General features: G+C 45.6%; 5 protein-coding genes across 6 annotated transcripts; 1 reads left to right on the forward strand and 4 right to left on the reverse strand.

Moving 5' to 3' along the window:
- Positions 1–4,713: 4,713 nt before the first annotated feature.
- usp38 (ubiquitin specific peptidase 38) lies at positions 4,714–12,535 on the reverse strand. Its single transcript, XM_013140642.4, has 11 exons — positions 12,163–12,535; positions 10,833–11,568; positions 10,072–10,207; positions 9,801–9,930; positions 9,506–9,607; positions 8,926–9,084; positions 8,391–8,584; positions 8,113–8,212; positions 7,881–7,987; positions 6,320–7,685; positions 4,714–4,890 (listed from the first exon to the last, which is right to left on the reverse strand). Exons 2-11 carry the CDS (start codon positions 11,512–11,514, stop codon positions 4,714–4,716), a joined length of 3,153 nt encoding a protein of 1,050 aa, XP_012996096.3. The 5' UTR covers positions 11,515–11,568; positions 12,163–12,535.
- Positions 12,536–12,674: 139 nt separating this feature from the next.
- Positions 12,675–21,079, forward strand: smarca5 (SWI/SNF related, matrix associated, actin dependent regulator of chromatin, subfamily a, member 5). The gene is made up of 23 exons (XM_029118271.2): positions 12,675–12,919; positions 13,468–13,554; positions 13,673–13,839; positions 13,975–14,075; positions 14,181–14,281; positions 14,449–14,628; positions 15,003–15,158; positions 15,321–15,452; positions 15,829–15,897; positions 15,979–16,088; positions 16,196–16,422; positions 16,800–16,921; positions 17,147–17,299; positions 17,586–17,718; positions 17,832–17,980; positions 18,107–18,334; positions 18,446–18,559; positions 18,714–18,836; positions 19,320–19,452; positions 19,742–19,860; positions 19,955–20,167; positions 20,326–20,439; positions 20,550–21,079. The coding sequence occupies exons 1-23, from the start codon at positions 12,845–12,847 to the stop codon at positions 20,616–20,618; spliced, it is 3,075 nt and encodes a 1,024-aa protein (XP_028974104.1). The 5' UTR covers positions 12,675–12,844; the 3' UTR covers positions 20,619–21,079.
- Positions 21,080–21,170: 91 nt separating this feature from the next.
- On the reverse strand, positions 21,171–55,650 carry frem3 (Fras1 related extracellular matrix 3). The gene is made up of 24 exons (XM_029118269.2): positions 50,328–55,650; positions 49,729–49,818; positions 36,721–36,867; positions 35,304–35,534; positions 34,682–34,807; positions 34,325–34,576; positions 30,238–30,387; positions 29,700–29,909; positions 29,289–29,486; positions 29,010–29,174; positions 28,727–28,909; positions 28,461–28,591; positions 27,810–27,968; positions 27,105–27,408; positions 26,804–26,935; positions 26,205–26,536; positions 25,762–25,954; positions 25,524–25,628; positions 25,304–25,431; positions 24,990–25,124; positions 24,625–24,751; positions 24,082–24,269; positions 23,464–23,610; positions 21,171–23,183 (listed from the first exon to the last, which is right to left on the reverse strand). The coding sequence occupies exons 1-24, from the start codon at positions 55,363–55,365 to the stop codon at positions 22,587–22,589; spliced, it is 9,468 nt and encodes a 3,155-aa protein (XP_028974102.2). The 5' UTR covers positions 55,366–55,650; the 3' UTR covers positions 21,171–22,586.
- Positions 55,651–63,259: 7,609 nt separating this feature from the next.
- LOC105020944 lies at positions 63,260–89,289 on the reverse strand. 2 transcript variants are annotated; one of them, XM_020043951.3, is made up of 10 exons: positions 89,143–89,289; positions 86,980–87,291; positions 86,851–86,898; positions 86,662–86,703; positions 86,420–86,496; positions 83,396–83,489; positions 83,105–83,176; positions 79,003–79,230; positions 78,243–78,329; positions 63,260–64,133 (listed from the first exon to the last, which is right to left on the reverse strand). In XM_020043951.3, the coding sequence occupies exons 1-9, from the start codon at positions 89,198–89,200 to the stop codon at positions 78,277–78,279; spliced, it is 984 nt and encodes a 327-aa protein (XP_019899510.2). In that variant the 5' UTR covers positions 89,201–89,289; the 3' UTR covers positions 63,260–64,133; positions 78,243–78,276. The 2 variants fall into 2 exon arrangements, with proteins under 2 accessions (XP_019899510.2, XP_010886614.2); XM_010888312.5 differs by lacking the exon at positions 78,243–78,329.
- An 8,342-nt stretch (positions 89,290–97,631) lies between these two features.
- LOC105021016 (nephronectin) lies at positions 97,632–104,206 on the reverse strand. The gene is made up of 7 exons (XM_013140639.4): positions 103,954–104,206; positions 103,235–103,353; positions 103,033–103,125; positions 102,540–102,662; positions 101,782–101,901; positions 99,895–100,029; positions 97,632–98,829 (listed from the first exon to the last, which is right to left on the reverse strand). Exons 1-7 carry the CDS (start codon positions 104,061–104,063, stop codon positions 98,582–98,584), a joined length of 948 nt encoding a protein of 315 aa, XP_012996093.3. The 5' UTR covers positions 104,064–104,206; the 3' UTR covers positions 97,632–98,581.
- Between the last annotated feature and the right edge of the window lie 8,283 nt (positions 104,207–112,489).

Consider the following 112,489-nt stretch of genomic DNA (forward strand, 5'->3'; position numbering starts at 1 on the left):
AAAGACTTGATAAACAGTGTAAAAATTATAAGCATCGATGAAAGAAACAAGAACAGTCATGTTGTAATTTCAAAATTATCCGCTCTCATTGCCACATGTTAGTCAACATCAATATTCTGCCTATACACTGGCCTAAGTGTAAATAGTTTCCAGGAAATCATCCACATTAAACATTGGATTTTTTTAACTGTTGATTTAACAGCTGACATCTCTGGTGGTTAATTGCAGGAGAACATTTACCTTTAACACGTGGGTTATTCTGGCATGCGTTGGCAGTTTGGTTGTAGTTCCCAGGAGGCTACGGTGCTTTATCTGTGGAATATTATTTTAATCTTAAAGAAATGTCTATATACTAATACTGGGTCTCAGTTTGTATTTCTAACACAATGCATATTGTCTGAATAGTAATTCGATAATATAATATATAATTCAGTTATATAGAAGAAGTTTAAGATAAACTGATTCATTTTCCTATTAACAACGTACATATTCCTAACTTTTAGAGTCAAATTACTTACACATTTCTGATTAACTATTATGGTACACAACATTTCTCACATTTCAACATAGACCTGAAATTACCTTGTGGCATTATAAACAACACAATAACGGTACCCTATGAAGTTTAACATCTTCAGATGTATTTTTCATTTGTGTTTAGTATTATTAAGACACTGATTGCAGCTCAACACCATAGCAGGCCCGACCCATGAACCTATTTGTCAAGGGATTCTGAAATAGTATTTACTAGATTGTATTGCATGCGCCTGTCGATGGTGAGACTATGTGTGTTGAGAAAACCTGAATTGGAAAGAAAGATATTGCCGTGGTAACAGTTGGTGTAACTGTGGCATTTTGCAGAACCACGCTAACTAAACCGGGGCGTAAATCACAACTTCATGGTCCGCAGTAGACTCAAATGAAGAAAGAAAGAGAGTGGTGAGAGAGGGGGAGGGTGCGACAGAAAGAGAAGGCACTTTGTTTATTAAATAGAATTCAAAATGAGTGGTTTAAGAGTTCATGCTTTTTCAAGGGACATTTACGAGAAAGGCTTTAAAACCAATTTTACAGGCCCATGTGGGGAAAGACCAACCACGGAAAAATAAAAACAATCAAATCAGGGACCCAACAATATTCATTGGGGATATATTCAGTTTATGTGAGGAAGTTTACTGTTGTTTATGTCATTCCATATGTACTTTTGACTTGATTATTTTTGCCATAATTCTCATGTCGTTTGAAACTTGAACATTAATTGGGTTAGAGAAACCGATTTGCGGTTTTCTGCATAATAATATCCATTTCTTTTGTAATTCATTAAGGCTCAGTACTGTTTTTATGCTCAGTCCACTATTCTTGGTTTTATTTATTTCATACAGAATTGCTCCTCCAACGGCCAGAACAAATTCCTAGTTTGTTGTGAAACTTCGCAATAAAAGTATTTCTGATTCTGATCTCCTAACATCAATTGAAATGAATTGTCTTGTACTCACTAAAGTGAAATGCCTTTGCTAACTGTAGATGTGTCCTTATAAAACTGAAGTGCAAATGGATCAGTCGATTAATAATTGAGTGAAATTGATTGGACCAAATGCTCTGTGAGGCAACTATAATCCTACAGCACTACTGCTGAAGTGTGTTGTAGACCTAATGGCAGGCATAACGAATACATTAACATTTTGGTCGTTTAGCAGGGAGCCTTTACCAGAGCAAGCGCATACATTTCTTCTAGCACAGAAACGCCCCCATTTTCAAACCACAATCTTGAAAAGCTACATTACACTTACTGCCTATGCAGCTGTCAACAGCAAGTGTGTGTCAGTGATCCCCCTGTATATTCAGCTCCTCTTCTCCATCCACTTAAAGCCCCCGAGTGTCATAATACTGTATTTGGAGCAGTTATTACCTACCAAGGAAGGATGTTTGATCTCTTGTCGGACAGCGCGTGGGTCATTTAAGCTTGAATTATAACAAAAGCCATTGTGCCACAAAACCAGTTCCACTCCATTTCTCCATTGCAGCCCACTGATTAGGGACGGGTTTGCACCTGGCACAACAGGTGGGTGCACAAAAAGTGATAAGGGTAGAACAGAAAACCAGCAGTTTCCGGAACTGGTAGGGTCAGAGTTCAATACCCCCGATCCAAAACATGCTGTCCCAGGCGGGTAACTTTAATGATACACATGCTTCCTAGTGGTCTGTCTGTCTGAGAAGGACATTACAATGAGGATTGAAGGAATGGTCCGGTCCAGTCCAAAGTCCGGTCCAAAGTCTTAATTTTTCCCTATGTTATTCAAACATGAATATTTGGGCATAGTAATAGTAGATTAGCAGGGCCAGCTCTAGCCTTTTGGGGGCCCTAAGCAACATTTTATTTAGGCACACGCGCTTATGCCACTTATGCCGGCTCTGTTATCGAAGGTAAGGATTGGGCAAGAAAAACGGTGAAACCCAAACACACCACACCTGAAGAATTTCAAAACCTCTTTGTTTGGCGTCTGATTTCAATCCACTAGCAGTAGAAATGTTACCATCGCAGTAACCATGCGTTGTCTTTACCTGTCAGTGCAATACATTTAATTAACAGGAGAACAGCGCTGAAAGATGTTCACACAAGGATCAGGTGAATCCTAGGAACGATAGCCAGTAAAGATGAGGATGACATCAGTTCAGAATTAATGAACAACAGCCAGTAAATGTAAGCAGTATGATTATTAAGGATGTTAAGGATTAACAGTTAAGGATGAATGAAAGAATTCAGCAGAACAGAATTATCTTGTTTTTTTACTACAGATTTTTTACTATCTAAATATGATCAGGTCCAAAAGCAATAATATTTAAGTGAATGTGTAACTTTCATGATTTCTGTTTTGAAACCCATCTGTATGTACTGACCTCTGTGTTTAACATGTACTGTATTTGTGCATGTATGTATGTATATATGTATAGTACCTTGTCCGGTCACCGGACCCCCCGTCTCAGTTCCAAGGTGTTACGCTGCTATATTATTGTGCTGGGGGACATCAGGAATGCACTACTAACTTTTCTCAGTCTCCTCCAGTTTTAAATTTTAGGAGGAGATGAGGTCCTGGTCCACACCTGCGGATTACCTGGTTTGGGGGGCCCGTTGCTGTCCCTGTACTTGTCTACCTGGTCATATTTCTGACCTAGTCTGAGCCTGGGTCCTCTCTAGGTTTCTTCCTAAAATTCGACCTTAGGGATTTTTTCCTAGCCACTGAAATTCAACACTATTGTTGTTTGCTCCTTGGGGTTTAGGGCCAGGTGTCTCTGTAAGACACTTTGTGACAACTGCTGTTGTAAAAAGGGCTTTATAAATAAATTTGATTGATTGATTGGTTGACCTTGCAAAATAATTCAACCCTGAGCAATTCTCTCGCATTACTAATTAACAAATAGTAGTTAGAAATGTTGCTGGTTGATATTCTAAAACACTGAAACTTTTAAATTATTTTGGTGTCTTTACTTTGGACTGTTACTGTAGCCTTCAGCCAAATCTGATGGAACGCATCATTTGTCATTCTTAAATGTTGTTTTTTTTGTTTCTGTTGGACGCTGGCAAAATACATTTATCGAATACAGATAACGGCATGAGGAACTGACAGACAGCCATGACAATGAGACAGATAGCTAGCATAGTGTATTATGGGACGTAGCACAAAGAGAGAAGCCAGGAACAAACAGTATTCAAATGATAAATAATTATAAGGGGGTCAGAGTGAGTTCAACGGAGTATGTGGCTAGAAAAGACACAAACAACACCTTTTCAGCAATGAAACTTTACTCTTAGGAAAAGGTAACCATCATGTAAATTACATATTAACACTGTACAGCAAGGCTGCGGTTTGCGTCTATCTAGTCAAATTCTGCTTCTGAAATCTGAATAATTAATATGTATCAAAAGGCACATAAAATATGCGCAAATGAAAATAGCTCCCTGAATGAATAACTAAATAGAAATTAGCATTAGGATCAATGTAGTTACTGTTATCAACAATAACTCCAAACTTGTGAGAAGGTTATGTCAAACATTCAAGATGCATGTCACCCCCCCCCCCCCCCCGCAAATAAAACCAACAAAATACAAAAATATTGTATTAAAAGCTGACATGCACTCCTGTTTGTTTCATACAGTGTTCAAGGAACTGGTTAATTCTATTCCATGATTACTGTATTGATTACACACCCATATCTGCACATTTTATTGCATCCGTAAATGTCTAAAAATAACCAAAACATACAGATAAAACATTACAGCAAATATCCAAATGAATCTCCTCCTCAAAAGAACTCAGCCTACTATGTGGAGGGGAAGAAAAAAACCCAAACAGAAACACACACGGCGATAAATGCATGCGAACCATAAGAGGAGACGAGGTCTAGTGTGTCCCGAGGCAGGAGGTTATGATAATGGTACAATGACAGAGCCAGAGGGGAGACAACGGACCCCCACTGTCACAAGTCCAGAGTCTAAATTCGGCCCGCGCTTCCCAAGACCTTCAGTGCTCTCATTCATGTTCGTGGCTGTGGTCAGCCTGCATGTCACCTCTCCAGCCTGCATGTCACCTCTCCAGCCTGCATGTCACCTCTCCAGCCTGCATGTCACCTCTCCAGTACTACAGTGCTTTCTTCAAGGCGGTTATTTACTTGCGTCTCGCTCTCTCCACCCCCCCCCCCCCCCCAGTCTCTCCTCACTCAGAACACCAGTCGGCTGACGGTGTTGAACCCGCCCCCCCCTCCTCCTCCGCCGCCCCCCCCGCCGGAGGGGCCGCAGCTACCCGGGGGGTCGTTGTCGTCCGATCCGTTGGGCTTGAAGGAGCAGTTGGCCGAGGCGGCCTGTAGAGCCTGGGTCCGCGCGTTCAGCTCCTGTTCCTGTGGGACGGAGAGAGTACAGCGTTTCGGACCGTTAACACACTGTTCACAGGGAATAAAAGTCATGCAGAAAAACTATGGAAATACGCACAGAAAGTGCGTGGCCACTTGAATGAGGGGAAAAAAAGCTAGCCGGACAAGTAATGAGAAAAGCTTATTTTGGAATTTCCGTTGGGAGAATTTTTAAGAAACACAGCATTCCCTAATGAGGATGACCCAGGAGATTGGCAAGAACACACTGTTTCGCTGCCTTCTAGTGGTTACATCTTGGTACTGCAACTGTGTTGTGTCATTCTCTTAAGAGCTCACAGAGCTCATGGAATTTGATGGGAAAGCACAAGGGAAATGTGTGCGGAAATGTTTTCCTGAACACTTGTAACGTTTCATCAAAGCCTTTTCAGAACAACCTGAATCCTGTTCAGAGCAACCTTAAACTTGCTCAGAACAACCTGAATCCTGTCACAGATACATGGGAAATCCTAAGTTAAACTAAATTGGACATTGACAAAAGTTGAAAAGATACCAATTCCAGGAGCCGGTCTAAATTAGTAACAACACTGATTTTCATCCCACATCTCTCAGTTTCAGTTCCAAGGTGTTACGCTGCTATATTATTGTGCTGGGGGATATTACTTTTTTTCAGTCTCCTCCAGTTTTAAATTTTAGGAGGAGATGAGGTCCTGGTCCACACCTGCGGATTACCTGGTTTGGGGAGCCTGTTGCTGTCCCTGTCCTTGTCCACCTGGTCATACTTCTGACCTAGTCTAAAATCAAATAGACTCTGGATTTAGCCCAGATAAATGTATTTATTATTCCAATTGGACTCTTAATATCTCACCCAGCACAGCCAGAAGAGGACTGGTCACCCCTCTGAGCCTGGGTCCTCTCTAGGTTTCTTCCTAAAATTCGACCTTCTTAGGGAGTTTTTCCTAGCCACTAAAATTCAACACTACTGTTGTTTGCTCCTTGGGGTTTAAGGCCGGGTGTATCTGTAAAGCACTTTGTGACAACTGCTGTTGTAAAAAGGGCTTTATAAATAAATTGGATTGATTGAGTGATCCAGCCATCAGGTTACTGACGACGCCGTGGGCATAACACTTCCCCCATCCCTGGGCTAATGCATAAGCATTGCAATTTAGCATCCATGTCTGATGCTTCATTCGGTCAGAGTGGACCAGTGGACTTAAGAGAGTTGAAAGCAGCATTTTCATGGGCAGTTGTGCTTTTCGGTGAATTGTGTGGGGCATGGTCTACATGGGGGAAGTGGTACCAATTTGAAATTGACTTCGTTAGAAAAAGGATTCTTCCATTTCAAACCCTAAATGTCCACAGTGGACAGGGAGTGGAGCACCTGATTGGCCGATAGCATACAGGAAACATCTCCCCTCTGCCACAATGTAGGCCCTACTACTCCCACCCCCTTGATCACCTGTAAGAAGAGCTTGTTGTCTTTGGTGATGGCGTCCATCAGTTCTTTCTGCAGCGGAGGGTCACAGCCCGGTCTCATGCCGTTGGCCGTCAATCCCCCCGTGCCGCCCTGTCCCCCGGTAAAGTCCTGTTTCCGGTAGATCAGCACGTAGGCCGTGTCCTTGGGGAAGCGACTGGAGACGTTCTGAACCGACCCAAACGACGTAAACGTCACCCTGCTGTCGTTGAACAGCAGCCAATCCCTTCCGCACGCCTCATCCACTTCCTGTTGTTTGGAGGGAGCCACCCCTCGAGGGGAGGAGCAACCGACTGCGATAGGGTTGGTCTCGCTGCTCCCAGGCTCCTCCCCCAGGGTGAGGCGATTGGCTAGGTGGTGCTGGGCACCGTCGGCGCCGTTGAGGTTCCGCCCGTAGGAGTAGTAGTGACCGCTCTCCGACGACATCCCAGAATGCATTACTACGGAGCTGAGGACGTAGGGAACAAACCGGACCACAGGACACACCCGGACCTCACTTTCCTCGCCGTCGCCCTCAATCCTCTCCTCTGCATCGTCTTCCTCCTCCCTCCTCGACGGCTTCAACTTCTTGGCGAGGTTCTCGTTGTTCTCCGTCGAGTCCAGCCGGAGCGGAGAAGACGGGGACGAGGGGGGGGGTGTAGAGTGCTCGGGCGCCGGAGGGTCGTGCACGGGCAACTCCATGAGCGCCGGTATGGTGACGTTGTCGAGGATTTTGCGGCGTACGTGGCACTTGGCGTCGTAGGAGAAGCGCAGCAGCGTCAGGATGAGGTACTCGGGCGCCGCCACCACCCGCATCCCCCGCTCCGCCCGCTGGAGCGAGCCGCACCCCTCGCAGAAGTAGGCGTTTTCCTCATCCAGGATCTCCGGAGCCAGGAAGTAGTTGACCAGGTCGGGCACGGACAGGGGCGGCTTGTCGGACGCCAGGCCGGCGTGGGTGCTGGCGGCGGGGGCCGCGGCGGGTCTGAGAGAGGGCCCGATTTCCAGAGCCTCGCTCCCCCCGTTGACAGAGCCCTGGCAGGGGCCTCGGGGTTCCTCCGACGACGCCTGGTTCTGCGGAGGGCTGGAGGAGGCGGCGGCGGAGGGACAGAAGGCCAGAGAGAGGTCGGTGAAGGGCTCCTCCTTCTCCGAGACGGCGCCACACGTCATGCATCGAATCCTGGTACTCAGCTTGCCTCCGAACATCCTCTCGATCAGCGTCTGGTCGCCGCCCTCTGACCCCGCTGCCCCGGGACTCACGGGCGACCCCGCGGAGGTGTGAGCCACGCTGTCGCACCCCGGTCCGTTGCCAAGGGAGACCACCTTCGGCTTGGCCAGCCTGAGGGCCTGGATAGTTTTCTCCTCCTCGTGTAGCCTTGGCAACAGAGTGCGAGGAGAGGAGATCAACAAACAATACGCAAATAAATGGAAAATGAATAAAGAAATTGAGAACGTTTAATGGAGAATCTCATTTCTCAAAACACACACTCCGACACGCCTCATCTGTCCATTCATTTTCCCTCTCTCTCCGATGCTGTACCAGTTTTAGAAGTTTGGGGGGGGTACGTACCTGTCCAAGAGGAATCGGAGGTACTCGGAGCAGTCCTGCTGTGAACCGGCGTTGAACCAGGGAGGCCGAGATGCCTCAAAGAAGAGCCGGGGTGCATACGCCGCCCTCTGGAGGAGACACACAGTAAGACGCCCTGAACGACCACTCAGCAGGAATGTCAGTGATCCGTCAAGAGCAGTTTAGATCAGAACGTCTGGGACGAATGGGCCACCGACGGCCAAGTGAGCCTGACCTGGGTGTGTGCCAGGAAGGCAAAGAGGAGCTGCAGTTTCTTCATCAGCGTGTTGGCACAGGAGTCATTCAGGCGTAACGACAGGACGTGTCTCCTGAAACTGGTGGTGGTGGTGGGGGGGGGGGGGGGTCATAGAACGGCATTTCAGCGTGAGATAATTATACTTTGGGGCGTTTACGTGAAAACGCGAGGCCTGAGTTGGGCGTGTGATCAATTTATTATGCGTGCAACTGGGTGTGTGATATTGCCCGTCTCTGCCTGTGTGTGTGTGGACTCACTCAGTAGCTGAGAACAGTGTCTGTATGATGCTGTTCATATAGCAGGTGTTTCCTAGGTTGACAAGGCCCGTCTTGCCGGTCTCAGACTTGCCCGCGAGCCTCAGCAGACCTGAAGCAAATGAGTTGGACTGGGACGTCCAGGCACTTTGGTTCAGCACCAGCTTGATCTTCTCCTCCCCGGGGTTAGGAAGATCCTTGGCAAAGAAACGGCAAGACAAGGCAGAGCATTCAAATCCACCGTCATCTCACCAGTGACGCGACCCGACGGCAGCGTGCGCGGAACCCCCGGGCGTTCGTTCCGGACGCGACACTTCAGAATTACCACGCCGCACAAACCGGCACGGACGATCGAACGCCGTGTTCATGAGTGACTGACACGTCATTACATGACTTACGTTTTCAGACCGCTGACAGTAGGCAAGCGGGTATCGCAAAGTCGTGCCATTAAAGCGAGACTCTCCCAAGTCGGAAAACCTGTCGCCGAGTGAGTGCTCAAGCAGAGACACAACTGGTCCCCCCGGTCAGTGTTTCTTACTTTGACTGCTTCCAGGATGCTGTCATAGAGGTCCGGGAAACCAGAGTATTGGTACATCATACAGTGGATGAGCTCAGTGAAGTGCATCAGGAAGCCCTTGCTGGTGGGCAGGCCATCGCTCTTCAGGCCCCGGACTAGTGGCACCACCTGGGGAACCACCTGGGGAAAGACACGATGGCCGGGGTTAGGACGAGGCTAATGTCATGTCACGTCTGAATCTGCAGCGACGTTGACCGTTATAGTGGAAGAAAACCGGAAAAGTGGCCCGCTAAAGTGGCTGCTGTTACATGATGCGTCAAACTTTCCTTTATTTCATGGGGGGGGGGGTCAAGTGTACTTAAATGAAAAAACCTTTTAAAATTAATCACAGCAGATAACAACATCACCCGCCACCTAAAAGACCATCAGGGTGCTTTTACAACTCGTTTGTAGAGTAACCCCGCTGGGCTGAAAAGTGGTCCTGGGAAATTGAGTTTAATGGAGCCTGAAGGTATTTGAGCTAAATAGCAGGAATGATGCGGGGGGGAAGGGGGGGCAATGCACGGCAGGAGAGACACAGTGTTTTGGGTGAGTGTCTCACCAAGTGGAAGGCTTCTGGAGAGTGCTGAAAGCTCAGCAGCATGTGAGAGAGGACCGCCAGGGCCCCCTGCCGTACGATGGGGTACCACAGACGATTGAACACCTACACACACACACACACACACCAAAAAGTAAAACAGAGCATTAGGCCGATTTCTTCCTGGATCGAAAAGACACACAGCTGGTGGTTGGTGTGGCAGTTGTCGTGAATACTGTTGCCATGGGTTCCACCAGCTGAGGTCATCGGCACATCGACAGGCCCCCGCTAAGGTCACCGCGAGCAACACACTACCCACCAGTTCAATCTTCAGCAAGGTGACGTCTATGAGGATGGTGAACTTCTGCACCGCAGCCAAGCCCTTCAGCAGGGCAATGACCCACGTGTCAACATGGTGGGCCAGTGGCCAGGACAGCCAGTCAATCATCCTGGGGTGGGTGACAGGTGGGCAAAGGAGGGAGGGAGGGAGAGGGAAAAAGGCTGAATTAGGTCACTGAGTTGCAAAAACAAATGTCTAAAAATCAGTTGAACAACGGTAAATGCCCGAAGTGGTGGTAGCAGGAGCTGACCTGCAGAGAGCCTGAGTCATGTTGGAGTCTTTGACGTTCTGGTCCGTGGTCAGGCTCTTGATGAGAATGGTAATCATTTGGAGAGGTATGTGCTGGACCAGACTGGCTAGGGCAATGGAGGGTTCGAAGGCGGGGTCTGCGACCAACACAAACAACAGTACTTTAGTACAGTAATAAAAATGTAATCCTCAGGGGGTACAGGGAAATAGCTTTTCTGGCTATGACACTGCATTCCAAGGCATTTGAATGACAGCAAGGGGTATAAAGTCCAATATTGAACCCTGCATGAACTCTGCACAAACCCGGATCATTAAGATGACAGAGAGGTCACTGCTCAAAGTCTCTCAATCACGTGCTAACTAGCCTGACATTCTTAGTTTCTCATGGGGGTTAGTCAAATTTAGCAGTATAAGCAGAACTATTATATCACGGTGCTTACAGCTAAAACAAGTATTCGATTATTCTCTCAAGGGAACAGTGAATGGACAGCTACCTGCGTCTGCATCAACATCAGTGACTGTGTGTTCAAGTGTGGAGCTCCCTCCGCCCCTTCTGGCCCAAACCCAAATTGACCCCTAAACCCTACACACGTTGGGAGATCTGAGAATATTTGATAGGCATAAGCTACATGGTGGATGCTACACCTAGCCTATCCAAGAGCAAGGTGGAGCTGTGATCGCCTACTACCAGACTGCCTACACCTCGGGAATGCTTCTCACGTAGGGCTTAGGTGTCACTTTGGGGTTGGGCCGTTGTCTCACCGGTGGAGGAAATGATAGCGAACACCTCCTGCAGTGACGGTAGCAGTGTGACTGGCTCAGCCTTCCAGATGTTCTGCAGCAGTGTGCTGACCTTGGTCACCTGGCCCACATACTCTCTCAGCTCCCTCTCCTGGCTGGCAGGGCAGTTGAAATAACCGATGGTCCTCACCAGCTGCTGGCAGAACAAAACGGCGGCCTTCTCCCTGGGGATGCACTGCACAAAGTCCGACAGCATGGTGGCTAGCCGGGCACAAAGGGCTGGCTCAGGCCTCTCACACACCATCCTTAGGACTTCCGTCTGGATGACGGTGAAGATCTCCAGCACAGACGGGCAACTGATGAGCAGCCGCAGGCAGCTGTGGATGTAGTCCACCACGGCTGGATCCTTGCGGTCCAGGGGGCCATAGCCCTGCTGCAGCAGTCCCAGGACAAGGTCTTTGCAGAAGAACCGCTCAAACTCAACACGGTGGTAGCGGGCATAGGCCTCCAGCACCTGGAAGCCCACTTGTTTCTGGAAGGCGTCTTCACCCAGTAGTATGAGGCGAGTGGTCAGGGAGAACAGGGCCTGGCATTGCGCCTCGGTGACCTCCTTCTCAGCGGCTTCAACTACTTTCTTTACGATGGCCTTCTTCACCGGGACGGAGTGAGAGGAGCTGACTAGTGCCTCCAAAATCTTATCCATTCTGGTGTCCTATCTATATAGCACGGGGGGCGGAGACTGGGCAGCCGTCAATACCTAAAAGAGGAGGAAGACTAGGTCATCATCTACCATTTAGAGATCAGAAAATTATTCCAAACCAACTTTTCAATCCATGACCACTTGTTAACGTTACACCGTATCAGTCGATAAATTCAGAACCATACTGTTTACCCTTGCTGACTATTGTTGAAGGTGTACTGTATCAGCAAAGCAATATGATAAAGCTAATCAGTCACCTACATTACAGATAAAACAATGTTTTCTTTGGTTTTTGATCACAACGCTAGTTTATAACGCCCGTGAAAGCTAATACTGTATGTAATCATGCTAGCTAGCCTAGTACAACATGATTGGGATCTTGTTGTAAATGACCTAAATTAACAGAAAGTGTCATGTTATTGAAATGTCTAATAAAGGCATTGATGTTAAATAAAACACATGTGGATGACAAATAAGCGCTTGCAATCTACCTAACGTTAACGTTGGCTAGCTTACTATGCTAACTAGCGTTAGCTACGCTAGCATGACGTTCCCTCTGGAATTAAAACAAAGCAGGCCAGAGATGTCACTGACTTAGCAGAAATTTATATTTTAAAGCAAGGTCTGTAAGCCTTCCCAAACAACACTTACCCAATATAATTCATGACAAGCGCATCCAGTGTATGAACCATAAACTGCCAATTGACTTTAGTCGCCGGTTGACACCTCATTCATCTGTTATTTTGATGTTATTTGGTAAAATCAGCTGCGGAAACGTCATTCCGATGGACAACGAATTTTGATAGGACCCTATTGTTTTTGACCGTCTCTATGCCTGTTAACAAAGAACGAAATAAATAATAATAATGTCCTTCTTTAATAACAGTTGTATTTAAATGGAAATGCGAACACTGTCAATTGTGTTTGATAATAATTAAAACGAAATTGCAAAATAAACTGAGTTTGTTTTCAAACAAAAACGGATCTTATAACCACCGCATAGGCCTAACACGCATTAGTAGATCTGCTTGATATAGATGTGTAAATCAGTCAGCTTTTGCACGTTGTTGGAAAAACACGAACACGTTATAATGTCTCGCGAGACAATGCAGACCCGGCTACCTTTGTGAACGCGGGTAGCGAAGACTGGTGAAAGGAAGCTGCTGTAGCTAGCGAATGAATTGCTTTAGTAGCTAGCCAGTCTCTTTCATAATAAACAATAGAACTACACTAGCGTAATTTCTGTAAAACGTTTTTGAAAAGCGCATCTGCCATTAATCGGCGGTGAAGAACCAGAAGGCCGATTTAAATTAAAAAAAGAAATTTGGTAACAATGTCTGAGACTGAAAACGGCGTGGAGCCGCGGGAAGAGCAAGCCGCTGAACTTGAAGAAACTGGAGGGGTGGAGGTGAGACGGACTAAAACCATAATTCTACTAATTGTACACATATTACACGAATAAATGCTTTAAACAGTTTTAGGTTATGCTAAAATACAGCCATTAACGCCTGTGTTTCCCAAATCAAGTAATCTCAAACTTTGATAGATTGAGTTGTTGTTAGCTACCTAGCATTAGCGTCCTTACAAGCTAATCTGCTCAGTTCCTACTAGTAGTACCCATCTTCCCGTTAGTGATTGTCACTCAGGGCACACCAGTAGGACACTAGTAGCTGCTAGCGAGCTAAATCTGACTGTCTTATGTATCTATCTAGTTCAGTCAATGGACGGGCTGTGCGGTTACACGGGAAGTTAAAACAATGTGAGCAGTTGAATAGCTACTGCTTGGCTAAATAAATGTGTTTCTGACTCTGTTGTTAACCCACCTCCCTCTGGTGCCCCGCGAGCTGTCGCCATTGTTTTTAGATGGCAGTGTGTTGATGCTACATTTTCATTCTCGGTCTGTGTTATACTGCGCATGTGCTTCTTGAACTCACACCTCTAATTCCTTGTTTCCAGGAGAAGGATGATGCCTCAGAGGCCAGTAAGGAAGAGTCTTCCGAAGACCCCTCTTCATCCATTGCGCCTGCCTACGAAGAGAAAGTGGTAATGGCACACTGTTACCATATTACTCGTTCAGTAAATATGTAAATTTACAATTTCAACATTGCGTCCTCTGCCTCCCTGTGTTGCTCAGAAAGTTTCATTAGCTTTCTTTGTGTAGGCATCAGACCGGACCAACCGATTTGAGTACCTACTTAAGCAGACAGAGGTGTTTGCCCATTTCATCCAACCGGCGGCCCAGAAAACCCCAACCTCCCCGCTCAAGATGAAGCCTGGACGCCCACGTGTCAAGAAGGATGAGAAACAGAACTTGCTCTCGGCGGGAGAGTGAGTATACAATATTAATATTAGACCAGAGGAATCACCGGTATCCTGTGATTGTTCATTGGGCGTTTGTGTGCGGTGTGTTTTTATAGGGTGTTACTAATTAATTGTGCCCCCCCCCCCGCGCTCGTTTTACAGTAACCGTCATCGTCGCACAGAGCAGGAAGAAGATGAAGAGCTGCTCAGCGAGAGCAGCAAGACCACCGCTGTCTGCACACGCTTCGACGAATCCCCCTCCTGTAAGCTGTCGCGGTGGTTTCATACGTGAATGCTGTATAGTCCATAATCTGTTGGGAACCTGTGACCAACCAGTGCTCTGTGCTTTGTGCTTTTTCACCTGACAGATGTCAAGGGGGGTACGATGAGAGACTACCAGATCCGCGGTCTTAACTGGCTTATATCGCTCTATGAGAATGGAATCAACGGAATCCTCGCTGATGAAATGGTACAGTTTCTTTTTAAAAGAAAGTTTAAAAAAAAAACATTACGACAACAAATGTCTTTATGTTGTCTATATTGATGTTTTTGATGATTCTTGATATTCTGATAATTCCCGGTGCCTCTTGATCCCTAGCTGTCTTGATCATCATGCCCTCCTTCCTTGTCCTTCAGGGTTTGGGTAAGACCCTGCAGACCATCTCTCTGCTGGGGTACATGAAGCACTACCGGAGCATCCCCGGGCCCCACATGGTGCTGGTGCCCAAGTCCACCCTGTACAACTGGATGAACGAGTTCAAGCGCTGGGTGCCCTCCCTCCGAGCGGTGTGCCTCATCGGAGACCGGGAGCAGAGGGTGTGTATTGGGAGGCGGGTGTTCAGAGGAAAATGCAGGCGACCCCTAGGTCAGACAAATGCAGACGACCCCTAGGTCAGACAGAGAGCCTGTGACAGGGACTTGGGCACTGTCAGTCATTGGCTCCATCTGTAATATAAACCGTCAGCCATGTTAATGTAGATTTCCTACACCAGTGGTTCTCAAGCTATGGTACAAGTATGCGGCGCTCCTGGCTTTAGTGGATATATATTCAGTTAAGTATTAGGTGATACGCGGTGTACAAAGTTTGAGAACCACTTGTCATACGCCGTAATGCAAAGTTTCAGTTTGATTTTTAATGTTGCCATTCTCTGTCCTGTGCCCCCCCCCCTCCTCCCCCCCCCTCCCCCCAGAATGCCATGATCAGAGATGTTATGTTGCCCGGGGAGTGGGATGTGTGCGTCACCTCCTACGAGATGCTCATCATCGAGAAGGCAGTGTTCAAGAAGTTCAACTGGAGATATCTGGTCATTGACGAGGCCCACAGGATCAAGAACGAGAAGTCAAAGGTTGTGAGACGAACACATGCGGTGTACCCACGCTTGGTCCAATTAACCGCTACTGCGTTTGAACAAATGGCTTTATATATGTGTGATTTATAACTTGAGCGTGTTTACCGACGCTCCTAATTAATTTCCTCACCGAATACTCTGGGTCTGTTTGCAACGTAGCTGTCTGAGATAGTGCGCGAGTTCAAGACCACCAACCGTCTGCTGCTGACTGGAACGCCTCTGCAGAACAACCTCCACGAGCTCTGGGCCCTGCTCAACTTCCTGTTGCCAGACGTCTTCAACTCCTCAGAGGTAACAGAGATGCACATTAGGTGTGGTTGGTGTCCGGGTTTATGTTGTCATCCTGTCCTTCCATCGCGGGGGGGGGGGGGGGGGGGGCATTGTGCATCCATAACCAGAACGCCAGCGACCATCCTATGGCTGTTTCAGAATATTCTCGGGTTGTGTGTCGGGTAACTGCCAAGTCTGTTGTGGGATAGAATTTGCTTACATTTCTCAGAGAGGAAGGCATTCATAGACATGAGAAAAGTTTACCATTCATATGGCACCCTCACACATTTACCGCTGCAGTTTAGAAATGACACCAAACAAGCCACACAATGAAAATGACCATTTTATTTCTTTCTCATAATTAACGGGCGATTTCAACTTTTTCTCTCTCTCAAAGGACTTTGACTCTTGGTTTGACACAAACAACTGCCTGGGCGATCAGAAGTTGGTGGAGCGTCTTCACACTGTAAGGCATATCCCGGACGGGCATCAGTGTGGGCTTTTACCGCGTGCCGTGGGCCTGACCTTGACGTGTCTGTCTGTGTAGGTACTGCGTCCTTTCCTGCTGCGTCGTATCAAAAACGAAGTGGAGAAGTCCCTGCTGCCTAAGAAAGAGATCAAGATGTACGTGGGCCTGAGCAAGATGCAGCGAGAATGGTACGTAGCATCTGTAAATATGAGTATTAGTCATTTCCGCCTCTGTACCAGCCAAGCTCAGCGGACACGCTCAACTGTAATGCAACCAACCCCCCCCTTCTCCTCAGGTACACGAAGATCCTGATGAAGGACATAGACATCCTGAACTCTGCGGGGAAGATGGACAAGATGAGGCTGCTCAACGTTCTGATGCAGCTGAGGAAGTGCTGCAACCACCCGTACCTCTTCGACGGGGCCGAGCCCGGCCCGCCCTACACCACCGACCTGCACCTGGCGGTCAACAGCGGCAAGATGGCCGTGCTCGACAAGCTGCTGCCCAAGATGAAGGCCCAGGGTGGGTGGACGGGCGGGCGTCCTCTATGGCCTTGTTTGGCCTTGTGTATGCGTGTCCTGGTCTGGTTAGGCTCGTGTACAGTGGGATCCGAGCCTGAATCAATGCCTGTTAGGGCAGTAGGGGATCTAACATTGATTCGGGCTCTGATCTGAATGTACTAGCCTGTTCCCTCTCAGTAGCCTCAGAGGAGAGAATGGAGACATCAGGACTCTCTGGATCTTTAGATCCAAATGGAATTGAGACTTTATAATTACACCCCAAGATGTTCGTTCTCCCACCACAGGGTGATCTGGATCAGTGTGTTGTGTAAGCTCCAGAAGTGTTCTAGGCAGGTTGCATGACTGACAGGTGTTTAAACTCCACCCCCCCCAACCCAGGCTCCCGGGTGTTGATCTTCAGCCAGATGACCAGGATGCTGGACATCTTGGAGGACTACTGCATGTGGCGTAACTATGGCTACTGTCGCCTGGACGGACAGACGCCCCACGAAGAGAGACAGGTAGGACTCTGACCCCAGGATCTCATCAGCCCGGCTGGTGACTGACCCGTTTGCGCTGCCTTCTCTTTTCGTCAGGGGCCCTGAAGGCGTACCCCACTCTCAGACATTTTGTCATTGTTCTCGCTTCCAAATCATGTTGTAGCTTTCAAATGGACTCAACATTTTTCACTCACTAAAAATGGTACCGCACTGTGTGTCTCTACACTTCCCATCTTGCTCCTGCAGATCTCCATCAACGCGTACAACGAGGAGAACAGTACGAAGTTCATCTTCATGCTGAGCACCAGGGCCGGAGGTCTGGGCATTAACCTGGCCACAGCCGACGTGGTTATCCTCTACGACTCTGACTGGAACCCTCAGGTTGACCTGCAGGCCATGGTCAGTACGTCTCCGCTGCCAGGAGCCTAACCCATCTGTCTTTGAGTGACATTTAACTGGAATTTGCCCCTACGGACTTGACTTCAGTAGTCAATTTCAACTAGTCTAAATCAAACAGTAGATTTTTACATCCAACCGATCCAGTCTGTACTCAAGGGGTAGGGAAGAGATAATGTTGTAATCTGCATCTTGTTAGTCCCCCACCTTTAAACCGTTCATTACAGATCTGGGAGGATTCAAATGTCTGACACTTTAACCTGATTGGTTTCTTTGACCTTCTGTTCAGGACCGAGCTCACAGGATTGGTCAAAAGAAGCAGGTGCGTGTGTTCCGATTCATCACGGAGAACACGGTGGAGGAGAGGATCGTGGAGCGGGCAGAGATGAAGCTACAACTGGACTCAATCGTCATCCAGCAAGGTACACTGTCGGCCATTTTGGATCTCCTCTTCCCAATTTCAAACCAACCCGGCTGAAATGTTGCTCAGTAGTGCAACCGGCTGACCTGTCTGATTCTTTTGTCTGTTCTGCAGGAAGGCTAGTGGATCCCAATGCCAACAAACTGGGTAAGGACGAGATGTTGTCCATCATCCGGCACGGCGCCACGCACGTCTTCGCCTCCAAGGAGAGTGAAATCACGGATGACGACATTGACGAGATTCTGGAGCGCGGCGAGAAAAAGGTCCGAACACAACACACAGGCCTAGGGTTTCACCGTGCTCAGATCGTTTTTATAATACGAGATAGCATCTGCATTGTGGCGAGTAGCTAACAGCCCCCCCCCCCCACACGCGTTTGTCTCCGACAGACCATGGAGATGAAGGAGAAGATGAACACCATGGGCGAGAGCTCCCTGAGGAACTTCACCATGGAGTCGGAGGGCAGCGTGTACACCTTCGAAGGGGAGGACTACCGGGAGAAGAAGAAGGTGATCACCAACTGGATCGAGCCCCCCAAGAGGGAGAGGAAGGCCAACTACGCCGTGGACGCCTACTTCAGAGAGGCCCTGCGCGTCAGCGAGCCCAAAGCACCCAAGGTAGGGCTCCCCGCAGCCACCCTCTGGCCACGTGGGCGCTGCCCGGATCGGCCGCGTCAAACCGGATCATCTTCTCCGATGACTTGAAGTGCTGTTTTTTTCCCTCTCCAGGCTCCTCGTCCTCCTAAGCAGCCCAATGTACAGGACTTCCAGTTCTTCCCCCCAAGGCTGTTTGAACTTTTGGAGAAAGAGATCCTGTTCTACAGGAAGACCATCGGCTACAAGGTATTAGACTGGCGTAACTGGAGGAAGGTTGTGATGCTGTTGGTATGATGATGCACATCCCACAGTGGCCATTTTGGGTCTCGTCTGTGCGGTTTCATGCTAGCAGTTGGTTTAGTCAGGTGTTTTATAGTGTGTGTTTTCTTTCTCTCTCCAGGTCCCTCGTAATCCCGAGCTGCCCAACTCGGCCCAGCACCAGAAGGAAGAGCAGGCCAAGATCGACGAGGCTGAGGCCCTCACAGAGGAGGAGCTGGAGGAGAAGGAGAACCTCCTTTCCCAGGTAATTGGCTGAAACACCGGAGGACACTGTCGTGTTTGGATAGTGCTCTCCAGAATTATTGGCACCCTGTGGGAGAAAAACAACGATGTGTATTTTATCAGCTTGATCTTTTAAAACCAAGTCAAACAGGATGTCAAAAGACCATTTAAGATTCCTCAGAAGTTAGAAAAATCTTATATATTTGTCAGATTTAGGTCATAAGACTTTCGAGAAAGTCTAGGGGTACTCTATGTTGAACATTTTTTTTTAAACTTTTTTTCTCTCTCTAAATTACAGATTAGATTCCTATTATTTATTTCAGTGTAAGATCAAGCTGATAAACATTTTATCACAGTGTTTTTTATTTATCTTGGGTGCCAATAATTCTGGAGGGCATGGTACATAAATCAGTTAAGATACTAATGGATGGTTTCAAAGTAAAGACAAATGATAGCATTTCAGGCTGAAGTTGTTACAGAGGTCTTAAAGCTGTCCTCTCCATAGGGCTTCACCATTTGGAACAAGCGTGACTTTAACCAGTTCATCAAAGCAAACGAGAAGTGGGGCAGAGATGACATTGAGAACATCGCCAGGGAGGTGGAGGGGAAAACCCCAGAGGAGGTCATGGAGTATTCAGGTTGGTGGAATGCTGTGCGTTTTCTGTACTTTTCCTGACATTGTCTAAACCAGGGGGAGGAGCTAGATCCCATCACAGGACGGTTTCTGTCTCAGGCTGGAAAGTAATTATTAATTATTGACTAAGCCCTAACAAACACCCATGGATTACATTGACAACATGGCATTCTTATTCAATTTATGGGAGTACATGAACAGTGGTGAAATGCCAATTTTTGTTCTTATTTTCAAAAAAAAACAAAAACATCTGATCTAATTGTGTGTGTTTGCGTGTGTTCGCTCGCACGCAGCTGTGTTCTGGGAGCGCTGCAATGAACTGCAGGACATCGAGAAGATCATGGCTCAAATCGAGAGAGGAGAGGCCCGCATCCAGAGAAGAATCAGCATCAAGAAGGCCCTGGACTCAAAGGTAGGCCGGTTCCGGCGATCAGTCCTCAGCATGGAGAATGTTCCACGTTTATCTTCAGGAAATGTCCAATGACACGTTCCCCCTCCCGCCGTAGATTGGTCGCTACAAGGCCCCGTTCCACCAGTTGCGGATCTCCTACGGCACCAACAAGGGGAAGAACTACACCGAGGAGGAGGACCGCTTCCTCATCTGCATGCTCCACAAGCTGGGCTTCGAGAAGGAGTCCGTCTACGACGAGCTGCGTCAGTGCATCCGCAACTCGCCGCAGTTCCGCTTCGACTGGTTCCTCAAGTCCCGGACAGCCATGGTGAGCAGGGCGGGGGTGGGTCCAACCTGTTACTGGGTCAAATTTAACCCTTGGGTGGAAGTTCTGTTTTGCTTCTGATCATCTAATCTATAATGTGTTTGATACATGTATTGTAGCAGGTACATAGTCATTATTATTATAATTTTTTTTGTTTGTAGGAGCTACAGAGGAGGTGCAACACCTTAATCACGCTAATCGAGCGAGAAAACATGGAGCTGGAGGAACGAGAGAAGGCAGAGAAGAAGAAAAAAGGGCCACGGAGTCAGTCTTCGGTAAGAACATGGCCTCACTTTCCCATCAGACTCATAGGATGAATCTCTGGAGTAACAAACAGACACGCAAGCAACCGGTTATATTGCTTCCCTTCATCCCTCTTTCTCAGGCTCAAAAACGCAAGAGTGACGGGACACCGGACCAGCGAGGAGGACGGAGGAAAAAACTAAAGCTGTGAGGAGGAAGATGATGAGGAAGAGGGCAGCGACAGTGTAGTAGTCGTAGTGTCTGTGATACATGATAATGATGTACTGTACAAAACCCAAAGGACTGAGCTTTCCTTCACTATAGCATGTCTTTTCGATCTAGAAAGTTCCAGGGGGGAACGTACGGTCTAGGTTCGTAGTACTTGTATTCGCGGGCCTGGGTTGTAGTGTCGTACTCATACACTGCAGATGTGCTGGTTATGATTTGTTTTCTACCTTATTCTTTTATTTTTATTTTTTACTAGTACTTCAGGTGATGTGAGAATTGTATTTATGTCTGTCGGTTGTCGTACGACATTCCATTGCTTTTGACAATACCTGTATGATCCAAACTGAACCCCTTTTATTTGAAAGCACCTCTGTTGTTACTTTACCGATCTGCATTGTAGAAAATGTCTTTTAAACAGGTCACTAATAAATAACCCTTTTTTTTAAATGTATTTTTATTTATTTTTGTGTAAGAAATAATAGCAGAAGTTGCACTAAGCTTCTTTGATCCATCAGCACACAGCCTCACAGGCACCAAGGGAAAACTAGAAACAGAATAATTCCGAAAAGTACATTTGTATTTGGCAACGTTGGAGTACATTAAATGATTCACTGAAATTACAAAGTTGAAAAGTCACCAATTTGTTCTAAATTGGTCAAACAAATGTATATTACTAACTCTGACACATACATAGAGAAATATATACTGTCATTTGCATATATAAAAGAACCAAGGCCCAGATCAATTTCTCTATTTTGCTTTTCAGATAGGATTCAATGGACGAAAAGATAATGGGACTCCCTGTTCCATGTTGATTTCATCTGCATCTAATCCTATCCTGACAAGCATAATCCTGACATTTTGAAAAACGGTGCCCTGTTGATAATTGTGTAACAGGAGGTGTTTACATTTTGTTCAAGTTTCTCCAGGGTGTTAATACCTTTTTTGTTTTTGTGTTTTGCATTATTCTGTGATGACTTGAAACGTCTGACACAGGCAGGTATCTACACAGAGGATGGGAGTTATAATTATGCTCTCGCGTGGTGGGACTTTAATCCGCACCTGCAACAGAATTTTATAAAAACATTCTGAATTGTTTTCTGCAATCGAATTGGTAAACCGGACCGCAACGCAATCCCTTTGAGTAGCACCTTATCTATGTCCTGTGGTGGGAACATGAGTCTACAGAGAGCCTTCTAAAGCACAGTGCATCCATTAATATCACAAAAATACACAAATTCATCACGTCCTCATTCGATACAGCCAGCAACTGCTGGCTCTCAGTCGTGAACAAAAATAATATTACCAGTTTACACAGATTGAAGGACCAAAAAAGAAAAACCGGACAGGACAGAGTACAGAGTAGTCTCCACAAACCTGCTTCTCAGGAAATTTTGGGTGGCTTTTGCTGTCACACCGAAATCACTATTTCAGGAGGATTTAACTGGGGTTTTCAGCTACTGTAGTCGTTAGTTGGAGGGATGTTCTCCACAAGACGGTGCTCTGAACAGTGGATCGTGCATTAGCACCTAGGGACTCCATGTACACGTTATTGAGATCTGTCAGGAAGTAGCCCAACTAAAGCGCAGCTCAATAGAGCAGGCGGTTGTATGTGTTTAAGGAAAATTAAAGTGAAGGGGAAAATACACTTCATTTAGGGAGTACAGTGAGCGTCGCGTGACTACCTCCAAGCGTGGCCAGCCATGCACACATTCATGCTCTGGTTACAGGCCTACAAAACGCATCGACATCGACTGTCCCGTGTTCACTGTGCGCTCTTCAGTGCTAGGAGAAGGCCGGGGTTGGATTAGTCTTGTTGGAAGGCACTGCGGTGGTGGAGGTGGGAACCGTTGACAACTGTCAATGTCTTATCAAAAGGACACAGGCATGGGGGGGGGTGAGGGCCCAGGGTGGTGTCAGGGATGATGGGGGGGCGGTCTGGATCTGGAGCCTAGACCTCGGAGCTGTCCGAGCTGTTATACCCGCGACCCATCATGCCCTCCCTGCTGTTGCCACTTCCACCGCTGTAGGCCGAGCACGACGAGGTGGAGTAGGGAGGGAACTGGCTCTTCTCCTGGTTCCTCCTCTTGCGCCGTGCCAGCAGGACGACCGCGACGGCCACCAGGCACACGAGAAGTATCAGCCCGGCCAGGCCTACCAACACGGGCAGAGTGGAAGAGTCCACCGGCTCCCTACCGGAGCTCCCCAGCAGAGGGCGCTCCAGTGAATCGCGATCTGACCCAGTGCGGTCGTGCCCCGCCCACGGCTGGCGCTGGCTCACCACCAGGCGGTCGGAGCGGTCCAGGGCGATGTGCTGGATGTTGGTGCCCCGGTTGTTGTCGGCGCCGATGTCCTGGGCCGGGTCATGGGCCGGGGCGGCGCGGCGGTGGCGAACCAGGGAGGAGGAGTGGTGCTCGGGTTGAGGGTTGGCGACAGAGGACAGGCTGTGGTGGTACTCCAGGCTGCGCTTGCCGATGCCGCGGTGGGCGTTGTCTCGGGAACGGACGGTGTAAATGGTGTGGATGAACCACTCCCGTCCAGCAGCCACCTGGGACACACAAACACACAGTTGACTTACAGTAGACTTGCACAGTTGAGGTGAACACAGTTGACTTGAGATTTCTAATGAATAATGGTAAGATCCTTTTTTTCAGGGCAAATTTTCCACATATGTAGCTTATACAGTTTACAGACCATATGAAGTTCTCATTCTTTCAAACAGAGTGTATCAATTATCACGATATCAGTGTGACTCAAATTCAAATGATACGGTACTGACACTAGGTGTCCAGCAGAGGGCAGTGTGACTAGTGTTTGCACCAGATGACCTGGAATAGTGGTGACGAGGACAGGGTGAATCCGTCTGAACCCGGCTGTCTGATCAGAGCCATGGCTCCAGGAGTGTCTAGGGCCAGAGTGGCCTCAAACAACACATCGCCAAATGCTGTTGCCTGGGTCTCTGGCTGGGCCTTGTCCTGGAAGAGGTACAACAACATAAGGCAGAGTTAGACCATTCAAATAATTATAGATAGCTCCCAACATAGAAAAACACTGCATTGGATAACTGTGGAGTGCTGATACTTCAACAGACTGAGGAGATACAGTATCTCACAAAAGTGAGTACACCCCTCACATATTTTATCTTTTCATGTGACAGCACTGAGGAAATCAAACTTTGCTACAATGTGAAGTAGTGAGTGTACAGCTTGTATAACAGTGTAAATTTGCTGTCCCCTCAAAATAACTCAACACACAGCCATTAATATCTAAACCGCTGGCAACAAAAGAGAGTACACCCCTAAGTGAAAATGTCCAAATTGGGCCCAATTACCCATTTTCCCACCCCGGTGTCATGTGACTCGTTAGTGTTACACGTACAAATGGAACATAAAGACCAGCGGCGAGAACTCAGCAAATGCAAATGGATAAGTGGTTCTGAAACGCACCAGGATCTTGAACCTGTAGAGTAGCGAGGGGGCGTCTGCCAGGCAGCCATACTCCTTGTTGGTGGGGTTGTATTTGGGGACATAGCCGTCCGCGCCGGTACACAGGAACACCTTCTCTATGCTGCAGGAGAACGAGTCCCCGAGGTTCTGCACCGGATCCACCATCACGCGGCCATAGATGGAGGAGCCTGGGTGGAGGAGTATGGGGGAGGAGAGAGAGAGGAGGATGGCGGGAGGAAAAGAGAGGGGGTGTGAGAGAAGAATGAGACGGGGAGAGAGAGAAGAAATACATTTAGATGGTTGGTATCCACTGCTCTGTGACAGTCTGAAAATAAAGCTTAGTTAAATCTTAAGCACACTGTTAAACACAATCTTAAAAATCAACCCTAGAAGGCAGTTAAAAATAAATAGTTATATTAGAGATACTGCACTGAAACAGCAGCTAAAATACTTGATTATGTGCAGTGTTTTGAACAATGGTGGATCTTAATGTGCAATTGCAGTTCCTAGGGTGTCCACATGGGGTCAGTAGTGACCCAGTACCTTCAGAGAAGGCAGTGTCGGTGTTCTCTCCGAAGCCCATGGATCCGTCCGACAGCCAGAGCTCCCTCTTCGACAGCAAGAACATCTGGGTGTTTAAACTGAACTCAGCTGCCACCGGGTCACTCACCTGGACTCGAAGAGGGCAAAGGTTCAAAGGTCAGACAGAGCCCACAAGAGTTTGTCTTAGATTTTGGTTTAAGGCATCTAATTAATGAGTACCAACTACATTTTACTTGGCTTCCATTTCTAGCATCACACAACACTAACACAGAACCACATTGGTAAAGGAAAACGTTTCATCTTGGTTTTCTGGTCTCCTGCGGCCAGACGTCACCTTCCTACGGTTAAGTGGTGGTGGGTCTAACCTGTTGGAAGCGGATGTCCATGTCAAAGGTCAGGGGTTCTCGTGGGTGGCACACAGGGGGAATGCTGAACTCCCCGTTAGGCGAAGCACTGCACGGGATCATCTTGACCGTGTATGTACCGGAGTAGTCCCGCACCTACAGACCACAGCGTTACCACAACGTTGCCACAACGTTACCACCACGTCCAAATAACGCTGAGCATTCAATTTAAGTAGCCCCTCCAAGTTTAGAAAACCCGGGCGTATCGTCACGGGCCCAGCTCGGCACACAGACGGTGAACGCGAACGGACAACGGCCCGCGAGGGTCGACTTACTGCGAAGTCGGAGACGAAACTCCACTGCTGCATGGGCTGGTTGTAGGTGGGCTCCGTCCGGACCAGGGACAGGGTGAACGTCAGGCCCGGGTGGTCGGCACACATCACCATGGAAGACAGGGTGCTCCCTGGAAGAACACATCGGTTTTGGTGTTTGGCAAAGGGGGAAGGTCACGTTGACATGTGTTTGTGTGTGTGTGTGTGTGTGTGTGGGTCATACCAGGGTGGCTCATGACAAACTGTCCCCTGAAACGGGCCTCTGTCTTAAAGTTGACCACCAGACGTCCCTCTTCATTGATCCGCATGCTGGTCGGGTACATGGCTCCTGTAGGGAAACAGTTACACCTCAGTCAGTGTTGGACTCCATTACCCACCGGGCAACCGTGTAAAATCCAACTACACCGTCTGTCTCTGTGCAGCGCTCCAGGTCAGCCAGCAGAGGGCAGCATTGACCGTACCTTGCAGCTCAGCCTCCGGCGGGCTTCCGATTCCGTCCTGCCACAAGATGGCGGTGTCGTAGACGAAGGTGAGCTTGAGCTCCGACTGCAGGTCGAAGTGCTGCCAGCCGCCCACGGCCACCGGGGAGTGGAACACGTAGGACACATACAGGGGGACCCGCAGGGTCACGTAGGACTGGACCAGGTTCAGCACCTGCAGATGGACACAGACCGAGAGACTTAGTCAGGCTCACCCGAAACTGTTCCTGGATCAGGCCTTGTTGCAGCCACCACCATTCTGTACAATAAGGAGTGCCTCAGTGATATATTTAACACAAGGCTTTGCATTTAGGCAAAAACATTTGCCATGTTTTCGCATTATTACTTTTGTGTCTGGATGCATGTATTGGAAGTATGTATTGGGTGCGTGCGTGCGCGTGTGCGCGTCTCTGCCTCTGAAGCACCTGTCCATCTGTTCCAACAGACCCTCCACAGGTGGCCAGAAGCTCTGACATGTCGTAGTAGCTGTTGAACTCCCAGAGACAGGCCTCCAGATTGAGGTTCCTGTAGAACCTCAGGCTGTTGGCGGACCTCATGGCCGCGCTGTACTGGTAGGGCGACGTCTCGCCGATGATCTCTGGGTTCTTGGTGGCGTCCGTGATGAAGCCGTGGCCCGTCTGGATCTCGTTGAAATCCAGAAGGTTGGAACAGCGGTGGTTGCCCACACGCGTGCCGTCCGGGGACAGGGTCAGCTCGAAATTGGACAAGGGGCGAGTCGAGATGACGGGTAACATGCCTGAGGTGGGAAGAAGACAATGGGTTCCCATTACAATTATTTTGAACAATCTTGACTCGCTGAGCTTGAATCTTCAGGTGACACATTTTTAATCAGCTCTTTCTAACCTAGCGCTGGTTTCATCCATTTTGAAAGACCCGGCTGCACGACGGTAAGCAAAACAAATGTACGAAGACGCACGACCCAACTGGTGTCAGCGGACTGGGATAAGAGCGTCTTCTTCGTGACTTAAATGTTAGCGTCGCCTCAGGACAGGACGTTACTCACCGTCCATGTGTGGCATGTTGACCGTGAGCTTGATGAGATTGGGGAAGTCCGGGTCGTCGGGGCCCGTGTAGCGGATCTTGGCCGAGAAGGGCTCCGCTCCCACCGTGCCAGGGATCCGAGGCTGACACAGACCTGCACGGACAGACATGCCGTCACTCACTGGAGAATTCCTCATCGGCTCAATGTCACACAAGAAGAGCCTCGTTTCCCCCGCGGACAACCCGTTTGAGGTTCTCCCTATGGAATGACCCCGACCCCCCCCCCCCCCCCCCCCCCACGTGCCGCGCCCTCCCTCACTCACCCTCATCCTTGCTGACCACCACGATGGGGCTGGACAGCTCCAGACCGGCGTCCCCGTTGGCGTTGAACGCCCGGGCGGCACACTGCACTCTGGACCCAGCCTGGAAGTAGATGGAGTCCAGGGAGATGGACTTGGTGTTGGTGAAGAAGGTGTTGGTGTCCACCTCCCTCATGGGCGAGGTGACCCCATCCGGCCCACTGGGGGCGCTCACCAGCCAGCGGTACTGGGTCAGGGTGTCGTTGATGTGCTCCGCCGTGCAGATGGAGCCCGTCTTGTCAAAGTCGTGGTACTTGGGGTTGCAGGCCTGCGGATCAGGGAAGTCGGGGTTACTATGACGTTCAGGCCGGCCAATCAGGTGGCCACTAACACACGGCGTATCTGTAATAGACAGCGTAGACGACGTCCGACGTCCAGTAACGCCAGGGTTAGGATGGAGGTTGAAGGCGCAGACAGAATACATCTAACGGGAGCGGCAATGCAAACTATGGGACCTGCCCCCCCGCGACATTCACCGCGTATATCCTGAGGAACACCACTCCCAGAAGCGCAGCGGTTTAACGCGCCTTCCCCCACCGGCGCCCGACAGCAGCTGGCCTCACGGCGGGGACTTCTGTGAGAGAAGCGACGGCGAACCGACGCTGCCCGCCTGACAAGGGGGTGTGTTTTTTGACGTGGTATTTTCCGCCCCTGGCTCCGCCCACCTACCGTCACGCAGACGAGCGGGTAACCGTTGGACGGGTGCGGGTGGTCCTTGGCGCGGGCCGTGTCGTCGTACATCAGCAGCGACGCCACCGTGGGCACTGCAGGGAAGGTGACGTCTGCCACGCTGTTGATCTCCTCGATGTACACTATGGCCTTGTTCATCTGGTTCACGGAGATGGCGGCGGGGGAGGGGGGGGGGAGATGGAGGGAGGGAGGGGGAGAGAGAGAGCGATGTGGAATTCAGTGATTGAACACAGAAAACAATGCCATCAATACGTTCGACGCCAGTTCTCACGATGGCGCCTGAAAAGCCGTATCAGTGGAGGGGAAGTTAAAGCGGAAGCGTGCGTATATTTCTGGCGGTTATTGCGTCAGGTTAGCGGTTGCCCTGCAGTACAGCACAGAGTGAGAATGCCGCCCCAACTCTGTTCTCAGGTCAGTCTGACTCTCTGCTGTGTGCTTGGGGACATTCCCATACCACACGCTCACTAGGAAAAGTCGTTTTATCAGAGCCACTGGTTCTGGTCTGTTGACAGGGGCAGCTGTTGCACGGCTATTTAAACACGGATGGAACGTGTGTGTTCACGTGTGTCCTCAGATCTTTAGGTTGTGTGTGAGCATGTGGGTTTGTGTGTGTGTGTGTGTGTGTCTGACCTGTATCTCAGCGACCATGTACTCGTCAGGCTTCATGTGGACTGTGAAGGCCTCTCTCATCTCTCTGTGGCCATCGTACAGAATCACCACTTCCACAAAATGCTCCGTCTCCCCCTCTTTGAACTCCACATCTACGACACACACACACACACACACACACACACACATGATTCAACAAGTTTCCTATTAAAACCACAGACTGTCCAGCCTCTGTCTGATATCACCGCGACACGACCGACGCCCGGTCCTGGCCGGCCCAGACTCACCCTCCGACAGGGGGTTGTAGTCCTCCCCGGAGGTGGCCGACCCATCCTTGGTGTGGACCCGGACCAGAGAGACCTTGGAGGTGTCCCCCGCTCTCAGGACGGGGATCTTCAGCACCACCGTCTCCGCCGGCACCTGGGGCTCCCGGACGCTGTACTTGATCTCGCTGAAGCGGATGATGGGCTCTGAGGAGGAGACACGCGGGTTAGTCCCCAGGGGACTACATATGTAGGTCCGTTAGACCGAGTTGGGAAAGGCCACGTGTGGAATCCTGATGTTCCTTACTGTCTTTTTCATCGGTTATGGTGACCACCGCCTCCTTCTGCTCCCCGACGGAGGCACCAAAGGGCGACTTGCTCCTGGGGTTCCCCAGCACCAGGCGGAACTCCTCCTCCTCCTCGTACTGGTTGTCGTCCACCAGGTTCACCACACACTCCTTCTCACTCTCCCCTAGGGGGGGGGACAGAACAGCACGGGGAGGGGAGGCAGAGTTAACATATGGATTCGGTTTGGGGGGGGGGGGTGAAAAGAGAGGAACCGTGAAGACAGACGGAAGGAGGTCACCTGGTAGGAAGGTGATGAGTGACCCGTCCGTGTTGGGCCTCTCGTCGTAGTCCATCATGACCTGGGCGGAGCCCTGGCGGGTGTAGCAGCGCACCGTAGACCGGTGACGGATGTCCCCGCTGCGGTACACCACGGCCTTCACCTCCCCCTCGGCCTCGTCCACCTTGTAGGCGGCGTCCTTGAACTGCACCTTGGGTACTGGAACGGAGTGGGTTAGGAGTCGGTCTCTGAAGAGAACTGAATACTAACCAGTGCAGTGGCTTTCCGTAGCTTGGAGAGAACGTTTGCGGCGTCCACATCATCCTGCCTTTTGCGTTAACTACTTTTTAGCTACATTTACACAGTCAACCAAACACAAAGGTTTTGAGACAAAACAGCTAACACAGCGCGCGTCGTTGACTTCCAACCTACAGTCAGTGACGGTGTCGTTGATAGTGATGGTGGTCTTGCTGGGCTCTCCCAACACGGCGTTCATGGGCATTCTCAACACCAGGTCAAAGGTCTCCAGCCCCTCCAGCTCTGGCTGGCCCAGGTCGTCTAGGACGGTCACCCTGAACGTCTGCATGGTCACCCCAGGGGCAAAGTCCAGGTTACGGCTGATTCCCACGTAGTCCAGTCCGGCTGAGGAGGAAAGTCCGTGTGGGACGTTGGAATTTTTAAAAAAAACGTTTTAAACTAAAGCAGAAAACGGTTAAATATCAAGTCATTTGGTGAGCTCTCGTCGTAACTTTGCTGCATTAGTCCTTCAACCGTGGTTGTATTTTTATATGGTAATCACACTTTCTATTCATTCTAAATGTTGTATCGTGATTTTGCGTTTACACTGAAACCTTTTCTTACAATCCCGTAAAAAGCACTTCCAGCACTGCAGAAAGAGACGACCGGCTCAGACCGAATGACAAGACCGCCGCGTCACAGGGAAACGGGCGCAGGGGTCGGCCTTCCTTACCTTCGGCGGACGCGGGGTCACTCTTCCGGGAGCGGACGGTCACGGTGGCGGTCTTGGAGAGGTCAGTGCCTGTCCTCCAAACCCTCACCTCTACGTAGCCCGAGCTCTCGTCCACCACGTACCCCAGCTCCCCGAAGTACAGAGAGGGCTCTTTGGGAGAGAGAGAGAGACCAAGACAACTGGCTGAGAAGGACATCTCAGTAATCTCGTTGGTGAGTGACATTAATGAGAGTAGGAGACAAAATGGATGTCAGTTGTGAAGACCCTGAGGGGAAAATGCACGTTCCTGGTATTTTGCACGTCAGACACAGTTCATAAGGCCCTCTCTGTCTCTGTATTCCCTCATCCCCGCGTCATCCCTCATCCCCGTGTCATCCCTCATCCCCGGCCAGACAGTCTCGTCTGAAGTCAGTGCCCGAGGTCTACAAAACACGCCTGAGCAGCCAGGTAAAAAAAAAACAAAAAAAACAAGAGGGGGGGGGGGGGGGTGTGCGGTCTCCCTTTGGTGATGACAGCAGCCCTGATAAGAGGGATGAGACGGGGGGGAAGTACAGAGGCCGGATGTCTTCCCTCTGGGAGCTGGGTGGACCGGACCGGAGGGGAAGAATGTACATGTGCCCATTTCAACATACACCTGATCGTTATTGTCTAAACTGGTTCACTGGTCAAATAGCAGCTCAGGCAATTTGTTTTTGAAAGAGTGAGGAAAGGGTAAAAGTCTGTCGTCATATTTGTTGGGTTATATGAGACGGATATGACACATGCTTATTTAATCTATAACCGGATAAAACTAGGACGTACGAGGTACGTCCCCTCAGGAGAGCTGAAGTTTGAGAGCCGCATCTTCCACAGTGCTCTTCCAACCAGAAGGCCACGTGGATCGAAGAGCGTGAGGGGACATGACCCCCGACCCGACCGCCTCAGTTAAGCGCCCCGGGGCGAACCGGAGGGAGTCGTCAGTGGGATATGAGACGGGGAAATCAATGTTCACGATGAGGCGCCCGTGGATCCTCTTAGCCACAGTCACGGCTCAGACACATTTCTTAGCTCGCCGTCACCTGGGAGACTCTACGGGGGGGGGGGGGGTGGGTAGGATCTGAAGAGGTGGCCTAGAGGTCATTCCAGACCAGAGCTCAACTCCAGCCGCAGAGACCCTCTAAGCCACGGACATTCGGCTTATGCTGGAAGGCCTTTAATCTCAGACATACTGTCCACTAGCTGGGTTAGCTGCTCTGCTGTTGGGAGGGAGGGCGGCACAGCAAACCCTAAAAGGTTACTCCCAGGACGAAGAGACGGATAAATAACAATGGGGTCAAAGCCTGGCTGGGGTCCAAACCACAGGTTTGATCAGCCAGAAAGAGGGGTTCACACACACACACACACACACACAGATGGAGCCCGGGCTTTATGGAAGCAGCGGTGTCACTAGATTTCAGGACCCACCAAGACGTTTTTGCCACAATGGAGGAGGGAATCTGTACATTGAGGCATCTTCCGTTGTCTCAGCAGATGTCGCCCGGAGTCGTGTCTGGGAATGTACATAGATTACTAAATGAAGTGTTGATTGTACCCCAATTCACGAAGGGGGTGTGTAGACCTGACCTTGAGTGTCAGAAGAACAAGCTGGACAAGCATTCTGAACAGAGAGGGAAAGGAAAGTCTGGGAGAGAAGGAGAATAGAAGCATCTCTGAGAGAAAACAAGAGATAGATTACTTATTCAGTTTCACTTGAACACTAAAGGCCAATTTCCCAGACACACACAGTTCTAGATTAGCATTAATTATCATTCAACATGTTTCTTGTGTAATCAGTGGCCACCTTTTTCACTTTTTTCCTAAATCCAGTTGGGATATATAAATATCACTTTATTTAGCAAAAGGAAAATAGGCATCATTAAGTCAATCTAATGTCTTAATAACTCACACAAGAGCATATGTCTCTAGAACATTCTTCAAGTTGTAAACAAAAAAAAAAACCCAACTGGAGCCGGAGACAAAACATGTCTGTCATTGAACATTCCTGTCACACAAGTCCCAAGTTCCTCTCTGCTTCTCCTGCCTTTTGGCGCCCGGAACACAAAGGGATTCCCTCTGTTTTCTCTCAGCTTCACTGCAGACAGGAGTTGGGGGAGTGACTCGGAACATAACAGGTTTCAGAGAGCTATTCGCTGCGGTCCCGTGGACTTCGTACTGCAGTTGATCGGTTCTATTTTCTCCTCTTCTGGCAGGCTAATTTACGGTTAACGTGTTGCTCCATAGCAGTAAACTGGATAGAGGAAACTGGAAGAGTGTGTGTGTGTGTGTGTGTGTGTGAAGGGACTCACAGTTTTTAAAAACCAGGCATATAGAAAGAGAATGTTCAGTGAGAGGTTGAGACAGAGGAGGGCAATGACAGGGAGGGCAGTCAAGACAAACATATTAGGAGAGATGCCTTTGCCACCGTGTGTGTGTTGTGTGCATGCCACCGACTGCTTCTGTGTGTGTGTGTGTGTGTGTGTGTGTGTGAGCGTCTGTCTTTGGGAATTGGCTGGCTCGATGCGTGGATAAATACCCGCGTATTTCGATGCGTCTGGGGGGGGAATAGCTGACATGCTGACAATAAAGCGGCCACACTAAAGCTGGTCATCAAAGGGTCAGCGTCGGGGCCAGGAAGATGCTTGGCACCAGGGACTGTGTGTTATGGTATGACGGCACCAGCCCAGGCTGGGTACAGGCGCCCAGGGCCCTCTCCTACACCGGTGTAGCTCGCACGCGCCTCGGTGGTAACGAGCCTGGCTCTAAATATAACAGTGTTGCTGTGGCAGAGAGTTTTGCTGATGTTTTCATCTGACCGTCAAAGGTCTTTTTAGAAGACGAAGCAACGCCTAACCTCGTGCGTCCTGCCTCTTGCCTTCCTCTTTGATCAACTGTTTGGCGCCATCTCTCACTGTGTTTGCGTTTGATTGTTTGTGTGTGTGTGTGTGTGTGTGTGTGTGAGTGAGTGGCAGGTGCTGTTTAACTCTGCAAGGCTCCTTTATCAAGGAAAGGCTGAGCTAAGAACAAACAAAAAAGAACAATTAATTTTTTTTTTTCTTGCCACATCTTTCAGTTTTTTTCTCTCTCCCTTTCTCTCTGTCTGTCTTTCCTCTTTATGCTTTCTGTGTGGCAGCACTAGCTCAGATACATTTTAGCTTTATTCTGACAATTTAACGTGAGAGAGCAAAATAATTCTATTGATAAGTACATGCTAGTATTATCCAAATGTACTTGCTCTGGGATCTGCTGAACAGTTCTTAGTTTAGAACGTGTTTCTGTCATTGATATTAATTGATTGCCGGGAGATCAAATGATAATAAATCCACCAGGATGAAAGGGTTTAAGTTGCTATAGCAACGCAACTGTATACTGACATGAAACACAGTCAGACACCGTGTGACAGACACAAACACAAAGACACACACAGACACACACACACACACGCACAGACACACACAGTCACACACAAATACACACAGACACACGCCTCCCCCCGTAGCTGGCAACCAGGCTCATCAAAGTGTCTGAGGTGCCAGCTAAGCCCTCATAACAAACAGAGAGGGAGTTGTATGGCAAGGAGTGGCCCGTAGCGAGCCCTGGGAAGCCTCAGAGAAAAGCTCAAAAGAACTGCTTTGAAACACTTTAATGAGTGTATCTTATGTCTATAGTCATTGTCCGTACTCTACCCGAAACTCACTGAGCACCAGAGACTCTCGGAGATAGGAAGTAAATATGTTACTGGTGGTCTTTCCTATTTAGTAAATAAAGCAAATGATAAGGATGCATTGGGATTCACGGGAAGGATTCAAGCCGCTTTGAACTACTGGGTTGAACCAGGTAACCGAGGCCTTGGGTTCTACCTTTTAACCAGAGTTTCCTTGACAACGGAGAGACCCTTTATTGAACAACTGACTGCAACAGCATAGGTTTGTAGTGTTTATTAGTGGGGGGGGGGTCACACTGACCTGTCTGTAATATTTGGGGTTTATGACCCCCCCGTCCCCTCATAATGCTGCACCCCTGACTGACCATATCGGACGGCCACCGAACCGAAAACAACCGCCCCGCTTACCGTCGTCGCTGTCGGCCAGGATGGTGACCTTGGCGCTGGGGAAGGCAGCCCCCACCTGGCCCCCCATGGGCATGCTGAGGGTCACGTTGAAAGCCTCTTCGCCCTCGTACAGCGAGTCGTCGATGATGATGATGCGACAGGGCTTCTCGCGCTCGTCCTTGTCGAAGCGCAGCACGCTGGTGTGGTCTTCGGGGCGCGTGATGTAGTCGCTGTAGGAGAGGACAGTGCTGGGGATGGTGCCTGTTGCAGTGGCTGATGGGAGGGGAAATTAAACCAGTGGTTGATGCTCACGGGTCAAGAGTTTAGTAACAGATTTAACCTTTGTGAATGAATACACGCGTATTTCACCGGGCTCACCTTGCTGGGTGTAGCAGATGACCATGAGTTCTTGGCTTAGGTCTCCAGAGCGACGAACAGGCACCAGCAGCTCTCCAATGTCTTCCTCTATCTTATACTCGGCCTGGGGTATGAACACCGTTGACTCTGGAGTGGATAGAGGGGACCACATGAGAGGATTGGCCACAGTGTTTGTGTCGCCCTAGTCTCGCGAGGCCACACCTCCAATCTGGTCGGGCCTCCTTGCAGGGACATTCTAGGCCTGGTTTAAGAGGCTAGTGTCACACTGACGGAGAAGAGTAGTGTCTTTTAATAGGCTGATCTTTACCGTGGCGGCTGCTAGCATAGGGGTTTAGAGAGTAAGACCAGTAACTGAAAGGCTGATAGATCGAATCCTTGAGTCGGCACGTGAATAATTGTTCTGTCGTTCTATCCCTTTCAGTACACTGGTCGTATGCTCTTGGATTAACTACGAGCGTTAAGCGCTCCTGGGATTTTACAGTAAAATAGAATATGCCAACTTACCTGGTGAAATGGGTGAAAAAGATTCATTTTATTTGTATTTTTCTGGAATAAATTCTGTATGACTTTATAGATTGCTTTTGTTGCTTTTTGAAATTCACCACAGAAAATATACTCTTACCATCACCGGGGTCCACAATCTCCACGGTAGCTATATCCGGGAACTCTAGGACAGCCATGACGGGCTCCGACAGCTGGATCTGAAAGGTCTCGCTGGACTCAAATTCCTGGTCCGTTAAGATCTTCACCCTCCAGGTGGCCACAGTCTGGCCCGGGTTGAACTGGACCTGCTTCTGGGCCTTGCCTCTGAAGTCCTTATCCTTCTCTGCAGTCCCATCCTTGGTGGCGATGCCTGTTAGGAGAAGCCACGAGTTACCCAGTCGCTGTATTGAACAGTCTAAAGAAGCTCTGTTGTTAGTGTGTGGCTCTTGCAATGCCAGGGTTGTAGGTTCGATTCCCATAAGGGTCCAGTATGTGAACAAAATGCATGCATCTGCTCTTTGACCAAAATGTGAATGTAAAGTAAGCTGAACTGAGGTACGGTATATTTAACTGAACAGAACAGAGAGTTTCACTGTATAGCTTTATACGGTAGCAACTGTACTCTACAGTAACATCTGTACAAGAAGCTTGACCGTATCCTATGCGTCAGACACCCCCAATAGCCTGGTTAGAGCTCAATGTCAAGTCAATGACAGGATTGTCATTGTTCCCATTGGACTCAGCTGTGTGGTCAAAGACAACTAAGGCAGTTACCCAATAAAAGCCTATGTGTTTGGACGCAGCCAATCGAACAGGCACGTTGACAATACCTCGTGACCTCTACGAGGAAGGGGCCACCTACGCTCCCAGTCAAACACGGTCTGACGCCAGCGAGACAGGACATGGCTCCTCAGTCAAAGTGAAGTGCGGAGCGGCTGGATTCGACTCGTTTTGGTGCGTGAATGTTTGGACGTTGAGATAGAGAGCTGACACACACCCGGGGCAGACTGATAACAAGGGGGCTGTCTGAGCTTTTTTTATCGCTAAGTCGAACTTTTCTCAAACAGCAAGGCAATAACAGATAAACACAATCCACAAAAAGGCAATTTAAGAGCCAGTCAGTCATTTACACCGCGACAATTTAATAGGCAACGCTCCGGCGTCTCGTCTCCCTGCTGACTTGTTTTGTTTCCCGAAGAGCCCTATAGTTTCAGGTTGACGATTGGTGATCAGGGATGGAAAAGCGATATGGAAAAATGTACAGCCCTTATAGGGACGATATTACCTTTCAGATAAATACCCTGGTGAAAAAGAATGAGAAAAAGTTACTAGCTTGGAACAAGAAGCAATGAAGTCCAGCCGGAAGGTCAATGGTACACTGTGGTAAATAGTGTTCAAGAGTTCCAGGACCACAGACATACGAACCGTTTGAACTCTCTCTGTACTGGCCGTGTTCCTACATGTACCTACATGTGTGAAATACATGCACAACACATTCTAGCGATTGCATGTGTCTGTTTAAAATCAGGCTGCGGTAGATTTGTGTGGATACTTACTGACGAACGATGTCTCTCCCAGGTATCCCCTCCGTCTGAGCGTCACCTCCAGGAACTTGGCGTCCTCGTCCACCTGATAGTGCTCCTTCTCCAGGGAGATCCACGACCAGTTGAGACGGAATGGCTGCGGCTTCAGCTTGTTTCCGCCTGCAGACGAAAAACAATGGCATTTTCAATCCACGTGAAATCCAAATTGGAAACTGGTGACTTGACAATGGGGGGCAAACTCCAGGGAATCCATCCATTGTGCGAAATTGTGAGGGCCCAATTGGGTGGCTCTGCTGACATCCGTTTTCGTTAAAACTCGCTGAGCCTTATGACAAAAGACACGGTCATTTCAAATCAGGACGAGTAACCTGATAACTTAATGCCATGGCTTCCCTCCAAACCTCCCATCAAGAGACCCTTGAGCGAGGACTTGTGTCTCGTTTCCTCTCTGTCCCGTGCCCCCACCCCTCCCTCTCAGTCAGTAGAGGCTCTCGCCTCACCCAGATACTTGTGTCATGCCTCCGGCTCCCTGGGCACGTTTGATTGCCACTGGCCAGACTCCCCCCCTCCTTACCAGGGCTCCGTGGGCCAAACACAGGGAGTTGGCCAGACAGGACACGGAGAGCTGTTGTGAATGGGTCAAACGCTTACAGTGGCTCAGACAGTTAAGTGGCGTGCTGCTTAGGGAAATCCCTGAAGCACTGACTGGCTGTGATGCTTTTGTGTCAATTTTTGTGGCAATGGGAAAATGTTTACGTTACCAAAGCAAGACAAAAAGAAAAGAAAAACCGTAATGGACAAGTGAATTTTAACCGATACTGAACGATAAATGAACATTGCAAACAAAAACGCTTCAAATGATCGAGAACGTCGACATTGACCATAATGGAAAAGGGTTGACAGTATTAGCAATGGGGATGAAAGTGAAGTGCAGAGAGTAGCCCCGGAGACTCACCGACATAGCCACACCATGCCGTTTACCCATAATGCACCAGCAGCCTCTCTGAGGGACTTCACATCTACAGGCTTAAAATAACCTCTCCTTCTACTCAAGGCAGCCAACACATTTTTGGCGGGAAAAAGATATCCTAATTTCTTCAGACAATGCTGTGTGTCTGCGACTGAAGCAGACGGAAACCGCCCACTTGATATCAGAGCTTTGCACCTGGACGGGAGCCGGTAGAAACGGAGACTAAAGCGATTAACACTTCATTTTCTAGGTCATTTCCCCTGCTTGAATTGTATCTCCCTTATTAGGCCCTACAAGGAGAACAGGGGCAGTGAAACACACACAAACAGGGCACTCAACCACAGCCGGGCTCAAACGCCATTAGACATCACGTCAAACAGGTTGTCTGCGCTTCATTAACCTTCCCTGATGCAATGGCACCAATGGAAAAGCCCTTAGTTGACAATCTGAAAAGTCAAATTGCTAAAAGTATTACAATTTAATAGTATTTTAACTTAAGTCTGAAGCTTGTGGTAACCAGCCACTGACCACAGTAGGGTACACATGACCTCCTTTACCCCTGATATATATATATATATACAGCTCTGGAAATAAATCAGAGACCACGGCTCCTTTTCAACTTTTTTGGAAGGGAAAGAAAAAGGTGCAGCGGTCTCTTGAATTTTTTCTGGCGCTGTAAGTCACTGTCATGACTTCCCCTATCCTAAAAAGGACCGCCAACCCGTCGCTTGGTGCTGACCCTTGACTTTGGGCTTGTCTGGACAGACTTTCTCACTAAACTTACAACATTGCTAATGTTAAATCCTAATCCTGCGTTTTTTTAAAATTATATAACTTTAGCCAAACATGCAAAACTCTTTGGATTATCCTTCCTCTGACAGACCCAGGGATGAGCCGTAACCTTGTGTGTTATTTGCCAGAACTCAGTGAGTTAGAAATGTGGTGCTGGTAGGTTTTGCACCACTGGTTATAGTGACAGAAAGGCCTTGTTAACCTGTTGTTGACCTGACCGCTGAGTCTAAAGCAGCCATGGAAGCACCAGGTTAATGTAATAAAAAGGCCCTTTGATATAAACCCTGTTATTCCTGTAGTGTAGCATATTGGTGTTTGTGGGTGCGTTCATTGAGGTTGTGGTGTCGTGTTGATGGTGTTTGTGTTCATGGTGGTTGTGGTTTTGTTCATGGTGTTTGTGGTTGTGTTGATGGTGTTTGTGATTGTGTTCATGGAGGTTGTGGTTTTGTTGATGGTGGTTGTGGATTTGTTGATGGTGGTTGTGGTTGTGTTCATGGTGGTTGTGGTTTTGTTGATGGTGGTTGTGGTTTTGTTCATGATGGTTGTGGTTGTATTCATGGTGGTTGTGTTCATGTTGGTTGTGGAGTGTGTTCATGGTGTTTGTGGGTGTGTTCATTGCGGTTGTGGGCGTGTTCATGGTGTTTATGGGCGTGTTCATTGTGGTTGTGGGCGTTTTCATGGTGTTTATGGGTGTGTTCATGGTGGTTGTGGGCGTGTGCATGGTGGTTGTGGGCGTGTGCATGGTGGTTGTGGGCGTGTGCATGGTGGTTGTGGGCGTGTTCATTGTGTTTGTGGGCATATTCATGGCCTAAACACAGAGCTCCTTTACATTGGTACATATTATTTTGAAGAAATAATTATTTTTATATGTGCTGTATTTTATACATACTGTATATGGTGTGTTTTTTGCCAGAGATTTTCAGATTGACTGACAGGTTAACTCGGTTTTCTGGCCTTTTTATAGCTAGCTTGCTAAGGTTCTTTGTTAGGAAGAAACTACATCTAAAAAACACTACCAGCTTTTTGTTTCACTTGGCTGACATCTTTGGAGAACACTCACTTGACTAGGGTGATTAACTTGTAATGATATATTGCTTGTTAGTTCTTTTGCTGTGGAAACACATTTAAATTATATGGGACGTACTACAGTTGAATAGAAGTTGAATATCTGATGATTGTTATTATAATATCCTTCTATTTCAATGGCTGTATGCATCAGAGTTAAGTATTAGATAGGTAGGCTGAGAAAAGAGTGCGAAATTAACCCTTCATCTCCAGCTAACAGAGGAGAGCTAGTGCTAGCCCTAGAATGCATTGTGGCTTGCAGCAGAAGTTTTTTCACGTAAAGAAATATGATATTCACACTTGATATTTCCCTGGCAACGTTCCACTTCAGTTCCTTGGTTGTGGAGTGGATCAGGTCAAGAAGAAAATAAATGCTATTAAACCAATAATTAAAAAAAAATGTGACTGAGAGAAAAGGCTAAGATAACAAACACACTTTCCAATGAAGGACCAGCGTGGAGCATCTGCTTGCTCTTACAATGAACCAGCATCAGGGTGGTTTTACCTGGCGGATGGAGAAAGGCGCTGGGGGCTTTCTGCTATGTGACTGGAGAATGAAAATACGGAGATGTGAAAAGGGGCCACTTCCTGAAACCCCCATGTGAACAAGGCGGGCCGGGCCAGCACCGAGACACAACAGGGCCGTGTACCACAGACGTCTGTCAAGCCTGGTTGGTTGTGATGGTAGACTGAACTGACACAAACACGTGGATTGTCCAGAACATTCGTTAAATTAAATCCTTTTCAATTACCTTCAGCAATCAGGATGTATTCCACAGTCTCTGTTAATCTCACACACACACGCGCGCACACACACAAAGTCCCAGTTTGTCACAGGAACCCCTAGCATCCATCAGCGGCTGACCTTGACCATGCTCATATTTCTGACAGCTACAGCTAAAAATACAGGAAGCATTCATCATGTTTGTCACTGGCTGTCCACCATGCTTGAGAAGCTTGCATAGCCAACAGCAAGTGACCAATTGATATACAATATGAGCAAACTAATGTCAAAACAGCATTTGCCCATTTTATGAAGTGTGTATTAATTTAGTGAGGGCCGAAATATCAAAGCCCTCTTGAGCATCTTTAAAATGTCAAACAGAATTGCAGTGACTTTTCATTTTTGTTCAACGCTGTATTTACAAGGTACAGTGCGCACCTGTCAGAAAGGCTACAATACACGTTACAGTCACACTACAGCATATTAAATTAAGATTATTTATCCCCTACCCAGGAAGATGTCTTGGCTGTCCCTAGCATATTCCGGATTCAGCTCTGACACGCTCACCCTCACGGAATGATGGATTTCGTTTTAGGGGGGGTTACATTCCTTGAATAGTCTGTTCATTGGAATTCATGACTACCCTATTTGAATGAAAGGCTATGGAAATTGTCATTAAAACAAGCAATAAGGACAATATTTTTCAGCTTCTGGTGTTTCTTACTCATGGGGAAATACAGTATCGAAGGACATTTGAGTTACATCCTCAGAAAATGCTAAATCAGAGGATAATAAAATACGCCAGTGACATTTAAGGGCTGCTATCTGTAGAGTATAATTACAACACCACCTGGCCCATGACATGTTAAAAAAACAGAACGTGTTAAAATTAGAGCCAATCGGAAAAGAGCGGAAGAAAACTCTTCCCTATACATTTCCTTGACCTGCTACTGATACAGCCCGGTCATGTGATACCAAAAAACACTTCCTATGCGATATCTGGGCCTTCGAAAACTTGCTGACAGCTTTGACAAAGGCAATGTCGTCATTCGTGTGGTTTGGAGCGTGATGTTCTAATTTTTGTGCGTTGCGAGAGTTTGCTGGAAGTTGGTACTCGGAAACAATCAGTGCTTGTACATAATGGCTATTAAGCCAACTATCACCAAAATCCCTCACAAATCCCACGCTGATATCCTGACAAGACGTGCGTTCTGTTGGTAAGGAATAACACCAATGTCCAATGTTCCATCAGCTATGTTTTTCAGAGGCCATTGACTTAACACTCGAGCTGGCAATCATCACGAAGATGAACCTGCCAACTACCGTACAGTTCTGAGACCAGTGACATTTTCAGTGGGCTAATTATTAACCACCATGCGTGGGTTTGTGTGAAGATGTGTGGGCGGCAGGTGCTGGGGCTCTATGGCCCCTCTACCAATGATAAACTATGCTACAATTAGAAAACGCCCCTCTCTCACTTATTGCCTTTATCTCACCGCCTTTCTTTGTCTCTCTCGTCACCCACCGCCTCACTTTACTCCGTCTCTCGCTCTTCCCTGAGAATACACGCCAGAACTCCAGATTGCCGGAAGGAGCTGAGAGTGACAGCTGTGGCCTCCCGCCACGTGGTCCCTCCCCATGTCGGCTTTGTTCCACCGAGGATGAACAACGGCATGGGACAGCAGGCACAGTCTGGGTGGGCTACTGACTGACCCACTGTCCCGGCAGCCCCCCTGCCTGCCATTTACAAATGCAGAGAGGACCATCTTTTGGCTCCTATTGTAAATCCTGTCAGATACTGTGTCCGGACCTGGCGAAGAACCCAACTGGCCCTTGTACCAGACAGCAATCTAATGGCGTGTTATCTTTTCCGTTGAGCCCAAACAAATTCATAGGTTACAGTTGTTCGTTGTTAGGCACACAATACACTTACTGCTCTCCATTAGAGAGGAAGGGGCTGATTCTAAGAAAACACAATTCCAACCGAGCGATAGCTTCTCTGTGTCTATATAACGAATGATAAGTAGCCTGATCAGTGCTCCGATTTGCTTACTATTTCATTGGTATTTATGAGCGCAATTACATAGACCGAGTACAGAAGGTTAGGTTATTGCCACATTCCTACTGATCCCGACCTCTGGCCTTCACCGAGTTACAGGAATAGATCAAAATGGACGATTCTGACATCTAACTGATTTACAGACTCATTTACTAGAATCTTTACAACTAACATTAAGACTGGATATCAACCATGCTACTTTACGTCAAGCTCAGATTTCCTTCGCACTTCAGACTGACAGTAATAATAATTCTCCTTTCTGCAAGCTCAAATGTTTTATAGGAACATTTTGGAACGCCCCTGTTTTCAGGCCCTTAATAAATTATCCCATTGCTTGATTTATTCATTCTCTTTTGTAACGTTTAGATACGGCAGTAAACTTGGGCAGTACAGTCGCTGCTAAGTGGTCCTTGCGCATTTTTCCTGTTTTCAAACCTGAGCGAGGATGATGTTTCCAGGTATGGGTCTCCTCGAGGTGCACACCAGATGTCCTTAGATATCTCATGATTAGCTGGCATGCTACTGACCAGGCTTCAACAACATGTAACTTTAGCGGCTAACAGACCGAGTTCATCCTCTACTGTCATTTTAATGACCCGTCAAGGGATTTGCCAAGATTCTTAAGATGGTCTCCTGTGAGAACCGACGACTGAGGATATAATGAAGACGTCAGTCGGGTTCTTCCAAACATGTCTGCTTGTAATGGACCTCGCGACTGAACATGTTCACAGGTCCTCACCATAAGCTCTCGTACACCTGTAGATAAACATCTGACGCTGCCGATAAAAAAACCCAGATTGATTCAACTCTTTCCAACGCAAGGAGTTTAAGTACTGGCAAACCAGCCACGGTAGATTTATAGCGACGGCAGTGATGGATTGATGTCTAAGGTTGAAGGCTATGCTATCATGATCAACCCTGAATTGCGCTACTAAACTATGTTCCCACATCTTTCGGGACACTATGCATACTTTTGGTCTCGTGAGAGGATTGCAGTCAAATGGGCAGCGCAAGACACGTTGTGGGCTGAGGAAAACCATTTTTCCATGTTGGACGTAGCTACACCACAAATGGCGGCAACCCAGCCAAGGGGCGCCCTCAAATAGCGTGGAAGTGGCCGCGTTCAGGGTTCAGGCACTATTAACCTTGTCTCAACTACGTGGGGCTCGGGCACAGGTGAAACCGGCGTTCGGAAACGTTGGCGTTCATCCTTAAAACGCATTAAACTGCACACAGAGCCAAGGCAGTCGGCAACACATCCGCAAAGTAACCAGAAGACCCAGAGAAAACACCCCGAGTGTCCTTTCATCACACATTCTCCATCCGGTCAACTGGTCCTATTTACACTGCTACCGTACCCAGCCATACATAGATGCACTTTGGCTCTCGGAGGGGGGGGGGTGTATATCATCAGGAGGTCAGGAAGAGGTCCTGACAGCCAAGAACATGACGCAAGGTAGAGGCAACAGGCAGCGACGCACGTCTAAGTATAAACCCGCTGAGTGACAAGAATGCGCACTGCGATTATTACATTTCCTCATTAATCTTTTTTTTTTTTTTTTTTTTTTTTAAAGAGAGCCGCTCAGAAAGAGAATAGAGAAGCACGTGTTCCATGAATTGAGGAAGGTGTACGATCATTTCTATACAATCTGTTGTCCTTTTGACAGACAGGCTACAGTACAGCAAGTCAAATGGCGATATTCTGGAATGTATTCTGGTATGGAGGCGCCAGGCATAACCAGTAGATCCTATTAGCCACCGCTGTATATGGTAAAATGAGTTGTGCACCACTGACTCCATTTACCTGGTCTGGGGTCAGAAAGGCAGCATGCCTCACTTCACAAGGTAGACTGGGTGTCTGGTGTCTCGGAGACAGCGACGCTACATGTCCGTGGCAACTGGCCAAGAGGAGAATTAAGAACACAGACTGAGAGCACAGGAAAGAGAGGATCAATATGAGACAGAATCAAACGAGAGGGCGAGCGAGAGAGAGAGAGAGAGAGAGAGAGATGGAGGGAGGGAATCGAGAGAAAGGAAGAAGGCGTGGGGCATTCACTGGCACCAGGAGACGGTAAATCGTTGGCCGGCTGTCGACGTGGGTGACAGGTCAGAGCTGAAAACACACTTGGGAAAAATCGCTGCGCCTGCTCACTCCGTCTCGATCACGCTCTAAAACAAACTTTGCTCCTCAGAGAACCTTGGAAGCCTGGAGGGTTATGGGTACTGTCTGAGCGTTTGGCTGTATTTCTGGGGTAGGGAGTGGGGTTTGTGGGAGAGTGTTGAAAGAGGATACTGCCTGTCCTGGAGTTTTTCGTCTCACACACCTGTCTACTAGGGTTTCCAGTTCAATTCCAGGTCTGTGTGTGTGTGTGTGTGTGTGTGGCAGGAGATGGGAGTCTCGCAAGCAGGAAGCACATTCCTTGTTCACAGGAATGATCACATTGCACAGTGACCTCTGTCATTGGCCAACTGTCGCCCCCCCGTGCAGTGAAAGCCGGGAGTGAAAGATGACGCCACCGATAACAAAAACCCAGGATGATTCCACCCCATTCAACTCAAGGAGACTAGTTTGTGAATACAATCCGCTAGCATTACTATAGGATTTAATTAACCGGTACTGTTGCTATGACAACTAATACGGAACGACCCTGTATAAGGTATTAACTTAGACAAAAAGAAGCTGAGCTTGCCTGACAGCTAAGAGTCACTACCTACTCCCTAGCCTATACTTTTCTTAAAAGATACTGCTCTAGACTCCCCGTATCAGTTTCCCCCCACAATCCATCTACCCCGAAGCCATGAAGAAAAAGCTTTAAGAAGTCTGGACGAGTCTATCAGTGATCTGTTATAGGGTTTCCTCCAGGCCTCAGGCAGGGTGGGCAAGTGCCTTAAGGACAACAGTACGTTTGAGCCACACACGTGTGACAAAACAACAACAACGAAAACATGTCCACACACGCACACAGCACACAAACACAGGTGTGGCCACACACACACACTTATAAAAACAAGCATTTACTGGCTTAGGCTACTTGGGCAGGGCAGTTCAGGCCATGGGACTTCTGCTATCCCTGGCCATCACTCATCTGAAGACATTCTGCCTGACAGACAGAAGGGGAGTAATCCCAAGTGACCCACTGAACTTCATTTTGGGATGGAGTTCAGTGGCTAATTATAGTCAGGGTTGTGTCATTAGACTCGTTTATTTTCAAAACAATATGGATATTGGAAAATACATCTTGTGTTTTATGACAGAATGGCACTTCCTGTCATAAATCCATTATAACAAAGGGATAGCCCAAAGAAAGCCAACCAAGTGCGGAAAGGCTGAGCTATGCGGTGTCCTTCCGGACAGTCAGGTGACGGAGCAGAAAGCTGCCTCTAAAAGAGCGAACTGTCGAAGGATTGGAACGACACCTGGTCCTCCTGAACTTCCCCAGTTCTGACACACATTATGGTTGACTCCACCTTGAGTTTTTCACACTACAGGCCTGGGGAGGAGTAGGCAATACCTCCGCTCTCCACCTCCACCAGGAGCCCTCACATCTCCCCACAGAACAAAACCAGTTGGCTGGTTGGGCCCCCCGGCCTCATGGGGGTACGGCTCCTCCTCAAATCATAAGATAAGGCTTGAATGTTAATTATGACCAAGTCAGTCATCTTCTTATTGCATGACGTCGGTCTATGTATAGAGTCTGCAACAGTTCTGTTCCCCTTTCCAATATGCATTTGTATTTTTACTATTGGGACTCCTAAGGGCAAACTGAGGATTTCGACCTGAGACATTCTTCCGGTCATGGGATCTCCTTGAGAGGGTGAAAAGTTAAACAGGCCCTCCTCAGAACCTCCCTCTGTAGTCCTGACTGAAAGAAAGAGCCTGTACTGAATACTGTGTACTGTATATGGCCGTACAGGACCGGGAAAGAGGACAGGACAGGCCCGGCCCAAAACACAGGACTTCCTGCAGCCACCATTGAATGCAGAGAGACACTGGGAAGTCGCTATCTAAACACACCACCCTCCACTGCCCCACACCACCCCTAACAGTGCCTGATAGACCTCACACGCACACACACACACACACAGCCGTGTGGCTAGAGGAGCTGGCGCCGCCCATCCATCTCTCGACCCGACACCTGCTGGGAGTGGGGGATGCTTCCTCCCCCGTCCTCACCCCACCACCAGCAGGGAGAGAGTCTAAAACGGTTAGGGTTACAGTGAAGACTGTTGCGTGCGTGTCTTCACTTCGCACACTTTTGAACGCTTGCGCGTGTTCGTACCGGTACTGAACCGGAGTAGCCGTTCGTTTGTTAGCCTGACTCTACATCCTCTCCTCCAGCTCCGTAGTAGCTCGTCATAGCCCAAAGAACAGATGGGGACCCCTGGCCCCTAGAACGCTTTTCTCGGCCAGCTGAAATGTAGCCAGGGTAGCACGGAGCCAGCAATTCTACACCACCTCCACGTAGACTCACTACATTCACCTAAAGCAGTGTTTCTCAACCCTGCTCCTGGACGCCCCCCTGCCCTGCGCGTTTTAGATCCCCCCCCTGCCCTGCACGCTTTGATCCCCCACTTCCCCAACATACCTGATGTAGCTCATGAGGGACTTGATAATGAGCTGGTCATTTGAATCAGGTGTTACAGGGCAGAGAGAGACCTAAAGCATGCAGGAGCATGGTTGAGAAACACTGATAAAGGTTACACTAATGCTACGCTATGCTATTCCCACATGACTGCATTCCCTGAAGCTAAGGGAAGAGCACGAAGTCGCGTGAAAGAAAAATGCTTGCTAACCATTTGACTACCGACCCCCTGGGGAAACATCCTTTCTGTCTCTTTCCCTTTTACCAACATAAAGCTATTTATGACACGTTGTTTCAACATGGCAATAAAACTCTAAAAGAGACAACAGACCCATTTTAACAATTCTCTAGATGAATTACACACAATTGTAAAATCTATTTAGCGGGCTTAGGGCATAAATAGTCCTTGTTCTTTGCTTTTTTTTCCACGGTCTCCTCTGTGGAAAACATTTGAGCTATAGAATCTAGAACATCTAACAGTGTTTTGTGAGATGAATACAAAAACCAAACATCTTTTATGTGCAGATTCACTAACAACAGAATGCTGTGACGACGTGTTCCTACATGCCAGTAAAACACTTGTGGGCCACTCTACCTTTATTTGATCTCCTTCTGTGTGTGTGTGTGTGTGTGTGTGTGTGTGTGTGTGTGTGTGTGTGCGTGCGCGCACGCGTGTGTGTGTGTGTGTGTGTGTGTGCGTGTGCGTGCGCGCACGCGTGTGTGTGTGTGTGCTGTCAGGGTCATTTCCTACCAGGCCTGACCGCCCGGCACATGAGAACCGTACTCAGACAGAAACAAAGACACGTCAGCCAGATGGTGGAGAGCCAGACGCGCACCTGGTTCAGATGCTGCCTGGAATCCTCGACAGAGCAGGGGGGATGCGAGACACTACAAACAGTCCACCGATGGGCTAATTGAAGCCCTTGTGTCCCCTTCCTGTTGTAGCCTCAATTACAGACAGACCCACTCAACAGCCCTGAGAAACAAACCACTAATACCCATTAAGGGCATTCTGTCTGAGAGAGCGACAGCTATTTATGGCTGTCTAGAATTCAGTTTTTTTCCTTTGCTGGGTCAGATCTAGTGTCCTCCACCAAAACATGTGGACACTTATAGCAAATAATGTTTTATACTTGCATTGAAAAACACAAACGATTAGGGAAACATGTCTCGTTATTTACCCAAACGCTGTGTGTTTCAACTGCGATCGCACAACAGAAGAATACCTGGTAGCTCAATACCTTCAATTACATGCCAACATCCTTTCTCCTGTCCATTCTCGGTCCCAACGAGAGAGCTAATTACAGGGAGTGAGGGTTAACGCGAAGAGGAGATAACTTTGGTGAAAACCACCAGGAGGAATTTATAAAAAAGTCTGTGAGGGCATGACACCAAAAACCATCCCCAGCCAATGATCCAGATGATGATGATGATGATATCGCGCTAGCTGGTACCTCAAACCAGCATAATTATAGCCCAAACTTTCCTTACAGTGTATCATGATGGATTGCATTTCAAAACCTCAGAATGTGTTAAGCATTTACAGCTGATTTTAAAATAGCAAAGCATTCCCCCCACCCCCAAATGTTATATTTAGTTGCTTTGCATTCACTTCGCATTTGCTATATATGTATGTTTATATAATTATCTGTGATGCAGTTTAATTATGTCCTTCGCGGGACGTTACAAGAGAACCACACTGAAATGACAACTAAAATAAAAATATATCAGTTAAAAAACTACGGCCTGTGATGCCCACGTGTTTAGAAATACTGAATTATAACTCGAAAGCATATTTTACGCTGTACGAGCAAAATAAACAGAATCTACAGGATTATCACTGTAGAAAGGCAAATTGTGTGGATTGTTACGCAATCCAGGTATGGGACGGGTTCATATGACATCAGACCAAATGTGAATTTTTTAAGAGAATATAAATACACACAGCTACTGAAATCTAAAGCGTCCCAAGCAAAGGATCCCTAGAGAAGGGAGGAAATGGATCTGGCTGCAACATGCAGAAGACCTTATTGGATGGTGATGACGCGTCAAACAGAAAATAGATGCACAAAAATAAACAGAAGCACTTATTTTTCTCACTTTTTCCTAATTATTATTATAAAAATGTTCAGCATGAAACTTTGTCAAGCGTTTCTGTTCCACCAACCTAAAAACGCGCAAATCATGTCAAAAGCTTGAGGCTTACAAAAAAACTGCTGTTCAAAATCAGTAGCTTCCTCTCCACGCACATATGTTAACACTGTTCTCAATAATCCAGTATTGATTTACATAACAACAGACGTATGGTATGATGAATACTCGGAATGTCTTAGAGCCATTGAAGATGGCGAACTCGGTTTCATGGTGTCACTTCAAACACTGAATGAAACAGGACAAAAACAACAAGGGGGGGGGGGGCATTGTTCATGACACAATAAAGGTCAGAGCTTTTTTGATGCTGGGCATTCCACCACTTTTGCCCCCTCACACACCCACAGACACTGTTTGGACTTTGTCCCCACCTGACCCCTTCCGCCTCTTTTTTAACCCTCCTTCAAACCTGCCACCCTCAGTAGGGGCGAGGAGAGGCGAGGGGCGTGGAGCTGTCAGTTAGCACCAACTACCTCCAAGCCTTTGTGATGCAAACACTCAGGAGATTGGCAGAGAGGGAAAAAAAAAAATGCTTCAATCTCAGAGAACCCCTAAATCTTGAAAACAGTCTATATAGCCTAGAGGAATGGCTACCAGCCACATGAGATTAGTCTGCAGTAATCATCACTACAGTGTGAGTAGGTTTGATGTTCAGAGATTATAAAGAGGGTCTCACCGTTATCTTCGATGGTGAAGTAGAAGATGTCACTTGTAGCATTACTCCCATCAAGCAGGACATAGCAGATCTTCATTTCGTCTATATCGGCTGACCACATCAAAGGGTTGAGAGGCAATATCAGTAAGACAATCTCTACATTCTTTACAACAACTGTGAGGATTACTCCACTTTTACCTGAGTGTCAGTTACGGCCCACAGGCGTCACTTTGGATCATGTCAAAAAAGGCATTTTAATGCTAATTGTCACAAGAGTGTGAATGCTGATGTTATTGAAAGTATATAACTTCAGTAAGAGCATGGAACTGATTTGATCGGTTGTTTCCTACATATATACACACACACACATACACACAGCTCTGGAAAAAATTAAGAGACCACAGCACCTTTTTCTTACCTTTCCAAAAATGTTGAAAAGGAAGGTTTTGAGTGAAGAACAGAAGGGTTAAAATAAAGGGACCCCTGCAAATTGAACGCTTCTGTTCCTCAATCAAAACCTTTCAACATTTTGGGGAAAGAAAGAAAAAGGTGCCCTAGCCTCTTAATTTTTTCTGGAGCTGTGTATATATTATATATTTAACAGTAAGTTGTAGAATTACCTTGAGTGAATGCCTTGATGCTATCATTGCCCAACTCAATGTTCATGATGAAGCCGTGCAGCGGGGCCTCGACCACAGAGTACTTGAGAACTTTGTGAGGGCTGTCTCTGTCCTCCGACTTCAACACCTTGCTGGTGATCAGAAAGCCCAGGTGGCCGGCGTGCAGAACCCTCAGGGAGGGAGCGGCCTTGTTGACGACGATCTGAGGGACGCCGTTGTCAATGGTGCTGATGTGAATGGTCATCATCTGAGGCTTACGCGTCTCATACACGGTGTCGGGGAAGACGTAGAAGTCGCTGTGCGTGCCGTCGGTGACCGTAAACGAGAAACTGTCCTCGTTGGTCTCGGTACCATCGTGCTTGTAGGTGATGAGGTTCTCGTTCAGGTCCTGCTTGGTGAAGGTATTTATCGGCTGGGTGCCGTTGAACAGCAGCTGGCCGTGAACGGGTACCTGCGTGACCACAAAGCGCAGTAGGTTGTCTGGCGTGTCACGGTCCTCCGCGGTTAACTCAAACGGGGTGATCAGCTTGTTCTCGCCTTCCCCCAAGAGCAACTTGTGGACGGTCAGGACAGGTTTCTTGTTGTCCACATCCGTGATGGACACCCTGAAGGTGCGGAAGACCGGGTTGTAGCCATCAGTCACCTCAAACTCAAAGCTGTCCATCTTCATCTCATCGTCAGAGGTGTGGATGTAGTAGATCTTGTTGCCGGCCAGCTGGAGCTGGGTGAAGGTAGAGATAGGTACACCGGGGAGGTCAGTGCATTCGAGGTGACCTCTGCTAGGGGCACGTGTGATGCTAAAGCTGAGGAACTCATCCGGGCTGTTGATGTCGGTGGTGCTCAGCAGGTCAGTGGTGAGGGTCACTTTGCCACCCTCTCTTAGGGTCACGCCTTTATTGATGACATCAGGGAACACCATATCGATGCTTCCAATGTTAATGTAAAAGTACCGGTCGATTAGGGGATTGATGCCATCAGTAACGTCAAACTTTAACAGGTCGCGAACGCCCTCCTGGCCCGTGTGCACATACTGAATCAGGTTTTTGTCAACTTCGTCTTGGGTGAAGTTCATGTTCAGGGTAATGTTGCCCACAACGTCTCCAAACTTAGTGATTCGTTGAAGATAGCCTTGGGTTGGACCATAGCGTATAATGTAGACTAGCTCTTTGTCTTCTGAATCCAGATCCGTAGCCTTCAGAACCCTGTTATTAATTATTTTGGTTTCTCCAATCTCAACCTCTAGCCCATCATTGATGGCCATCCTTGGTGTCTCATCATCGACAGGAATCACCATAATCAGAATTTCCTTCTCAACTGTGTATTTCCCGTCGGTGAGCCTGACTTTAAAGCTATCCTCTTTTGTCTCAGAATCGTCATGTTCGTAAACAATATTGGAGGCCTCCTTGATCTGTTCCAAGGTAAACTTGACAACAGGGACTGTGCCTGTCGTAAGCTGCTGCACTATTTTGCCATGCTTGGGGTTCTTTATGATCTCAAACTTCAAATCGTCTCCTGGAATGTCCGCATCTGCTGCATTCAGAATAGGTGTGTCGATGACTAGACTCATGCCTTCCATCACAACAAACTCACGGATGAAGATCTCTGGTTTTTCATCGTTGGCGGGGATGATGACAATGGGAAAGAAGTGGCGCTCAGAAAAATTAACGCCATCGGAGCAACGGAAAGTGAACCTGTCCTCCACAGGCTCCACCCCTTTGTGGATGCTCTGAACATAGTAGATATGGCCAAGGAATACATCTTTGAAGCTAAACGCGGTGATGGCGGTGCCTGCTCTGGATTTCTCAGAACCTGGCGCTGGTGAGATATTCTCCACATAACCAGATGTTGGTTGGACAATGATAGTGCATAGGATGTCATCGCTGTCTGTGTCCAAGTCCTCAGCCTGAATGTGATCCAGGGTGATGACATTTTTTTCCCCTTCAATCACGACAAACTGCTCACCGACATTGACAATGGGTGGGATGCTGTCGACGGGCAGGATGGTCACCAGCACCCGGACTCCCTGGACCTTGTTGCCCCCAACCACCCATTCATCTGACATGTCAGAGATGGTGAGGTTGAAGGAGTCATGCTCTTTGAAGGATCCGATCTCACCACTGGTATGTGCATATACCACAAGGCCGTTAATGATGTCCTGTTGGGTGAACCTCTCCGAACGGGCGCCATTCACCAGGATCTCACCAAGCCTGGGGGGCTCCTCAACGATGAAGGTCAGCATCAGGTCGTCAGTGTCTTCGTCGCGGCCCTGGATGACGTTGCTGGTAATTTCCGTCGCTCCATTTTCCAGGACGTCAATGGAGGCTCCGAGGAGACCGGCAGGGAGCATTATAGTGGGGGTCTCATCATCAACCGGGTTAATGGTGATCTTGATGATGATCGGTACGTCGTGGAAGCCGTCGCTGACGTCTAACTTTATGACGTCACTGAGGGATTCTTCCCCGCTATGAATATAGGCCAGACGGCTATTTTCTATGTCCTCAAGGATGAATGTCTCACTGTTTGACATGTCGATTCCTAAATACTGCAACTGCCCATAGCGGGGAACCTGGATCACAGTGAATATAATATTTTCATCTTCTGTGTCCTGGTCGGTGGCATCGAGCTCTTTCTTAGTTATGATGTATGCATTTCTTTCCTGACAAGTGAAACCAGTGTTGGTGATGAAGGGGGGCTTGTTGTCAACGGGCTGTAGGAAAATAGTGAATAATCCATCAGCTGAATTTCCAGCAGTGTCCTCCACTGTGAATGCGAACTGAAGGACTTTTGGAGTGATGCCCAGTTCCAGGTCCGGGGGTCTATAGGCAACTTTGTGGTGGTTGACCTGGGCCTGTGTGAACTCAATGATCATTTTGTCAGGGCTGTCGGTTAAAGCAATATAACCTAGGACAATGGGGTTGTTCTCATCTGTGTCAGTGGGGGGCTTGGTGATGGTGTATTTCAGATCTCTGTCATCAGAGTCCAGATCGGTGTAACGCAAAAACAGCTTCTTGAAATGGGTCAGCTCGTACTCTTGCACTGTTATGTGAAGCGTGGTCCCTGGGTATAGCTCTGGAGGAAGGTCATCCACCGGGTGGATTTTAATGGTGAACGTATGCTCACCTGACTGGTTGGGTGGGTCATTGTCATCTCGGACGCGGAACGCAAAATGATCAATCACGGTGGTAGTACTGTGAGGCCCGGTGTGGCGATAGAAGAGCTTCCCGTCCAGAATATCCTGCTGGAACCACTCAGTCACAACCCGTTCAAACATCTCATCTGTCTCACTAAACTTCCAGAGGGAAGGGTCAGTGGGAGGCTCAGCTTGTCTGAGGAGAAGCTCCCCCACAGTGGAGTGAGGGGCCTCGAGGAGGAATTTAATAGTAGAGTCCTCTGAGTCTATATCTGTGGCACTCAGAATAAAGGGGGAAATCTGCATGATTTCATTCTTGAAAAGCACCAGGCCAGTGTTTGCATTGATAATAGGGGGTTCATCATCAGTGGGAGCTATGGTGATAGGGAACAAAAACTCAACCTCATTGCTGCCATCGGTCATTCTGAAAATGATGTTGTCGCTGTAGGTGTCGCTGCCATCATGTTGGTACACCACAATACCACTATCTAAATCAGCAGGTGTGAAGAATTTCCTCCGTGAGCCGAGCACCGTCAGCTCCCCGTGCTTCAAGCCGTCCACCACTGTGATTTTCACATCATCAAGGTTATCTTCATCACTGATCTCTAAGTTCTGAGAGCTGGAGAGAGATCTAGACTGGCCCTCAAACAAAAGCTGCCCTGTGTTCTTAGTTGCTACAGGAGCCAAGGTATTCATAGGTTTCACCACAATCATGAAGGCAAAGGTATCAGAGACGGCGCCCTCGGTATCTATGATTTCAAACTCGAGTTGGAAAATCCGTTCTACTTCTGAATCTTCCGATGGAGGCTTATAGGCTATCTTCAAATCTTTTATGTCTCTCTGATAGAATGAGGTTATGGGCAGATTCTGATCATCAGTACTGATTATGTAACCTTGCTGATGGCCAAGCGGGGAGGTGATGTTAAAGATTAAATCATCTGGATCTGATTCGACGTCCTCTGCAGCCAACATGTCACTTGTGACAGCTGTCATCACAAACTGATCAATCTCCATCATCATCATAGCAACAAAACTAGGCTTCGGAGGTGTGTTTTCTGTGCCCTCTTTGATTCTAACCATAATCTGGAAATGCTCCTGCATGATGACGTTTCCCTCATTATCCTGCATCTCCACCAACATGGGGATATAGTCTCTGTTTGGGGAGTTGGTGGTGGATGTGTGCTTGTAGCGAATGCCTTGCTTAAGAAACTCATCACAGTCCATCATCTGGCCATTGGTGTAATTGTTCAAAAGGGTGCCATACCTGGGGAGACCGCCGGCGCCGACCAGTGTCGCGACCTTGCACTGAGTGACGCCGTCTTCAAAGGAAAATTCCAGGCCCTTTTTGTCGATGGGGTTGCTGTTGCCATTGAGCTTGTCCACAGCCAGCGGCATGTTCCTGGTGAGTATCTCCAGCTGCTGGAAGACCACCTCCACCTCCAACATGAAGGGGATGACCACAGTGTGGGTCTGGGAGTCGTAGCGCAGCTGTAACTTCACCCTGTCCTTACTGGGGCTACGGGAACCAAAATGAGTATATTTCACCTCCTCGCTGCCAAATGAACAGGAGAACTTCTTAGGGCTGAGCATTCCAGGCTTCTGGGCCAGTGGGTCATTCTCCAGGACTGTGACGGAGCAGCGGTCCCCAGGCTGCACTTCTGTAACCAGGTCATTGACAGGGTCCAGGTAAACTGACCTTCCAAAGGGAACACGGAGGCCATTGTTGGCCACAATGATGCTGTCAGCGTTAGGTCCTTGTTGTTGACGATAGAGGAAAGCCGGGTCAAGTTGATGTGGCTCTGCGTCCACGGAGAAAAAGCAAAAGTCCAAAGTGAAAAACAGAAAGAGGCATTTTAACAAATGTGCATGCCCTTTACAAAGTCCAGTCCTTTGCAGACAACCAGCCATATCTGCTGCCAGTTGCCCAGCAACTTTTTTCCTATAACTCAGCAGAAATAAATGTCCTTAAAATTAAATCTCTCCAGGAAAAAAAAGAATGAGGAAAAGTAAACCCCACTGTTGTGGTTAAAAAAAGGTAGATCTTTGGAGTCTTGCTTTCTCTCTCTGCTCAGCGCTCTCTCACACTCTCTGTCCACACACACACACACACACAGGACAAGTGTAGCTGATCCTTTGGGGCTCTGCAGGTAATACTGAGGCAGCAAACGGTGACAGCCCCCCTTCATCCAGACTCCTCCCATTGACAGCTCAGAAGAAAATGCCTCCTGCCCCCAAAAGCTAATTTAAGAAAGCACATTGGACAGGCCCTCTAGTACCCCTGCCTATCCTCCCTGAACTCCACCTCCTTCTCCACACCGCAGCCCCCCCCCCCCTTAGCTCAGCCTACGCTGTCTCACCCTTCTTCTTTTATCCCCCAACAAACAAACTAACACCCATACCCCCTTTTCAAAACATACTTAAATCATAATTTAAAGAACTCCAAATATGTTGTGTACTTTTTCTGATAGAACTGGTTTTAACGTGCCTTTTTTCGAAAAGCCTGAAACATAATACAGACAACATGGCATAGTTCTTTACCCTTAAGCGTGTTTTACAATAACAAACTGTTTGTTTCTCTTCATTAGTTCTTAGCCTATACATATTGATGTTGGACCTCATTACAGGTTTTCAATTAGTATTAGATTAAGGAAAATCTGATTTTGATGATTACTGTAAACCCTATTTTCGATTAAAAAACTAATGCTGATGAAGAGGTTCAAGGACAGTTACAAGTACAGCATCTTCTTATCACATACGTTTTCCTCCAGCAATAACTCCAAAGCGAAAACAATATGCATTTACCCAATTGGTCAAATAGTGTGTGCTTTAGGTGGCACAGTAACGCAACCCATTCATTTTAGTTCCACTTTGAAGTTTGTGCTGTGCTTCGATATATCATCAGCGACCATCATTGTAATTTCACAGAGTGCTTCATGTGAATAATGGGCTCATTCAGAAGCGCAGGGTCCAATGCTAATGAACCACAGCCTGACAGACAGGCTACCAGAGAATACCCAAAGCCAAAGTCAGTGACTTATCTCCTATTCCTCACCTCAATTCTATTCCTGTTTCGAGGGGGTCTAGTGATCCCCACACCAAAACCCCTCCCATCATTGGGGTGAGCAAGTTTCTATTCTATTTTTCGGTGCTGAGAGGATATGCTGCACAATTACGTTTGTAACAGGGGTTCTCAACACACAGCCTGGGGACCCTGCTGGTTTTCCATTGCCCCGAGACTCGGAGTTGATGACCACTATGTAAACAGTAAAACAGTTTGTCATCTAACGCAGCAAAAGATAGAAAAGAAACTGGTTAACATCTTAAATTGATTAGAATATTGTCATACAAAGCATTCACGTGTAAAACAGAACAGAACACAACCCGAGGCAGATAGTAAGTACAGTATAGCCTTCTACAGACTCTTTTAGCATAATTAAATACAAGAGGTTTTCTTTGATAAGATGAGCCACTGTTGAACTATAATCTTGATCACTGGGACATAGAAATTCATATTAGTATTGGAGGATTGCTTGCTACTATTTGCGAAATGCATGATTAGCCTGGTCTTTCCACTTCAACTGTACATACTGGCAACAACTTACATGAGCGACACAAAATGGCAGCAGACATTCGGAGCAACAGAACCAAATACTCAATGAGGTCAATGTAACTTGTGTGTTCTGCTCACGAGGAGGTTTATGATCCGTTCTCGGGGTCTGTGCCCTTTGGGGTCAAGTCTTTGGGACAACCTGGCACCAAAGTCTCCTTGTTCACACACTGGGAACCACCCAGCTGGCCCCATAGGACAGGTGGGGTGACATTTACCCCATAACACTGACCTCACACCCTAACAACCCCACCCCCCATTCTACACCCCCGAATAGGCCTATATTAATTCACGTATATTAATCAGGCCTGGATCCCAAAGACCAACAGTCTAGTAGGCTACACAGCTTAATAAGATTACGTGAATTTAACAGGCAGCTAAGTGGCAGCTGACACTGTATTTCACGTTACAGTAGGGATGTACTCGAGGATAAAAGCACGTCAACTCCGCTTACACAGCTTTATATTTGTGAAAGAGCGTTTACTCACCTTTATTTAATTACCGTTGACCCACTTTTTGTTCCGTTCCCAGCGCAGCTAAAACCTACGATGGCCAACGTTGTTGACCTAAATTCTAGTCGTGCCAACCTCTAGGCGAACGTTTCGAATCATGGGTCAGGTGTGGTCGTGGTCGCCTACGCACGCGTTGCTGCGTGCACTACCCAAACTGATTTTTATCAAATGACCTCAGTCAGGACAGTTAATAAAAACCTCTGGCTCAGAAAAGCCCTGGCAATTAACTAAATCAACGCTGCAGAGATGCGAGACATAAGGAACTTTATTAAACGTCAAGCAACTCCTGCGTCTGTTTTGGAAAAAGAAAGGTGGTCAAATTGTATGTAAAATAGTGGTTGACATTTCAGTCAACGTTAGTTGCAATAGCTACCCAGACAACGCTTTAGTTCAATGAATTAGCTGTGGTAACGTTGCTAGATAGCTATAGTGTTAGCCGCTGGCAACATAAATAGGCAGTCGCCGTGTTAAGTCCCACAACGGGCAGGTGAGACTGAATGCCCCGTTAACTGGTAAACTGGCTAGCTATATAATCCTACAAATATAATGCCAGGCCACTATAAATTCTCCCTACTGTAGCCCAGATTGCTGAAGTACTGTCTGTAGATGGGCTGAGCTGTTCTGGTAAAACCTCACTAGGGCCTATACGTAATATATTTTATCTATTTAATAAGTCATTTAATTCACTGCAGTGAATTACAAAACAATTATAATTCTCACAAATAAAAACATGATTTCAAACTTTGCTTTACAGAGAGTAGTGAGACAGACTGGACAAGGAACAGTGCTGATGAAGATTGCAATGCAGGAAGAGGAGAGAGGTTTGTGCTTTGTTAGTGGAATTAATAGATTATTCTGACAAAAAAAGGCCTACCTATGTTTGCCTTATCCATTGAAGTTGGTAAAGGAAGTGTAGTCAAATGCTTACATTTTCAAACTTTGCTTCACAGAGAGTAGCTGCGTATAGATTGAATATTGGTTGTTTCTGATTTTATGTGACAGTTGTATACATTTATCAATTGTTTATTATCACGTACTTTATAATCTTCACATACCATATTTGCCGTGCAGCCCATATGAGATAATAAACATTTAAAAAGATAACACCTTTCAAATTGGACATTGTAAAATTGGTGTCTGGTCCAAATGAACTACTTTGGGAAGGAAGGCCTGATGTGGATTTTGTGTAATTTATAGAAAATTACTCTACGACTTCCCTGTTAATAGACTTGCATGACAAGCAATTCAATTATACAATTTAGAAAAGTTTTGGTTTGTATCAATGATTGTTCATCTTTCACACGGAGGAATTAATAGTTTACCCACATTTGCCTCACCACTAAATAACTGATTAGGGTTTCAAGTACTGTGCCAGGACAAATAGGAAGGAAGGGTTTGTATTCTACAATATTTTACTGTATTTATATGGGATTCATGGAAGCAGGTTGTCCATGTTACAACATATTAATTTAAATATACTTTGTGTTTTCTATCACTTGAACAGAAGCAAAAACACACAGTGTTTAGTAAATTTCTGATATGTTGTAGTTGTATGGCAACTCAAACTCTTTGACCTCCAGCAAATGGCACGCCATACCTGTAGAGTACATTTCTGTAATGAAAAAATTTACAATATAATCCGATTGGTTCCAGAAACCGATCAGAAAGCAAATGGGTAAGCAAATTGGACATTGGCTTTGATTCTCTGATTGCTTTGAGACAAATTGGTGACTACTAATTTTGGTACAACACCCCTCGTTTCAAATTCAGCACAAACTACTTCAGTTGAAGTAGTCCCCAACTCAATGATGTAGCAATGATAACCTGTGGAGAATATCAGTTTCACTCAAATATTACTTGACTTCAGTATTGTAGAGGAGGTTTTGAATCCACCTATTGAACTCAGTAGATGATGGACCATGGTCCTGCTATATTTATAAAAGCACTGGATGACCTTTCCTACAAATGATTCCTATAAAGTCCAAATATATCCTTTGCGGTGGGCTGTCACCGGCATCAGATTTAAACCCCTGCCATGATGGAAACCCCCTTGAGGACCTCTCCCCTCATCCTGTGATGCGATACACGATCTTGGTATCTAAGGAAGCAGCAAGGCCTTCCGCATTCTCTCATCCCATGCTACTGTTCGAGATTTCTGTCATGTCTATCATATCTTCCCATCTAAACTAAGATTGGATGACAGCGAGGATGAAGGATCGCTGGGTTATCTAGGCGCGTCATGATGAAACATCATGGCCCAGAGAGAAATTGAGCGGTCAGATCGGGGAGAGGGAGAGGTAATGTCTGAATTTGCCCTCAATATGGTGTGGAGCAAGATCATATTAAATGTTTGAAACGTACTGACTGGTGATTAAATAACGTGCATGATTAAGCTATTACAATGGGGCCTTGGGTCAAAAGGTAGCAAAAATGCAAGTCATTTATCATGATAAGTAGTGTGTATTCAAAAAGTGCAAGTACCACAACTGGTGAATATGAAATTGGCCTACCATATATTTTGGCCATTTCGACAGCTAAATATATCTGTTCTGTCACTGAATTGAAATGGAATTTTACTAACTCAAACATGTGTTGGGGACAGATCTCCCCACGAAGACAGAAATCAGTACAATAGGTTGTTTCAATGGTGGAAGTGGGGCTTGCATTTGAAACAGGCTGAATGCTCTAAGTTGACATTTGGCCAAGGTTTGTGCTGACCCCTACCCTAAACATCAACCGTAACCCTTAATCTAACCCTCACCTTAACCCATACTTAAACCTTTTCTAATTAATTGATTGAGGCTTTTGGCCTCTCAATAGTCGGCCAAAAGCATCAATTTCCGCCTTCAGGGCAGATCTCCATCCCAACTCCCATTGAATCCCTTTCTGACAAAATGTGTTGAGCATATTTAAAAGTATTTTATCTAGATAGTCAGCCCTGGACATTCATTGTTTTTTATATCAGAGTGGAGGACACAGTATATTTATAAAGGGGCCTATTGGACAATGCATGGATAAGTTATAGGTGGGCAGCTGAACTTCATACCTTCAGTCACGACTACATAAATAAATGCCCGTAGGCTACTGTTTATTGGGAGATGCGTTTTGGACAACACTGCCTGGCACTTAGCAACCCCCTCCACATGCCAAACGTCCCTTAACGTGTGCAGAATACCCAGCATGCCGCTCATTCTGAATCTTGGGCCTTTTATTACATCCCTCAAATAAGACCAACGGTAGTAGGTCTAGTTATTTTTTTCCGATGGTTTAAATAGCGATTTGGGTTTTGCTCCAAGCTGGATAGAATTTCCTGTGGCTTAAGCCGCCATCTCATATTTAATATCGGACCATAACATTGTTCCCTTGGTTGATTGTTACGTAGAAAGTGCTTGCATTAGCTGCCTAATGAGTGGCTTTGCTAATACAGTAAAAGTTGTTAGCCTAGCATTAGCCTTTGAGTCACAGTATGGTAACAGTCTTTGAGTTGTCAGGGTTTGACTCATTAGCTTGGATGTACTGGGCTTGTTGTTTTAGGTTCCTGTTCCCTTAAGGCCATGCTGTTGGTCTTGGGTAAACAGAGAGAGGATGGGCCGAAGCCAGGTCATTTAGTCTCACCTGCCTGTTCTGGGACTTAACACGGTGACAGCCCATTTATGACCCATGATGGATGGAGAACAAAGCCGAAGAATATCCTCAAATCCCCCTCTTTCCTGCTGAGAACTGATCTGGAATTCCTGCTGTCTGGAATGGGTTTGACTTTGCACTCAGTTGTTCTTTTCACCAAGGTGAAGTTTCATAAGATACCTGGGTGAGTCTTATATGAGTCCTGCTTTCTGGTAAAACAACCCATTTTCCTTGTATCTTGCACATTTTCCCATCCAATTTTCTCATTACCCTCAGTGGATTTTATCCCTCAAAAAGTAGAATCGTCTTCGTCCATGTGCTGAAACGCCACATCATCTTCAAGGCAATTTGGTCGTATCTGTTCACACCTTGTTTTCGGGCATTCTCAGTATATCTCCCTTGAACATCTCATAACTTCTACATCCTACACATTTTGGTGTTGATGAACGGCTAGGTCCAGCTGCGCACACAGCCATTATGGACATATGTCACTGCCGATGTGTCTGCCTGCCTGTCTGTCAGTACTGAAGAACAGTGAAAAGGGGGAGTAATGTTACTGTTGGAAGACATGCCATTCTTTTAATAGGGCACCCAGTGCTCACCAAGCCATGCTCCTTCAAAGAAACTGTGCTAACAGGCTACAGTTTGTTGTGTCAATACACTAGTAACTTGTTGTGACAGAATTAGCTACGGTTCTGCGCCCAAGTGAGCAAGCCTGTCCAAAGTGACGAAAACCTAATTGCAAATTTTCAGCACCTGCCTATAAATTCAGTTGCTTTATACTAGGCTCTTGGTCATAGAATATCCTTCTTTAGCGGGCTCTGGGGCTTTCAAATGGAAAAGCTGGAGATGTAGTCCACATGACAGTCATGTCCTGTGATGTTAACGTGGTCCAGGGGTGAACAAACCCTTCTGAACTGATGCCTGAGGCATCCAGAAGGGAAGAGTCAATAGAGAACGGGAGAGTACAGTTGCTGTAGAGAGAAATGTTTTCTTAGTTGCGGATGGCGTGTCCCTGAACACGACAGAGATACACACTCTTGACCTGACAAAACCGTCACCGCCGCGACTTTCTCCTTTTGCTTTCACACCGTGAAGCTAGCATCTGAGTCGTCCGGCTCGTCTGTAAATATGTACAGCTTAAAAATAGGAGATACTAAGAAGCCCCTTTAATACATTTGGATGCGGTTCAGTTCAGGGAGGGGCTGGGCTGGGAGGAGAAGGGTAGTATTGTATTCTGCCTCACTTGGCACGTTGGCTCTAGGCCCCCATTACTGTGGTCGGGTTTGAAAGATTTAAGCCAGGATTCCAGTGCCTCTCCTGCCGTCACTGCCTTGCCACAAGGCCCGACGCAGCATTTATGTTTAACGGTGGATTAAGAAAACACACATCCAGTTCACTGGCATGTGGCGCTGGTGTGCCGGTGTCACCGTGCAGAACAGAACTGAAGCCCTGGAGACAAGCTTCATATAGAACCTGGGAAAGGCCCTGGCCTACCATAGTCATTTATGGACATGAATCGCATACGACCGACTGCACACTGTCTGGGATTAAAAGCTCACCTCAAAATGTTTGAGGAGTCACACAAGGCCGAAGGAGTTCACACTGAAGGAGTCCAGATGCAGTGCTGGATGGTCTTCATCATCGGCCCGTCGTCATTTCAGTTAGCAGCGATAATTAGGTAGCTACTGAACGACAGCCTGGCCAACAGAGCCCTGCTAAAGACTCGAGACGGGAGTGCTGCTCTGCTCTGTCCAAGGAATGTCTGTGGCACGGTGTCAGTGAATTCCTGTATTTTAACACTGTCACTTTGAAGCAAATTGGTTTGCACCTGTAGCCTGTTCCACTTACCATAACACGACTGGCTGGACCAGAGACAGTATGCTGGACAGTTGGCCTGTCAGCAGGAAGGAATTACATTTTTGCGACTAGGTCAACTTGTTACTGTGATGGCTATTTGAAAAGGTTTGCTGAAATGTTTTTTTTTTTCTTTTACAATCTGTTAGGAAATGTCTCCACAGTAGGAGAGAGAAAAAAAACCACAGCTCTGTATCGCACATGTTTTTAACAGATTTATTTGACAATGTTTTCAACAACACAAGATATTGTTGTTCTAGAAATAGCATTTAGTTTACACAATGAGTGGAGCCGGGCTGAGCATAGGACTAGAGAAATATTCAGTATATTATGTAGAATCAGGATCCCCTTAGGCTACTGCATATTAACTTCTATCCATAGGGTCAATTTACCTACACAACGAAGATCACAAAAGGGGAAGTTTTAAAATATTGACATAATGTTCACAAACAAAAGGATGTACATTACCTAATATCACACATCTTGTGACACATTTACTACATTTGCAACTCCTCTGGAGACTTTACTGTTAGACAGTAAAAAAATATGCATTTATTTTTTATTTTTTACAAAACATCACCTTTTCTAATTACCTTGAGGGCAAATGGAAAAAATCCTCATAAAGCTTTAAAAATTGTTTTTAAATTGATTTTGGAATTGATCCTGCTCACACAAACACATCTTAACCAGCATATACCCTTAGAATAACAACATAAACCCATCCTGACAAAGCCACTCTTCAACCAATACACTATACATACATCTAGCTATACACAAAATACTCTTATACCTGATGACTGAGGTATATGCAATGACTTTTTTAAATTATTCAATATAAATAAAGTCCATCCTGTAGGTTTATTGGGGGGAAAAATACAGTATTGAAAAAGTACCAGAAAATAAACAGCATTTTTGCAAGTTAACATATTGAAAGGTTTATCCTGAAATGTGAAAATGTTATAATATAATAATAATAAATTGATTATTTCCATAAGCAAACATGAATTTAATCAGCTAGCTAGTTTTTCCATTTATTTCCGATGTATTGACCTTTGACTTCATGTTTTTTCTTCAATCTGAAAAACACAAACACAGAAGTCACTTAAACACTTGGGATGAAAATGTTTCATTTTCTTGTGCAGAAGAAATTATAAAAACTTGAAATACACATAACCACAAAATACCCATTGCTAATAATTTCTTTTTTTATAAATTTTTCTCTCAATCGCTGGGCTACTTTTCTCTAAACTCATACAACTTCCTCCTGTTTTCTTCATCTACATCCAATCATGGCTGGTTCCCTAGGAAGTTATTTTCTCATCTGAGATGCGTTCTGGTGGCCCACCACACCTGTAGCCCTCTGCTGTGACTTCTGCTTTGGGTGTGTGTGTGTGGCCCCTGACATGACCTTTCACACCTAGGCTTAAACATCTGTTTAAGGGAAATACAACTTTGAAATCTCCACTGAAGGGATTTATGACAACCCTTTTAGTTACTTTTCAGTTGGCAACGTGCCCCCTAGGTTTGACTGACCGTGGAACTAAGAAAGGTTCCTCATTGACAACAGGGCCTAGATTACATTTTAGAACTACAAAAAGATGTATATGGATCTTGAAATCAAGGTTTAACAGAACTCTTCAAGGATCTAGTTCTTACATGGTGCTGAATCGGATCATGACACCCACACATAATCAATTCCACTTAGTTACTAACACTTCAGCTAATCATTGTGATATATAAATGTCAGTTATTCTGTAGCTCTGTGATGCATCTTTTACTGAATCTCTACCAAAATCAGGCCCGTGCTGTACGTGACTAACCTACTAACTAATGTTTCAAACGAAAGTTTGAAGGCTGATCCTTACTATCCCTCTCTATGTCATTGTGGGAAACAAGAATTGAATGCAGCTAAAGGGTGTTTGCCGGTATTGATGCCCTATGGAGTATGCTATTTTCTTCGATTGCACCCCCTTCACTCAGTTGTGTTGTCGCCATGGTCACTCGAATTCTATAGACAGCAGCCATATGTACTCTGACAGGCAATGTTGTTGTTAGCTAACAAAGTCAGTCAGGAGTAGCTAGCCGTGCTATTGTTGGATAGCTTCAGTTCAGTGGACTTCCCTGAATATTACGTAGCCTAAACTAGTGTTAGTTAACGTTAATCTGTGACATCAAAATGATTAAAAGTTTTAGCTGCTAATTATTTGCCTTTAGAGATGGTATCATGTTTTTGATCCTGTCATGTTTTCAAGCATAATGCAATCTTTATCATCTCAAATTGAGGAAGCATTGAGTAGAACACAAATTTTTACATCAGCCCCAAAATGAACCTTTGAAACCGTGTTTTAATTACATTTGCTATCCATGAATATTAGCATTTCGCTATGAAAGATCTCATTGATCTCACACAGAATGTTTTACACTGTTCTTAAATCTGGTTTAAAGCAAAGGTATTTTTATAAGCTTGAAACAAAGACACCTGTACCATATCAGATAGAAAACTGACGGATATCACATTTCAAGGTTGAATCCCAATATTACACTTTACATGCATCACATCAAACTGAAACACAACAGATGCTAAGTTCATTAAGCTGTTCTGTGAGGTGACTGCCCACAGATGCACTATAGATTCCACGGCATCTAGTGAAAATGTTGCCAAAAATGGAGCAGATATCTTATACCAATTGGTGTTTTTTACGTTTATCCATAACAAGGCCTGACCCCCCGCCCCGCCAGGTGTTGTTCTATGGCCATGTTGACAGCTGGTGATTTATTGTCTTGTGTCACAGCGGTTTGAGGCTGACAGAGATCTCCACCGCTGATTTGGCTGGCAGAGATCTCCACTGCTGATTTGGCTGGCAGAGTATGTGCTGCAAACATTAAAACATTATTATACAAATTGTTTTTTTGTTGAAATTATTAAACTGTTCAAAACATCATTACGGTTCTGCCCTTGGGGCCACAAGGGGGCAGTGCTATTCCTCCTGCTGAAGTTTATGGGTCTTTTGCTTGTTAAAGTGTACTCGCTACATGTTTTTGGCACATTTTGACTAGATACTGGGGAATTACTAGAGAGGAATACTATTCATGTCTGAATAGCCGCGTGGATGTACAGCTCAATGAATTTAATTGAAAATAACTAACGGTAACTTTAAATAACTGACACAGGAACTTTTCTTATTCTTAGCCTTCTGTATATAAATGTTGGCCGGATATATACTATTCTTTTCAACTTAATTTCTTTGTGACTCGGATTCAGCCCACTGTAGGCACAGGTAAACATCAGACGAACCTGAGGAAGCCTTCTGTAAAAAGTTTTTTTGATCTGAAAGGGCAATGGGAGAAGCATGTACCGTTGTCCTGGGTGTTCATTTATCTAACCTCAAATTAATTCAATAAAAAAAGATACCAGGGTGCAGGCACCAGCTTATGTGATTACTGTGGGTCTGAGCTTGTATTGCAGTACAGCTGAGCCTTCATACATCTCTGCAGCGGGGCTGAGATAAGATGAGCTAAAGTTGAGCCATATGGGAACAGATACGCATCTGTGTGGACTGGGGAGCGGACCCCAGTTAGGAAGGTACTGTAGTGAATGAAAAGCTGTTTCAGAAAGACCAGACATTCCACTAAGGATTTAGTGACTCCTGGGAATATGCAACTACAGCTTACCTGTGACCACCTTCAAAAGGAGGTCTCCTAACAGAGCTAAATGCTGGACCAAAAGAAGTTGGGATTTTAATTTGGGCTTTTACAACACGCAGTAAAGCTGATCAGGCTTATTCATCAACAACAGTCTCTTCTGAACTTTAAAATCAGAAATTTCATCCAGCAGTTTCATGCAGTCATTAGGCCTACACTGCATGGTAGAATAGAATCAAATAGTTAAAATTTTTTTACCACAACAATGTTTCTGGAAACACTTTATAAATAACTATGCATGACTGTAGGCCAATAACCTACCCTGAAGTGAAAATAACTAGAGCTGCAAAAACCTCTTAAATCTAACAGTTTTACAACTGAAAAGTTAAGTGTAGAAATGGCGTAATAGCTATACTGACAATTATCTCAAAGCGTTGGAGCGATTTACAATGTATTTACTACATGGTAAAAACAGCCAAACTGGCCTCCCAGGAAGCATGATGAACCTGCAGCGCTCTAGGATCTTGGATGCCTATTTATATATAGTACATATTTGCAAAGAAAAATCCTCATTGACCACAATCAACATGCAATGCCTCAATGATTTGCTGACTATACCAAGCTACTTATAAAGTATCAAGGTGCATCAACGTTAGCCAGCCTGTCACGTACAGTAACTAAAGCGGCTCCTACACCTGGGGAGTGGGAGAAAGGTTCCCTAGCCTCGATGACTAGCACACTGAAAGACATGGGCGTATTAAGCCGTGGTGGGACTCGTCAGAGGTGGGGGCCAGGAATGTTGGGGGTTGGAGCGGATGCCTGGGGCGATGCCAGCAGGTGAATGTCCGTCTCTCACCATGTCTCTGATCTCAGGGGCCCCTTGGGGCCCCTTGGGAAGTGCACCCATAAGGAACGGACAGGAATGCTAAAACAATCGCGTTAGCGCGGGGGGACACTCTGAGAAAAAAGTCCACCGTGTCATTGCTCGCATGGGGACTGAATAGTGAGAATACTGTAACACAAAGACGTCCGCGGCGCCAAGGCATCCAAAGATGGTGAGAATGAGAATTCCGCAGTCCTCAATTCAATGCCGAAATAGACTGGCAAAGCCATTCCGATGCAACCACGTCGTCAGGCCGTTGTATTTATTGTCAAAAGAGTGATGTTCACTAGAAACCGTTTCGGAAATCCCTTCGTACGCATCACCTGTTGCTGTAGCAACAGAGCTGAAATTACTAGTAAATGGGTGCCGTTTCCCTGTGCGGAAATCACATCTCTAGGGGATCTATATAAGCGGAGAGGTTCGGCCTCTTTCCTAATCCAAGCGTTTTGGCGGGCAGACTTCGTTCCACTGAGTTCATCTGGATAATCCTACCCCAGTGGGGCAACTGTTCCGTAAACAAAGCCTGACATTTGTTACGGTGACCACTAAAGAAGGTGACTGGTTTCACCCACCCGACAAATGACTTTCTGAGCTTCTGACTGGGTGACACTCGAGCCGCTGGCGTTTGGGTGAAGGACCGTACGAACTTTCTACGCTCACCGTCCTTTATTGTCTTAAGTCTACCTGACATGTCTTCTTAGCAAGCAGCTCAATGGACCATACGGATGCAGCAGCAGAATTTGAGGAGACTTTGACGGGTGCTACCCTGACAGCCCTACAAAGCTCCTATTTAGAGATTTATGGCACCTGGCTGACCGTTGACAAGATAGGCTACTTAGGTGTACAAACCATTTCCATGCACAGTAGCATATGAAACGTATAGCTTTTTAATGCAACACTCTGCTTTCCTTTGGAGCCAAGGTTTCATTGCTAGAATGCAGCGATAGGAGACAAAGCAGGCCTGACCACGTTACAGTCTGCGCCTGTTGCAGAACTTGGCAAGCAGCTGTCTGGCGGAAGGGAACATGTGACAGCTTTGGTGGGACTCCTTTGTCAAGGGTCTCAAGCATAAACACTCAAAAGGCCAATATGTGTGCGTGTGTGTTTGTGTTTCAAGAATGTGCCCAAACTATGGTTAAATCAGAATAATTAAAACGTTTATGACTCCTTTTCCTGTCCCCATTTTTGGTTTAAGGGTAAAGGTTACAAATGGGGGTCAGGTGGGAATTAGGGTTAGGGTACAAGTTAAGTTTAGGGTTACGGTCAGGCATTAGGACTAGGTTAAGTTCAGGCATAAACGTTAGGTTATTGAGAGTAAGGTGAGGTTGAGTATAAGGTTTGGTTTAGAGACTTTGGTTGAAATGGTTTGACATTTACGTGGAGACATGGTTTAGGTGAAAAGTTAAAATTTGGATGTTTCAAGTCACATTGCTCTTCCATTTTTATTTTAGTTGTCCGTCCACTACCACTAAAACACGTATGCAACAATGAATATGGCACATTTCAATATTGTGAATTCAATGTGATTTCAATAAATTGTGTACCTCAATATGGTAGCGTCAGTGTTTTTTAGTAAGAGTGTAGGGGTCGCTTTAAGATAACTCTACCTTAACCTCTGCATGGACTTGTCTCTGTGACAGGCTAAAGAATGTGAGGCTTCTCCTCTGAGAAAGGGAACACATCACTCTGTCTTTGCGGTCAATGTGTACCCTATAATTAGGATCCACTGACCTCTGCCCTTTTCACTTAGCTCACACCGTGACGGGTCACAGAAGGTCAAGAAACTCAAGCAGGAAGTTAGGCCAACCCCACCCTGTGGTTTTGTGATACAGACAAGTTCAGGGAAGTGAACACTTGATGTGTGTGTGGTGATACAAACTGAGAGCTCTGATCTCACCGGGAGATAGCTATCGTAAAAGCATTTTCCATACAACAAATACGTTGTGGCAGGCTCACATGAAAGAATGATGAAACGTGAAAATGGAGGCACATTAGTTTTGGAGACCGAATAGCCGCAAGCGAAGGTGAGCGATAAAATAACAACAGAAGAACCGGAAACTGGAGCTTCTTATTGGTTATAAATGACTCTCCTGCTGTGCTGTTTGGGTTGACCCCATTTGTCAAGGTTTTGCTTCACCTACAAAGGCAGGCCATGACAGCATAATGAGGGCTGTGTTTCAAAATAACCTGCTGATAAATTATTGGGAAACCAATCATGGTGTCACCTCACCCATTTCTCTAGCATGGGCTGCAAATAAACACTAAAATTGCGTCAGCAACGATGATAATCCAGAATAGTCATTGAGTCAAACTTAATCTAAAAAAACTGAAGTATCATGTCAATTTCAACAGATAATGACCTTTATTTAAGGATTGTTATTTTAGTCATCAATTGCACATGAGGGCCAACTGAGGACAAACATGGTTCTCAAATACATTTTTCTACGCTAGTAAATGTCCTGTTAACTCAGTTAATGGACTATTCTTAAGTTGAATTTGACACCCTGGTTGCTTTGACCTCGGCCACAGGAAGTTATAAGTTGTTTTCACAGTGAGCACCTAGCTTAGCTATGTTAGCTACATTCCACCGACGTTTACAGCTGTCTTCTATAATGGTTTGTAGTGCCGCAGCTACAGTAGGTTTAAATACGCTAATGGCTAATTGCTAATATTTTAACTGAGCTGTTGTGGGACAAAGATAAAGATCAAGCAAAGGGCAAAAGGCTACAAACAAGTCATGCCTAGATTTAAACTTACACGAAGGTCAACCTCTAGTATATATTTATATCAGATGAATTAACAACTGTAAGTGACAAACTTGTAAATTCAACCTCTTGCATTCAAAACGCTTTTAGGCTGTCAGAAATACACCTGACCGTTAGGGTCGACTGGGTCACTTTATAAAAAGCAAATCTAAAAGACAGCTGCGTGGTGGTTATAAGAGGAGATAAGAAAAAAATTATTTCTGTTTCTGCCTACCAACCACAAGTGAATGAACTCCCATGTGGAAGATGTATGTCAACATCTCTACTATCGTGTTATGGACAGGATTCAGATAGCAATAAATATAGACGAAAACAAAGAAGGTGTGAGGATTTACTGGGTAAATCAATAGTCTGTGATTGAACACAGTAACTTAAATGTAGGAGGGGACCCAATCCAGTGTGTGTGGGTATGCTTGCATGTGGAGACCATCTAACTGTTTGTTTAGCATTATAAGGAGACCTCGACACAGTGTCTGTCAACACCCAGGCAGACTAGAAACAGGTAGAGTTTATGTGGGGCCGGGTTAATAACTTGTGCATGAGAGATTAAAAAGTGTGTTAAACATTTTGGGTAATATGATTGAAAATGTATTCAGTGCGGCTTTGTTTGACAATGTTGTAGGTAAAAAAAATCAAGAGGATGTGGTTGTTCTGTCAGAATGGATTAAAGATAGACACTGGGTCAAGACTGACGGCCAAGCCACAAGATGGACACCACAACTATAAGTCTTAGAAACAAAATTTGACCGAACAGTGGCTTTGAGTATCAAAACACTGGCTTACAGTAACAAAACAACACTTGCTTAGAGTAACAAAACAACACTGGCTTACAGTAACAAAACAACACTGGCTTACAGGATCAAAACAACACTGGGTTATAGTAACAAAACAACACTGGCTTACAGTAACAAAACAACAATTGTTTACAGTAACATCACAACAACCGTAGCTTAACATCCAGAGACAATATATTGCAGTATCCCATTAAAAAGCTTGACGTCAGAGATGACATTTTGTCAATGCGTATTGAGAGTGGACAGTTAAGAAATAACACTGAAACCTGACTCAGTTAACACCTTCCAAATTGAGATACAAATTGACGGCCAGCCAGCAACAGAGAAATAGATTTTAATCTAATGAAAACAAGTGTTTAATCTCATATAATATTTCTGGTGTCAGGGCAGAGTACCAAACATGCAGATAGACATGCAATAATCCTTTTGTGAGTGCTAATGCGACCTAATACTGACCTAATTAATGTATAACTATATAAACATCAGCCTGTAGTCATTTTTACATTAGCTATGCTAAAAATACAGTGCCCTCTATAAGTACTGAGACAGTCAAATCAAACCATCATGATTTGGCTATGCCCAACTTTTGTGCTTTGGTTCTAATTCAGTTAATCTTTTCTTTTAGCATCCAAATTGCTTGCTTTTCCTTCATTGACACCTCCCTGGTCTCCATGTTGGATTATGAAAAGCAAAAGATACAACGGAGACAGCCTGTACAGAGATTACACATTCACAGCTCCTTTATGTGTTAACAACCAATGCAACAGGATACACCTGGGTGCCAAATGTCCAAATACGTATCCTCAAATAAAATGAGGGGATGTAACTTTGACACTGCCGTTATTCTTGTTTGGTGTTGGTCTTCCTATTCTTGTTGAAACGTACAGGAATAAAAGGTGACAGTCCGTGCTTTTACCTCATATTTATCTTTCAATTGTGTTTTCATAGTGCTCAACAAAAATGGCAATTTAGACTTTTTTTTAATTTTTTCATTGCATTCCCCTAATCAGGGACTTATTTAGAACTGGGAAACCAGGTGGGTGTACTTAATGAGGTATAACAGAAGGATAAGGCCCTGATTAGGGGGGTGCAATGGAAAAATGGAGTGGAACTGGCTTTAAGGGGCAGGCAGATTTGAATACCATCGCTGTACGTAGATGGGGTATTGTTTGCTTGACTTCTGTCTGGAGCCATCTGCATAGTTGTAAAATTATTGGTGAGTTAGTGCAAAGGTAACCTTGGAGCACCCAGAGCTAAAGTACAATAAAAAAACAGGGAATCCCTGTAGACAGTGTCTTCAGTTGGCTGGGCATTTAGCCACGCGCCACCCGATGACACAATTAAGACTCGAACTAAGACTGTGGTGGTCAGCTCGTCGCAGCAAAGATGCCCGATTCGATATGCCACCTGGGAGGCCCTTTCGCATTGCATTGCACAGGACAAAAGAGAGACGTTGGATCAGCTGACACCAGCTGTTTCCTTTGTGGGTATATGAGCGTAAAGGGCTTTTCCGGCCTTCACTTCCATCAGTCTCTCCTTGTGATAAACCATAAAGCCAGACAGGTGAAATGACGGAGCCCTATCATCTCCTCAACCACATCAAAACCCACACATGCAGGAAACACCGGCCGGTAGCACCCAGCCACTGTCATTACATGATGCCTCACACACACAACTTCACCACCGCCATCCTGACATAAATGCATCAGGACTCCAAAATGGGGGGGGGGGGGCAGTATTGCCACTTCATAAACAGATGGCCGCTTAAGAAAAGTATACTTTTTCTTGGGGTAGACCAATGACAAATATATAAGCACAAGGTTGGTAGACCTGCTCATAAGAAAATGGGGACAGTGTAAGCCTTGACCTCTATGAGTCTCTATACAGACTTGCCCGGACTCTGAACCCGTGTCCCAACGAAAGCCCCTCTCGGCCAATAAAATAGCCCACGCTAATTACTAGCTAGCCTTCCTTCCCTTCCCTCTCTTCGGACCGCCGGGCTATCCCACAGTCAACGGGGAGGAGGGAGATGACTGCCACCATGCCATCTGTCATTACTCCGGACATATTTATGATAGCCCCGTCCCCCCCCGTGGAAGTGGTTTCCTCCAAAGTGGGCTGGCAGACATGAAAGCATACCCCTTATTGGAAAATAATACAGCCCACCCTAGCCAGCTAATTATGCTGTTTTATGAGCTGTCAGGTCATATCCATTATCTCCAGTCGACAGGGAGGCAAGAGGCCTTTCAAGTTCAGGCTCATCGCTACCTAAACCAGGTGGAAGAAAGAAGTACTTGTTTCTTTCACATCTCCTTTACTATTTTACAAGGTTGGTTCACTCTGTTGTCTATCTAATCTAAAGCACAAAACAGACATGTATTTACAGGGCCAAGGGTGACTCAACTAGTAGGTAATTTTCTCATTTCAGTAAGTTAGCAGATGGTTTTTGTCCAGGGCGACTTACAGGCAAAACGTTATTGCATTATTAAACTGTTCCATCACTTCTCTTGGAATGAATAGTTATTTAATTTAGATGTATATTTGTCTTTTTCTGATTTGTTGACTGAGGAGAGACAGTGGAAAAGACATAGCTGGAAGAGCAGCAGGCCGGACTCAAACCCATTTTGCAGCAGTACAAGAGGTCCATAGGTCCAGTCCATTGGACCATGGAATAAATAGTTCTGAATAACTACATAATGGCAAATCGACATTTAAATCCACCGTGCCAAATATTGTGCCGAAATGTATATATTTCTTGCTGTAGTTGATCTGACACACAATCACTCCCCTAGTGTGCAGCTTAAAACCACATCAATGCCATGCTGCTGTGAGGTCAATGAAAACTGGAAGGTAATGGTTTAGGAGCCTCAGTCCCTGATGCCTTTTGCTTGTTTGCAGGATTTCAAGTGAGGGTAACAGATAAATAGTAATTAACACAAAACGCATCCTGTTCGCTTGTATTTCGTTACATACCACAAGCTATTATATGTGCTCCCATATATTACCTATGGCTAGCCATAATCACTGTACATGAGGTACTCTGTCTCAGAGGAGTCTTCAAAATATGTCTGGGAATGATTCATGCGAAATAGATCCAGCAACAATTTGTGTGTTACCGGGCCCCCTGCACAGTTTCAACAACAGTTTCTTCAGACAGCCTCTCTGTCTGGAACTAGCATCCAATCCTCTAATAAAGTAATTATGGTGGTCTTAAAGCGATGATTGTAATTATGTCATAGCTGACTTATTTGAAGCTAACAAACTTTCTCTGGCATCCCCCCCCCGCCCCACCTTCAGATGCATGCGCCCGCTGTTATCTTTCAGAATGACTACTGTTACAAAGAGTATGTCTTTGCACATCTGTCACATCACACAGAGTAATACCTGTATGTGTGCCCAGGGAATAAATCCGTTAGCATTCCCTCCTCGCCGTGCCGCGTTATTAATCTGAGAGGTAAGGGGAAACCTGACCAATCCACCCAACTGGACAGCGCCATGTGCTGCCTTACAAATCCCCACCTCCCTGACCCAGGTCTGGAGCGGGAGTGGACGTGTGTGTGTGTGTGTGGTTTAGGATGACCCACAATTGATCAACGCAAGAGTGTTCCATACGACAACCAAGCTCGTGTCCGACGGGTCACGATTGCCTCAACTGATTTCTGTTCGGAACTTGCAGCAAGCTGCCGAGGCGGAAATTGAAATGACAGCACGGGGGTACAGGCCAACAGCACGGGGGTACAGGCCAACAACACGGGGGTACAGGCCAACAGCACGGGGGTACAGGCCAACAACACGGGGGTACAGGCCAACAACACGGGGGTACAGGCCAACAACACGGGGGTACAGGCCAACAGCACGGGGGTACAGGCCAACAGCACGGGGGTACAGGCCATCAACACGTGGGTACAGGCCAACAACACGGGGGTACAGGCCAACAACACGGGGGTACAGGCCAACAACACGGGGGTACAGGCCAACAGCACGGGGGTACAGGCCAACAACACTTGACTTGGTAATGGAGGGGGAAGGAAACCCTCAGATATGATGAAAAGGAACATACAATTAGGTCCGGAAGTAATTGGACACTGACACAAGTTTGGTTATTTTGGCTGTTTACCAAAATATATTTAAGTTACAGTTAAATAATGAATATGGGCTTAAAGTTCAGTCTCGGCTTTAATTTGAGGGCATTCACATCCAAATTGGAGGAAGGGTTTAGGAAGGGTTTTACAGCTCTTTAATATTTATTTTACCTTTTCAGGGGACCAAAAGTAATTGACCAAAAGAAATTGGTGAGCTCTGCAGCACAAAAAGGCCTAGACGTCCACGGAAGATCGCTGTGGTGGATGATCGTAGGATCCTTTCCATGGTAAAGAAAAACCCCTTCACAACATCCAGCCAAGTGAAGAACACTCTCCAGGAGGTAGGCATATCATTATCCAAATCTACCATAAAGAGAAGGCTTCCCGAGAGCAAATACAGAGGGTTCACCACAAGGTGCAAACCATTCATAAGTCTCAAGAATAGGAAGACCAGATTAGACCAAAAAACATCTAAAAATGCCAGCCCAGTTCTGGAACAGCATTCTTTGGACAGATGAAACTAAGATCAACCTGTTCAAGGATGATGGAAAGAAAAAAGTATGGAGAAGGCTTGGAACGGCTCATGATCCAAAGCATACCACATCATCTGTAAAAAAAAAAATATTCTGCAGTGACTAAGTCAATCACCTGATCTCAACCTGATCGAGCATGCATTTCACTTGCTGAAGACGAAATTTAAGGGAGAAAACTCAGAGACAAACAACAACTGAAGACAGCTGCAGTAAAGGCCTGGCAAAACATCACAAAGGAGGAAACCCAGCGTTAGATGATGTCCATGCGTTTCAGACCTCAAATAGTCATTGCCTGCAAAGGATTCTCAACAAAGTATTAAAAATGAACATTTTATTTATGATTGTGTTAATTTGTCCAATTACATTTGAGCCCCTGAAATAAGGGGGCTGTGTATGAAAATGGTTACAATTCCTAAACGTTCCATTCGATATATTTGTTCAACCCCTTGATTTAAGGCTGAAAATCTGCACTTCAGTTGCATCTCGGTTGTTTAATTTCAAATCCATTCTGGCACCGTACATACCCAAAATTATGAAAATTGTGACAGTTTCCAAATATTTCCAAACCTAACTGTAGTTCTCAAGGTTGTTCAGCCATGACTGAGAGTCTAGTTTTGTTCAGTACGACACTGATTGATTTTTACCCTAGGATGACATCTAGTCCAATCTTGGCACTGCAAACAGAGGTTTGTCAAAGAGGCCAGGCATTAGGTTTGTCACTTTCAATTTTTCTTTGCCAATTTGGTGATATTCACTTTGTTATTAAGGCCCTGCTTCTTTGCGGCAACTCCCAGGGGACTCAGCAAAGTTGATGTCAAGAAATAGTATGTGTCTTTCGAAGCACACCCGATGTCATTCTGGTTGTTATGCTTCTTGTTCAACCAGGAAGTGTATACTGGAATCCTTTCAGGCTGAAAGGAATGCACGTTCAAGACTTCCTTAAATGAGCTCACAGGTGTCCAAGCTGCAACTATAAGGTGTTGGAGCATGACAAGGCAATCCAATGCAATTGTGAACCACCCCCAACCTAGATGGTGCTGCTCCATTGCACCACCCTCCGGGCTAATCCTCGAGCCAGATTCGAACGCTGGTCCCCCATTGACTTTACCGTTAAGCCATTCAGGGGGTCCCCTTCTCACGTTATATTGTACCCCGCTTGTATCACCTGATTTATTGTGCAGTGATGGCAGTTCTATAATGTCACAACCACATTTTAGTACACTGTGATTGTACGATACTGCCAACACTATAGGGAGTCTTAAGGATCCCGCAGAAATAGCAGGCCATTCTAAACTACTGAGACACAGAAAAAGATGGGTGCCAGAAAGTGAGGGACTGACAGCCAATGATGATTTGAGATGATTTGAGGGGTTGGGTGGGGGGGGGGGGGGGGTCTGCATTTTTGTGAAAACGGGACATCGTCCATACATGACGCACGTCGGCAGAAGGGCCTCAGATCAGGGCCTATCATCGGCTGTTAAGAGGGGTGTGAATTTTTGGGGCACTAAGGACTGCAATGCTACACTGGCGGCAGGCTTCTGAGAGCCAGGGAACACAGGTGCAAGAGGTCGCCGTTCCTCCTTCCTGCTTCAGATCAGTCTGACTGACTGACCGACTGACAGACTGAGAGGTGCTAGTCTGCCTGAGGAATCTGGCTTGAGTGGCCGACTGAAATGAGATGAAAGGTGTCATTGGGAAAAAGGAGAGAGAGAGAGAGAGAGAGAGTGTCCATGGAAATCCAAAACTGCTGTTTTTGTGACAGTTGGCTGAGCGACTATTATATCTATTGTTGTTTTGTAGATTGTTCTTGTTTTGTGACTTGTTTTGTAGATTGTCAGAGATTTCTGATGAGTAATTTGAGACTGAGAGCATATTAACTTCTTTAGTGGCTAAAAGCCTCAGAGGCCATAGCTAAATTGACATTTTGCTGGGATAACAGATTACAAATATGTACACACATGTCCCTATCACATAACTTTATACAAGGAATTAAACATTAGACCGACAAAGTAGTCGAAAAATATGCCGGGGTACAGAGAAATTATACATAGAAATCATTTTCAGTATCTTATGACCGGGAATGGAAACCGGATTCCAGAGGCATCAACAACCAAAAACATCCCTATATTACCACCACTACCCCATATTTATAAATCAATGTGGTTTAGTCTTGTCAAGAAGATTTACGGCGATAGCAACCGATCATCTAATACGGACAGATGGCCACGTTAACAACCGGCACACAACGGTAAATTGGTGATTATGACGGCCTATTTATACTGCAATGTTACTTTAGCGAGACCGGTTAAGTGACACTTCTGGCACATCCAGAAGTTGTTTGCGGCCTGCTGAGCTGGGTAAGGAGGCTGATCCCTTTACTAACACCTGAGCTGGGTAAATGGTCCAGCAGCTGCAGGAGGTCTGATGGGGGGGGGGGGCGGATGGGGGCTCCAGTGGTGGGGGACAGGACTATGCTAAGAGCTCACCGTGGTTCTGTTGAGGCTGTGGACGTGGAGAGGTTTAAGCCTCTGAGAAATGGCTGGTCACAGCCCATCCTGAGAGATGATTCAAGTCTTTTTTTTTTTTTTTTTTATTAAGATAGAGTATGGGGAGAGAAAGAAGAATGAGGAAACAATTACAGAATAGATGAGGTAATAAGGGTTTTGACTCTAGCAACGGCTACATATCCTTCACGGCCCGTCCTTCGCAATGACACGTCCTTATATAGTCATGTGATTCATGCACTTTTTCACATCACATTTAATACTGAATCGAGGTTCCCACCCCGGGAGCGTGAGGAGATTTCTGTTGCGACTGACAACGACTTGGACTAGCTGTACTGTTGGTTTGTTGGTTCAGTACACAGCACCTAATTAAAGGAAACTCCTGTGACCTATGATATGTACATGGTCTGAGAGCTGGCGTGTTACTGACATTCTCCACAGGGAGGTTTTGTGCTGTATGTTCAATGTCGAGTTCAACATTTCTATTCCGTCTTTTCAGAGTAAGTGGATACGCCAGTGAGGCTCGTTTCATTTTTGAAACTGCAAGAAAATGTGAAAATAAATACTAGGTAACAGCACTGACAGCTAAATATTATGACATTACAAGACTATTTGCTGTCCAATCTAAACAGATATCCAAGAGAAATGTGTCTGCTTTATCACAATGTTCATACACACACACACACACACACACACAGACACATTACAGAAGTTGGAGGGAAAGATTTGAACCTATACCAACCTCTCGTTGTCACTGGCATCCTGATGTTGTTGTTGTTGTTGTTGTTGTCATCGTTGACCGCCACTGACTCCACCGAGGTCTTATTGGAGACGGCGAGTTCGTCATCAGTCTCCCCTTCTGGGACCCCCAGGGCCCCGTGTTCAGGGGCCAGTTTAGTCGGGGCCACGTCATGGGGTTTGTCCACAGAGCCTGGCGGCGGGGGGAGGTCGGAGCTGTTCCCACCATCCTCTGTGGAAGTGGCATTACAAAGTTTGTCCCCGCTTAGTCAGGCCTTTCTCACTTGATTCTGTGGCGGTAAAATTATAGGTGAACAAATCCTGTCACGTTAATACACCCTGTGTCAGCTCATTCCTTTACTGCAAATACCTGTAGTTAACAAATTTTTCACCTGACTCCTGGCAGTCCTGTGCTTTGTAATTACCCCCCTTAGTGTGACGCTAATGACAGCATGTCCTGTTCGAGTCCACTGCCATGCAGGGTCTCTCTTTCCGTTTCCCCACGACGGTCTCTGACTTTGACTGTTGTGTGGTGTCCTCCTCATGGACCACCTGAACCTGACCCAGGCCTCTCTTGTTGGTCGAGTAACGAGGTCCTGATTACTGACCAGGCTCGGCTGGTCCAGAGCCACACAGCTGGTCAGAGCTCTGGGAAGGCATGTATGCCCCGTCATTACCTGACCTCGAGGTGACGGTGGCAGAGGGGGGCTGGTGTTGGGAACACGGGGACTGGGAGGCGGGCGGGCCAGTGCTAGATTTCTGGATGTATCTTGACTCTAAACCGCCTCTGTTACCTCAGGCTACTGTGTGAGTGAGTGTGTTTCCGAGAAGCTCGGCCCCGAACAACTGTTAAATCTAAGAGTCTAATCGCTGACGCTAACACAAACCCTGTCATTGGTTCAGCCTCCATAATGCCCCCCTCCAACCCGGACTTGTTCTAAGCCAACACGCTCGTTATCATCCCACTAATGTGAGAATGGAGCGTGATATCTGTAATTAGCCTTGGTGAGAGCTAATTAGTCTCAGGACTGTGATTTGGTCATTGGAAAAATAGTGGGCAGTCGTTAGGGCAGTTGGTGGAGAGGTCAAGGCGTCCTTCGCAGCTGGAGCCAAAGCCTAGAAAGAGATCAGCGGAGGGACATGTGAAGAGTGACTGACCGATAAGTAAGGCCAGGGCGTGGATCTCAGTGGGCTTCTTTTCATTGTTTATTACATTTTGTAGATCTATACACTCTTTAGAATCTTGTACGTACAGTGAAGGGAAAAAAGCATTTGATCCCCTGCTGATTTTGTACGTTTGCCAACTGACAAAGAAATGATCAGTCTATAATTTTAATGCTAGGTTTATATGAACAGTGAGAGTCAGAATAACAACAAAATAAATCCTGAAAAACGCTTTTCTTTAGCAAACAAGATAAGTCATCTGAAAAAGAGGTTCTTACAACATCGGACCAAGAGAGTTTTTACCCGAATTAGAATATACCTGTTACATCATTGACCAAATGACAGACACCAACAAATAAACAGGGCGACTGAGAAACTAAAACAAAGAAGCGTTTCTTCTCACAGCTCTTGTAAAGGAGAAAGACTGCACTGCCAGCATCTCTTAACTAATCCATGAATACCACAGAGGTTAAGTGCTAGAGGGCGTGTCTGGGTACGTGGTTCTGGGCCTACGTTTTGTCTCTCTGACACAGTTCTTGTGAAGGAATATTTCACCATCTCAGTACCAGTATTATTGACAACAGTTTTCAACCCCAGACCATTAATGCTCCACAACCAGCAACACTGTTCTATTGATCACATGAGTAATTAATATGCTCTGGTCACTTTCTATGTACATTAGCACGTTTTTATGTATCCATATGTAAGGCAGTACAACATATATTCATACTGTTCCATTTCTACATGACTTGAAATTGTTTTAGTCACTGTTTTTATGTATATTTAGTATTTTCTGTTGTTATTTTTCCTTTATATATTTCTTAATTACTACGTAGATGCCACATGCCACGTCACAAGACTTTCATTGTTCAGAATGACGCCTGTCATTCGTTGCACTTGACAGATAAAAGACTGAACTGTATTGTCATTTGATGGACCTTACAGTCAGACGTCAGGGAGCTATGCTACTGTAGAACGTGGACGTAATGTGTCAGACTAGTTTTATTGGTTTGACTTTATCTCTCTCTAGAAAGAGCATACAAAAGAGTTGTGGGAGACTTGCGAAAGTATACAAAGCCAGCAATGCTGTCTGTCTTAAGCTAATGAACAGGTGGTGAAAGAAATGGGAGTACTGGGACTTCTAAAAGAGGCCATAAAAACTGACCATTTCCACAAAGTGTAGCTTAGGGCAAAGAGACAGACAGGCTGAGACCTGCCCACAAGAGTCACAGACCATGGGAAGGCCTCTGAGCGAAATATACATTTCAACCATGTTTATCCTGAATGTGTCAAAAGAAAGGGCTACAACCACATTAATAAATAAATAACTGTCAGCGTTTGGTTTGGTCACAATGTGTGGTTTAAAAGTTTAACTTATGGAGTGTCAGTTGCCTGACATCTAAGATTCTTTAATGTTTACCTCAGATTAACGGGGCTTCAGGACAGTGCACTTGTTTGACAAGGATCCCACTCTCAACCATAGCCTGAGCAACCTAACGGAGCTGGGATGTTTCCTGATAGCGACTATATAATCCACTGAGAGCAATTACATTACATGGCCCGCATAGTTCAAAACCTCAAGGCTCATTGGATAAAAGCTGAGGTATATGTAAATAATAAAGCATGAGGGGTGTGGTATATAAATAATATACCATGGCTAAGAGTTGTTCTTCGGCACAATGCGTTGTGGATTACCTGAATGCAGCACTAAGCCGTGGTATATTGACATATATCGCAAACCCCTGAGATCACGGGTTTTGCTCTTATAAACCAGTTACCAATGTAATATTAGTTATTAGAGCAGAAAAGTGTGGTATCAGCCACTCAGCATTCAGTATACCACAGGTATTACAAAGCTCTTTTTGACTGTTTTTATTACACTGAGAAATGGTTTATAATAGCAAAAAGGCAGTCACATCGCCATTGCATTGTGACAAAGAACAGCTCTAAGCCGTGGCATACTATATCATAAAGCTTCATGCCTTATTGCTGGAGTGCAAAAGGCCTTGTAAGAACATGTAAAATGTACCCTATACCATAGGAACTGTGGCCATTCATCCAGAGGCCAACAAACAACTGCACTTTCCTTCTAGGCTCAGGAACTCATTCTCACGGCGTTGGTTTCCATCAGGTGGCGGGCGTCAGTACTGCATCTCATCGTCGAGAGACGGTGTTACATGAAGTAGGTCGTGTGCAGTTACTCAGTGGAGCAAGGCATAACGTTCTGCCTTCTGGCAAATAAGTCTTACTTTAGACGGAAAATGTTGCGATCGTGCGGAAACTTAATGCAAGTAATTTTAATATTGTAACAGTCCTCCTTGCATGAAGCCCTTCCTGTCTGTGTCTCCAGGTAATCAAATGGTGTGGGAGTGTCACACTGCGTACCGAGTCACACGCACTCACATTTTCTCTCAGTCAACCCATATGAGTATGGTGACCAGGCTTTCCCAATAAAAATGTGTCCACAGACTTCCAGTCTAGTTGAAGCATTTCGAAGATGTAAACGCACTTCACAAATCAATTTCTGTTATTTTCTTACCATGGCGTCGCCAACTAAATAGGAGTTAACCACAACAGCTTATACTTTTGTCCACGAACAGTATCGCTGAAAGCAAGCTCTTGAGGGAAGTTAAAATAAAAAAGAATTCAGCTGTGGTTTTCACGCACGCAGTAAGATAAACTTGGAGATAACTTTGCAGAACGTTCCAAAATGTTTGCCCACACTCACTTCCTTCCCTGTTATATCTGATGGCGGTTGCAAAAGAGGAAATTAACTGCCGAGCACAAAACTCACCCTGGAAACTGAAATAGATCCAATTCAGCTAATAACTCAAACAAAAACGTTCGACCCCCCCCCTCCTCTGGGACACATTGTCGCTGGGCCATCAAATGGACCTTGTGACACCGGGCACTACACCTGTTTTGCTTCTGGCCAATCTCACCCTTTGTTCCAGGTGAATCCTCAACCAGGGCTTCAGTGCTGTCGAGGTCCACAGCCGTAAAGGTCTGCATTTCTAAAAATGTGGCGGGAAGACAATGTGAGTGAGCCATGGCCACTACTAGAGCAGCAGTTATTGCACATTTAGACCCATTTGCCAGTGTATTTTGCAATTAGGTTCGGATTTTTCAGACAGCATCCATCTACACGGTTTTGGAGAGGCTTATTGTACTCTCACCAGGACACGGAGATAGTAAGGGTTTTTATTTATGAATGTTTAATGTAATGTTCTCACCCTTCGGTGCCGGAGAGCTGTCAAACGCGACGTCATGATCGTGAGTACTCAGAGGGACATCCTCCTGTCTGCTTGGCAGATCCATCGATTTCCTCTGGAAACAGCAGGTTACATCACACAGACAGTTTTAAATTCTTAATTTGGTTCACCAGTTAAAAAGGACATATCTAGAACAATACAAATATCTTTGTATTGTTCTCTATCTCCCCCCACAAATAATTTCATGTTGCAAAGAAAGGTGCAAAGCGAGATTTTTTTTTTAATAGATTGATGGCTACCGGAAACATAGCAATTTGTAAAACATAACCTCTGTGAAAATGGTTCTATATGGAACCAAAGAGGGATCTGACTGGAACCAAAAAAAATCTTCAAAAGGTTAAGAAACCTCTTAGATATTAGATTGCACATTCAGCTTGTTCTTTGGACAGCTCCAGTGACAAATCTTCAGAAATGCGCATCGAGTGACCATAAAACATTAGGGAACCAGAAAAGGCTGCCTGGAGGGCCAGCTATACACATGGAGGTTTTGGACTGGTCCCCCCCAAAAATCCTGCGAGGGCTGTTCTACATGAATGTGACAGGAGAACATCATTACCCAGGGCCTCTCCAAAGAAACTGGATGGGAAGATTGTGTGGCAAGAGTTTTCAGGATGATTTAGGTACACAGACTACTGCTTTAATCACTTCTTTCCAGTTCAGCGCACCTTTTCTCTAGTGAGCAATTTGCATCAGGGTATTTGCTTTGTGTGTTGTGTCTTCAGAATAGCAGGAACATGCGTAATGAAAGCGATGGCCCTCAGCAGAGGCCTTCTGGATGCAGAGGCCTTCTGATTTTGTAAGTTTGCCCACTGACAAAGAAATTATCAATCTATAATTGTAATGGTAGGTTTATTTGAACAGTAAGAGACAGAATAACAACAAAAAAATCCAGAATAACGCATGTAAAAAAAATATACATTGATTTGCATTTTAATGAGTGGAATAAGTATTTGATCCCCTCTCAATCAGAAAGATTTCTGTTTCCCTGGTGTCTTTTATACAGGTAATGAGCTCCCTCGGTCTGGGGCTCCATGCAAGATCTCACCTTTGCAATGATCATGAGAACGGTGAGGAATCAGCCCAGAACTACACAGGAGGATCTTGTCAATGATCTCAAGGCAGCTGGGAACATAGTCACCAAGAAAACAATTGGTAACACAATGAAGGACTGAAAACCTGCAGCGCCCGCAATGTCCCCCTGCTCAAGAAAGCACATGTATAGGTCCTTCTGAAGTTTTCCAATGAACATCTGAATGATTCAGAGGAGAACTGGGTGAAAGTGTCATGGTGAGATGAGACCAAAATCGAGCTCTTTGGCATCAACTCAACTCGCCGTGTTTGGAGGAGGAGGAATGCTGCCTATGACCCCAAGAACACCATCCCCACCGTCAAACATGGAGGTGGAAATTTATGCTTTGGGGGTGTTTTTCTGCTAAGGGGACAGGACAACTTCACCGCATTAAAGGGACGATGGACGGGGCCATGTACTGTCAAATCTTGGGTGAGAACCTCCTTCCCTCAGCCAGGGCATTGAAAATTGGTTGTGGATGGGTATTCCAGCATGACAATGACCCAAAACACACGGCCAAGGCAACAAAGGAGTGGCTCAAGAAGAAGCACATTAAGGTCCTGGAGTGACCTAGCCAGTCTCCAGACCTTAATCCCATAGAAAATCTATGGAGGGAGCTGAAGGTTAGAGTTGCCTAACATCAGCCTCGAAACCTTAGTGACTTGGAGAAGATCTGCAAAGAGGAGTGGGACAAAATCCCTGAGATGTGTGCAAATCTGGTGGGCAACTACTAGAAACGTCTGACCTCTGTGATTGCCAACAAGGGTTTTGCCATCAAGTACTAAGTCATGTTTTGCAGAGGGGTCAAATAAATATTTCACTCATTAAAATGCAAATTAATGTATAAAATCTTTGACATCAGTTTTTCTGGATTTTTTTGTTTGTTATTCTGACTCTCACTGTTCAAATAAACCTACCATTAAAATTATACTGATCATTTATTTGTCAGTGGGCAAATGTACAAAATCAGCAGGGGATAAAAAAAAATATTCCCTCACTGTATGTATTCACAATGAATGTTTCCTCAAAGAGAAATGGAAAAAAACGTCTGGTAGTTATGGGAAGCAAGAACAAGACGGTCCTTTTGACTACGAACAAGGTGTTTAACAGTGGCGTTGCATACACTAGCAATACTACAGTGCTCACTAAGGTCTTGGCTGAAGACTGCTCCGGTCTACCTATTAGTGACAATGATAACTTGCTTTGTCCAAAAACAATTGAAAATGTCCAGTTGGAGCTTTTAAAGCATAACCCCATTGAGGTTGCCTTGTAACCAAACCAGGCAACCTAAAGATAAGAGATGAGCAATAAATTCACTTAGGGTAGTTAGAGCACAGACAGAAGCCGAGGTCTAGAGAGTTACTTTGAGAGGTGTTCCTTAAAAGGTTTACAAGCAAAAGTTCAAACTGTTCAGATATGGGACACGTACTAGCACAAATACCATATGAGATGCACCTCATTGACCTTCACAGGAACCAGAGTTACAGACTTAATTTGTGATGAGTACTCCGATTGGATCATTCTTTAGCATAAATATTAATGGTTTATTTGTTTTTAGAGGAATACCAGCAGTTGCTTACGCTTGGTGTTCTCTAGAGCACTTCTTGTTCCGAACCTTTGAAGAAATAGGCTGCACCTGAATCGTTTTTATTCACATTCTACTGTCGGTATTGTCGATTACGCTAAAATGTATGTTACTATATGTTACCATGTATGTTACCAAGTCCAAAAGCACAGTGTAAAATAGCTTAAAACAATCAATTCAAGTTTTCAGACAGAACACATTTTAATAGGCTAGCAAACATGCAGGCATTTTAAGTAAATCATTTTTATTCTAGCATTTGGTGTTGGAAAATAGGAAATTTCAAGTTTTGTAAAAAAAAAAAAATCAGAATGTGTCTTATTACATTACTCACCTTCAACTTCTTGCGTATTTGGACAAATACTATTACAAGAACCACAGCAATGATGATAATCAAGATGATTAGCCAGACTGTTAAGAAAAAGACAATCAGGGCTTTTAATAATTGCAACAAGATAATGACCATGTAGGTCTGTATCACTCTGGACAATGTTTGAAGGCACCTACATTTTGTACTGTTATTATGAAATATTAATGTTATTTGTAATGTGTTAGACATTAAGACAATGCTCTTACTCTTGGATTTTGTGGAATTTCGATGGGCACTTGTGGTAGGAACTAAGATAAAGAGAAATTCATAGTTGTGAAAATACCAGATGAATGCATATTAGGGTACTAAGTGACCCAACCAGTGTTTCATTTTATTATTTTTATTAAATATGAATGCTGTTGAAAATATGAGGACGTTTCTAACAATACTGTTACCTAATGTTGGCACAGTTGTCGTTGTTGTTGTTTTGGTATGACCCAATTCTTAAAAAGAAAAGAGAAAGTCAATGCCGTTTATGGAAATTTGCATTCACGGTAGATATATGTTAAACTGGATTCACTTACCTTTGTCCTTGGTGCTTCCAGCAGGAGTTGTGGACCTGATTCCTCCTGAGGGATGTGAAGTATTGCCATTCTGTGTCAACTGCTGGGATGTGGTTGTTGAGATGTTGGTGCTTTTGTCATCATCCTTTTCTGTGGTGGTGTTAGGACTGCCTGAATTTGTTGGCAGAGTTGTGGTGGTATCATTGCTTTGTGCTGTATCAACTGGGTTGATGGTTGAGTTTACCTGGTTTCCGGTGTGATTGATGAGTTTAGTGGGACTGATTGTGGTAGTTATGTTGTTTTGGGCTGTAGTCATAGAAGTCAACACCAGACCTGAAAAAAAGTTTTATATAAGAATATGCAGCAGAAAGAAGAATCCTTTGCACAGATAACACTTTGAATATATCAGTAGTTTTGAGACCGAGAGTTGACCACACTACAGTGGATATAAAAAGTCTACACAACCCTGTTAAAATGCCAAATTCTTGTGATGTAAAATAATGAGACAAAGATAAATCATGTCAGATCTTTTTCCACCTATAACGTGACCTATAACTTGAACAATTCAATTGAAAAACAAACTGAAATCTTTGAGGGGGAAAAATAAAAAAATCACAATAACCTGGTTGCATAAGTGTGCACACCTTTAAACTAATACTTTGTTGAAGTACCTTTTGAATTTATTACAACACTCAGTCTTTTTGGGTAGGAGTGTATTAGCATGGCACATCTTGACGTGGAAATATTTGCCCACTCTTCTTTGCAAAAGTGCTCCAAATCTGTCAGATTGCGAGGGCATCTCCTGTGCACAGCCCTCTTCAGATCACCCCACAGATCACCCCACAGATGGCTCTGGCTGGGCCATTCCAAATGTTAATCTTCTTCTGATGAAGCCATGCTTTTGTGGATTTGGATGTGTGCTTTGGGTCGTTGTCGTGCTGAAAGGTGAACTTTATCTTCAGCTTTCTAAAGGACACCTGATGGTTTTGTGCCAAAATTGCCTGGTATTTGGAACTGTTCATAACTCCCTCCACCCTGACTAAGGCCCCGGTTCCAGCTGAAAAAAAACTGCCCAAAGCATGATGCTGTCACCACCATGCTTCACTGTGGGTATGGTGTTCTATGGGTATTGTGCAGTGTTGTTTTTGCGCCAAACATATCTTTTGGAATTATGGCCAAAAAGTTCAACCTTGGTTTCATCAGACCATAACACATTTTCCCACGTGCTTGTGGGAGACTTGATGTTTGTTTTTGCAAACTTCATCCGGGCTTGGATGTTTTTCTTTGTAAGAAAATGCACCCTACCCCATAGCCCATTCATATGAAGAATATGGGAGATTGTTGTCACATGTAGCACACAGCCAGTACTTACCAGAAATTACTGTTGTTGTATTGCCTCCCTGACCAGTCTTCTTCTTGTCTTTTCATCAATTTTGGAGGGACATCCAGTTCTTGGTAATGTCTCTGTTGTGCCATATTTTCTCCACTTGATGATGACTGTTTTCACTGTGTTCAGTGGTATATCTAATGCTTTGGACTGATATCTGACTGATATTTTTCAACAATGAGATCCCTCTGATGCTTTGGAAGCTCTCGGTGGACCATGGCTTTTGCTCTGAGATGCAACTAAGAAAATGTCAGGAAAATCCTACTAGAAAAGCTGAACTTTATTTGTGATTAATCAGAGTCACTTTAAATGATGGCAGGTGTAATGACTTCTATTTAACATGAGTGCGAATGTGTTTGGTTAATTCTGAACACAGCCACATCCCCGGTTATAAGAGGGTGTGCACACTTATGCAACCAGGTTATTGTATGGTTTTTATTTTCCATTTTTCCCCCTCAAAGATTTCAGTTTGTTTTTCAATTGAATTGTTCACATTATAGGTCACATTAAAAGTGGAAAATGTTCTGACATGATTTCTCTTTGTCTCATTCTTTTACATCACAAAAACCTGCCATTTTAACAGGTGTGTGTAGACTTTTTATATCCACTGTAAGTGAAAAGCCTTTATTTCATATTTCTATGACTACAATAAAACACAGCTAAGTACATCAGAGTATAAAATGATGCCATATATCTCTTCTACATGAAATTAAATAGTCAACCAAACCAAAGAAAAACACTCACATCAACTACACATAGTGTAAATATCCCAAGCAAAAGACAAAAAGGCAACTTACCCAAAAGTACAATGAGACAGGGAAATGGAAAAAGTATGTTGTCCATTTTAATTTTCATCTGTATGTTGAGTTATCTTTCCCTGGCACCCTGGCAGTCTACTGTAAGTTGTGTTACTGGACAAGTGCAACCTATTGCAGCATGCTGGTCTACAAAGAGGCAGTGAAGTTAGTTTGATGTTTGATATTGGACACTCGTATCTTCAAAGCACAATAGCTTGTGAACGATCCAAACTACAGACCTCAGGTTAGATTCTTTATGAAGGAAAAACGGTATACAATATTGTTTTATTTTTCCAAAAAAGTTGTACTCAGCTGCTGCAAAAGTTGTACTCAGCTGTTATTGGAACCAGTTAGAGACTGTCAACAAAGTGCACGATAACAAGATTCACGTTTCAATTACTCTTTGACCACATCAGCTACAAATTTCAAACCAATGTTACATTTTTCAAAAGGGAGGGGAACAAGCTGCAGATGAATTGTTCTCTTTGCTTTTCCAATTAAGCACTTACTGTTTTTTATATTTACTGCGTTACATTTTTCAGTGGCTCTTTGACCAGGTGACTTAGCAACCTGATGTCAACTGAGAATATTCCTTATGGAACCAATACCTCATTATGCACAGTCACAACACTTTACATGTCAAACCCGTCAAGGTTTAGTAAATTATTTTGTTAATAGCACATTTTTAGGTGGCGAAATCTGTTTAAACTTAGATGCAGTTAAGTGATCCACAGAACAAATTGAAATGCCAGTGAGATGCATAGAGGGAAATGCAGTGTGATGTGGAGGAAAGAGGCAGAATATCCTGATTGCCATCAACCAAAATTAGTGGCTTGTGCTTTTATAATACGACATATTTTACACTACTGTTACATACTCGATTGCATTTGGGAGATCTTTTTTTAAGAGAATACATGAGGTGCCACGTGTCCTTCCCTTTTGAACAGTTCAAACTTTAGTTAGAATTTTGTAGATGATGTGGTCAAAGCATTGCGTGTTGCACTTTGTTGATGGCACCAAACTAACTGAATACACAGTTCTGTGATATTTTGATACTCAGGTCAGAATCTAATTTATAAGACAGGCACAACATTTTACAAATGCTTTCATAAAGGTCTAAACCAACGTTGAGCTTTGAAAATTAGAATATCTATTAAATATTGAGAATCAAACTAACTTTACCACAGAGCCCACAACATCCATAACAGGATGTATAATAGAAATACTGTTGCTCAAACCAGGAAATTACCTCATAAAACACATGGTTTCGGAATTCAAACATACTTTTTTTTTTATTAGATCATCAGGAATGTTGGCCTGTTAACAACACCTGACAGGATTTGACAAATTGGGTCAAATTGGGTTAATTGAATGGATTGGGCGGATGATGAATTTTGAATATGTGTGTGTGTGTAGATACAATGTTCGGGTTTACGACACTGACCACTCTTATCTTACACCATCTCATGACTGCATTCAGCCGCCACTGTGTTCTCCTAATCTTAGGTTGTCGCAATTGACTTGTTGAGTCATCCTACTGTATTGTCACATCTTCCTGGCAACCTGTAAGTTCTTTGAGTGATGGCAGTCTTAGGGCATGAACAGTGACAACCCGCTGAATAGAGCCATTTGGCCAGAGCAACATAACAGAGTAAATCATGTCCACTGTCTTCTTGACCGAGGACCGAACAACAGATCTTACACCTGGCAAAAATAATTGCTTACCAAATGCTGCACATTGTAATTATTAGGTACATTTTGTTTGGCAGGATTTATTTGGCTGGACTTTTTTAACCATATCTACTACATCCACCATATCCACTACATCAACCATATCCACTACATCCACCATATCCACTACATCGACTATGTCCACTACCCACTACATCCTCTACATCTACCATATCCACTACATCCATCATATCTACTATGTCCACTACATCCACCATATGCATTACATCCATCATGTCCATTACATCCACTGTATCCCCTACATCCACCATATCCACTATGTCCACTACATCCACTATGTCCACTACATCCACTATGTCCACTACATCCACTGTATCTCCTACATCCACCATATCCACTATGTCCACTACATCCACTATGTCCACTACATCCACTATGTCCACTACATCCACTGTATCTCCTACATCCACCATATCCACTATGTCCACTACATCCACTATGTCCACTACATCCACTATGTCCACTACATCCACTATGTCCACTACATCCACTGTCCACAACTGCCATTTATATTTTTGTCCACAAGGGGTCAGCCTTGTATCCTAAGAAAATACAAACATCAGCATCACAGCTCGGGTCGCTAATACCAAAATGTTGTGTCAATGGAGCTTTTGAGAGTGTCTTGGCAATATCTGACCAGCATTAAGACGCTGCTGTTACCTCTGGGTGGAAAATTGGACTCTGAGTCAGCCCCCAAGAAACATTCCTTGTCAAACGATTTACACTTTTCCCATTAAAACAAGCCAAAGTTTTGAAAAAGCCTTTTAATCTCAAGTAACTGTGCTAGTAATTCATGTACAACCTAGATGCAGTGCAGGCCAGTGTTGATGTCTACAGAGCCAAAGTAGACACAGTTGAGGCCTAAAGCAAAATAATATCCAAACCAACTGGTTCACGAGATCTCAACGTTGAGCAGGATGGTGTGGGAGTGTGGTAGCTGTGCGGTCGTGTCGGGGTGAGGTCTGGGGTTGTGGGTTGTACCTTGGGTTTAGACTTGAGTGGAAGCTGAGGTTCGGTTTGGCCCGGTCTGTGTAGATTTAGAAATGAAGCGCAATATCATTATTTTATTTTTTTATGGCATTTTTGCATGCAATATCAGTATTGAATATGGACCATATTGAAATAGTTAATATGCTTCGATACTATTTTTTTATTAAGCCATAATTACAATGAAATCCATATAGCGGGGAATCAAAGTGGAGATCTGTCTAAATGTGTGTGGATGCAATAGGTAAAACATTTTAATCCTGTTTATAGAAAGGCTTTGAAGGGTGGAGAAACATAGCTGGACGTGTGCGTGTGTGTGTTCCACAGTGTCGTCAGGTTACGCAGTGTGGATCCAGCTAGCCTCCCTGTCAGTGTCGGCCCCTGGTCCCTGTGAGAGCTGGGCTGGCCGGTAACAGGGCCTCCTGGCACCCAGCCTCGCTCATGGAGCAAACCCACCGAGGCCTAACGCCCAGCCCGTCACCGAGCCGATCATGCAGTCCCCCCACAATCCATCCCCCCGCCCCAGCTTCAGGCCTTTACCGACCCGCTGCCAACCTACGCAGAGCTAGACAACCGTGTGTAGCGCCCAGCCCTGCCCAGGCAGACCCAAACACCTGAGCTGGCACAGCCGCCGGGGGGGGGAGGGGTCCACGGAGGCTCCAGCCAGCCATGCGGCCTGTCGCAGCTGTTCCGTCCCTCTCCACAAGGCTCCCACTGTTCAACTTCCAATACAGCAGTAATTAAAACCGTGCCCATCTACGTTTCTGCCAGAACCCCCTCCACACACATTACACACAAATACACACACACACACACATTACACACACACACACACACAACTCCCCACTCAACCCCAACCCCCCCTCCCCCCTTCCAACAGCTGCATTCACTGCTCAGTTGAATTGAGTTATTGACTGGCTTTTTTTGTGAACAGAATTTACTGGTTTGGCCCCTTGTTCCTCTTTGATTTAGTCTTCACATAGTTGATTCCTTCTCTATGGGCTTCTCTCTGCTCCGAAACCTCTGTTCCGCCCGGCTGTTTTGAAGACCTGCATGGGCAGTGGGGCCTGGGGCAGACTGCCATGAGCAAGGCCGATACCAATCGAGTCGCAGGAGGGGGACATCCTGGCCTGATTAAAACATGCTGGTTATAATCTTGGATGTGGAAGTCGGGAAACACCATGAGCAGTCCGGCCATCAAGTGTTCATTACACATCCCTGATGTTGTTGTTTCCATGCCACCAACCTCCAGGTCAGCTGGGATCTGGCCTGCCACCACAAAATTGCACAATAGTGACAGCTTCCTCCTGTAATTTCAAGGGAAATGTGTTTTTCTAAAGGACCAGGAATAGGTTTTAAGGTTCTCCCCCTCGCATCCGTCCGCCCCTTAATTGCTGTCAAAGAAATAATGGAGTGTGTTGGTTTCCAAGAGCAACAACCTCTTTATCCAAGCCACGTCCTTTACCTCGTCCTCACCAGGCATTCCGATATAGATTAGCGGGAAGTCTTTCCTGCTCCGACAGGATAATCCCTTGACGGGAGCCCGCTCCGACGCCTGGGTATTGCCAAAGGTTTAGGCACACTGTATTCTGCTCAGACTGGGACATGAATTGCCCTTAGCACTCATGGCACTCCCCAGATTTGGGTGCTCCAATTGTTTTACATTGTTGAAGGAGGTGTGGTGATGATGGGGGGGGGGGCTAAGGGAGTGAGAAGAAAGGGGGTACTGTATACTACTAATACTGTGTATGTATTACTACTAATACTGTGTATGTATTACTACTAATACTATGTATGTATTACTACTAATGCTATGTATGTATTACTAGTAATACTATGTATGTATAACTAATAATACTGTGTATGTATTACTACTAATACTACGTATGTATTACTACTAATACTATGTATGTATTAATAGTAATACTATGTATGTATAACTACTAATACTGTGTATATATTACTACTAATACTATGTATGTATTACTAATACTACTAAAATAGAGGTGCAAAATAGAGTTCATTGTCATCATGTTAACATGAGTAGAAGAATTAAGGGTATTGTAAGTGGTCGGAGAGGAGAGTGTGTCTGTGTGTGTCTGTGTGTGTCTGTCTCTGTGTGTGTGTCTCTGTGTGTGTGTGTGTGTGTGTCTCTGTGTGTGTGTGTGTGTGTGTGTGTGTGTGTCTGTGTGTGTGTGTCTCTGTGTGTGTGTCTGTGTGGGTGTGTCTCTGTGTGTGTCTCTGTGTGTGTGTGTCTCTGTGTGTGTGTGTCTGTGTGTGTGTGTGTCTGTGTGTGTGTGTGTCTGTGTGTCTCTGTGTGTGTTTGTGTGTCTGTCTGTGTGTCTCTGTGTGTGTGTCTGTGTGTGTTTTAAAACCAGGGGGTCCTGGCAGCGATGTTATTAAGAGGTCCGCGGTCTGAAGTGTATTTCCACATCTTTCAGCAACACAGGGCCAAGTCACCAGCCACCACATTCCTTGGTTACATTCGTCCATCAGGGCTGTCAGTCGTGGGAATGAGGATGTAGACAAAGGACCAAGGAAGCAGGAGTATAGCCAGTGAAACATGGACATGTTCTATAGGACGACATGCTACATATAGCCAGTGAAACATGGACATGTTCTATAGGACGACATGCTACATATAGCCAGTGAAACATGGACATGTTCAATAGGACAACATGCTACATATAGCCAGTGAAACATGGACATGTTCTATAGGACGACATGCTACATATAGCCAGTGAAACATGGACATGTTCAATAGGACGACATGCTACATATAGCCAGTGAAACATGGACATGTTCTATAGGACGACATGCTACATATAGCCAGTGAAACATGGACATGTTCTATAGGACGACATGCTACATATAGCCAGTGAAACATGGACATGTTCTATAGGACGACATGCTACATATAGCCAGTGAAACATGGACATGTTCAATAGGACGACATGCTACATATAGCCAGTGAAACATGGACATGTTCTATAGGACGACATGCTACATATAGCCAGTGAAACATGGACATGTTCTATAGGACGACATGCTACATATAGACAGTTATACTACATGGAAAATGTAATATACCTGTGAGCTGGAGCATACAGAAGCAGCTTAACCTGTGAAAACCTATGACACATATCATCAAATGTTATTATCTGTATTCTAATATATGGAGTTTTGCTTCAGGGGCGATACAAATCTGACATTTTGTGTTTCTAAGTGTAACATAGAAACTTCAGAAGCCTTTTCGAACCGCACCACCAGCAACAAAATTGAATTGAGATACGGCATCTGTGTGGACAGTGTGTCCAAAAGGAGGATCGAATTGAGATACAGCATCTTTGTGGACAGTGTGTCCAAAAGGAGGATCAAATTGAGATACAGCATCTTTGTGGACAGTGTGTCCAAAAGGAGGATCGAATTGAGATACAGCATCTGTGTGGACAGTGTGTCCAAAAGGAGGATCAAATTGAGATACGGCATCTGTGTGGACAGTGTGTCCAAAAGGAGGATCAAATTGAGATACGGCATCTGTGTGGACAGTGTGTCCAAAAGGCTTTACTGACCGCTGTGTCAGGGCCTATAAAGTGATCTGGGAGTTGTCAAACTAGTCTGTGTACACAGTATGTCACGCCTGCCTGACCACAAATCAACTGTGTGTGTGTGTTTGTGTGTGTGTTTGTGTGTGTTTGTGTTTGTGTGTATGTGTGTGTTGTGAAGTAGAATCGGGAGCAAATGGTTCTCAAACGAGATTCTTAATTTTACGCCATGATCTCAAGTTATGCCGGAGCTCTCCGGAGTGGGCGGAGTCAGCATTTATCATTTAAAGTCTTCGTTCACCGAAACACACTGTGACTGTGTTCTGTCACGGTGACCGGCGGGCTGCCGAACCCAGTCATCAAACCACACCTCGTTCCCTGTGTTGCCCGCCATCTCTGATTGGGCCCCGGGGCAAAAGCAACGCATAGAGCACAGAATAGGGGGCCATTATGGAAACAACACCAGTCCCACAATGGGGACGTAATATAGCATCGGCCAGGGAAAAGCCCTCTGCTGATTGTCCAGGCCAACGGGAGAACAGACTAGTGTTTTTTTTTTTTTTGCAGTTCGGTGGCTGTTTGAAAGCTCCTTCGGCTACGTGTGTGGCAGCGTTTCTCACCAACACATTATCCCTCGTATTGTAGTTGGCTCTTTGCAAAAATGTTAATATTATTTTATAATGAAAGCCGAGAGGGGACGTTGTTGTCGACCCCCCCCCCCCCCCACACACACACACACATACACACACACACTTGCACACTCATCCTCACACACACACACGCTCACTCATCCTTACACACACCCACCCACACACAGAGAGCCCAGTCCACAGGACGAGAGAGCTTGATGTCATCGCAGATGTCCAAATTCAATTTACATATTTATTGTTTTCCTCTTCTTTTTTTGCCAGGAGGGCGTTCTCCCTCTCTTCCGACACTCCCAATGCCCTGTCCCCTAGCTACATCTCTCTCTCTCACACACACACACACACACACACACAGTGACACGTATACACAGGATGGAGAGAATAACAAGGACGTGCAAAAAAGGGAACTTTCCACTCCTTCCTGATCCTCCTGTCTCTCTTTCCCTCTATTTGTTTCTCTCTCTCCTTCCCTCTATTTGTTTCTCTCTCTCCTTCCCTCTATTTGTTTCTCTCTCTCCTTCCCTCTATTTGTTTCTCTCTCTCCTTCCCTCTGTTTGTTTCTCTCTCTCTCTCCTGTTTCCTATCCTCCCACATTGTGTTGTTCTTTATTTGTAGCCTAGCACTTGGCATTAAATCTTATTATTTTTTTTGGTAAATAAACCCGTTTCTGGTAGGAATTACACTCAACTCAGTGTGAGGTCCTTTTCATAAAGGCGGCCTGAAACCTCCTGGAATCTAAAATGTTTTCTATTTTTGCTTTTGTAAGAAACTTGACTGCTTTGAAAGAGAGAAACCAGGTTTTCTCGCGTTTCTGGGGGTGAGTATGAGATCTTTTTCTCTGCATTGTGGTGTGAGTTATTCGAAGAGGCTGCATTTTTTTCCAGATTTACCCTCTTTGTTCTCAGCTGCGCTGTAAGTAGTCCCCCCCCCCCACACTCATCTGTGTGTGTGTGTGTGTGTGTCTAAGTGTGTGTGTCTATGTGTGTGTGTGTGTGTGTGCGAGGGCAAGGCGGGGCCCATCGTGACACCTGCTGTTTGGGATGAATGGGGTCAGTGGCAGGGCCCTTTAGCAGCTGTCTATTCCCACTGCAGCCACACACACACACACACACACACAGCAACGGACAGGGCCCTGCTGGTCTGACCACAAACAGCCCATGGGACCAGGGAAAACACAGTGCCCCCTACTGTCACTGTAACCTCAGCGGGGGCTGACACCGTGTGGGAACGGGCCATATTGTTCCGCCGTTGCCGAGGAAACACTGCAGAGAAACCAGCCAAACCATTTTGGTTGGTTTGATCTCACCTGTCTGTGCTCTCCGGCTGTGTGTGTGGCTGGTCGTATTACCCTGATTTCCTGCCTTGAGGGGGTCACGAAGGGGTCATGACCAAGTTAGTTTAAGTCATTATTCATTATTGTGGTTAAAAAATGGACTCAAAGGAAATATTTTCTCTGGAATCCTAAACACTAATAGACGTCCGTTCCTGTGTGGCAGGGAAATGTGCAACTGATTACAGAACACACAGTGTTAATAACATGCTTTATTGGTACCCATTCAGCAGTTACACGTGACATTCTACACCATGAAAGTGATATCTCTGATTAACATAACTCACCAGTAACATGCATTTAAAAAGAATATATGTATACAGCCATCCCTGAACTCCTCTGTGGAGATGTCATGGTGAAACTGTTATCTCAAAAGACCAATATCTTCCCTTATCTTTCCACCAGAGGTCAGCCTTTTGTTAACAAATAATGATGTATAGACTAAAGAAAATACTTTTCCTATGGAAATTGGAGTGGGAGCTTGTTTGGACATCCACTGGCCACTCCATGACCTAGTTGCTACACTGTCAAGTCCCAATCTCAACCATTTCTGTTGTCCACTACGGAAGTATAAAAAAAAGCATGTAAGTGACCTTGTCCGGTCCATAAGGAAGGATCTCCTGTTTATAGCGCGTGGCAGCTTGAAGTACAAGTTACGCCGCCCGAACAGCACGCTAGCCTGTCGCAGAGCAGCAGGAGTGCATGTGAAACTCGTTCCTGACCTAAACCATGACAATGAACTGGGGAAACTTAAACAAAGGAAAATTCCATGTCATCACAGAGCACCAGGTCTAACTCATGGCAGGCTAACTACAGAGTGCGGTGGCTTGACAAGAGTGTTTGTCAAATGAGCATGTTTGTGTTTTTCAAATGAGTGGCTCCTTCGACCGACATCAAACAGAAGACCACTAATGGCGCCGGGTAGTAATCTACAGCCTTTGTTGACTAACTAAAGAGAGGCCTGGCCAACGAATGTTACCACACTTTCCAGTGGTGCGAGGAATTCCTATGTTTTACTATGTTGCGAGATTGAATGAACTGTAACCCATTTGCCCGCAATCCACTTCAGAAATGGTCCTCCAAGGCTCCAAGGCCTCGTCAACATAACAGCGTCCATTCCAGCTAGAGTTCTTCTGGGCTTTCACACGACTTGCATGGCCGTTACTTCAGAACTGCTCTCAGCCAGAACCAGGGGAACCCCTCAGAGTTGCGGTTGCCATGGTTATAGTTTGGGGCCAGGTTCTTTTGGAGAGTTTATACTGGTAGTACATGGAGGCCTTGGAATGGGCCCCCCTCCCCCAGGGCCAGCACGCGTGGCCATCGCCAGAGTAGTTGGCCCGGCAACGACAGGTGTATGAACCAGTGGTGTTGACGCACTCTGCGTGACGGCTACACAGGTGAGTACCGTCCAGACACTCGTCCTTGTCTGGGGAAAGAAAGGAAAGAATGAAATGACGAGACGAGGATGACTATCTGAAAAAATTAAAAAAAGAATGTTGCTGTTTCTGTGTTTCTACCAAGACTTCCCCTGGACTTTGGGCATTATGCGGATGCTTCAGGCGCATCGTGAGGCCATTGTTTTTTTCCGTCCCATCGTAGTTCAAATTAATGTGTGGACTTTTGTAGAATGTTTTCCAGATGTTCTGTCAAACAGCATCTGTATGTGTCTGGTCAAATTTGTGTTTACTTGGCAATAACCTAAATGCTACAAAAACAGGTGGTTTGTTGAATTAGCAGTCTGATTTTGTTTCAGTGTTACTTCTCCTTGGCCTCTGGGTTTTTATTCTGGCAGACACAAACCAAGAACAAAATAGACAGTTTAACATGTGCTTATTTTATACTAAGACCCATGCTAGTTCGATAGTAAAACCTATGCTTATTTTACACTAAGACCCATTCTAGTACTAAAGTAAAACCCATGCTATTTTCTTTTATATTGGTCAACCAGCACACAAATAGCCAATAATTTTTTTTGCTAGCGCAACAAGGAAACATAAACAGTTGGGACCAATGACGGCTAGCTAGCAAAATAAACAGGTTATCTTGCTGGGTTGGCGCAACCAAAGCAACATCTACGGATGATCTTTCTGTTTGACAATGAAGCTCGGAAAAATTGAGGAATGTCCAAGGGCGTGCTCCGAGACAGTCATTCATTTAGACTGCCCTGACATTGAAGAGTGCATGTACTCATACTCACATACAAAAACACACACACACACAATCACCAACCACTACAGCCTCTTTTACGAGACACATGTGGCCATCTGCTTGGAGATGCTGGTGGATGGAATGATATTAATGTCATAAAGGGGGTGGGGGGGGGGGCGCACACTAACATGTGCGTACATTCGCACAAACATGCATAAATACACAGACACAACGACAAATCCAAGGCCTAGAGAACAACCTGCTCCTCTCACATTCCCTGTGAATACTCACCGGTATCCAAGAAATGGGTCAGCCTGCTACACAGTATTGTGAACGTTCGTACCTCGACAGAGCACCTTGTCCCGCAGCGTCGCCAGCACAAAGCCCTCGCCACACACGCACGCGAAGCTGCCAAAAGTGTTCTTGCAAGTCTGCCGTTGGGGGCAAACATCCGACACCCCTCGACATTCGTCCACGTCTGCAAAGCAACCCAGAGAGGCCACAAAACAGTCAACGCTCGAGACAGACGTACGGAGGCACACATGGACAGATGCACGCGCACACACACACACACACACACACACACACGTGTACAGGCTGGGAGATGATGTGGTTTTTAGAGCAAAACAATCATTACCTATACAACAGAGAGAGGAGCAAATGAGTGCTTTGGTCACGTGTGCAGTTGCTTTGAAATGTACACGGTCGTTGTTTCAACAGCAGGGAATGACAAAACAGCTACTGGTGATACTTCTCAAGAGCTTTCCTTCCCTACAACTACTATTCTATTATGATTGCAATGAAGATGCAATGTGATCAGGGACATCGACAGACTTCCAGAGTACTCTGTGCTAAGCCCAAAATATGAGGGCCTGATCGAGGGTGCCGTTGTGGAACCATTCAGCACGATTAAAACAACGTCTGCTTTGGGCAAAATTGTCATAATCACTGCCGAGTGAAACATTTGTGTGTCTCACTTGTTGAAAGCTGCGTTATTTTGGACAATATAAACTGAGAGATTTGAATCCCTGAATGCTGATTGGCTTAAAGCCTTGGTATATAAGACCACAGGTTTGACATCACTTTTTACTGCTCTAATTGCTCACTAGTTTATAAGGGCAATTAAGGCATTGTGTTGTATTGGCAATTTAACACGGCTAAGCGCTGTGTCCAGGGCACTCCGTAATGCATCGTGCCTAAGAACGGCTCTTAGCCGTGGTATATCGTCCATATGCAAGTCCCTTAATGCGTCAATAACTTCCCCTCAGGATGATGCAATGGTTGTTGCTATGTTTTCCTGCCTCTGTTGTGCTGCCTATGTCATCCTGTGTTGTTCAAGTGGCCAAAAGCAGAGCTATTCAAAACCCCGACGAGGTATCTGATGGTTGTCTGTTCTACTTGATAAGTAATTGCATCCACCTGGTGTCCCAGGTCTAAATTAGAGCCTGATTAGAGGGTGGAAGAATGGAGGGAGAAAAAAGCACTGGATCTGGCCCCCGAAATTTAGATCCGAATTTGAGCGTGACTGGTCTGCTGTAGCTTGTCTGCGTGCCTCCGCTGTAACTACCTAAAGACAGTTTATGACCGTTACATGACGATTCCTCTGAAGTTTTAAGGTCTGCTCGGTTGGCTCCCACAGCGGCGCCCCTGCGGTGTGCGAAGGGGGCCGGTAATGGCCCTCAGGAACGACCGCGGAGGCTGTGCCTTGTTAACAGAACAGGAGGCGTCTCCCGTGAGGACTTTACGACCGCTCCAGAGTTATCGAGTTGGGGGACTTAGCAGTAACGAACGCCAGTTAGGTCAGCTAAGGCACTGAGGAGAGGGAAGAGAGGAGTGTCAAGCTACTCGGGCCTGGACTGGTTTATTGTTCCGTGGACAGGCTCAGCGGGTAGGTGCTGTTCGTTCTCTGGGTGGAGCTGGGTGGAGGTCGTTAACATGTCCTCTAGCGGCGTACGCTTGGGAACCTGTCCCTCCACCTGCTCTACAATGGCAGCCAAAGACAGAGCCGCGGGCTGGTAGCTACAAACTGGCGAGCGACGACCATGGCTAGCGCGCCGTACATCCCTAATGAATGCCAAGGGAATAGACCAGAACTGTGAGGTTTCCAAATCCCACTTCTCCCCCTGGGCCTCAGGAACTGACTGAGAGCACCAGAGAGGGGGAGGAAAGGTGAGGCTGGACGCCATGGCGATAGCGTTCCCATGGGGTTGTCGAGGGGGGGGGGGCCCACCTTCACAGGTCCTATTGTCTGGAGCCAGGTGGAGGCCGGGGGGACACAGACAGAGCACATCTCCCCTCCCCTCAATCTGGCAGCCAAACTGGCAGCGGAGGGAAGGACACTCAGGGTCTTCTGGAAGAGAACACAGAATAAACTGGCTCAGAGTGGAGGCAGAAATAGACAGTTGGAACCAAACCGCACACTGCCTATCCAGGCTGTGCCGTGAGGTAATCATACAGAGGTATCTGTTATGAAAACAGCTTGGTTTGGTTTTCTTTGAACAGGACTGATGATCCAATGCAGGATGGATTAGTTCCCCTGTATTGCCTCAATAAAACAATTGTTTGGACATCTAACCGTCTAGTCGAAGACTTTGAGGCATGAAGTGGTAAAAACTTGGTCTTATATGCCCAGCGACGACACAGGGGTTCTAGGGAAGTGATAGCCTAGCTAGGTGAAGCTGAACGGCCAATCAACACCAGGAACCACCGACTGGTGACCCGTGGCCTATAAGAACATTTGACCCATCACGGTACACCAGAACACGTGCTCCCGATACTGAGGCCTGTGCTACACTGAACCAAGGTCAGCTTTGCACTTCATACCCCTAGTGTTACATGTTAGGGTTTGGAGGAACGTAATCTGATCCAGCATCAGTTGCCTGGGTGTGTGTCAACGTTTGCCCGGAGAGTGAAACTCCATCAACAAGTGGTCGTGTGATTTTGGGGGACAGGAATGTGGCCCCGAAACCGGTTTGGACCGGTACATACCGGTGCAGGTCTTCCCGTCCGTGTGGAGGGCGTATCCCGGGTCGCAGTAGCATCGATAAGTGCCGGGGGTGTTCATACAGCGGTGGTGGCACGGCCGCTCCGCGAGACCGCACTCATTCACGTCTGAAACCGGAAACCGGCGCATGTGGAAACCGCACAGAATCAACAACTGTGAATCAACGTGAATCACTAGTAATACCTGTATTCAACGTGTGTCAGTTGATCATAGTTTAGAATCCATTTGTATGATTGAATCATTATTATTTGGAATCAACAAACATAAATCTACACGTGTGAATTAATCGTGACAGGTGGGATCAATTGTGGTAATCAATTGTGATACATGGAATGCACATATGTACAAATCTATCACAATATCTGGAATCAATAACCAAAAAATCTATGTGTACTAATCAATCATATCTGGAGTTAGGCGCCAATCATTATATCAGGAATCAGCATGCACAAATCTTATTAAATTCGATATCTCCACCTTTGTCACATTGCTGGTCTTCGTATCCCACAGAGCAGGAGCACTTGTCAGGACCCACACACACTCCATTCCTGCAGGGCTTCTTGCACAGTGCTGGACGGTCAGAGGGGACAAGTTAATAAACGTGTGATTAACCTGTGAATCGCCGTGTTGCTGCGTTGCCGTGGTAACGGGCTGACTGGCCACGAGGCCGCTAACTTACGCCGGCAGACACCACTGACATTCCTCCAGCCAAAACAACAGGATGTCGACCGGCCGAAGGTGCATACCCCGGCAGCCCCGGACGCTCCCCGGAGACGTCCCGAAACTTCACTAGCTGTTCTGGCGGGAGGAGAGGATAGTTGGATTCAGGGAAAGACAACCATACGGGTTTCTGATTCTGCACATCTTTATGGCTGTTGTCATCGTTACCATACTGCTGTCGCAGTTTTCTTCAATAGGATGACTGAACATATAAAGTACTGTATTGAAATAAAGTGCGAAGTCTTGCGAGGAGTGAATTATATAGTAAATAGCATTACAGGTAATTCCAATGCACCACTAAAATACACAGCTGTACTATGGGTTGAATTTCATGTCATAGAATTTAGTTGACTGGAACTCCACCAATTTGGAGCAGTTTATGCAACTTATGAAACACCTTCCACATTTACCCGCAGTGGAGATGCCTTGACACACGCACGCACGCGCTATTTCAAATGGAAATAATTATTCGTCTTGAGGGTGGTACATAATCTGTTGAGTAGTTACCAGTAGTCTCAAACCAAGCGGGCTATAACAATACACACATGTAGAACATGATACTGGAACAGAAAAATAGGCCAAAACCTCAAGACGATTAAACCTCCTGAGCTTTGGTTAAACGACCCACGGATGTGATCAGTATATAAATGAACACGACTATTATAGATGGATGCATACCTGCTGCTGTCTTGTCGGTAAGCCATGGAGAGCGCAGTACAACTCATGACAACTACGAGAACCCGCTGGCGCACCGGGTGCGCGGTGACAACCGTAAATAGGCCTAGCATTGTAGTAGACGATTGTCAGGTCTACGTATTACTTTAATTATAAAAACAGCTGCATATTACTTTCATTTATTTTGTTACGAGCGCAGTGAGGAGACACGGCATTGTTCCATTTGTGTGTCCCGCAGTTGTTCTGGAGGACGACGATAGGCTACGTACCGTACGAGGGCACCTGCAATTTTTTTTTTAAAGGAGTGGAGCAATTTGGTCCAATAGGTGCTACATATTACCTGAGGGGGGGGAGAGAGAGAGAGAGAGAGAGAGAGAGGGAGAGAGAGAGAGAGAGATGGTCAATTTTAAGACGGGATGAAAATACCAATGAAACACGAAACAATGGAATTGTTTTTTTATCTTAAATCTTAATGTTTTTTTTTTATATAAAGCTATTTCATAATTAAAAGGATGTACTGGAACTACTTGTAATTATATTGCATCAGAGGTTTGTTTTATTCATATATCTCAGGGTCACATTTTAGATACATTATTTGACATAGTGTGACTTTTAATTGTTACTTCTTCATGGGGATATCCAGTTGGTTGGTAATCCATTGAATAAGAAATACTCGTAAAGAATTTAGACCAATCATAGTGAACTTTTACCCTGTATGATTCAGCTATATGTTCTTGAGGAAAAATTCCCCAAAATTAAAGTCACATTGGTTTCCTTATTCTGTAACAGTCTATCATCAAGCAACATATTCTAAAATCTAGAACTTCCATGGGATTTGTATGACCAAAAGATGTGAGAGAAATGGACAAACAAAAATTGTTGTTTTAAACTCGTAACCTGTTCATCTACTATGTTTGGTTATTTGTGTACACCAGACAGAAGGACATTACTGAACTAATATGGAGAGCAAATTGTTAGCTCTTTTCTAATGGACATGTAGCTTCTTATTAGAATGCAAGTTCGTTTTTGTTAGTTGGACCACAAGCTGGGCTGTAAGCATATTATCATAAATTCTTGTTTTGGATGGCTAGTTATCAAACGTACTGTTGATCATGAGTGGACTCATAGCTCAACCTTTTTGATAAGTCAGACAAATCTGCTTAACATGCAGCCTGGGACTTTAGTGAATAACACACTTTTTCTTTAAAAAAAAAGTTTGGTTTGGATATGTAATGTGTTGATTATATTTGCATGAACCATAAGTAGAATCACTATCATACCTTATTTAGCCATGAAATTCCAAGTATGACAGCGTGTGGTTTTGGTGACGCACTAACATGACTTTCCACACAATTTTCAGGGACCAGTTTCTCCTCGGCACCATCACATTTACAAATTTCAATTTCAAATTTTGCCTGTCAACCAGTCATCTGCCAAGACCATGTCTGCATTACTTGTACAACTCCGGTTCTGTGAAGGAAGCTTCAGTGCAACCAGCGGAACTTATTCGTGAGGCATACCCCACGGACCTGCCAGCATTCCCCCATGAAACGGCACCAGTCCACAGCCCCAGGTTTGAGAAACACTGCTTCAAAGCACACCTCAGAATGCGCCTGACTCTGGACCTAAGGTCTTTCCAGTTGGCCTCTGCCATGTAGGAAGCATGTCTTTCTTACGGGAATCAAAGCGTATACATGGGCCCATTGTGTGACAATAAGCCGGAAACCAACAGTGGCAGCTGCGGAACCGGTGCCTTTGAAGTAACAAGCACGATTAGTGAGCAATCAGTTGTATTAGGGCTTGGAAGCAGAGATCACCGTTAATCGCCTGTATGGTGGGCTGAACAAAACGAATAGTAATCACACACACACATACACACACACACACACATAGTGGCACCAGTCACTGTAGGGACAATTATGGGGGGAAAGTACGCTGTTATTGTATTGGGAGACCGCATGCAGTGAGTGGGGCAGCTGCCTGCTGTTACGCAGCCAGAAGACGGATTCATTTCAGCACGCCGAGCTGATTGCATCCCCGTGTGGACCTACACGACATGTCACGCTTGTTTACCCTCCAGGAGAACAAAAACACCCCCGCTCCAAATCAGCACGGCAATTTGTCCGACCCCCAGAACAAGTGAGGACTTACTGTAAGTGGCACATATTTGGCAGGGCTCTCCAAACCCCCTTGTGCTAATTATGAGATTACTGTGTTAGATAGACAGCCGCGGGGTTCCTCTGAATGCGAAGCAGAGCCGCCCTCGGCCGCTGCGCTCCCCGAATGGGGGAACGCACACATGTGAGGCATTTCAGTCCCCCCCCCCCCGACCGCACATCCAACATCCAACCTCTAACTAATCACAGTGATTAAATCATTTGGTGGCGATGACTGTGTGTGTGTGTGTGCTTGGGGGTGTGTGTGAGTGGGGTGGGGGGGGGTGACACACATGAGGGCTCATACGCACGCACACCCACACATGTACACTTGACATTTTTGTCAAGTGCACTGCCGACCTCATTCGTCTTTAACATTCGGTTAAACACCATCCTGAACACCGAGACAGAAGAGGTTTAATGGAATACAAGATGCACTGACCATTCTGACCGGGGGGAGTTCAATAAGCCGTACTATAAATTCTCGGACTACAAATAAATTCCTTGATATTCTTACAAGTTCGCTCATTAACGACAGAGTAAATAAATCTGTAAACGATCAAGTCGAGGATCTAAACACAACACTGCGAAATACATTAGACACAGTTGCACCACTAAAAACTAAAGAAATACGCAACAAGAAACTTGCTCCCTGGTACACAGACAATACTAGAGCACTTAAGCAAGCCTCCAGAAAATTGGAGCGAAAGTGGCGCTCCACCAAGTTGGAAGTATTTAGACTAGCCTGGATAGACAGTACCCTACAATACCGAAAATCACTCACGTCTGCTCGATCAGCTTATTTCTCCAACCTGATTGAGGTGAACAAAAACAATCCAAAATGTATCTTTGATACAGTTGCAAAGTTAACAAAAAAGCAAAGCTTAGCAAGTGAAGTGGGTCTTCACTTTAGTTGTAATGAATACATGAACTACTTTGATGAAAAGATCATCAACATTAGAAAACAAATAACTGACTCCTCCTTAAATAGTTATGGTCCTCAAAATCTCAGTTGTCCTAAAAATGTCCAGAACCTCCCTGACCAGGTGTCAATGGGGACACTTGAATTTTTTGATGCCGTATCGCTCGACACATTTACAAAATTTGTAATGAGTTCTAAACCCACAAACTCTCAGCTAGACCCGATTCCAACAAAATTACTTAAGGAGCTATTTCCTGTGCTAGGTCAGCCAATGCTGAACATAATAAATTGCTTCCTAAACCAAAAAATGGTGGAAATTATGCCTCTTCTAAAAAAATCTAACCTGGATCCCGACATATTAAACAATTATAGGCCAATATTGAACCTTCCGTTCCTCTCAAAAATCGTTGAAAAATGTTTTTCCCAAAAACTGAATGCCTTCCTAAAGACAAATAACATTTATGAAATTCTCCAGTCCGGTTTCAGATCCCATCATAGTACTGAGACTGCACTCGTAAAGGTAACAAATGACCTTATAATGGCCTCAGACAAAGGTTCCGCATCCGTCCTGTTGCTTCTTGATCTTAGTGCTGCTTTTGACACTATTGATCACCCCCTTCTCTTAGAGAGACTGGAAATCCATATTGGGCTACGTGGACATGTTCTAGCCTGCTTTAAATCTGATTTATCTGAAATATATCAGTTTGTTAGTATGGATGACATATCCTCTGACAAGTCAAAGGTATGCTTGGTGTTCCTCAAGGCTTGGTTCTGGGCCCATTATTGTTCACACAGTTATATATTTCAATGAAGCATGGAGAAGCCCCTAAATTAGCTACTTTGGAAGCATGCGTTTCAGATATTAGGAAGTGGATGACAGAGAATTTGTTGCTCTTAAACTCAAGGAAAACAGAAATGCTCGTTTTAGGACCCAAGAAACAAATAGCGTTGTTAGCAGATCTCACTGTGAACCTCGACAGCTGCATGGTCGTATCCCAAAAAACTGTAAAAAACCCTTGACCCTGACCTCTCCTTTGAAGAACATATAAAATATGTCTTAAGAGCTGCTTATTTTCATCTTCGAAACATTGCAAAAATTAGAAACTTTATATCAAAAACTGATGCAAAAAAATGTATCCATGCTTTTGTTACTTCTAGACTAGATTACTGCAATGCTCTTCTCTCTGGTTATCCAAACAAATTAATAAATAAACTTCAATTAGTGCTGCACACGGCTGCTAGAATCCTAACTAGAACAACAAAATTTTAACACATTACTCCTGTCCTAGCGTCCTTACACTGGCTGCCTGTTAGGGGTAGGGCTGATTTTAAGGTTTTACTTTTAACCTATAAATCAATACATGGACTTGCTCCTACTTACCTTGCTGAAATGATCCAGCCATACATACCTACACGTAACCTTAGATCGCAAGATGCAGGCCTTTTAATTGTACCTAGAATTTCTAAACAAACAGCTGGTGGCAGGACCTTTTCTCATAGAGCTCCACTACTGTGGAATGATCTGCCAATTAAGGTTAGAAATGCAAACTCAGTGCAAACTTTCAAGTGTCTACTAAAAACTCATCTCTACAGCAAGGTTTATAATTAGGTGTAGCCTGGCCCGGGGGCGTGAAGGTGACCAGTAGGCTTGATACTGTCCACCCTTGCTGTCTTGCCAGGTGGGCTCTCGTCGCCACTGGGATGCCCTCCCTCCAATGCCTTTCGGGGGAAGAGTCACTGGCTTGTTGTTGTCTCTCTGTTGCGCACTTGTGCAATTGGGCTGTACGCTGCTGGCAATACTCGGCCCTCTTTCAGGGGGGTTGCGGTTGGTGGATGTCCCTTTGGTTGATGCCTTGCAATGTGGGTGGATTGATTTCCTGCCTGTTGGGCCCTGTCCGGGGCCTCCCCCAGGTAGGGCCACAGTGTCGCTGGACCCCCCCGTCTCAGTTCCAAGGTGTTACGCTGCTATATTATTGTGCTGGGGGATATGAGGAATGCACTTTCTAACTTTTCTCAGTCTCCTCCAGTTTTAAATTTTAGGAGGAGATGAGGTCCTGGGCCACACCTGCGGAGTACCTGGTTTGGGGGGCCCGTTGCTGTCCCTGTTCTTGTCCACCTGGTCATACTTTTGACCTAGTCTAGAATCAAATAGACTCTGGATTTAGCCCAGATAAATTTATTTATTATTCTAATTGGACTCTTAATATCTCACCCGGCACAGCCAGAAGAGGACTGGTCACCCCTCTGAGTCTGGGTCCTCTCTAGGTTTCTTCCTAAAATTCGGCTTTCTTAGGGAGTTTTTCCTAGCCACTGAAATCCAACACTACTGTTGTTTGCTCCTTGGGGTTTAAGGCCGGGTGTCTCTGTAAAGCACTTTGTGACAACTGCTGTTGTAAAAAGGCTTTATAAATAAATTTGATTGATTGATTGATTGAGTGTGGTGGTGGACAGACCGGGCTCTTTGTGGGATTAGTACAGGACTTCTGTCTGTCTCTCACTTTTCCTGACACTCTGTCCATATATGCCTCTCAGACTGTTTTCTTTCTCTTTGTATCTCTCCTCCACTCTTCGATGGTCTGAGGGTGCCTTGTGTTTGGGATCGTTCTCTTTTCCACCGTCATCCCTCTCTCCCTCTCGCTCTCTGTCTTACTGTTTGCTTTCGAAAGCCCGGCGGTCCCTGAAGTGCTTAAATGTACTGGTGGGGATTGCTTTACCCTCGATTATGCCGCATGAATTTTGCGGGAACGGTTCATTTGCAGCCCCCCCGGACTGCACCAAATCCTCCTGCCCTCTCCCACCACATCATACAGTACAGTGGTGCTGTGCCTCCTCAACCTGGGGGGTCCCAATGCAACTAGATCCCCCCAAAACGGGCCGACGCCACAGCTCAAAAGTCAGGTATAGAAATAGATGACGTGGATCAGCAGCACTGGCAGCTCTCCGTTAGAGTTGGTCAGCCGTACAGATAGTTTTACATTAGAGTAGATCCGCCAGATCCCAGGTAAATGTTAACATTTAGATTAGAGTAGGTCAGTTGTCTTTTACACTACACAGTACAGGAGTCCTGTTGCGAAGTCATTCCACGTTGTTGGAAAACAGTCGTGCAGTCATGTGAAGGGATTTCTTTCATGTTGGTTATAATCAGTTGACATTTATACTGGACATTAAACTTTAGATGCCTTTTATACCTCATACGCTACAAGTGTGCGGGATTATGAACAAAATCAGCATACAGCGTTGTATAAATGTAATGGATGAAGTGGGGCCAGTGAACTGGTGAAATAAAGGCCTGTTTTAAAAAATATATATGCTTCCATTAAATGCAACAAAGTCTTCAGGGTCGAAGCAACTGCATGTGATCTACAACTCTACATCTGCAACTGATGCGACTTTAATGAATACCACAGACAGAATTAAGACAAACTGTGTTGTTCAGCAAATCAAAGAAAATCTTCTGGTGGCTGAACAACACACATTTTCAGTGTATTGGTACCATGCTGAAATCGAACCAAGAGCTCCAACCATTGAGTCATCCAAATGATATGTGGTAGCGTGTGGTAGCGTGTGGTTTTTCTAACCGATGAATCCATCATGTTACTATGAGGTTGTTTTAACTGAAACAACCGTCATTTTAGTATGAGGATGTCTAATTTAAACAACCATCATGTTAGTATGAGGTTGTTCCAACTGAAACATCTGTGGTGGTAGTGTGAGGTTGTTTTTACTGAAACATCCATTATGGTAGTATGAGGTTGTTTTAACTGAAACATTCATCATGGTATCATGGTAGTAGTGAGAGGTTGTTTTAACTGAAACTTCTGTGGTGGTGGTGTGAGGTTGTTTTAACTGAAACTTCTGTTGTAGTAGTGTGAGGTTGTTTTAACTGAAACTTCCATCATGGTATCATGGTAGTAGTGTGAGGTTGTTCTAACTGAAACATCTGTGGTAGTAATGTGAGGTTGTTCTAACTGAAACATCCGTGGTAGTAATGTGAGGTTGTTCTTACTGAAACATCTGTTGTAGTAGTGTGAGGTTGTTTTAACTGAAACTTCCATCATGGTATCATGGTAGTAGTGTGAGGTTGTTCTTACTGAAACATCTGTTGTAGTAGTGTGCGGTTGTTTTAAATGAAACTTCCATCATGGTATCATGGTAGTAGTGTGAGGTTGTTCTAACTGAAACATCTGTGGTAGTAATGTGAGGTTGTTCTAACTGAAACATCTATGGTAGTAGTGTGAGGTTGTTCTTACTGAAACATCTATGGTAGTAATGTGAGGTTGTTCTAACTGAAACATCTGTGGTAGTAATGTGAGGTTGTTCTAACTGAAACATTCATCATGGTATCATGGTAGTAGTGTGAGGTTGTTCTAACTGAAACATCTAGATGCAGTCTAGGTGGTAGATGCAGTCTAGAGACAGTGTAAGGTCAATGTGGTTTAGAATCAACCTGGCCAATGAGGGAGGACTGCCACCTTCTGTCTGCTTTAGAAACAAAGATGAATGATCTTTTATCTCTTTGTCTCCTATAGTCCAGGTCCTATATCACTGTCTCCTATAGTCCAGGTCCTATATCACTGTCTCCTATACTCCAGGTCTTATACCAGTCTCCTGTAGTCCAGGTCCTATTCCACTGTCTCTTATAGTCCAGTTCCTATACCACTGTCTCCTGTAGTCCAGGTCCTATACCACTGTTTCCTGTAGTCCAGGTCCTATATTACTGACTCCTATAGTCCAGGTCCTATATCACTGTCTCCTATAGTCCAGGTCCTATATCACTGTCTCCTATAGTCCAGGTCCTATATCACTGACTCCTATAGTCCAGGTCCTATACCAGTCTCCTATAGTCCAGGTCCTATACCACTGTCTTCTATAGTCCAGGTCTTATACCACTGTCTTCTATAGTCCAGGTCTTATACCACTGTCTCCTATAGTCTAAGTCCTATACCACTGTCTCCTGTAGTCCAGATTTTATACCATTGTCACCTATAGTCCAGGTCCTAAAACTACAAGGAATTCCTCATTTTCCCTGAATATCACAGAGAGAGTCTTAGTGCCAGTCAGCTTCTAGACTGGTCCCTAATGCTTTTAGCAGGCGACCCAGCAGTTTGACAGACAGGCTGGGGTCAGAGCACATATGGGGTGCTCTCAGGTGGGATAGGGCATAGGTCATAGGTCAGGGGTAACATCACCAGTCTGGAGGTACACCTGCAAGGGCCTGGAGAGCAGCAGGGAGGGAGGGAGGGAGGGAGGTGGGACAGAATGACAGATCCCAGGGTAGATGAAAGGAGCGGAGAGCAGGAAGTCTCTCACTCCATCCATCACTGTGGTCACACACACACACACACACACACACACACAGTTGTGTATTTCTATCGTTATGGGAGCCAGAAAACATCCTAACCGTAACCTAATCTCTAAACATAACCCGTAATGCTTAAACCTGAAGTAAACCCATATACTA

Source organism: Esox lucius, chromosome 25, assembly GCF_011004845.1.
Source record: "Esox lucius isolate fEsoLuc1 chromosome 25, fEsoLuc1.pri, whole genome shotgun sequence".
NCBI classification, from domain to species: Eukaryota; Metazoa; Chordata; class Actinopteri; order Esociformes; family Esocidae; genus Esox; species Esox lucius.

Bases quoted from the DNA above. Each gene is read 5' to 3' on its own strand.
- usp38 (XM_013140642.4), bottom strand. From the start codon at position 11,514: ATGGATAAGATTTTGGAGGCACTAGTCAGCTCCTCTCACTCCGTCCCG. The intron at 9,085-9,505 runs GTGAGACACTCA...GTCTTTCCCCAG, and splicing joins CTCCAGAAGCCTTCCACTTG to GTGGTTCCCCAGGTGGTGCC. The intron at 7,686-7,880 runs GTACGTACCCCC...TCTGTTGCCAAG, and splicing joins CTCCGATTCCTCTTGGACAG to GCTACACGAGGAGGAGAAAA.
- smarca5 (XM_029118271.2), top strand. From the start codon at position 12,845: ATGTCTGAGACTGAAAACGGCGTGGAGCCGCGGGAAGAGCAAGCCGCT. The intron at 16,089-16,195 runs GTACGTAGCATC...CCTTCTCCTCAG, and splicing joins AGCAAGATGCAGCGAGAATG to GTACACGAAGATCCTGATGA. The intron at 17,300-17,585 runs GTCAGTACGTCT...CCTTCTGTTCAG, and splicing joins AGGTTGACCTGCAGGCCATG to GACCGAGCTCACAGGATTGG.
- frem3 (XM_029118269.2), bottom strand. From the start codon at position 55,365: ATGGCTGGTTGTCTGCAAAGGACTGGACTTTGTAAAGGGCATGCACAT. The intron at 27,409-27,809 runs GTAGGTGGGCGG...CCTGATCCGCAG, and splicing joins ACCCGCTCGTCTGCGTGACG to GCCTGCAACCCCAAGTACCA. The intron at 26,936-27,104 runs GTGAGTGAGGGA...CTGTCCGTGCAG, and splicing joins GGTGGTCAGCAAGGATGAGG to GTCTGTGTCAGCCTCGGATC.
- LOC105020944 (XM_020043951.3), bottom strand. From the start codon at position 89,200: ATGAAAATTAAAATGGACAACATACTTTTTCCATTTCCCTGTCTCATT. The intron at 87,292-89,142 runs GTAAGTTGCCTT...ACTTTTTTTCAG, and splicing joins CTGTCTCATTGTACTTTTGG to GTCTGGTGTTGACTTCTATG. The intron at 83,490-86,419 runs GTGAGTAATGTA...TGCTGTTTCCAG, and splicing joins AAATACGCAAGAAGTTGAAG to AGGAAATCGATGGATCTGCC.
- LOC105021016 (XM_013140639.4), bottom strand. From the start codon at position 104,063: ATGCTAGGCCTATTTACGGTTGTCACCGCGCACCCGGTGCGCCAGCGG. The intron at 103,126-103,234 runs GTAAGTTAGCGG...CTGACCGTCCAG, and splicing joins TGTCAGTGGTGTCTGCCGGC to CACTGTGCAAGAAGCCCTGC. The intron at 98,830-99,894 runs GTACGAACGTTC...TTCTTTCCCCAG, and splicing joins GGACAAGGTGCTCTGTCGAG to ACAAGGACGAGTGTCTGGAC.